The 137,704-nt window shown below is 43.5% G+C and overlaps 11 protein-coding genes and 5 pseudogenes across 13 annotated transcripts; 6 read left to right on the top strand and 10 right to left on the bottom strand.

Moving 5' to 3' along the window:
* Window positions 1-15,616: 15,616 nt before the first annotated feature.
* LOC133913615 (adenylate isopentenyltransferase 5, chloroplastic-like) lies at window positions 15,617-18,185 on the bottom strand. Its single transcript, XM_062356810.1, has one exon. The coding sequence runs from the start codon at window positions 17,174-17,176 to the stop codon at window positions 16,160-16,162; it is 1,017 nt and encodes a 338-aa protein (XP_062212794.1). The 5' UTR covers window positions 17,177-18,185; the 3' UTR covers window positions 15,617-16,159.
* A 6,687-nt stretch (window positions 18,186-24,872) lies between these two features.
* Window positions 24,873-25,367, bottom strand: LOC133910817 ((-)-isopiperitenone reductase-like; annotated as a pseudogene).
* Window positions 25,368-31,728: 6,361 nt separating this feature from the next.
* On the bottom strand, window positions 31,729-36,673 carry LOC133913614 (RNA-binding protein Y14B-like). The gene is made up of 4 exons (XM_062356808.1): window positions 36,362-36,673; window positions 34,297-34,433; window positions 32,390-32,532; window positions 31,729-32,067 (listed from the first exon to the last, which is right to left on the bottom strand). Exons 1-4 carry the CDS (start codon window positions 36,630-36,632, stop codon window positions 32,007-32,009), a joined length of 612 nt encoding a protein of 203 aa, XP_062212792.1. The 5' UTR covers window positions 36,633-36,673; the 3' UTR covers window positions 31,729-32,006.
* Window positions 36,674-37,733: 1,060 nt separating this feature from the next.
* LOC133911284 (uncharacterized) lies at window positions 37,734-40,252 on the top strand (annotated as a pseudogene).
* Window positions 40,253-46,123: 5,871 nt separating this feature from the next.
* On the top strand, window positions 46,124-47,472 carry LOC133910816 (uncharacterized; annotated as a pseudogene).
* Window positions 47,473-54,076: 6,604 nt separating this feature from the next.
* LOC133913613 (thioredoxin H-type-like) lies at window positions 54,077-55,282 on the top strand. The gene is made up of 4 exons (XM_062356807.1): window positions 54,077-54,238; window positions 54,388-54,461; window positions 54,663-54,785; window positions 54,867-55,282. The coding sequence occupies exons 1-4, from the start codon at window positions 54,235-54,237 to the stop codon at window positions 54,996-54,998; spliced, it is 333 nt and encodes a 110-aa protein (XP_062212791.1). The 5' UTR covers window positions 54,077-54,234; the 3' UTR covers window positions 54,999-55,282.
* A 5,402-nt stretch (window positions 55,283-60,684) lies between these two features.
* Window positions 60,685-61,233, bottom strand: LOC133910815 (dirigent protein 15-like; annotated as a pseudogene).
* Window positions 61,234-62,493: 1,260 nt separating this feature from the next.
* Window positions 62,494-66,699, bottom strand: LOC133910814 (uncharacterized; annotated as a pseudogene).
* LOC133913611 (DNA-binding protein EMBP-1-like) lies at window positions 66,628-69,490 on the top strand. 3 transcript variants are annotated; one of them, XM_062356804.1, is made up of 9 exons: window positions 66,628-66,865; window positions 66,955-67,044; window positions 67,193-67,290; window positions 67,393-67,450; window positions 67,589-67,637; window positions 67,727-67,983; window positions 68,081-68,161; window positions 68,874-68,999; window positions 69,116-69,490. In XM_062356804.1, the coding sequence occupies exons 1-9, from the start codon at window positions 66,698-66,700 to the stop codon at window positions 69,242-69,244; spliced, it is 1,056 nt and encodes a 351-aa protein (XP_062212788.1). In that variant the 5' UTR covers window positions 66,628-66,697; the 3' UTR covers window positions 69,245-69,490. The 3 variants fall into 3 exon arrangements, with proteins under 3 accessions (XP_062212788.1, XP_062212789.1, XP_062212787.1); XM_062356805.1 differs by having other exon boundaries at window positions 66,952-67,044; window positions 67,396-67,450; XM_062356803.1 differs by having other exon boundaries at window positions 66,952-67,044.
* Window positions 69,491-70,566: 1,076 nt separating this feature from the next.
* On the bottom strand, window positions 70,567-79,439 carry LOC133913612 (probable protein phosphatase 2C 55). The gene is made up of 5 exons (XM_062356806.1): window positions 79,237-79,439; window positions 78,345-79,040; window positions 77,209-77,533; window positions 71,399-71,548; window positions 70,567-71,205 (listed from the first exon to the last, which is right to left on the bottom strand). Exons 2-5 carry the CDS (start codon window positions 78,992-78,994, stop codon window positions 70,909-70,911), a joined length of 1,422 nt encoding a protein of 473 aa, XP_062212790.1. The 5' UTR covers window positions 78,995-79,040; window positions 79,237-79,439; the 3' UTR covers window positions 70,567-70,908.
* Window positions 79,440-84,289: 4,850 nt separating this feature from the next.
* On the bottom strand, window positions 84,290-88,993 carry LOC133913610 (uncharacterized). The gene is made up of 12 exons (XM_062356802.1): window positions 88,116-88,993; window positions 87,964-88,018; window positions 87,784-87,886; window positions 87,598-87,715; window positions 87,453-87,524; window positions 87,321-87,377; window positions 86,836-86,960; window positions 85,845-86,451; window positions 85,473-85,590; window positions 85,333-85,382; window positions 84,853-84,993; window positions 84,290-84,730 (listed from the first exon to the last, which is right to left on the bottom strand). Exons 1-12 carry the CDS (start codon window positions 88,764-88,766, stop codon window positions 84,464-84,466), a joined length of 2,364 nt encoding a protein of 787 aa, XP_062212786.1. The 5' UTR covers window positions 88,767-88,993; the 3' UTR covers window positions 84,290-84,463.
* Window positions 88,994-93,550: 4,557 nt separating this feature from the next.
* LOC133913609 (uncharacterized) lies at window positions 93,551-95,263 on the top strand. The gene is made up of 2 exons (XM_062356800.1): window positions 93,551-94,527; window positions 94,844-95,263. The coding sequence occupies exon 1, from the start codon at window positions 93,551-93,553 to the stop codon at window positions 94,130-94,132; it is 582 nt and encodes a 193-aa protein (XP_062212784.1). The 3' UTR covers window positions 94,133-94,527; window positions 94,844-95,263.
* Window positions 95,264-96,266: 1,003 nt separating this feature from the next.
* LOC133913608 (probable galactinol--sucrose galactosyltransferase 2) lies at window positions 96,267-100,621 on the bottom strand. The gene is made up of 10 exons (XM_062356799.1): window positions 100,302-100,621; window positions 99,917-100,164; window positions 99,709-99,799; window positions 99,182-99,230; window positions 98,916-99,007; window positions 98,727-98,837; window positions 97,906-98,617; window positions 97,747-97,814; window positions 97,157-97,291; window positions 96,267-97,074 (listed from the first exon to the last, which is right to left on the bottom strand). The coding sequence occupies exons 1-10, from the start codon at window positions 100,490-100,492 to the stop codon at window positions 96,468-96,470; spliced, it is 2,304 nt and encodes a 767-aa protein (XP_062212783.1). The 5' UTR covers window positions 100,493-100,621; the 3' UTR covers window positions 96,267-96,467.
* A 9,537-nt stretch (window positions 100,622-110,158) lies between these two features.
* Window positions 110,159-115,585, bottom strand: LOC133913607 (eukaryotic translation initiation factor 3 subunit E-like). Its single transcript, XM_062356798.1, has 7 exons — window positions 115,137-115,585; window positions 112,868-113,095; window positions 112,654-112,775; window positions 111,994-112,213; window positions 111,259-111,401; window positions 110,661-110,798; window positions 110,159-110,515 (listed from the first exon to the last, which is right to left on the bottom strand). The coding sequence occupies exons 1-7, from the start codon at window positions 115,497-115,499 to the stop codon at window positions 110,410-110,412; spliced, it is 1,320 nt and encodes a 439-aa protein (XP_062212782.1). The 5' UTR covers window positions 115,500-115,585; the 3' UTR covers window positions 110,159-110,409.
* A 1,448-nt stretch (window positions 115,586-117,033) lies between these two features.
* On the bottom strand, window positions 117,034-121,403 carry LOC133913606 (calcium-dependent protein kinase 8-like). The gene is made up of 8 exons (XM_062356797.1): window positions 120,503-121,403; window positions 119,741-119,864; window positions 119,395-119,538; window positions 119,156-119,308; window positions 118,652-118,767; window positions 118,315-118,482; window positions 118,001-118,231; window positions 117,034-117,526 (listed from the first exon to the last, which is right to left on the bottom strand). Exons 1-8 carry the CDS (start codon window positions 121,013-121,015, stop codon window positions 117,377-117,379), a joined length of 1,599 nt encoding a protein of 532 aa, XP_062212781.1. The 5' UTR covers window positions 121,016-121,403; the 3' UTR covers window positions 117,034-117,376.
* Window positions 121,404-127,431: 6,028 nt separating this feature from the next.
* LOC133911283 (uncharacterized) lies at window positions 127,432-128,933 on the top strand. The gene is made up of 3 exons (XM_062353482.1): window positions 127,432-127,930; window positions 128,021-128,507; window positions 128,603-128,933. The coding sequence occupies exons 1-3, from the start codon at window positions 127,686-127,688 to the stop codon at window positions 128,774-128,776; spliced, it is 906 nt and encodes a 301-aa protein (XP_062209466.1). The 5' UTR covers window positions 127,432-127,685; the 3' UTR covers window positions 128,777-128,933.
* Window positions 128,934-137,704: the final 8,771 nt, after the last annotated feature.

The raw sequence follows: 137,704 nt of genomic DNA, 5'->3' as shown, positions 1-137,704 counted from the left end.
GGGGTGAAAGAGGCTCCAACTCTCGACCTCAGGATTCACTCGCTTTCAGCTATGAGACCTACGCGCTAGCCAACTGCGCCACCACCCCGTTGTGATGTGTTCTACGAGCTTCCGATTCATCACAATATATCGGTTTACCTTTGGAGAACTTGTTATAATTTTGGCGCAGGAAAAATCTGAAGGTAAAACTAATATGCAAGAACAAGTGTGGAAAGGACTTCACCCAACTATGCAAGGCAACTGTGTGCTGAAACCATGTGCTCCGTATACCTCTGTTTGAATTATAAAACCATGCATTCTTTAACCCAAAAAGGTTATAAAGCATGTATGCTGCTTGCTGAAATAATGTGTGGTAGTGCTGATGCTACAGTTTTTTTTTGGCTCCTAGAATAATTTCATCTCTTTTTTTTTTTTACATTCAAAAGTTTAGTGTACGGTGTACTCATTATTTATGGCATGGTCCTTTTATATGCTTGAGGCCCTCTTTAACCCCTGTTTAGTTCACTACCATCGATTACCGTATTTTTGGCAAAATCGTGTCTTAGGTGTGGTGACTCGTCATACCTTAGGCAAAGTTTGACAAAAAATCTAGTCTATAACAGGTGGGGTCAAAGACTGAAAAACTATAACACACCAACACTGTGGCAACGAACAACAACTGTCAGAGAAAATCTGGCAAAGTCCGATAGCGAACCAAACATGCCCTTATTCTTGCATTCATGGCCTTAGATTCAGCCCATGATGGTGTTTCCCAGTGGCTTGCTCGTGATGATTAAGCCCTTAGGCACGTTAAGAAATCAAGTTAAATTGTGCCTTGATTTATATGTAATGAGTGATTGATAAATTTATAGTCTTGGTTTGATAAGTTTTGAGTTACTTGAGCATGTTAATATGTTGCAGTCAACATGTATAAGTTTAACATGATTTTCAGACAAGTCACATGAAGGTAAAAAATGTCATATGATTTTTCGATTCACATGACATATCATTTTTTATCACTCAAACAATACAAGATACGAAGATACAACCACATAAGACTTGAGGACTGAGCGGTAGTTCGATTGGTTCGCTCCCAATGGCAGGGACGACCGGTCGTGAGTTTGATCCCTAGGATCGACCCATGAGCCTCACTAGGGGTTTTCCCCCGTAGTTAGGGGTACGCACACACGTACGCGTTTAGCAAGAATATATTTGTAGCGTGAGCTTAGGACACGTACACGTGTGCGTAAGTATAGTGTGAGTAGGTTGTATGCGTCCTGTTTTGTACCCCTCTAAAAAAATCATATAGGCCATAACTCGATACTTGAGCAAACAATAAACATAACTGATAAGTCTCAAACAAAGATATAAGTGAACAATAGGGATGAAAAAGAACGGGAACGTCAGAAAACTCTCTAACTGTTTTCATCTTCACATTTTCTCAACCGCACGAAAATGAAAATGAAATAGATGGGAACAGAAAAAAATGAAAATGGACTGAAAAAACAGGATACAGCATCGAGACAGGACGAGATTTTCCTGTTCCATTTTCATCCCTACCCATGGTCCATGGGTTAGTCAAAGCCAGAATCAGATGCATATGAACCCCAAAGGAGAGAGACAAAGATTTTTAATAATACTGTTTTATTAGAAAATTGCAAAAATAACAGATAACTTCATAAAATTGTAAGAATAGGTACCTATCGGTATGCGGAGTGCCGACTAAGGGCCTGTCGACATGCCACGTGCTGAAATCCTACGTGACAGTGGGCTCGGGGACCTGTCGGTACACGGAGTACCAATAGGTCATGGGCCTGGCGAAACGTAGGTGACACAGAGGCTTTTGATGGAGTTAGGGGACCTGTCGGCACTCCGAGTGCCGACATATCCCACGTCATAACCTGTCGGCACTCCGCGTGCTGATAAATGTCAGCTCAGGCCTGTCGGCACTTCGTATGCCGACAAGCCTATAAGAACTATACATTCGTTGATCGATTCATCTTCTTCCCGAGCACTTGGTCGAATAGCAGCGGTGCGCGGAGGAGAGGGAGCGGAGCGGCGTGGAGAGATCGGAGGGAGGAACTGGTAGCACATACGGCTACATATGGTATTTTTTTTTCTTTCTTTTCTTTTTTATTTAGATTAGAGTAGGAATAATAGTAGTAGGTAGAATAGAAAAAATATAGGTAGATTAGAGACAAATTCGTGTAGAATAAAAATAGGATAGTGACATAGTTATGTAGAATAATAGATAGAAATTTTGGAGCATGATTTGCGTGGTATATTTAGAATATGATAATTAGAGTGTTTAGAAATTGTAATGTAGGATTTCCGCGGTACATTTAGAATAGGATATTTAGAGTGTTTGTAAATTTTAGATTAGGATTTTCGCAGTATAGGTTTCGTTAGTTTAGGAAATGTAGATAGAAAGTTTAGGATTAGAGAAATTTAGATGCAAACATAGGAATAGAGACATAAAGTTATAATAGAGGAAGAAATATAGAAAAATGAGGGATCTAGGAATTAGAGTATAAATGTAGAATGTATTATGTAATAGTGCTTTATTTTGAATTAGAGTAGAAATTTGGATTGTATATTTCAAATGTATTATGTAATAATACTTCATTTCGATTTAATAGAAATGTAGGGTTATAATATTTAGGGGAATTTAGAAAATTATTGGAGAATGATTGCAGTAGTTATTAGATGTTGATGAAAATTATAGGTATTCCTATATAGAGACTATATAGGAATCTATGGTATATTTAAAACTGGATTTGTCGGTTCGAATATCTAAGTAGGTGGACATGTGATTGTTTAGCATTTTATAGTGATATTAGTATAATTATTAAGGTAATTAAAGTAAATTTAGGTTACGAAATATTTGTACGTTGAATCAAGGATGTCGACTGTATTTGGGTTCATGGTTTTTTATGGCCCTGAATATGTCATGCATTGTGAGAGTGTGGTGGATTTGAGTAACTTCCAGTATGTGGACGCATAATTGAATAGTTCGGGAGAGATGCGGTGGGCTCAAGTGTAGGTTGATTGTATAATACATTGCAACTTAGTCCGGCACATCAGTGGCTGATGGTTAAGTTTTTTATTCCAAGATATCGCGAAACCAGGTGGCAGTGGGAGCTCTAGAAGCATACATATTCGAAGTAATGACAACAATTTGTATCACTGGGGTTGAGACGGGGGTTTTCCCACTGTATCCTTGTAGAAGGGAGCGATCTTGGTTCGACAGAAGCCGGCCCTAGCATCGTATAAGCTGTTGGTGAAAATGATGTCGATGAGGAGGTGCAGTAGAGTGTGGTTCCAGAGGTTTCCCTGTAGACCACTTCACCAGTTGAGGTACATACAGCAAGAGATGAATTCAACAAGAGGGAAGATAACCAGGCCATGATGCTTGATGATCAGGGGGGGGGGGGGGAGGGGAGGGGACGAGGCACTTGTGGACCAGATGAAGGCAGATGACGATGAGTTCCGCACATTTGTGGACTCAGGTGCAGGAATTCTGGAGGAATGGTCGAACTTTGCATTAGAGAAATTGACGATGAATGATGGATATGAGTTGTCATGGCAGTATGATTCTATCATGGTGATCAAATACCAGATGTTTCATGACAATGTCCATTTGCAACATGCAATGAAGAGATGGTGTTTCTCGGAGAAGAGAGAGTTCGAGGTGGTAATTTCCAATCCCCAAACATATGACATGAATGTTTAGCTGAATGTTGCATGTGGCGAGGCCATGGATTCTTGACGAGGTGTGACACTGTATGGGTAGCGTCCATTGTTGAGTTGCATACTTGCAACTTGAACCGACCTCTGCTCGCACATATGAACATGATCGCTGATTTTGTTGCAAAGGAGATGTACCTAGAGATTGGGAAGAAGACTAGTATGTCACTGTTTAGAATTATTCATGCTATTGACAATAGATTTGGTTTTGACATTTCATATGACATGGCATGGAGAGCGAAACAGAAGGTATTAGAGAAGAGGATTGACACATATAAGGACTCATACCACAACCTACCTTCATTGCTAGGGAGGAACCCGTGCACCTGTGTTGCTACTCATGATTTTATCAATCAGGATGGAAATCGAGTCCTTTAGTGGGTGTTTTGGTCATTCAATTGTGTGATTGAGGCATTCTGACATTGCCGGTTGGTGATGTGCATGGACGGGATATTCCTCATAGGCAAATACAGAGGACAAATATTCACAACTATCGGGATAGATGGTGAGAACTAGGTTGTGCCTTTGGCTGTTTTATCCATCAAACATGAGTCTACAGATAGTTGGTTGTGGTTCCTGCAGTGGGTTAAGAGAGGTGTTGTTGGTAATAGGCCGAGCGTGTGTGTGCCCCACGATTGCCATGCAGGCTTATTGAATGCTATCAACACATTGCAGAGTGATAGGGGCTGTGTATTGCCGTGGTTAGATTTTCATAGCCGTTGGTTCATGCGACATCTTGGAACAAACTTCTACAAACAATTTAGGAGCAAGATGTTGATGGATCTTAAGAAGCTGTGCAAACAGAACCAAATGAGAAAGTTTGATGTTGTGTGGGAAGAGCTTGATAGACTAAGTGGTAGGCACATGTGTGAAGTTTTGAAGAAGCCAGTTGCACCAAGGGAGGAGGAGTGTGACCAATAGGAGGAAGGGTGGAAGGAGGGTTAAGTGTTTCTCTGACTAGATCGGATATGAAACATTGGGGAAATGGACACTCATTGCGGACATTGATGGTTCACGTTATGGAATTATGACAACTAATCTCACCGAGGTTTACAATTGGGTAATGAAGAGGAATAGGTCACTTCCGTTATGGCAATTGTGGAGGGAGTCACTCGTGGAATACAACGGTATCTTCAAGAGCGTTACAGCAAGACCGCGCTATATATGGGCAACCCGCAAAGGGTGTGCACGGAGAAAATAACATCTTACATGGAAGAGAAGAGCGGGAAGGGCTAGTCCCACAGAGTTCATGTTGTTGGTAACCGTTAGCACATGTTCGAGGTGATGTTGCGTGATAAGGGCGGACTGGGTATCAGAAGGCATGAAATTACAATAGAATGTAGGTTGTGGCCAACGGACAATAAGTGCGAGTGCACATGGAACAAGTCATTACTGATGTATTTGCATTGCTCTCATGTGCTAGCTTGTTGCACGAAGGGCAACATAGAGTCAGAGTATTTCATGTCATTGTACTATCGCAAGGAAGCCGCAGAAAATACTTAGGCCGGCGAGTTGCTTGAGTGGAGGGCGGTAAAGGACTTCATGAAGTCGCCTGAAAATGGTCCGTCTTGGATTCCAGATCCAAATAGCAAGGTTGACACAAAGGGTCGACGCAAGACTCGACATATTAGGAACAATATGGACGATGCTGAGGGAGTACGAGTCCGCAAGGAGTGCCTGGTATGTGGAGGTTTGCATTCCAAGGGGCAGTGCAATCAATATCCGGTGGACACTCTAGCATCAGGCGAGTAGGTTAGACATGTCCTGATTCACAAGCCAAAGAAGAAGAAAAACCCTTCAAACGAGACTCGTATTTAAAGCACGAAGTGACTGTTGGATGGTGCTCTAAGTTTGTAATATTCATCAGACTATGTGTTCAACTCTTGTAATATTGGCACATTGTTGTATTATGTAATATTCAGATAACATGAGTATGTGTTGCAATATTTGGACCATGTTGTGTTATGTATTATTTGGAGTATCAGATGACCTGAGTATGTGATGTAATATCTAGACCATGTTGTATTTGGACCATATTGTATTACGTATTATTCGGACTACCGGACAACCTGAGTATATGGTGTAATATTTGGACTATGGTGTAATATTTGGACCATTTGTGTTATAATATTTGGACTATCTGACTGTTTGTTTTAATATTACAAACTGTTGTAATTATTTATAATTTGTTGTTATATATGATTTTTCGAACAAGCTGCTACATTTCTTGTAATGTGTTTCATTTATGCATTATTCATTAAGTTATATTTCATTCGAGTTCAATTTTTATTTTGCATATTCTGTGTTGCATTACTATGTGCTTGTCATATTCATTATGTTATGTAGTACATCTTTTTTTGCTTCTAGGTATGGAGCTCATCGACTCGGTGATCGATGTGACGCATAGAACACACTTGGAGGGCACCTAGCTGTACCTCACTTGCATTTACGTACTCCAGACCACTTCTGGAGGCTTGACTAGCGTTGGATCATGAGGAAATAAGTTCATTCATTGTATGGCCATTGTTGTAAATCATCTGATATTGTACTCTCATTCTTAATTTTTCGTAGGCTGAGGACATCGGGTCTCCTTCCGATGGCGCATCTCCTCGATCCGACTAGGGACAGGGCCTCCCGGATTCCCCTTGACTGTGCACTGTTGACTGCACTTGTCGACCGCTGGAGGTCGAAGATGAACACTATTTACCTGGCTGTAGGTGAGATAACTGTTACGCTGTAGGACATCTCCATGCTACCGGGTTTGCCCTTAGCGGGGACTGCAGTGTTCGGGCTGGACATGCACATTGGGTGGAGGGATGAGCTCCTTGCTAGGTTCAACGGAGTCATCCCTGAGGGTTAGCAGCCTGAGTAGGTAGGCTTCAACTCGAACCACGGTCCATCAAAGGCATAGGTCGAGCAGTTCCAAGCGGACCGCCTCACACCTAACTCAGAGGATTGGAGACTGCGACGGCACCTGGAGGTGTACCTATTGTGGCTGTTCGGGTGGGTCCTCTTCACCAGCACGCACACAGACACCGTCGACAAGCGGTTCATCTTCTCCGCGTATGTAGCGTACATATCCTTTTTAGGGCATGTATATGATTTTGGTGATTAATGACAACATAGTTAATGAGATTAACATGTTTGTCAAGTATGTGCCTTAATAGGTTTCATGGATGCAATACATAATGAAGCCACAGTAGCTGGAACAAAGGTTGATTGAATTGAAAAATCCTAGGAAAAATGTACACATCGGATGGTCTGGTGTAGAGGCAATTGTACATGTCGGAGTGTTTTCCCGAGTGTTTTGTACACGCTGGATAGTCCGATGATATGAAGTTGTACACGTCGGAGCATTCCAGAAGAATGAATTCAAGTATTTCACACGCCGGATGATCCGACGCACAAAGTTGTGCACATCAGAGGCTTCGGTGGAGCATTTTCCAAAAGGTTTTCCTTCGTCCCAGTAGAGATAGAATTACACACACCGGATAGTCCGGTGATGGCATCAGAGGAATCACCGGAGGATCAACAACTAGTTAACAGCTAGTGACAGCTGACTCGGCAGGCTGCGAGGGTGGACTACACACCAGATGGTCCAGTGTTCAGAAAAGGGTATCGCTGGAACATCCAACGTTAAGGAAAAATTTGACCATTGGGCAATGGCTAGTTTACACGTTTGAGTGAGCTGTGAACTAGCCATTGCCCAACGGTCATTTGAGTGAGCTGGAGTCCAGAGAAGCTCATGGAGACTTGAGAATACATCTAAGCCACCAAAGTGCTAAAAGTTATCATCCAAGGTAATTAAGCACAAAATTAGGGAGTGATTAGTGCTAATAGACCTAGAGATAGTTGTTGCTATGTGCTGTTGCCTAGAGAGAGGATCAAGAAGTGATCCTACATTATACCAAGTGGTACGTCGGCACCTTGGAGTCTTGATAACTAGCTGGCACTATGAGTTATGGTGGCTCATACTTGTTGACCTTTCGACTTGGTGTGGAGTGGAGGCAAGACTCTTGTACGGGGATACATGGACCTTTGTTTTGGTGGCTCAAGCTCCAAAGTGAATACGGTGACAAGTGATCGGAAGAGAGGCTTGTGGTGAAGCCTTTCTTTGGTGGCTTGATGGCTCAAACTACTTGAGGCATAGGTGGCTCAAGGGCCGTGACCAGGTGCTGTCTGGGAGCTATAGCCTAGGTGGTTTCTCCAATATGGACTATGGTGTTTATGTTATCGATACCACAAGATAAAAATCTCTTATGCCAAGTTTGCTCTCTCTACCATCTTTACGTTTCTGCATTTACATTCTTGCAATCTACCTTTGCATGTTTACCTTCCTAAGTAGTTTGCTAGGATTGACTATAGGTAGCAAACCTTTTAGAATAATAGAGTAGACATAGTAGATAAATCTAAAACACATTTATATATAAATTGATATAGGTTTATCTTGTGAAGTTTTTGAAGCCAATTAGTTTAGGTGTCCTAATTCCCTCCACTTAGGACGTCACTGATCACTATAGTGCAGAAGATTACAAACCCCCCGGGCCAGGCCCCTCAGTACAGTTGGCGCTCCACGGTCCTAGCGCAGATGTATCGGGCATTATGCGAGGTGTGCTGCAGGACCAGTGTCTCCACGTCGATCACAGGATGTCCGTTGCTTCTGAACCTGTGGTCGTATGACGCTTCGACATAGGCCACTCGCACCTGAGGTTGTACGACGATTACAACTATTCTTTCTACTTCTCCAACCAGTTTGGTCTGCATGACGCATTGGAAGAAACTGTGATGGGTTCTGTCGAGAGTTAATCCCTGACAATGATTTCGGGGTATATCGGTCGAGGGACGTGCGAACAACGTTTGTGGTGTATGTGTGTTTGCATGTGTGATGAACTCAAAAACACAGGAGTTATCCAAGTTCTAGCCTCCCGAAGGATAATAATCCTATGTATTGTGTATTTTGTTATTAGAGTTTGTGAACTGATTACATATGAGTTTTCACAATTCCTTGTTCTCGGCCCCCCTACAAACCATTGTTTCGTTGTGCCTATGGTTCGAACAATGCGAACCCTTTTATAGATGCACTACTGTAAATTAATTATGCTAACATTACCGTTAAGCCTTACACAAGATGCTAATCATATTGTTTTACCTGAATACAACAATTTAAGATATAGCCTTTAAAATGTAGGCTTTTCAGAACTTGATGCCTTTTCAGAAGTAGCCTTTTCTGACTCTGGTTTTCAAGTGAAATCTTCATGGACTCAATCCATGAACCAGTACTAATTTTATGTAAAAATAGCAGCCCACGAGGTAACTTCTCCTAACAAACCAAAGCCTTCTCCTCTTACCAAAATGGCCTCTAATCCTTGCCTGAAGAAGTCAATGCCGGATCTTCTGCATGCTGGGGTCGAAGTTCTGATGTGCTGGTGTGGAGACCTGTGTAGGTTTCAGAAGTCCAATGACTTCTCGGACACCTACGACTAGAAGTTCTTCATGTGCTCCAACTATAAGTATGACCCACCGGAGGGCAGCATTCTGGTGGCTACCGCAACCAAGTACTCACATATTGCAGAACTAAAACACAACTACCACTCATGAATTTTCCCTTATTTGCTAGTCTCCACCGCCACTATGCGATTTCATACAGTGGATCAATAATGAGTAGAGTGAAGCAGATGTGTTCCTCCTGCACACCGAACACCAGACGATATGGAGACAATTTCATGAAATTGAAGCCAACGAGAGAAGAGAGGCCACCCGCAAACGCCTACATAAGGAAGAGCAGAAAAGGAGAGAGGAGCGAAACTGCCTCAAAGTGGAGGCGCGTGAGGCAGATAGGGAGCGGAAGTACGAGAGGGCACATCGGGCTTGTGAAGCTGGACTTGAGATGACAAGGAAGGAAAAGTACCCATGCTGCACTCAGTAGACTATCAGTAGTAATCAGCTAGTTTCAATTCTCTAAGGCATGTTAGGTTACATGTCTAGATTACTTTCAGAATTGTACCGTACATATCAATGTTGTCGTTACTTTCTATATGTGCCTTATTTAAATTCCCTAAGACATGTTAGGTTTGTCATCAGTACATGCCTATCTCTGTTACAGTTGGTGCATGTCATGTGGTGCTTTACAAACTTTAACATTTCAATATTATAAGCGGTATTGTTTAGTGCTGATATATGCTAACCAGTCCATTTGGATGTACTTTTTCTCTTGATGTGCCTCACTTCCCAAATTAACAAATAATATTACTAAAAAATAAAAAATTACTGAATTGCAACCTGTCCGCACTTCGTATAATGACATGCATGTTGGTATTCGATACACCAACAACCATGTCGGTATATGAAGTACTAATAGTCCTGTTAGCATGCCACGTGCCGATAGGACTCCGAGCCTACTGCCACGTAGGCTCTCGGCATATGGACAAGTATCTATTTTTATAATTGTGCGAATTTAGTTATTATTTTTACAATTTTCTAATAAAATAATATTATTTGAGAGAGAGAGAGAGGTGGTTACACTTTCTTTTTCTGATTAAAAGCTCGCCACAATCGTCTAGTTCTGAAAGAGAACGCATGTGATAGAGATATATAATTATGGTGGTTTGTAACATAATACTATACTACAAGAAGTTGAAGTAATACTACAAGAAGTTGAAGTTTAAAATAGAAGCTCACGTACAATTGCACCTCAAGTGATGATGGCGTGGATGGACGAACATAAGTTTCAGGACCAGGGGCGAAGTTAGAACCTACGTGATGGTGATACATGCTGGTCTGGGCTGACAACTTTTTGATGCACATAGCTAAATTTGGATGGTGCACAAGAGATGAAAACAGGATCCTAATAACACAAATGGTTGAGACCCTAGTGCCGGTGCACTCGGGTGGGCTCACCTACCTTCGCCCCTGTCCAGGAATACATTAAGGTAGTCACATTTATCATTTCTAGACTAAAAAAACTTGAGTGCTGTTGCTTTTGCATTCAGTGGAAGAATCTGTTCCACTTCTGGTTGATTCCGCACGCAAGTGAACTGCATGCTCATGTGATTTTCCCTGCCGAAGCGACCATTATAGTTAGTTCTAGTATAATGCATCGACCAGTTCATCCAAATTCAAAATGGGACACTAGGTCGGCTGGAAGGACCGTTTGTTCCTAACACTAGGCTCCTTAAAAAATATTTCTAGAAGTTTTGCCGGTTAGGTTTCATTATCAAACTCAGAATAATTTCGGGTACTACATGGAATTGCATGGAAGAACTAATAGTCGATCCAATAGCGTAAGCTACTAGAAAAATTAAACAAAAATCTATTCAACTTTATTATGAAGTTATTGACTCGAAACAATGAGGTAACACTTCATGTCTTTTTGTTTTTATTATTTTGTTAATTATGCGAATGCACACCAACAAGTGGCAGTTTCATAGAATCCATGTCTTATGGTTAACAATCACGGATCGAGTCCCACTAACTACAAATGAGGTGGGTATACTCTTGATTTTCGGAACTTGACTCTTGAGGATATGATAACTAACTAACTAACCCCTTGAAAAGATAATTATACGACATGTATAATAGCATTGCGAGTGGTGTACAAAGGCTTATAGATTTGGTTCGTCCGACATTATAATTCTCCAATACAAGAATTCAGAATTGACTGCCTTCGTGCCGTTTCGTGGGATTGAATTTAAGTAGTTTCTGTAGAGCACGGATTAAGTAGGTTTAATTTAATCAGTTTTCTAAGCTCACTAGCAAGCTAAGCTAGGTCCTGATCACCTTCCAAAATCCTTAATCAAAGCCCTGATATGTTTTCACAGTATTCCTTATTCTTTTCTTATTTGCCTTACTGGCTCGCATGTGTGACAAACTGACAATCGCATCAATGCTAGCTTTTTATTCCTGAAAACGATAGTTAACTGCAAAATTCCCTTAAAAAACATTAACATATATGATAGTTTTGATGCTCCAGGCACAGTTATAAAAAAGGAGGGAATCATGCATACTTTATATCATCATTTACAGAGTAATTTTCAATTTCACCAGGGCATAGCATATCTCTAGACTCTAGAGCTACCAGTGGAAGAACCAGAAACTCACTTACCCAATGTAAGCGAAGCAGGCAATATGCTTTTACGCGCTACTTTCTTAGGAAGAGGAAAAATTGTTCCAAGTGGTGAATACTAAGAATCCATGAATTCAGTGTGGCCCAAAAGGGTATTCCTTGGTTGCCCTATGAGAGAGATGCAGGTCGCCCGATGGCAAATGGACTCGATCGGTGTGTGTACGAGAATATATATCATCATTTTTGGACGAAGGAAGCTCCAGCTGTAGAATCAAATGGTTTAGATCGTCCTCAAAGAACAAGCTTACACAAATTTTACGAGAAATTCAATGATAATTACTCTTGAAAGAGTAGGGCGTAGGAGACTCACAAATGGTTCAAATCAATAATCCACAAACAACATGCAGGTGCGTTTTTTGCCCTCCGTTGCTTTGTCGGCTAAGGCAACAGGCAAAGGAAATGATATAGCTGTAACCCGTTTGTTGCAAGTTCGCCGCCTGCTTTGGGATAGAATCAGAATTCAGAGAGTCTGGCAGTCACAATTGGATGGAACTAGCTAAGCTAGGCACAAAGATGCATGCGTGCTCACATTATTTTCAAGCAGATCAATTCGGATTTCTCTTAAGATAGATAATGCTAGTGACAAGAAAGGCTAATAATGTGAGTAGCTAGCATTAGTGGACTCTTAAGACTTGAGGATCAGCTCGAAGCGCTCCACTTTGCATCTTTTTAACTATTAACCTATTTGTCGTTACGCACGTAGGCATCTGACTATGGGTTCAATTGTCTAATAGGAAAAAGACAAAGCTTGCTTATATGCAAATTATGTCTTATGTTTTTTTAGAGAGTACATAGAGCCATAGAGGACGTACATCTCACTCATACCCTTGTGTGTTCTTCTTGTCAAGAAGTTGCATGGAAGTAGTCACTCGAATGCAAATGGTATTGATGGTATATCAAATGCGATGATTCAAGTGTAACATCGTTAATTCGGTTGCATTTGTACCTCCAAAAGTAGATATAAGTGGATGTCCATAGGTTCCAACCCAAAATTAAAAGAGAAAACTGTAAGTGGATGTCTGCGAAAATTTATTAATAAACATATATAACATCGCTCTTTTCTTTGTATATAGGAAGCTGGATAGATAAGAAATGTTTGACATTGTTTTTTCGCAAATGGATCTAAAGAAGTAGTTTTGGTGCATATAGGGACGACCAACTTTCCTGGTGGGCAGTCTTGAACAAGTACAAACACAATGATGCATCTCATGTTAAACAAGTTTCCAACTTGGAATTATATAATATTTTTGCAGGTGCATACTTGTACTAACTACCCTATTACTTGAAAGGGCTAGGGGTCCTTGAAGCTTTTGAACCCTCCTATCCTATGGATGCCAATATAAAAACACTCTCTAAATTAAATGATCATCATTGGCCTCACATAAGCTATTACATGTGCATAAACAAAGCCAAAAGGAAGAGACAAATGCTAGTGTCACCCTCAATAGAAAACAAAAAGGTTCAGTGTAGGCACAAGGGAATTCCTTTTGACCACTGCTTTAAGCCAAGATTAGGGGCCACAGGGCTCATCCTTAGAGGCTTGTAAGAAGCGGCAGGCATCCTAATTAACAATAGTTTGTAATGGCTTTGCATTTCATGCCCTTGGCTTATATAGATGAAAACTACTTTCAGTTCAACACTTTGGTAATATGTGGTTGTCAAGTTTGCAGAGTATATTGTCCACCTCAGCAATTCCTACATCTAGTGTAGTACTAGAATAAGTTCTTAAGCGTTTGGTACCAGTAGGTAACTCACTGAATGTTCTTCTTGGATTTCCACTAGGTGGTTCAGACTTTAGGAAGGGTTAAAGTTCATAAGAAGCATAGCAGCCATGATTAACATCACACAACTAAAAATAATTTTAGAGCACACAACAACTTACAACTACCATGTATAATTACCACAACAAAAGACAATATAGACATATGCAAGTTGTCTTATACTTTCTTAAAGTAGTTTATCGATTAATTAATAAAATTATCGTCCCTTCCAGCCTGTGGCTAGTAGTGGACTGGCCCAGAGTTGACGTCAGCTATTTTCTTGCATGCATACAAGATTTTTTTTACAGAAAACAAAGAGCAAAAAGTTTTTGGGCAACAACTCATACAAAAACTTATAATATGAATGGATAAGAAGTGGATCCACGTCCACTCATGATTGGCTCACTGTTGCATGAAAAGGAAATTGTATGCAATTCATGGAAGCCGTTTTTCAACCAGTCATTGACAAATATCATCGTCACTTTTGCAACGAAAAGCAAAGAAAAGAGAAGAAAGGACACCACCCAAGTGGTTGATATGTACAAAATATTCTAGCAAATGTCCTAAAAAATATATTCTAGCAAATGATAATACCATGGACTGGTTTGGGTTTCTAGGTTCTAATTACTTTGGGAAGTCTAATCTTATAATTATTTGCACAATCTAACTACTAATCCCATACATATATGCAGTGCAAATAAAGAACTTGGGCCCAATAGAAGTTCATTGGCTTATGTACCACAAATTCAGAATATTTTTGTGGCTCATCATAGTTCAGTGTTGCACTATAAACCATGCTCCAGAAGGAAGTTCTGTAAGCTCTTGCGTTGACTTCAATTAAAAATTTATATCAATACCATCCTCATTACTCAATATCCCTCTTGCTATTTGCATTTGGTGGTTCCTCCAGTCTTCCTCTCCTTTTCTTTACACGCACCGTATGAATATATAATTTGCCCATCTATTTCTGCAGAACCGTTTGACTTTCTTCCTCTCCTTTTCTTCGAGAGCCTGCGGGGGGGGGGGGGGGGGGGTTTAAAAGCAGAGCAGTTTGACTTTCTTCTTCAAAAAAAAATGTTTTTACTTTCTGAACAAAATGTTTATTATTGAAAAATCAGGAAACTCTAGAGCACATTATTGTCAAATGGAAGTAAAATTATCGATTGTTCTCATTTATCCGCGTGTCCAAGCAGTTGGTCATGGCTAGTGTTGACCAGAGAATCTATTAAATAAATTAAAACCAAAAGGTGCTTGATTGCAGGTGTATTCTCAGTGTCATATGGTTGTATCTTCTAACAAATTGTGGTTGATTGACCTTTAGAGCCAGAGGCACTAGCTACTGACGATCACTTGCTTAACGACCTCAAGTACGCAAACACTGGGGCATCATGCCTAGGCATCGCCTGATTGGCATAATATGGAGTTGACTTTGAGGAAGAAGACGAATATAGCAAGAACGGCAGGACCCTGCGCCCTGATGATCTAATGCCTTGACCTTGCATGCAAAGTCCACTCCTAACTAATCTCAATCATGCATGAGCATGTTTCCATGATCAAGTGCTAGAGTTGAAAAAAAGATAAAAAATAATACAGATGTCAACTTCGATCCACAGGCAAATACAAAGGACATGCTGAATGGTTAGTAAATACAGTGTAGTTCTACACAAACACCAAATATATGTGCTACACAAAGCACCACGGATGACCATAAAAAGAAAAATAAACACTACATATTCTACATAGTTATAATTTGATATCACCTAGCCCACTTATTGAAAGTATATACAATTTGGAGACACAGATTCGGGATATATCCATATATATTGTTGGGATATACACACTGAGGTCTCAGTTAAGAACAAAAGGGACAGGAGCATATAGATAGTCCTACACTATTGTAAGTGCGCAACAAATGAGATTCTTGATAACGCAACTCAATGGCGACCATAAAAAGTTCAGATTACGATAATGACTAGCAGATATTCACCTCTCATCTCATAAGAAATCATTTCTGCTCATGAAAATTTCACCAAGAACTCTCTCTATTTTACATCAAGAGCCTGTTACATCACGCCAAATCAACAGTGCCGCCGTCTATTACACATTTTTGGATAAGAGAAAAATACCCTCAAAATTCGCTCTCTCTCACGCACTTGATAGATCATCTCTTACAAAAGTACAGACAAAATGAGAAGGAAAATTGATTATTTAACTATTTGCCACTCTTATCATATGTCAATTCAATCTCTCACCGATATATGAGGCTACCTGAGTCACTGAATGTAGACATGATGGCAAATTTGTTACCACTCACCCGTAACAGTGGCAAAAAGTTAAATATCTGGAGAAAATAATTACTACCCCAAACAGAGTCAGCTATATGAACAGGCTTACTCTGCCCGGTCATCGAGAGCTTGAACGCAGCAGAGCATGCAGCCATTCCAGTGTTACTACCTTCAGAGCTGATAGGGGATCACAAATGGCGATCGGCGCGTGGCATCGGCATGGTCTTGCGTTCATGTAACTGTGTACGTGCTGAGGCACGTAGGTGTTAAACAACCGCGGCTGCTACAGCGGTGGCGGTGGAGGTGAAGATGGAGGCTTTAGCTGCGGTGACCATGCTGCTGTATTTTTGGTCTTCCAGAAGGAAGGACCGGACGGCGTCTATGCATGGCGCGGCGACGAGCCGCTGCCACGCCTCGTCGGCTTCGTGGCCGCGCTTGAGGAACACCTCTGTGGCATCGACGCGGCGGACGCGCCACATGTGCGCGAGCCGCTGGATCTTGCCGCGCTGGCGGCAGGCGAGGCGGGACGTGTTCGCCTTGATCTCGTTGACGGCCGCGTCGAGCATGCGTGCGCGCTCGTCTTCATCGACGTCGAGGCCGCGCGACCGGAGGTACGCGTCGAGCTCAGGCACGCCGATGGCGCGCCATATGCCCCTGGAGTACTCGGTGCGGCGGGGGTCGAAGGCGGCGGCCACCTCCTCGACGAGTCCGCGCCAGCACATCTCGTCGACGCGGCGGGCGACGAAGTCGTGCAGCACGGGGAGCTGCACGTCCACCCAGAGGAAGCAGCACTCGTACCGCTCCCGGAACGCGCGGCGGTCCCCCTCCACGAGCTCCTCGACGTACGAGTTGGACCCGCCCGCGATGATGGGGAGGCGGCCCCGCGCGGCTGTCGCGGCCGCGGTGCGCGCGGCCTCGCAGCGGAAGTCCGCGGCCGTGAACTCGGCGTCCGGGTGCGCCACGCCGAGCAGGTGGTGCGGCACCCCCGCGCACTCCTCGGGTGCCATTTTGTTGGTGGCCACATCCAGGCCGGCGTACACCTGCATCTTGTCGGAGTTGATCACCTCGCCGCCGAACCGCAGCGCGAGGTCGATCGCCAGGCGCGACTTGCCTGTCCCCGTCGCGCCCAGCACCACCACGGCCTTGTGCTTCGCCGCCACGCGCCTACCCACGACCGACAGCTGCGGCGGCACCGCGACCGCGGCGTCCGGGAGCGTGATCGCTGGCGGCAGCGGCATCGTCAGCCTCGGGAAGGCGGGAGCCGATGCCATGGACAGTGGCATAGCGGTGTATCGCAAGCACGAATCTCTCAGTTCTAGAGCTGGCGCTTGTGATCACTGGTCAGCCAGCTATCAAGCTCGTGCAGAGCTTGGTTGCTCGCGTTCTTGGTGGTCGCTTGCTGCTCTCGGCGTGCAGGACCCGAGGGTATTTATAGGGGTTAACCGGCTGGTCCAAGTGGTAGTAACTAATACTGGTCTGGATGCGGCGAATGGAGCCAACTCATCATTGCGCGCGCGGTTTTGCGCTCGTCTTAGGGATGATTGGATGAAGAACGAAACCCGCATGGTGTTGTAGTGGACTAGTGGCGGAGATGCCAGAAAATTTCTTGTTTTTTGGGGACTTGGGGTTGGTCTGTCCCGTTTCCATTCCCAAGCTACGCAGCCTTTGCCTGTCTGTGAAACCTCAGTGAAACTCAGGTGGCGTGCTTCAACCATGGAGGAAGGAAATGGTTTCTCAGATGCAACGTGACGTCGTCGTTGACGTGTGAGGCTCACTAAGAGTTGACTCACATATCACAGTGACGTTTCGTCGGAGGATCTCTTTCCATGTAGGAATCCTGCAGGTTGATCTTCTACGTACTGAACTGTACGTGCACGCGAGTTGCTTCTGAAAATTGGCCTTCTGTTCTCAGTGTTTCGTTCAGATTGTCAGATAAGCTCTCAATGCAGGGGGAAAGAAAAGGAAACAAGGTGTTCTGGATTTCTGATTATATAACCAACCGGCAACCTGATCGGCGAGACCAGCGGACGTCCACGCCTTCAACTTGGCATCTCAAGCTGGTTCAGAGCTCATGCTAGCCGAGCACGTCCTGTCTATTTCCCGGCGCTTTTCGGCGGATCAGGACACTTTATAATGACTGCAGTTGACTACGGATGGGCGATGGAGAGGACTTGCGTTTGCTCCTTCATAATTCGGTCTAGATAGGGTAGGAACGAGTGCAGTTCTTCGGCTGTCACAACAAGAGTTGATCTCGATCTCCCTGTGGAGAAAATCGCTGGTCTAGGTGTGTCTAGTCGCTTTCTTTTCTTCACGTAGACAGAGGATCATGATCCTTCAATATTTCTTTCTTTGAAATGGTTCAGATCATGCTATAGTCTCTGTCAGGCAGAACAGCACATGATGTGTTAATGATGCACCAACCGCAGCCGGTGGACTGGCTAGTCCAATGCTATAGCACCAATATCTTGTGGCTAGCAACTACATTCAACGGATGACTCTCGAGAATCATTTTTTTTAAGAAATACAGAAGGGTTTCTATAAAATTTGTGAGAACCGGCGTCGAGCAGTATCAAACGCAGAGGATGCGAGCGCAACAACGTGCACTGACCAACTAGGCGCTGCTTCTTCTCTCGAGAATCATTCACCAAAGGAAAATTATCAAAACGGTGCCCTTTAATTTTTCGTTTGTTTTGACGAAAGCAAAAAGAGATTTTTTTTGTTTTTTTTCATGCATACATACCACCTTGCAGCTCGTTAGACTTCTGTTGGCGCCAACAGATGGGGGAAACATATATTGTCACACTTGGAGATTTTCAATGGTGCAAAGCACTAGGCTAGAACCCGAAAGGCATACATCTTGTGTTTTTGCAAGTTGCAGGAGTACGGTTGTAGCCTACAACTTGACTTCTAGGGCAGTCCACTTTGCATTGCACCAAGTGCTGTTTTAGTTTGGCTCATCGTAAGGACAGGACAGTGCCGCGGGCCGCCCTTGGCAAGGCGCCAAGCCGCCAACCACACAAAAGAAAACGCATCGTGGACTCAAGTGGAAGACGATCGAAGCAGTGTGGGCCGCGCAGAGGAAGGATTCTTCGTAGCTGATTACAACAGCGACAAAGGCAACGCAAACAGCAACAAAACAAGCAACGGCAGCTACGAAAAAAGGTAAACAAGACCCTACACCACACATCGTGCATGCACATCCTCTGGATCGATGTGTGTGTACAGTGAAACTGGGCGCTAGCTCTGTGCGGACGTGCACAGGGGAGAACTGAAACAGATCAGATCAGGTGCCCCCCGAGTGGTACGTGTCAGCCAGGCCCCCGAAGTGGTAAAAGACTCGAACCGGTGGCTGATCGATCGCCTGCGGTGCGGTTGCTCCTCCGTGCGCTGCATCTGCTGATTCCTAGTGCGCCCGACGCCGGAGACCCGCCCGGATCACGTACGCAAAAGCGTCCACACGGCACGCCAGCCAGCCCGTGGGGCGCGGACAGCGCGGGGTTCGGTCATGCGGTTGGAGCGGCGGGCGCGTACGGCGGCGGCGGCGGCCGCATTGCTCGTGGAGTGGAGGTCGCGCGCGCGTGCCGAAACGACGTGACGGTTCTCGCTGGCTCGGTGGTGGGGTGACCGCCGAGCCGAGGGCAATCATTCGCCTACGGATACGAGAGGACATGGCGAACTGCGATAGAGCACAGAAGTGGAAGTGGAATCCGTTTGGTAGGGGAACACGCGACGCGACGCGTACGGGAGGATCGCGACGCGCGAGCGCGAGACGTGTGTTGTGGTGCGGTGCATGCGCGGCTTTTTGGGAGTTGCGGCTCGGTGCGCTTGGGCTTCCCGCCTTGGCGCGGGTGCGGTCTTGTGGACGGTCCAGGAACTCTGCTCAATAGTCCAACCCGTCCGGCCGCCGTGGTGGTGCCGGACGGCTTACCCCAATCAAGTTGGTACTCATCAGTCATCTCTCAACCTATCTACCATCTTACATCCATCAAAGCTTCAAAAAGCGTTCTTAAAATGGTAGATCGTATGCGAAGGCATTTCCTCGGCCGAGCCCATCTGAAGGGAAAATGTAAGGTTAACTGGAGTAGTAAGATATGTCGCTCGACTACCAAAGAAGATTTAGGAATCCTTAATCTCAAAAACCTCTCTCATGCCTTTGGCTTCGATGGCTATGGAACTAATGAAAGGCGTCTTATAAGATATGGGTGGGATCAGAGATCCCATATGATGAATCTGACATAATGTTATTTGTGATATCAACAAACATCATCATTGGTAGTGGTAATAAAATCTCCTTTTGGAACGCAGCATGGCACCGTGGACAGCGCCCTCGTGATTTTGCACCGATCTATTATGTGCCTCAAGTAAAAAAACATATCGCTGAAGAATGCTATTGCTGACTCTACTTGGGTTCGCAATGCTCCATAAGCCATGTGGGATGATTTTATAGAGTTTGTGAATCTTTAGACTGCGACCTAGCAGGTCCAATTACATGACAACTCCCATGATGACATCACCTGGAAGCTTTCTCCAAATGGGGAGTACTCAGCGAGCTCGACTTATAAGACACAATTCCTTACCTGACATACTACAATTTGCTCACTCTTCTGGAGGGTCTGGGCGTCACCTAAATGAAAATTCTTTGCCAGGCTAGCGAACCTAAATAGGTTGTGGACCTTAGATCAGTTGGACTGTATAGGTTGGCCTTGTAACCGTCATTGTGTGCTGTGTAGGCTTACCCCTAAGACTAGACATCACCTCTTCACAGAGTGCTGTTTCACGTGGCGCATTTGGGCCGAGCTAACACTTTGGATTGGCCACCTGATGGCCCATCCAAATTCATGGCAGACTTTCTCCTCCGTGCACCAACGGTGGATCACTATGGTGTATGGACCAAACATTTCGCCTAAGGGTTTTAAATCGTTTATCATACTTATCTACTGGGAAATTTGGAAAGAGTGGAATAACATAACCTTTGATTGCCTTGAGCACACCTCGAGAGGAATCACATAGAAGATCAAAGACAAGACATCTCTGTAGGCTTTTGCTGATGCACGATCTTTTGACTGCTTTATTAGAAGAGAATAGGCTTAAATTTGGCCTCTGCCACCCCCACCCCACACACTTTTGTCCTAGTTCTTTTCGAGATCTTTTATTCTTCTTTGGATCTGGCTAACGGCTGCACGTGCATCCAAATGGACTTATGCCCGCACACTCCTAATTGGGAAACTACTTGATTAGTTGGTTTCCTAATCAAGCCACCTATCCAGAGTAGGCATCCGCGCGCGGCAATGCCTGGGCTAAGCCCACTACTATTTGGTGATGAACGCAGCCACACCCTCGCTTCCTAGCACAAGACAAAGACAAAGCTGCTAGGGTTTTATCTTCTTTTTCTTCAAAAAGTAAAATGTTCACATATTGATATGATATGCATCTCATATGAACATGATATGGTCACATGTTGTGGAAAAGGTGAATTTTCATATCTAGTGCTATTCAGCATATATGATAATATGAACATGGTGATCAGTCTCCATATAACACACAACACACAAATTTCACTCAATTTCAAACAATTGCCTCAAAAAATTTCTGACTAGATAGGTGCACATATCATATACTTAACCTGTGGTGCATATAGCACTAGAGTTTAAACTTAAAAAACACATACATAAGCAGACAAGCTCACATATCACATAATAGAGTGTGAACTAGAAAATTCATATAAAAGGCTTGTCATGTATAAATGAATTGCTTCTGAAACTGCATAATTGATAAACAAGATACACTTATAAAATTCATATAAAAGGCTTGTCATGTATAAATAAATTGTTTCTGAAACTGCATAATTGATAAGCAAGATATGCTTATGAAATTCATATAAAAGGTTTGTCATGTATAAATAAATTACTTCTGAAACTGCATAATTGATAAGAAAGATATGCTTATGAAATTCATATAAAAGGCTTGTTATGTATAGATAAAATGCTTCTGAAACTGCATAATAGATAAGCAAGATATGCCTATGAAATTCATATAAAAGGCTTGTCATGTATAAATGAATTGCTTCTGAACAATCATACAATATGTTTATTAAACTTCTGGGTGTTGAGCTTATTCATTGTAGAAGATAACTCAGTCAATATGTGCTAAAGTTGCCTACACAATAGTGTATATGTGCCTACATGATATAATATGTTTGCATGTATACAACCATTAATTTGCTTACATAATATAATTAGATTTGTTTGCCGACACTAAAATGAAACAACAGGTCATCATTACGAGAAAAAAAGAAGCATGAAGTAGATCGCTCAAATTAAAAAGCGCATATGCTATGACAGTATGCCACACTAGAGCCTTCATTCAACCAATTATGTGAACAAACACAAAAAAAAGCAGATCATTTGAAGGGGACAAAATTCATATAAGTTCATTGCCATGCTTGTAAGACAAATTGCCCAAAAAATAATGATCCTCTGAAAGGAACAAATTCATATATGTTGTGCTGTGATTTGAGAGGTACATTAGAACCGAAATCAAACCTTTCCATTCCTAATCAAGGCATGCACTGAGAGAAAGAGGGAAACATGCAGGAAGCAAGGCACGTTCGTGTGGATGGGAATACCATATGTTCTTCCCCTATTCACCAAGAAAACATAAAAACAATTTTGTTGAAATGTGCATGCAATTAGACTAAATTCAGAAAGCAAAATAGAAATGATGAGAAGGCAAATTAGATAAATCTACTCCATGTTTTGAACAAAAACCAAAGAAATTTGTGTGGAATAGAATCTAGAAAATTATGAACCAATGAACAATCATCAGAGCTAAAAATCCAATGTAGTAAATTAGTATGCACTGTGTAATTCCTAAACACAAATAAATATTAGGACATAAGCATTTTTTTGGGTATAATCTTCAGAAAAATTGGTGCAATGAAAAGCAAATTGATTATGCAAATTTCAAAAGCAAATCCATGTTAATCTTAAGGCAATTTGATTGAAACATCTTCTAGGCTAATTGGCACATCAAAAAAGCACATGATGATGTGCGACACACCGACCTCCATCGTCGGCTTGCTGCACTGCCCCTCGCCTTGTACTGCCACCGACATGACGAATCCACAGTAGTTTCCCATTGGCTAGTTGGTGAAGTCACCGCTACCCATGGGGCTACATCCCGGCGTGCCTCCCCGGCTAAGGGGATGGGCTGTGGTGAGGTCGATGGCGAACTTGCCACACTTGGATGCGGGGATGGAGGACTCGGCCAGGGGGACGGCGTGGTCCACGCCGGGGATGAGGAGATCAAAGTTGTAGCCCAGATTGTCGGACGCGCCAGCGACGCTACGCTCGCACCATCACTCGAGGCGAGCCCATGGGCTCCCAAGCACCGTCGCCGACCGGGTGGAGGACGAGCCACACGCTAGGGTTGGAGTGGCGCATGCGGTCCGTCCCCGGCGAGGGCACGGATAGTGTGACCATGGACACCATCGCCATGGGGGAGCCCGACAGGTCGTGCATCATCATCGACCACCCCTTCCCCACCGCCTTGCGCTCCAACGGAGGTGGAGGGGCGCGCCATCCCGGAGCCCCTGTTAGCGGAGTTGGTAGTTCAACGCCACGCGAAAAATGCACAATCGGATCGATTTAGGGATGGAAACATAGGGGATAATGCAAATCGAATCGATTTTAGGATGGGAACAAAGGGAAAAAGGCAAATCAAAGGAACTCACCTTCTTGTGAGCCATTCCTCGCTTCAGATTCTCCAATCCACTGCATCAAAACCACATCGCATAAATCCACCTCCAAATCAAAAATCGAAATCGTATTAGGGATGAGAATAGAGGGGAATTGCGGCGGCCCCCCATATCTTCAATGAGCACGAAGTGCTCTAGCAGAAGAGCTTTCCGAGAGAGCAAGATGGAGCGAGAGGGAAGGGAAACGTATGAAGAGATAAGGTCAGCGTGGGACCCACCTTCTGGTGCCTTATCCAAGCGTTATTAGATGGATCAATCAGCTGAACAATCTAAACGGGTGTAGGAGTAGAGAACACAAGTGTTTGCCTTTTTCTCGTCCTTTAGACTTCCCTACTCAATATAACAGTTGCCTCTATTGCCGCTTGGTTAAAAAAAGGTACCACGGCCTAGCGCGTCACGGTCAGTCAAGTCAAGCAATAACAAGAGGATGTCAGTGATTACGGAAGAGACTCGTCCTGTCCGTGCCCATCATAACAAGAGTTCCCCCGTGTTAAAAATAAAATCATAACAGGAGCCGGTAGAGCAGAGCACCCGAAAAAAGGGAACAGCACGAGCAAGCCTGGCTACAGTACAGATTTCGCGTCACGGGACGTCGAGACGTCGCGGTTCATTTAGACAGCGACGGCCGGGCTGTGATGAAAAGGCGGATCGAGCCCGGAAAAGGGGAAGAAGAAGCAGAGCAAAACCGTAGAATCCCAGTATGCAGATTGCAGAGCTGAAGCGCCTGCATAGGCACATAATCTCATCTAGAGACAGAGACGGCACCCAGGTAGATCCGGACCGACTCCAGAGTCCAGACTTGCCTCCGGAAGGGCAGTCATACTACCAAGTGGTTGCGCCGCGCCACCAACTAATGGCTTGTCAATCGGTCCACATGTATGGAAGGAACGTGCGTGAACTGGACAACTGCGAGAGACATCAAATTTCTCCAGCGGCCGTCGCGCGCCAACGCTGGCATGGACGTACGGGCAAGACGCTCTGTTCTCAGCACGACTGCAACCTCAAAGTAGCAGGCCCATGTTGTTATAGACCAGAGGCTTAGCCCTGCGTTGAAGTTTTACTCAAAGCAAAACGAGACCAGAGTCTGCCGTGGGACGCCAGCTTACAGACGAGTTCAGCATCACACAGGCCAACACACTTCCTTGATTCCATCGACCAAACAACATTGGATGAAGATGATCAAACAAGGCCGGCCGAACGGCCTCGGTGACCAGTGGCAATGGTCAAGCGTCACGCGAAGTACAGACGGTCGGCCCGCCGTCCGGCAGCAGCGCCACCGCCGCCACCCTGCTGCCGCCTTCCTCGGGCGTGAGCAGCCCGGAATTTATGGTCATGTCGGTCCTGACGTAGCCGGGTGCATGCAGTTGACGCGCAGCGCGGGGTGCCTCCGCGCCAGGATCCTCGAGTACGCGTTTAGGGCCGGCTTGGACACCTTGTACGCCGAGAAAGCCACCGGCCACCCGCGCGCCTCCACCGCGCCGGGCCGCCGGCCTCCATGTCCTCAAGGAACGTTGCCAGCAACTCGTCCAGTCTCTCGACGTCGTCCAGCTCGTGCTTCAGCTCCTCGTTGCTGAAAAGCTGCACTGGTTGATCGGACACGAGGCGTGCACACAGGCATTGGATTGATTAATTGGAATGGTATATATGGTCACCAAAAGCAGGGAACTTGCTTACCCTGAGCTGCCCAAACTCTGAGGAGACATTAACGATTCTTCCATCGTCGGAAGCCGGCAGCGGAGGCAGCAGCGCCTCGATGACTTACTTTGTGCCGTAGTAGTTTGTCCCCAGGCCTTCCTTTCCAGCGTCGTAAGTCTCCCGGCAACTTTTCCACAACCATTCAAGCCTCTGACTCTGATCCATGCCACGCAACTGTCGCATGCGTAAACCAAAATAACATTATCTTGTTCAAACTGGCCAGCGAGCAAATTGAAGTTCGGAACACGCTAGCTAATTTCCTGCACTTAATGTCCGTTTGACGATTAACAGACCCCATATAATACCTCCGATTCGACGATGTTAGGAAATTAACCAGCGAAAGCATCATATTGATCTACCGAAACGATGCAAGCGAGATCATAAACGGCACCAGATGTACGATATTTGTTAACGAGATTCAGCTTAAGTCTACATTCCTAAGATATGACTATAGACGCTACTCCTCATGATTCCGATACTAGCCGCTCTGGGTCTCGATAGTACCATTGTCGTCTCCTGCGAACCTATCATTATGCCTTAATGGTTATAACAATGGTCCTCTTTTCATATTTATGAGGAGGTCAGATTATAAGAATCATATTCTAACTCCACTATATACCACTAATACAATTTTAAGTCTAATACATAATTAGCTCCATACAATTATTCGACACATATCTAACAAACTTTATCTTAACAAATAATCTGCCACCTTGAAGTCATCATGTGTAAACTTATGTACACCAAACTTGAATTGTCGCCTTTGCCGCTCAACGAGAGCTACCCAATAAATTTGACTTTACTCAGACCCACCGCCTTCCAAAGACACTACTATCCCTACAACTTCAGACTCTATGACTCCACCTGCAGCTGAGTAGCTTTCTCTTCTATTAGTACAATCTCTTTGCGAAATTAGATTCCTCTTCACCCTTGATACATGTCTGACTCACCAAATCTTGATTTTGATAGCACATACTATAATAACACGATAGCCTGTGTCATCATAAATAGATAAAATTAGAATCACCATACTTTATGCAGAAATCAGAATCACCAGACTTTACAAACAGAACTACTCCCTGTTGGACATCACATGATAAGAACCGATTGAATCCAACATTCATACTTTCAATTGATTGCATTCTTGATATTGAGAACTTCACTGTCGTTTTCTAAGTCACATTTAAATTGCCATATTAACATTGTTCTTCCACTTAGCTGTCAGGTTACAATTATCCGATATCTTACACCATAACTTCCTGTAGCCTCAAACTAACTGAATTACTCAAGTTGCAAGTAGAGAACTCCCTAGTCTCTACTCCCTTCCAATTCAGCCATTGATGCATCTCCATGCCCTTTCAATCCACACTTCAGAAAACCTGCATATGCAATTTGAATCGATCTATGCTCTTATCAATTTGAAAATGTGCAAGCTCTCTCCAATACAAACATGTACCCTAAGACTCGCATCCACGTGCTGTCACACCACAAAGAACAATCATCACCAGCCCTCATGCTCATATGTCATTTTTGCCGGTCTGTTCATCTCTGCTACCCACGGTATGACTGGCATGTCATCATCAACCTATCCGCTTTGCACCACGATATGTTCACCTCTAAATGAACTATTTGTCAATCTTCCCTGGACTGTTCTACATGTGCCTACAAACTATTCGGCCCCGATCTGTCTGCCTCAAACAGACCACCAGTGGACTACTCTGCTCCTCGACCACACTAACCTCCTGAGCACTCTATTGAAAACACCACCATCAAACTCTTATGAGTCACCATGACTACGGACGCTACTTCCTATTGTTCTGACATTGGCCGCTCCGAGGTCTTGGTAGTACCTTCGTCGCCCCTTGTGAACCTATCATTATATCGTTATGGTTACAACAGCGATCCTACTCTTATATTTACGAGGATGCTTGATTAACATAGTCTTATTCTAACACAAGCATCTATCGCTAATATAACTTTAAATTCAATATATAATCAGCTCCATACAACTATTCGACATATATCTAACGGATAAACTGCAAGATGTAAACCTCACCTTTTTCCTCGTTCGTTGAAGTAGCATCAACATGATCTTGGACGTACTCAAAGCCACCAATTACGGCATTATTCACCTACCAATAGAGATAAGCATTTGATCGATCAGTCACCGACTGTGCATATCAAACATTGAAAATTAAGTCCGAAAGAAAGCCAGTAATTTGTTACCAGGACGGCAGGACGTCTAGCTTCGCAAAACGGGTCTTCAAGAAATAGGCCAGTCGACCGATGCTCGGAGAATCGGAGACCTCCAGCTGATGGAGGATGACACCGGAGAGCCCCAGGTCTCCGAGCTTCTCGACGGCCGCCGCGCCACTCGTCTCGTCCATGGCTGTTAAGACGACGGTGACGCCGTTGCCAGCCAGCTGCCGGCACACCTCTAGCCCGATCCCTTTGTTCCCGCCGGTCACCACAGCGATCCTGCCCGGCAACGGCGCGCCCGCAACAAGTAGTAAGTAACTAAGTACTACAGGCAAGAGCAGTAGACCACAGCATGCATGGAGATATTTACATGGTGCGCACGTACCTTGTGCTCGGGAGACTGGAGATGGTGGCGCCCTCCATGAGCTTGCACCACGAGCTTGGGCAGCAGGATGGGAGAAGGGAGATTTCTCGCTCAGATAACTGGTCGGTAGCCCATGGGCCGTATACTCAAAGAGAAGAAAGAGACTCACAGCTATCGATCACTGGTGATTCGTTCTCCTAGCTTGGTAGTGGACTGGTGATCGCTCGATTGGTACAACGTTGTTTGATCAGTTATCTGAATTCGTGTGGTATTCGATCAGTTGTGTGGCCCGGCGACAGAGATTAAATAGATAACTGACCAATATCGGGCAGCATGGAGACAAGCCCCCTATTGTACTACTTTCAACACTGAATATGGGTGGTCTTTTTTTCACTTTTCATGCTTCATTTCCTTATTTTCCAAAGAAGAGTATTTGCGTGTAAAAGATTAAGCCAGAGTTATATTTGCAGGACGAAAGGAAAACAATGGCTTCAGAAAACAGTATTTTCTTGTACTCAGGTTGACACTTACGTACTACGGAACAAAAAGTTCAAGGGGTGCTGAAGCCATAATAATAATTTGGACATGTAGTAACCAAGTTGAATCTCTCGCCTCTGTATTTTTTGTGAAGCTGAATTAATTAAAACCTGGTACACCCCTGTTTGTCTATTTCGGGTTCATTGAGTGATATGAACTAACCTCAGAATATGTAGGACCAACAAGATGATTAGAGAGGAAAAATATATGCCTCATCAAATTCTTGGATGAGTTTTTTTTCTTTCTATTTTCTCACCCAACATATCTCAAAACAAAGAGCGAAAGCGAGAAAACTAGAGAAACAAGAGAAAATTACAATGATCATGAAAGACCATGACTCCACTGGATAGATTAGAACACTATATTCCATAGGAAAACAATTCAAATGTCATCGCTTATAAACTCTTGCACCTTGATTGAAAAACACTTAGATCTAAAGAAATGAAAATCGGATGAAGAAATTCTTCACGTTGATGAATCTAAGGGGTGTGGATGGTTCAAGACTAACTCATATATGATTCTTATCTCTCTATCAATAAGAAGAACAACTTCAATAAGATAGAAAATTTCAGCTTTCAAATAAAAAAGAATATTGCAAACGATAACCGAGGAACTTACAACCAAGCAAAGAAGGCAATAGAGAGAAACTAGAATGAGATAAACACAAGCATAGAAGGAAACATAACTTAATGAATCCTCAATGCTAGAGATCTTTACTTTACATATAATACGATCAAGAGCGTAGAGCAATTTGATCATCCTCTCATGATCAGAGTAAAGTAAAACTCCAGTGGATCTAAGATTGTTAATAATCCCATCAAATTAAGCAAACATGGCATACAAAGACTCTCTAAGACTTTATACGAACATCTAATATTCATTATTGTACGTGCTCTAGCGCCAAGTCTTGATCTGGTTGGATCAAATCTTTCTAGTAGTATGAATATGTTAAACTCTGTCAAACTCATTACAACTTAGACTAGTGAACAATATATTTCTAACTTTGTTGTTGGCTTCATATTATTCAATCTAGGCCTAAGAAGTGCAAGCGATTGAAATTTTATAGTTAAAGTCTATAATCTCCCATATAGCACTTCCTTAGCTTAAGAGATAAGACTTAATGCGCACATTCCAATATGAAAAATCATAACCATAAAAAAAAGAATCTTTCCATGTCTCTTAATTGTCGTCTATGGATTACAAAGATAATTAAGATCAACAAGTGCTCAAACTCAGCTCTGATACTAATTATAGAGCCGAGAACAGTTATTAGAGCGGGTGAATATACGCCTCACCAAATTCTTTGATGGTCTTCGAAAGCAAGAAACTTAGAAAAATAAAAGAAAATCACAATAATCATAAAAAGATCATGACTCCACTAGATGGATTTAAACACTAGGTTTCATAAGAAACCAATTCAAGTATCATCACTCATAAACTTTTGCAACTTGATTGAAAAACACTTAGATAAAAAAAAAGAAACAGATGAAGAAATTCTCAACGTTGATGAATCTAGAGGATGAGAATGGTTCAAGATCAACTTATATATGATTCTTATCCCTCTATCAATAAGAAAAACTTCAACGAGGTGAAATTTTTTAGCTTTCAAACAAAAATAAAAAATTGCAACAAAAACCAAGAAACTTACAACCAAGTAAAGGAGCCAATAAAAAAACTAGAAATAGATGAACACAAGCATATGAGAAAATATAAATTTCATTACTTCAAAAAAATAGCCTTGTTTTCGACAGATTACAAAGTATTTTGTATAAAAAAGTTCGTACCTAATACATAGGCTAAGCATTTCTCACCCTTCTAAAACCCTAACTTACAACTCTCAAATAGCTAGCTCAAAAGGCTCAACCAACCCTCTCCCTTTATTTATAGCATATGTTCTTTGACCCCTAAGTTTTCTAGATTATTTCTAAAATGCTCCTCTCTTCCAATACACTCATATCTACCACCGAGGATATTTATGTCTATCTTTTTTCTCATCCATCAAACGACCGTGGCACCCATGATTTAGCTTTGTCTCCATGCCAAGTGCATTCCTTTTTTTCGTGATTTTAAGGCCAAATCGCGAAACCGTCTTACACGCTTATTAAAATATGACTCATCACCACTTGCTTACACCTTAAACAAACCTCAAAATGTCGACATGTATATTCTGTCTTGCGATCTTGACCACCGGTAAATCTCTCCTGCTCCCGATCTCTCGAGCCGCCTTGTCACTTACACCAACATCTCTTTTGCTTGACTTTGTCAACACACCATATTCATCTGTCTTTCCATACTTTGCCTGCTATCTATGTGCACAGGTAGGATCACCTTTGACTCCATCCAGCTTACTTAATCGTCCAGCACCAAGCACACTGCTTAACCCCAATCATGATGTCGTTTACCGTCAGGTTGCATCCATCACCTGCACATTACAGGACAAGCAAAACATATATCTCTAATTCCATTATAGATTAGTCAAAATCAAAAACTTCAATCGAAATACTCACCTCAGAAATATTGTAAACACCAAATGTTACGATGTGAACAATCTCTAATCATCGGACCATCTGGTGTGTGCAATATTTCCTTCACTGAAAATCTCCTGAATAACTTTCCAGTGAAGCCTCTGATGTGTACAAAGCCAATCATCCGATCATCCGATAAGTACAACTGCACCATACACCCTATTTTACAACATCTTCCAAATAAATGGTCTGATAAAACATCTGATGTGGACATCTTCAAACACTAGACCATTCGGTGTACAATACAGCTCTAGACATTATTTCCTCCTAGAAAATAGTCTGTATGCATCTTGCTTGAACACCGAACCAACCGGTGAACACATCAATTTTTACCTCTGAATTGAAATGTGCCAACATAAACTTTTCTAAACAACGCATCATCCAATGTAATCAAATACGAATACATCGGACCATCAGATGAGTACATTTTTCCTAAACTTAGAGATAAAAACATATAAACAAGACGCATTCTCAATATTATCGATTACTCATCACGTATAAACCAAGCATATTCTAAAAAAACATAGTAACAGCATCGTCTACAAACGGCACATGAACCGTAAGCAAGTAGAAGAACCAGAGCTACCTCAACGCGCGAGTCGTACTTACTGGTCGTGCCGTGCCAAGAATTGATGACAGAACAAATGACTCGTCAGTTTGAAATGAACATGCGTGAACTGGATAGCTGCAACAGGTCTCAGATTTCCCTACGCAAGTTGTTTGATACGGCAGGTTATCAGGTCACCGCAGAACGGTAGATAATTACGCACCAAAACGCCTAATAAACTAGATTCCCACAGTGAATGTGATACAGATTGCACAGAGAGTGGAGTGGGCCACCTTTGGCATAGTACAATGAGTGGAGTGGGCCAGCCTCCCCAAGTTCGTAGTTAAGGCTGAATAAGCTTAGCGTAGATATAAGGCCGGCAGAATCGAAGTTCAGGTAAACGATACTTCAAACCTCCCACTGTTTAGCTGCTGCTTATCGCCCAAACACGATCAGTTAAGACTAACACAAAACCTAGCCTAGCCCCCCCTCAATATGTCGTGAAGGCAGCAAGCCTACGCGGTGGAGTCCTTGATCTTGGACGTGATGGCCTGTGAGAAACATAAGAAATTAATCAATAGGTTCAACCGCACAACCATTTTTTTCGCACTTTCAGTTAACTATATCACCATAATAAAAATTCCAGTACGCGTCAAAGGAATTTCAAAAATAGATACAGAAGAAACAAGTGTGTTCCAGAATTTGCATACGAGAATTTCAGGGCACGGCATTATTGGGATAAGTATTTTAGACATGATTACGTTATGGGATGCAGATACATGACCAAAGGAAAAACAGTACGTTATATGCCAAATAGCTTGTGGAGCAAATGAAAAACCATGTTGATCTTTTAACAACCAGTTGATACCATACCTTGTACTCATGAAATTCTGTGTAGGACCTCTGCTGAATGCCCAATCAACATAGACAGTCTTTGTCAACAGCTGAGTCCCATTCATTGCTCTGATCGCAGTCTGTGCTTCTTCAAAGCTTCCATATTCAATCAGCGCATATCCCTATCCAATAGAAGAAACCAGGTGAGGACAGCAATTAGAGAACTATGGGGCAAATAAAAGTGCATATGAGAAACTGAACTGGAAGTTACTGTTACCGAACAAATGAGGGACCAGTTCTTATGTCTACAGTTCTCTTTTTGACTTGAATGAGCATCATTGCAAAATTTAGCTGATAAACTCACTAAGGCTCCATTCAAAGAAAAAAGAATATAATAGAACGAGGTAGTTTTTGGCAGATCATCTAGAATCTGGTCGGAATTTTCAAACGTTAATGTTATCAATAATGTTGGCTGTGTGTGCCCCTCTGGTGAGTCATTTATCATAAAACCACAACTAAAGGCACATAGAACAAACTCTTATCTAGAAACAGTACTTCAACTAAACATGCAATTTGATTATCGGGCTTCCATCACAAGAAAACATGTGTAAAATAAATTCCCAAATCTGAACAACTATACAATGAGTAATTCAAAAGAATGTTTCCACATGGATGTAACAATTTCCTAGGAACAAACATGTACTAACTAATCCAGGAGTAAATTAGTCACTTGCTGTTCTGATATGTGGGGGTTCCTGTTTCAGCTAGAAGACTTTTGTGGGTGAATGGCAATTCCTTCTGATAAAGAGGTAAAGCAGCTGCAATCTTAGAGGGGTAGGCTAGCACTTGTGGTCTCATGCCTTAGCGATGTACCAATTTACTTGATCAGAAAGTGTAAGCTCCCCCAAACTGTGATTTATACGGTGGATGTCATAAGGGCCAGATTCTTATGGCAAGGTGGTCAGAAATAGTCAAATGGGCACAAGTGTGTCAATCAAAATCACATGGTGGGCTCGGCATTAAAAAAAATCCAAAATGAATAGAACTATATAAGTCTACTAAGCAAATGGACTATCAGAACAATGCAAGGTAAAAGTATTTGGAGGCAGATAGTGAAGCTAAATATCTCCAAGGCAACTCATGTTCTCAGATCAAAGGGAAACAAGAAAAATGCCAACCCTAACAAGTTAACCAAGCCTAAACTTACATGGCTGAAGGATGGCAACACAACTTATACTTAAAGAGCAATATATCATGTGAATGTCTCAAAAGTAAAACAAAGATACTGAAGGACCTAAACAGCATAACTTGGATTCCAAATATTCTGTGACTCTGTCAATGGTCCCTGTGAAAAAAATCTGCTAATAAAAAGGTTTGACAATGACGATCATAAGATAACACGTGAATATATACGAATAGCTAGATCACTCCGGTGCACAATGAACCATTAGCTTTTACACCTACGAAGCACCACAACATGTAATGATCAATGTAACAACCAACTTTTTTCAAACTCAATTTAACAACAATGTCAACACATATGTTAAACAGAACAGAACTTAAGTCAGAAACAATTGAGCTTGTAGGAAGCTCATGGAGTATATGTTCTGAAAGAAGAACTGCCAGCTTTCAGAAAGCTGAATCTGTATTCAAGAAACTGCACTTGATGTATGAACACTCCGTGCCCTTCTGATTATTAACTTCTGACTGTGCAGTTCAATGGGAAGTAATCAACTGCCGCACATTACATGATCGACAAGCTATCACTTACATTGATTTTAAACAGGACCACTTCAAGAAGAATATTAGTACCAGTAAACATACCATCATGTCTCACATTACTAGTACAGTGTCTTCTGTGTGTTAGCGGCTGGTATTGCATTTTAACAACAAATAGAAAGACTATCAGCTATTTTAGCCTCTTAGAGTAAAGCTATCAAAATTACCTTGCCATATCCAGTGCGGCGTTCTAGATTAAAATGCAAGTCCTTGACATGACCAAATTCACTGAAAACATTGTGCAGATCATCTTCTTCCGCATCTTCTTTAACTCCAGAGACAAGAATTGTCCATCCTTCGATAGCTACAAAAGTACGAATTAATAAAGTTCTCAATTACTACAAGAGTTAAACTGATCAATAAGCAATAGACGCATGAGAAATGTATCATTACTGTACCAACAAAGAACCAATGACCATAGGTATGAGACCAGAAACCAAATATAGCACAACCATGTAGATTGCATAAAAAGAGAACCAGACACCAGAGGACAAGTAAACCTGCAGTTATTTTGTTATCCATACCAGTTTGCCAAGTATCAACAACCTAACACAGTAACATGCATATTACCAGGGACTACCTAAAAGAGTTAGGGGAGCCCGCGAGTTCCTGGGTGCAGAAAAATGACAGGCTACATTTACATTATTTATCGGACCATCTACAAAGAAATCGAAGTACACAAGCAAGTAATTTTGCAATGGTTTTGCAAAACATAATCTTTACTATAAACGAAACAGCATAGCAAAGAGATTGCAGACAACCAGCATAGCGCAGGATAAAAACAACCATGACGCCATGCTATTCATTGCAGTAATACTACACTGCCTCATAAAATCTACTGATGAATACATCCCTGTTCTGTTCTACTTGTTACTTTTCGCAATGAGCTGTATTTCAGTAATCAAGTGCATACTTTTGTTTATTCCTGTAACACTAAAAGTCTGTAAGAAACCAACAATCACACCTTCAAGTTTCAAGTAGTATAAATGAGTAAAACCTGCCAAGAAAACCCAGTTCTTTCAAATAGAATAATGCCATGCTGCATTTAACCCACAACAAACAAACGGGGTGGAGGGCGACCAAAAGAAGAGATGCATCATTCAATACCTCATGCAATCAAACTAGACTACTCTCCCTCATAATTCACATTTCAAAGCGTAATTGTTTACCAAATTGTTCTATTTTAACCCAGTGGCCTTGTATTGGCCAGCTAAAAACATTTTCCTATACCTGATAAACCGCACATGTAAAAGGGACTATCATGTTTTCTCCTAGAGACTGCAGGACTAGTGCTTCATGTAAAATATGTAGTTTAGTTAAGAACCACCATATCCATTTATGTGATCCCTCAGCATCATAGCTTAATTGCAGCATTTTAGTGATATTGCCTCAAAAATCTGAACCCTTTTAGTACATTTGGCGTTCCCTGAGAAACATTAATTACTAATACAACCAATCATCAAGTTACTCTTGCTGCAAGCTAACTGTCATTGAACATGAATTCCACCAAAGTACCAAACTGAATGAATTCATTCCGAATTTGCGGAACTTGCATCATTCATCACAAGGATACCATGCATCATCCCAATATTCCCCTCACACTGACTAACAATACACGCTGCTGCTTAAACTAATTTACATAGTAGTATTTTCACTGTTCTCATATATTTAATCCAAAGTCTTCCAATTTAACTGTTTATTCGTTACTAAACAATGAGAGAACATTTAGGAAGAAAACACGTCCTCTACACCCCAGTCCCACACCTACCAAACCTACAGAAGGATGTTCCAGTCGCCCCATACCACTCATATATATTTGAAAGAAATGCTTGCACGCCCAAAACGTCCATAAAAAGATCCACCAAAAGGCGCACCATGTGCTAGGATCGTTAGTCCGAACCATCAAAGGACCATCCTAATTCCTGGAGCGATTTCGAAATCCTACAACCACAGAAAGGAATACGAACGAGATCGAGCTGTATCACCTCCTGATCAAGCAAATCCGAGCCGAAAACCCTAAACCCCGACGAAACATCGCTAACCACGAACCCTAGCGAAACATCTCTAACCTCGCTCGCAAATTTCCACGAAAACAACTCCAAAGTAATATGCAAATTTCTGCAAACGACGGAAGCAAAAACCCAACCAAATTTTTGCAAACGATGGAAGCAGAAACCCAACCAAAAGTCATTAGAGATCACGCCACAGAATGGTCGTTCAACGAGTTCTCACAGCGCTGCGGGCCGTGTCCGTGGCCGCCGGCTTCGGAAAGAGAGTTTAAGCGGTCGCGGCTGGAGGCGAGGACGGAGGGGCTGCGACCGGCGAAGCGTCCGCGGGTGCGCACCACGGCGGGGGAGACGATGTGGGGCACGGGGAGAGCGCGGGCGGCACGGCCGTCCTCGTCCATGGCGTCCTCGTCGTCCTGGTCGTAGTCCAAGAACTCCACGTCCTCCACCGCCGCAGCCGCCCGCCCCATCGCCGCTGCCCTCTCCGCCGCCACCATGTGTTAGGAGAGAGCGAGAGAGTGGGAGGCTAGCGTGGTGGTGGGTTGGCAACTGGCAACGTGATGTGAGGGTCTTATAAGGGCGGTAACTACGAACTAAACGCGATTAGGACAGAGAGATTTGCATACAAATCCCTTAAAATTCCATTAATTAAAAGGCAAACATCAGATGAGGTAAGGGTTTCAATTTTATTTTACAATTTTTTTATTCATAGTCAAAAGATTGAAATTCACGAAATTGTTTACCAAAATTTTAACGAGTTGAACTGGAACGAGTCCGTCGCCTCAAGCTTGAGTTTGATGTTTCACAATGTTTGTTTACGCTACCCCTAATCAATGTAAGAATAAGAATAAGTAACTCATCAGTGTTGGAGTAAATATATGCATACACTCAAATATATAGTAAAAAAATAGACCATAAAGTATCATTGTTACCGCAATAGACAAATAATTTGAGACAGATACTCCCGAGATCATGAATAAACATTGCGAAATGAAGGGAGTAGAAACTCGAGCCGAGATCTATTCGAGCCAAAGATCTAACAAGCTTACAATCAGACTTGAGTTTGGTTTATTAGGGTCTTAAGCGAGTTCGAATCGAGCTTAGAGCCAATCGAGTTTAAGTAGCTCACGAGTCTCAAGTTTTTTTACTCTATCTGTAAACCACATATGTATATAATCATTCGGCTTTAAGATTAGACGATTAAACTTTAGGTTGGATGATAAAATTAAAAAATGAATTTGGCTAAGGTTAATAGACATCTTTTTCATTGATGAAAAACAGTTGTAGTTAGCTAAGTTTTTAATAAGCTATTCGAGTTTAAGATGCATAGGCTCGCAAGCTTGTGACTAGATTTAAACTTGGCTGATTAGAGTTTTAATCAAGCTCAAATCGAACTTATAACGAGAAGTTCGAATAACTTGTGAGTCTCTAGAATTTTTATAATCCAGTAATTTAAAAAAAATTAGATATTTCGTTACCATCTAAAATTTCAGCAAAATTTTAATCACAGTCCACGGAGTCCGTCGAATCGGAAACGGGTGGCTCGGATGATATTTGAGAACCAACCTGGGCCTTCCCCTGTACAAAGAACATCGGAACCGTCTCGAGTCCTGACTCCTCCGGTAGCGGCGGCGGAGGCGGTGGCTACGGCGAGCGATGCTTCTTGTGCTTGCCCCATCTTCCTCGAAGCTTTCAATGACGAGGCCTACCTCGACACCTGCTTCCGTCAGTCCTCTTCTCCTCCCCACCCCCCCCCCCCCCCCCCCCAAAAAAAATCTCTCGAATAGTTCCTTAATCTCGGTTGCTAAGCTCGTTTCCGTTTGATAGACGCTTTCCTAGCTGAGCATGAACTCTAGGATTAATTTTGGGGTGTAATTTTATCACGACTCTTGTTCTGTAGCTCAAAGTGAAGCGTAGAAGCTGTAAATTTTCTATTGTTCAGATTCAGATCAATAGTTTTGCGATTACTTTGTCTAAGATCCTTTATGAAATTTATAGCTGCTTCTGCAGATTCTTTTTGTTACAAGTGCATATGTCAGTGGGTAAAGATAGTAGCGAGCAAGCATGTGGAACTTCTGTCATCAGTTAGATGTCCCCTTTGCAAGGTGAGCCCAATTCTGCTGTTTAATGGCACAATCTACGGTGAAAATACATTTTCTCAACTAACTTTATTGTCATTTTGAAGTGCATGCTTAGCTATACAGTGTGGTCCTAGTGATGTTCTATCGTAGACAGCAAAAAAGTAGTGTTAGTTCAAAATTTTCATGTGCTGTTAGAAGGCACAATTGGTCGAAGTTCGTTGTGGATACATTGGATTGAAGAAACTTCACTGTTGAACAATGAACATTAGGAATTGTGAACCATATCTACGAATTTGGGATTGTTAACTTCACCTTTGCTTTTTGTTGTTGTAAGTCTCAGTACCCTTAATTCTTGATTGGTAGTTAGCCGAGTGAACCATATGTACAATTTGACCATCTGTATTCTATTTTTTGCCTGAGACTTAGCCCTGAAGTCCTGATCACTTATAATCTTGTGACATTTTGCAGACTGAAAATCTATCTGTTATACATGCTTTTGATGGTGAATCATTTGAGCGGTGGTACATAAATCAGGAACCTAGGAAGAGGTATCCCTCCTATCTCTCCTTTTCTCCCTCTTGTTTTGCACAGCTGCACTCTGCCCAGATTCACAATCAGGCATTTACTTAGTTGTTGCAATGGAAATTGTCTACATGTCATTCATCTGATTGTAAACTAAAACTTGTTCTTGCATATATGAACAAGTGTGTACTAACCCCCCTTACTTATGGTACAGGCGTCTTTCAGATGCACACAAGTTGTTATAACATTTTTATAGCATGGAAGGTATTATGTAAATCTGCGTTCACTTTTCTCTTCGCATTTGGTATTCTATATCGGAAATTGGTTTACCTCACTTGTTATGCAAGACTGAAGTTTGCTAAATTGAGCAGAGATTGCAAGCGATATCTCCAGCGTGCAGCAATACTGGAAGCAACACAAATATCTCCAAAAGAAAATTTGGTTTGAAACCTGGCTGAGATGGGAAATTCAGGCCCTTAGTCAGGTATGATGCTGACCCCTACATATTAGCAATACAGTTATTCCATAGCTTACAAGAATCCTGTGCACCTTTAACTACTTGGGGTAGGCCACCTAGCTTTGTTTGAAAGGAGATATAATTTGAGCATCCAATAGCTTACAAAAATCCTGTGCACCTAGCTTGTTAGGCCACTTAGTGTTAGGATGTTTGGATTTTCCTTGTCTGTACTCTTGATCCATGTATTTACAAGGTTGCGAAGTGGTGTCAGATTGACTGTTGGATACTAGTTTGGACTCCTAAGAAATGTCATGTACTTGGGGCTTTTATCTGCATTGGTTCTCAATTATGTTACCCATTACTCATGGATCATGGTCAAAGGTGAGGCTCTGGTGTCTTTAGCAGTACTATTTTTGTTGCCAAAAATTGGTTGTTTTGCACATTCAAGAAGCAGTAGAAGCATGTTGTCTGTTTCAGTAATTATATTATGTCGATATTGTTCTCTAGTGTTATAGAATAGTGTCATTTTCTTTGAAAGGAAAAGAGTCACAACAGTTGCTTGCTCGCAATGCATATTGAATTTCTATCATGTTGCTTGCCAGTGATGTATAGTAATATTGAGTTTTGCAGGATGAGAATGTTGATGCCATCGTGTACCACATTCAAGGTGTGATCTTCATGAAAAGGCATGAAAAAGAAAACACTTCGAGGAAGATTTTGCCGGAGGAGAGGAGGGAAGAGTTCAAGAGTTTGCTCTCTGATGCTGCTAGGCCATTCCTCCTTGGCTGAACGGAGCGATTTGTCACCGAGGTAGAACTCTTCCTGGTTTCAAACTTGAACATGGAAGCATACAACAAATTGCGTGTTCAGAAATTTAGAGAGTCCACCTCCCATCTAACTAGGGAGCAAGATCTACTGCCTCATGATTGATCTCTTGAGGACCACTACTTGTACTTTATTAGTGATGACACAGGTTGTACTGGTGAGATATAGTGATCTGCAATTTTATCACAAGCATCACTGTTCTGTAGATCCCCTCAGTGCTGCCATTTTGTCGGTAGTCGTGATTGATACAAGTTCATGCTGATGAAAGAAACAGAACGGAAATAAGCTGGACATAAGGACGTGATATTAGGAACTTGCTTCTGAGTTAGATGAAAACAGGAAAAGGGCAACTTCCAGACTGAACATTACAATCACTCTTCGCCTCTTCTCTTTATACTAGTAAACAGTCTTCTTGTACCCTTTCTTTTTTTTTTTTTGGAGACAGGAGTGGAACCCCCCCTACCCTGCTACTATGCTAAAACTGGTTGAACGGATTAGTTCAGAACAGTAACAGAAAAGGAAACAGAAACATCTTGTACCCTTTTTTATTCATCAAAACAGAAACATACTGTCATGTTCGCTATACTAGGTGGTGGTACAGTCTTCTCTAGTGTTTGTGTTAATAAAACTTTGTTTATTGTTGTTCATAAGTTAAGTTTTATTTTACACTTTAGTTCAATAATTGTATTTTATTTCGTAAATATGACAAGTTAGCCTTTCTAAGATGAGCCTTGCATTGCATATAAATAAAAGTGCATTGGCCATCATTCATTGAGTACAATTTGTGTCCACCCTTCCTATAGTCTTTGTTACTTGATAAAAGAGGAGAACAACATCGATGAGGAGGAGGTAGCGGCAGAGGAGGCTGGGAATATATCACTGAAAATACAAACAAGTTTTGTTTTAGAGATGTTCAAAACAAGTATTTGTGATGGGGAGTATTTGTTTTTCCAAAGGATGGTAATCTACCATTTTTTTTCTTCGAACGCGCAAAAGAACTGTGTGCCATTTCATTAAGAAGAGGAAAAGAAAAAATAACTCATTTACAACACACACCTGAACTCGCACGCACCCAAACTCACACTCACCCAAGATAGATCTAGGACATGAGCGCCACAGTGAAACGATCCGAATTCCTCAGGAACAAGAGTATCTCTCCCTACACAACCAGTAGGACCTGAAGGTCCTTGGCACTAGCAGCACACCAAAATAAAAGTCCTTGGCACTAGCAGCACACCAAAATACGCATTCTTCATAAACTAATCTCGGCACCTTGTCCATAGCCGACACCCTGTTAAATACATAATCATTGTCGTGCTTTCAAATCTCCCAAGGGACCAAAATAATAAGGGAGTTGAGACCCTTCTTATACTGTTTATCAATAGTCTTTATGGCTTTGCACCACCAACTAGAGAAAGATCTTGAACTTGGCTGAGGAGCAACAGATCGTAACCCAACCTGCTGAAGGATAAGAAACCAAACGTGTCTTGCAAACACACAAGATACTAGCAGGTGCTAAATTGATTCATCATCTTGATCACATAGAGGACATGCCGATGGGTGCACGAGACCTCGTTTTGCCAATTTGTCTGATGTCCAACAACGGTTAAGTAAGGCAAGCCAAATGAAGAATTTGCACCGCAGCGGTGCCCAAGATTTCCACACCCTTTTCCAAGGTGTGAATCTGATCGACCCAATTTGTATGCCGACTTGCTGGAATATACTCCTGAATTAGAAAGCTTCCAAACATGTCGGTCTTCCACACCTTCCTGAAGTTCTGTTCCTTCTACTATATCCCACAACTATAGATATTCCATAATAGCACTTACAAATAAGGCGCCCTTGATGTTGGCTACCTAGCTGCGATCTCAAAAAGCCTCTTGCACCGTGCGCTGGTTGATTGCCTTTGTTGGAACCAAGGTTAGTAAATGAGGAGCAAATTCAACAATGGATTGGCCATGAAGCCAACGATCTGATCAAGACTTTGTATGGCAATCTACCATTTGCGCCCCCACAAGGGTGCCTTCTAGGATTTTTCAGTTTGCCCATCTTAGGATGAAAATATGATCTTTTGACCCCTTTTGTATGTGGACCGTGCTAATTCACTTGTGCGTGCGAACCTGTGCCCCCTTCCTGATAGCTCTCCCCTTTCTTTTTTTTTAAAACTTTTCTCCCTCCGCATCTTTCTATTTTTGGAAAGTTTTTTCTAAAAAACTCTTTTATCAAAACTTTTAAGAAAAAGTTTAGCTCGAACTTTTGAGAACAGTTTAGCTCAAACTTTTGAGAACTTTTTTTAGAAAAAGTTTAACTCAAAACTTTTTAGAAAAAGTTATGTGCGACTTGGGCTGGGACTTGTGCTGTCGTGGGCCACACATCGTGCGTGAGTTGGCCACGAGCGCTCATGTGCGGAATAGTAATTTTGTTTGTATGTACATTTGGTATTTTCCTTTTTAAAAAATAAAGTCATTTTTGTTAAATAAACAAAATTCCCTCTTATTCTTCCAGACACAGAATAGGAGCGGCCGAGCAGGCAACAATTCTTTTGTTAAATTGCCTCAGTCAGGATTCTAATTCGAAACATGTGGCTCAGATAACATATTAAGTAACTTGCACCAACCAATTAAACCCAAATGCCTAGGCTAATGAGTAAAAGTGAACACTTAGTTCAACAAAGACGTCCGGTAAGAAGGGACAAATGGTTGATGTCTCGAGCAGCCTTCTTTCTGTCTCCCTTGTCGTCTCTCTCACGAGGACAAGGGGTCGATTTTCTGTTCTGTTGGGATCAAATGGTGCACCTCAATATAGTTATCGGCACAAAAGGGGGCCGCAAAAATGCAAAGTTTGGACATGAATAATTGAAGGTTTATCTAGTTTTTAAGTGTGGTTTTGTTAATTAATGATAATATTTATGGATTAATAATTTGTTAAAAATTGTTAGTATATTGTTCTATAGGTGATGCATGGAGTATTGAGTATGGAATTATTGAGAAGTGCTATGTGATCAAAAGAAATACATCGATGATATTGAGCTCTAGATGATGCTCATAAGATGAAAGAAAAGCTCAAAGAGATTGACAATAAGTATGAATGATGGGTCACTATAGAGATTAAGTGATTAAATGTATGAGATTATCACTTGAGTTTTATAGAGTAATTCATGTAATTTGTGTTTGAGGGTGAGTTAGGGTTAATTGAATTGAGATATTCAATGTGCCAAGTTGTGAGAGCAAGATCAAGATAAGTTTAGTAGACAACTTATATGTTTGATGCTTGTGGTTCATGTCTTGGTGGCGAACCAAATAAAAATGACACAAAAAGTGAAGACTTCTGTGCTTAGTGCATAGAAAGCTATCAAGTGTTATTCATCTAGCTTCTGGAGATCGAGTGAAGATCAAGATGAAAATAAGGATGATCATCGTCGTCAAGAGAAGAGGAGTTGATGATGAGCCTTGAAGAGCTATAAGAAACGTCGTGGCTTGGATGATGTGTTTGTCAAGTTCGATAGGATTGTTCAAGACAAAAGTATAACTAGAAAATATTTTCTAAAATGTTTTTTAGATTTAACCCTTTATTGTTATTGGTCTTAGTGGTGAAAAGTATTTGTGACCAAGCCTTAGTGGTGTTTGACATGTTCCATATGGTACATAGTTTAATCTTGAGGATTAAGCTTTATACAATATGTGGAAGTGTATGAATCGACTTTCGGATTGTTCCTAGTTTTGATCCAATATGGTTGAGATTATGAATTCAGTAGAGATGTGTAGCCCTCTGAATAAGATTTCTATAGAGTTCGAAATCACTGAAATTGGACATCGGGATCAAAAGTTATCGTTATTTTTCATAGTATCAGTTGTGCTTCTGATGTAAATCAGAAGTTCTGATGTATCGAAAGTTCTGATACTAGTTCTGATGGGTATGTCAGAAGTTTCGATGTGTCGGAACCTCTATTTTCAGAAACTTGGGGTTCTCGGGTTCTTGATTTTGATTTAACTGAAAGTTCCAATGTGTGGTTTCAGCAGATCTGGGAGTGAGTTTTGCCTAGATTCGACTGTTGGATTTGAAGGAAATGATGTTCTGATTAGTGCAGAATCTTTCCAACAGCTAATTTTTCAGAGTGGGGTATAAATATCTTTTGTCCTCCTAGCGTATTGGGGGTTTTGTGGTTGGCTTTATGGTGCTTGTGAGAGGTGTTAGAATTTTTGTTCCACCTTTGAGTGCTCCCCTCCCGTCCCTATCAATATTTTTGTGAGAATCAAATATTTGTGGCTTAGTGAGGATAGAGTGGGATGTGTGGAGTTTGGGTTGCTCGCACATATCGTGTTAGTTGTGTGTGTTTGAGCACTCGGCATTGATCGTATGCGAATTCGAGAGTTCGTTACTCTTGGGGACCACCAACTTCTAAACGGCTCAGTGGTAGATTATCAGCGATCTACATAAGTGAAGATTGTAAGGAGGTCAGAGAGTAGTAACGGAACTCACCATTTCCGAAGTGGAGAAAAAATTGACCATAGTGGAGACTAAGAGTACATGTGTATAATCTCATGAGAAAAAGGGTTGAAAGAGAACTGGCTCAAATGTGACTAATCTTACTCAACGGAGACATAAGATATCAATAGATATCCAAACTTTGGTAATAAATTATTTGTCTCCATATTTCCTTACTCTTGTGCATTACTTTGATATTCATATTTGTATGCTTATATGTATGTGTATTGAGTTAATTTTGTGATATTCAAATATGTTATTTTAAACTGATCGGATATTTCGATAAACAATATCGAAATAGCTGATGAACAGTAAATTGGAGCTTCCAATTAAAATTTCTTGCATATCTTACTAGATTTGAATAATCTTTATCATCATAGGATTGTAAACTTCACATTTATTTATAGTGTTTGTGCACTTGTTGAGTCTAACATACTTAGATTTTTTACTTATAAAAAATTTATTAGTTTATTTTCACTATAAATTTAGATCAAATATCAAAAGAAAACCAAGTTTTACAAAAATAACTATTCACCTCTCTAAACATTTAGATCAAATATCAAAAGAAAACTAAGTTTTACAAAAACAACTATTCACCTCTTTAAACATTTAGATCAAATATCAAAAAAAAACTAAGTTTTATAAAAACAATTATTCACCTCTCTAAACGACATCTTTATCCTTTATGTAATCCCGTCAGAAAATCAAAAGCACTGAGCAGAGTCATCATGGCTACTTACGTGATGACTTAGAATATTATCATGAGTACTTCGAATAATATCATGGGCACGCAAAGGGCGCACTGGGATTCTGGGACAGTAATAATAATGTTGTAGCGCGTACATATATAGCATGCAGATTTTACCTTTTCTTGTTCTTCTTCTTCTTTTTTCCCTTCTTTTTTGGCTCTGATAACGTGACGCTAATCGGAATGGCAACATTCTTGAAATTGAAGGTTCGCTCGACTGCAGTATAAAAGTCACATCATGCAGTCGATAGAGGGGAAACTTTAGGGTGTGTTTGGTTGCCCGAACGTCCTCAGTCTGGCTCGTATGGCTCATGCAGGCTTAGTTGAGACAGGCTGAGGAGATGCAGTAGGGTCTGTTTGGTTGGCTGTATGTGTTCAGTCTGGCTGAGAAGAGATTGTGTTTGGTTGCCCGCACGAGTATACGTTACATTAGATTGAAATAAAAAACAAGTATTAATATGATATTTATTTAACATAAATACATTCTATAATAATTAATTTATCATATTAAACTTTAATCTAATTTAAAAAATATTAATATAAGCTAATATTCACTAATTATTCGTCATTAGTGCTAATCTGCTGCATCCCGCCGGCCAGGCCCAGGAGAAACGGCCGAATCCGGCGTTTCCCGCCGGCCTGGCTGGGCGGATGCATTTGCACCAGCGGGTGCAGCTTTTTCCACCGGTGCAGCCATCCAAACGTCAGTCTCTCTCCGTCTGGCTGCACGCGCGCATCCTGCATGAGTGGAGCAGCTAAACCAAACACGCCCTAAACTTCATGCTAAACTTGTGCTCCTGCTTGCTAGAGCTCCACCAGCTTTATAGTTAATACTACCTTTGAGTGTTTGTGATGCACAAAGAGAGAGAGATGTTTGATGTGTGGAGTGCTGTGCAATGGTGGGACGAGTGGCAGCTGCGCATCCTCGTCATGGGCAGCCTCTTCGTTCAGTGGTTCCTCATGTTGGCCGCCCCCATGTGCAAGTACACCATCCCACACTACTGGTTCAGAACAATCATCTGGCTGGCATACGTCAGCAGCGATGCTTTGGCCATCTACGCGCTGGCCATCCTCTTCAATCGCCACGCCAAGGTGACCACTGGCGTCAGCTGTGGTGGCTCTGCGAGCAAGGCGAGCATCCTGGAGGTCCTATGGGCTCCTGTCCTCCTCATCCACCTCGGCGGGCAGGAGGAGCTGACCGCCTACAACATCAAGGACAACGAGCTGTGGACTCGGCACACTAGCTGTGACCCTTGTGTCCCAGGTCACGGTAGCCAGCCCTGTACGCTTTCTACTAGTCGTGGCCCAGCTCCACCGACTGGAGGCTCCTGGCGTCGGCGATATTGCTCTTCATCATTGGGGTCCTCAGCTTCAGCGAGAAGCCATGGGCTCTCAAGAAAGCTAGCATCAACAGACTGGCGGCTGTGTCGGCCAAGTCAGGTGGGGAGAAGAAGGAGAAGAGCTAATGTGGTCTTCACCCCTGCATACTTGGCGTACCATCTGCTGCTGGTCCCGGCCCTGCACATCGCCGCCCTCACGCTCTTCGCGACGAGCGACGAGCATCGGTACAACTACACCGATGTCAAGACGACGTACGTCCTCCTGAGCTTCACCGCCGCGCTGGATGTCCTCGCGGTGTTCATCCGCCAGCTGTTGTACCTGGTGATGTCCATGGCGGATGCCCCGGCGCTGTGCGAGACGGTGCCCGGGTACAACCTCATCGACGCGGTTCTCCGGAGAAGGCAGAAGGACATCGGGTGGCTGGTTGAAAAATGTTGACAACAGCAGCGAGCGACTGCGTAAGCCCAGCCCAGATGACCTGAAGACGATGATCAATATGGTAGAGGCATCTCGTTTTCAGATCCCCGACTCCCCGAGGCATGCAGGCTCGCAGCCGAGCTGTTGGTTCTGACGGAGGAGACGCGCTGAGCGGTGATGTACCACGTGTGGGTGGGCTGCTCTGCTACTCCGCCAGCATGTGCAGGGGCTACCTGAACGCCAAGAGCCTGGGCGAAGGCGGTGAGTTCCTCTCCTTCGTTTCGCTCGTCCTCTCGCTCAAGGGGCCCAAGACCTTGGCCGACAAGCTGCAGATGGAGGAGGCGGAGCCTGACCCGAAAGAAACATCTACGACAGCCGCCGCCGCCGCTAGTTCATCGGACTCCAAGTTCAACTTCAAACAACAACAGCTCGGCCAGCATAAACGACGCCGTAGCCACTGATTGTTTTATAAATTAGTAGTACCTGTTTGCTACTCTTAGATGTTTGCTTGTTTGTTTGTTGCCTTGCCGCTGCATGCATGCAGATGCAGCTGTGTGTGAGTTGCTTTCTTGACCGCCGGCCGGTTGGTTTCTTTGTTGTCGTCTGCTGCGCTCGAGCGTGAATTCGCGCGCGGCTTAATAAGCTGAGCCCCAGCTCGCTCATACTGAGTGTGTCTGTTGCTCCTTACTTTCGGTTATAAATACGTAACCTTTTAAATAAGGTTAGATCAAACTTTGATTATCAATAATTTTTAAAATATTTAAATTTATAATACAAACTGTGCGATGTTCAAAACCTATGATGTTGAAAATAATAGTTACACAAATTTATTGAATTTATAAATATATTCTAATTCAAAATAATAGTTAAAATCATACATGCTGGCCTGTGGCCTCCCATGCTGTCATGCGTCAAGCTGGCCTGGACTATATCATTTATAGTTGTCTATATGTTTGTGCCTCGAGTCCTCGACAAATGCATGCTATGTTCATGGATCAGTTGGTGTCCTTGCGTACATACATACTGCTCTTACTTAGTGATGAATTCAGAACAAAAATAATTAAGTGTTTTACTTATTAGTCTAAAGGTTCAGATGTCCTCTTTTTAAGCTAGATACAATGTATTATTGAAAAACAAAAAATCATCCAAGATCCTGTGCACCCCAAGCCTCAACATCGGTCCGCCGCTGGCTCTTACCTTTTTTCAATAAGTCTCTACAATGATGCACGTACGTGCTCCAAATCATTACTATACATACATACATAGTAAGAGCAGTATGTGCATCATTATATATATATATATATATATATATATATATATATATATATATATATATCATGTGGCTAGATGTAACTCTAATTATTGTTGTATTACTCTGGTTACAATTAAAAAATACTCCCTCCGATTGTAAATGCAGGTCGTTTTAGATTTGTGCACATAGATTAAGAAAGTAGATCAAATAAACTTATTGCCTTTTATTTATTCTGCATTGGAAAAGAGAACTCATTCATTTGTGAGAGTGGTAGTGTTTATTAAACAAGGTAGCAAAGAAATAAAAGAGAAAAAAGTGCATAGAAGTTTAAGAATGACTTATATTTAGAGAATAGTTGATAGGGCTAAAACGACCTACATTTGTAATCAGAGGGAATATTAGAGTTATAATCCGCAAGGCAGTAAGTTATAACCAGACGTTAATAAAAAAAATTAAGTTGTAATTATATTATGGATAAACGTAACTCCTAACGAAATAATTGGCTAATGATGTATAATCTAAGAAATACAATTTTAATCATAGCACAATCTAAAACGTAACTTGTTAATTTCTCGTGTTGCAATTATGTACTTCTGGATGCGCGGTTATAACTGGTCTACCTAGCGGATTATAATTGATAGTTGTTTGAGTTATAACTGAAGGGTGACGCAACAATAAATTATAGTACAGCTAACTATAGAATAGACTCATTGTGTGTATATATAGCGAGTCTATTCTGCGCCTATGCTCAACTCTAGTTATTGTTGTGTCACCTCCGATTACAACTTAAAAAACTGTCAGTTACAACCGCTAAATAGATCCATTACAACCGTACGTCCAAAAGTACATAATTACAACACGTGAAGTTAGTGATTTACAATCAGATACTATATATATATACACGCTTTAGATTATATTACGATTACAATCAAATTCTTTAGTTTGTATATCATTAGGCAATAAGTTCGTTAGAAGTTATATTTATCTATAACATAATTGTAACTTAATTTTTTTTATTTACATCTGTTTGTAACTTGCTGCCTCGAGGATTGTAACTCTATTATTATTTTTAATTATAACTAAAAATGGTGCAACAGTAACTAGAGTTGAGACTAGACACATAATATATATACAATATACTTATATTAAGTGTTATTTTACACCTATATTATAGAGTAACTATTCTATACCCACCCTCCGTACTCACCGTGTGTCTCACAGGCCCCGCCCTGTGCACTTACGCCACATGCGCCTTGCTCCCCGCGCCTACCCCGCGTGGACCCGCTCGCTCGCCATGCGTGCCGCGTATATATGCATGGGGCCGCATATATATACATGTGCACGTAGGTGGGAGCAGAGAAGGCAAGTTAGCCAAATATTTCAAACTCTATTCTTTCTCTTCTCTTTTATAAATTTAAAAAGTAATTTTATAAGCTATCATGTTAAATTTTGTACTAATAGAATAAATAACAGAGAACTCATTTTAACTAGTCCAATTAAGAACCTCTTACAAATTTTAAATGAAAATTCTCCACATTTAACTATGTTAGTACTTTCTTGAATTTTTAGGGCATAAATTTAATTCCTAAAAATCAGAAAAAAAAATCATGAATATTCATCTAACCTAATATACTAATTTATAGCTGTTTAAAAAAAACTAACTATTACGAATAAAGTTTTAGTAATTTTAGGTTGGTCAATAATCCTCGGTAGTTCTAGATTAGTCAGTAGTTCTTATGTATCCAGTAGTTTTAGTAGTTCTAGGTTGGTCAGTAATCCTCGGTAGTTCTAGGTTAGTAAGTAGTACTGAGGTATGCAGTAGTTCTAGGTTAGTCAGTATTCCTCATTTATTCAGTAGTTTTAATAGTCCTAAGGTAGTCAGTAGTTAGGTATTCAGTAGTTCTAAGTTTGTCAGTAGTCAACAATTTGATGTTAAGTTAATTCTGCTACTAAGAGCTATGGAAGAACTAATGTACTAATTCATAGACGTTTGAAAAAACTAACCATTACGAACGAAATATAGGTAAATGAGATATGAAGAGTGAGATTTGGCTAGTCTGTTGGAGTGTTTCAATAGGTTGAGATTAGTCAGTAGTCAGGTATACAGTAATTTAAATAGTTCTAACTTAGTCAGTAGTCCTCAAGTATCTAGTAGTTTCAGTAGTTCTAGGTTAGTCGGTAATCCTCAGTAGTTCTCATGTATTCAGTAGTTTTAATAGTTTTAGGTTTGTTGGTAATCAGATATTCAGTAGTCAACAATTTGATGTTGAACTAATTCTATTACTAAGAGTATTAAACTACTAAGAACTAGTGAACTTCTATTAACTATAGAATTAATATAACCTCAAAACTATTGAATGTCTATTAAGTTGTAAATCAAATAGTTCAGTTGTATTAGTATTCAGTAGTCGTTAGTAATTTTTGTTTTTTTTGTTTTTTTGCGTTCTGAGCTCCTTCTTTGATTGCTATACTGAGATAACATCTTGTCTCATGAATACATACATGCATATGGTTCTGCACTCACATACTTGTTTTATGCCTAAAAATTCAAGTAAAGTACAAAAATAATCAAATTTGAGAAATTTTCATTTAAAATTTGTGAGAGATTTTAATTGAAACTAGTTAAAATGGATTCTCTGTTATTTATTCTATTAGTAAAAAATTAGCATGATTTTAGGAGTTTTATAAAATCACCTTTTGAATTTATGAAAGATGAGAGAATGAATGAAGTTTTGGAACATTTAGGCTAACTTGTTGTCTTTCTCCCCCCTCACACCGATGTGCACATGTGCATGGGAGCACACCCAGAGGCGCGAGCGGGTGGGTTCGCATAGGGCAGGCACAAGGCGGGGCCCTGAGGGATGAGCCCACGAGGCAAGGGCCTACGAGGCACATGGTGGATATGGAGAGGTGAAATAGGAGCGAGTGTATTACAGTTATTCTACGTCCTATATATAGAATAACACTATTTTATATATGCACGTCGCATCTCTGTCTTTTTTACTACTTGTGGTGCGGCAGCTTCAGAAACTTCTTTTTTTAAGAGGAAAATTACATAGGCATCCCTGAATAAAATATAAAATTACTATGCAGCCCCTGACAGATCCTGTTCTTCCGAAGAAACTACTTGTCTTGGCATGAAAACCATATCCTTCCTTCAAGGGTTGTGTTTAGCCCATATATAGCTAACGCTGACCATCATAAGACAGGCCGGTTCGATTCAGGTCTAGAGGGCCGGACTCGATATCATAAGTTCATAACGTGTTTGAGAAATAGGCCTCCGGACCGACACGTACTAATTATGGGGAACTTCCAAAGATCTATCAAAAACTTTAGAAACCAAAATCAGGTTCGTTCCAGGATCCGATAATTTGAGTTCAGGTTCATTTCAAACAGAATTAATATGGAATATAATGTTCGTTGCACTACCCCCGTCGAAGCAGATACGTTCACTTCGTTACAGTGCACCATGCATCCTTCTCCTAGACTTGGCCGGTTGGCCTCGCCTGATAGATGGAGGTACGTAGATCTCAAGCAGTACACAAGAAAACCAGCGGGGATCGACGGCGCCGGTGCTGTCTCGGCCTGGTAGCCTGGGAGGTGGGCAGGTGGCCACGATGGAGTGGACGAGCAGCCCAACTGGCGAAGGAGAGGGCTGCAAGAGAAAAGAAACGAAAGGTAAGGGAGATCGCGCGTAGCAAGGTCGCGACCGAGCCCGCTTGCATTCGAGCTTAGCTCGACGCTGGTGCACTGTGCACACCTACCATCTTGTTCTTAGGTGTTTTCATCTAACGGCTTATATTCTAAACATGTTATAAATATACACATGTATATTTTTAGTTATATTATATATTTTTTACACACCGAGAGTCTAAAGTCCTTCAATCTACTCTACTTTATGTAAAGGACGCACAATCGTTTGTTTATGTGTGTTGTAAGTGAGGTGTGTATCTGTTATATGCGTTTTGCATATACATTTAAAAAATAAAGATAAGGGCCAAGATGAGTGGTTGCGGACTTGGTAGATTTTAGGATTTTGGAGGTAGTTAAGAAGGGGTTTGAATTAGTTGGAATTGTAGGGAATTTCAACCAAAGGTATACTAAACATGGTCAAATAAGAATGACTTGCCTCCTTGCTCAATGTCTTTAATTGATTTTATGCTTTCCTCTGTCACTTGCGTGGTTGATCCCACCGATCGAATTCTCACTTCTCCAGGTCATATTCTATCACAAAGAAGAAGAAAAACCCGAATAAATCCAAATAACTCTGAATAATTCCTTGCCCAAAGAAATGTGAGCTGAGAACAAAATTAAAAAAATGCTGAAATTCGTACAAGGGTTGACAAGGAATATTTTTCTTCACAGCAAAACTGTATATTGAGTTTGACAAAAGGTAGTTTAAGTGGAGTTGGAATCTTTTTTTTTTCTTCTTTAAGGAGTGGAATTGGAATCCTTTTTTTTAAGGTGCGAAGTCGGAATCTATAAAGATGGCGTCCCCCTGCTCGTAAGCTTCCTCCCTTTCGGTCTCTTTGCACGATTCCCACAGCCTAATATTCCCTGGTCCTTCGATATAGCCAAGTTCGAATTTGCACTTTATGTATCATCGAATGGAACCATAACATCTTGCTTAAACCTTTAGCACACCACAAATAGGCGTGTTGCTGATGAGCATAGATTAGGTTTGAGTAGTTTAGGTGGTGCACCAGTATCTAAGATGAAGATTTTTTTTATTATAAATCTATTCATATCAACTGTATAAATTTGTGTATATTATCAGACATAGAGGGAAGTGACGCAAGGACCACTTCGGCTCAAGCCTCTCCTCTGGTTTGATTGGATTCAAACGTTTTGTCGAGGAATGGAAACGTGCCCTTCTTTTGCAACTTTTGAGGATAAACCCCCAGGATAGACGAAGCGTTCGTGATAATTAATTAATGTATGTTAACTAAAATGAAACACCAGCTTGCTCAGTTGTTAGAAATAAATAATAGCATACGAATAACTTTAGATCGTAGAAAGCAATAAGAAAAGACTGAAAGATGCTCCCTGAATATTGAAACAAGCAATAATAAAAGGCTGGAAGATGTCCCGTGACCGTGAAATGTTAGGAAAAATTCTCAATTATATCATTGAATCGATTAGCCTTAAGATATGAACACCTAGATTTACACTTAAAAATCACATACCCTGTTGTAGAATGCCTCCGAGGCCGCGAAGACCCCTGCCTACGTGATGCAGGCATGCTGTTGATATCAATGTAGATGTAGTTGTTGTTGAACGTCAGCAGTGGCTGGCGGCAGCATTGGTCTTCAAGCCGCCGTCGAGCTTCTCTTGATCGGTAGAACCTTTAGGAGTGTTAATTGGACGCTATTAGTCATTAGGTTTTCATCTAGATATTGTGGCCCCTCCTTTTTATAAGCTCGGGCGGCCTAGGATCAAGCCATGCGTCGGTTAGTTCTGGCCTCCGATCAAGGCACGCACATGATGGTGGGTCAACGCCCCCTTTTATCTCGATCAAAGTTAATTAGCTTAGGTGGTTAGCCGAGATCACCCAACCAACATGAAAATGTCTATGTACACAGCTTGGCGGAGATATCCAACCCAAAACGGCCATCAACCAAGAAATTACAAAACGAAAAAAGAAACGTCCATTCACATTATTTGCACCCCGGGCCAGCCTGAAAAACGCACACCGGACGAAATTACGCTCCAAAAAGCTTGAAACCTCTCGGAGGGAACTTGCGCGCAAAAACTGTCGAGCATCTATTCTTTCCATCGTTCAGACCGTCACCTAAACTAGAGGTAGGCACGACTCGGCACTCCATTCACCCTACCTGCAGGCCTCGATCAGCTCCGCGACTATATAATGCCGTCACCTTGCACTGCGCAGCTCCCCCTCAAGAGCTAGCTGATCGATCATCACACGCCGCGTAGGCCAGCTGCGGGTAGTGAAGCAAGGCAAATCAACAAGATGGGTAACGACGACACGACTTCTTCTCCCTGCTGGCGTTTAATCCTTCCCTGCTGGCGTTTGATGCCTCGATTTATTTTGGCTTTCTGTAATTCGTACTGCGTGTCGACTTCCTTAATTTTGTTAATGGAAAACATGTAATTGTATGTATAGGAGACGGCGCCGTGACCGCCATCCAAACGTGGAGTGATTTGATCGAGCGTTTGGGGAAAGCTGGAAAAAAGCTGGTACCTAGCTTTAATTTTCTCTCAAGTTGTTTTTTTGTTTGGAAGACTCTCTCTCTCTCTCTCTCTCTAAGTTGTAACGGCAAAGAAAATACTGATGAAGCTCTCTCTCTCTCTCTCTCTCTCTCTCTCTCTCTCTCTCTCTCTCTCTGTGTGTGTGTGTGTGTGTGTGTGTGTGTGTGTGTATACTTTGATTGTTGCAAGGTGGTGCTGGAGTTCTGGGCGACGTGGTCCGAACCAAGTAAGTACATGAAGCAGGCGTACAAGGATCTCGCCAATGACTTCAAAGAAGTCGAGTTCTACACGCTCGACGTCGACAAGTTCAAGGTATGGACGTTGATGAGTCCACTGGTTAATTCGATGGATCATTTCGGCGGGCCTGATGATGGTGTGCATGCATTCGTGCAGGATTTGGCGGAGAACGCCGGAGTGGAGGCGCTGCCGACGTTCATGCTGATCAAGGAATACGACGTGGAGGACACGGTCGTTGGCGTCAAGAAGGAACAGCTCAGGAAGAGCATCACCGCCAAACTGAAATAAATATGTACATTAGATGAAATAAATAAACACTCCTATTCCAGAATACATATAGACGCGCACCCACACGGGCATGACCGCTGTCCACCAGCTGCTGCCTCACTCGTAGGTATGGTTCATGATCTGTGTGCATCGATTATATCGATATATCGATCGTCCCGTGTATGATTTGCCTGAACTTCTGGGCAGCTAAGTCCATCTTAATATATTGAGGCGACGAAGAACTGTATACTGGTTTGATGTATTTGGAATAAATTTCTGGAGCTACTGCCAGAACTTGGTTGTTCCCTGTATGATTCCCTTAACTACTTGGGCAACTGCACTACGGGAAAAAAAAAATTAATAACAGGTGATAACTGAAATTAGTGATGGTCATATACTCGTCATTTTTATTGTCTCACTGATGATAGATTATTATTAACAGTTTATGATATATTATTGATATTCAGTTATTAGTGACGGATCGTAACAGTGATCCGTCACTATTGACTGAATATTAGTGATGGGTCATATTTTTTTCACCTGAGTAATCTCAATGCATATCCATCGCATATGCCTCATAATTTATGCCTCACAATTTATACTATTTTACATACTGTTTTCAAGTTTGTATTTCATGGGAATCTAACCCGCAACCTTTCCCTCGCGTGCATATCCAACTTACCATCTCTGCTATAACATAGTTATGATAGAAACTAGATATTTTATTTTTTAAAATTTTTGCTGAAAGACATTAATGACGTATCATAACCGTGATCTGTCACTCATGACTGATTTTACCAAGGGTTATTACATATAAATTTTTTCTTCATCCAAAATTGTATTAATATATGTGATGAATTTATGAATATCTCATGCAAATGATAGCAAATTGATATATGACACAGAGTGCCTTCGGTAAAATAGGCATAACTTTTACATATGAACTCTGATTTCAATATTTTTTTTGACTCTGCAAACATCTAAAAAAAGTTACATCTATTTTTTTCCAACAAAGTTGGGTTCGACGAATTATTCTAGGCTAAATTCGGTCTAGAAGATTGAGTTATCGCTCTCTAAAGTTTCTGCACCATTTTCGAAACGCATGTTTATGTCCATAGCTATCACCCCTTACATCAAATTTGAGCAGAAATATATAATGGTTCCTATTCTAATGTTGCTGAGGTGAGAAAAAAAAAGAGAAAAATAAAAAATATTTGTGATAACTCAAAATCAAATTTGCATTGCCGAGCATTTAAATGGAGAGCAAATAACATATTTTATTTCAGGAGGGAACACTTATTGAGTAGATGAAGATTAGCATGTTATAAAGTAGTCTTATGATTCCATTTCCATATTTTTTTCGATGGCAAATACCACAAGTAGAGTACTTACCAAAATTCTGCACTCATGAATACTATCATTAGTGATGGATCACGACTTGACCCGTTATTAATAATTAACCTAGGATAATCCGTAATTAATAAGTGTCATTAGTGACATATCACAATTTGACCCATCAATAATGACTGACTTAGGATGACCCATCACTGATGAGTTGATCATTAGTAATAAGTCATAACTTGACTTATCACTAATAACTGATCTAGAACAACTCGTCACTGATGACTAACTTATAGTAACGAGTCATAATTTGATTTATCATTATTATTATCAGTAACAGATTATATTATGATCTGTTACTAATAGTCACTTATTAGCGACAGATCTATATCTGATCTTATCAGAATGCACATTAGTAACATATCTTTATTAGACCTATTATTAATAGAATATTAATAATATACGCTAAACAGTCATCACTAATATAATGTCTTATTTGATGTTTTCTCACGTAGTGTTGGATCCCATCGTTATCAAGACCCTGAAGAAATGTACTAGAATAATATACATGGAGCTTGCCCGCCGGTTTGTAGTTGGGGTGGAGAGACTGAGGGATTGGTTCCGTGAGGTGAGGGAAAACTTGCTCCGAGGATGCCATGGCGATGAGATGGCCAGTTACAGCGTTTGTTAGTTTCACGTTGCCATGGGAAGGAGATCGAGGACGTCTGGATCTCTGGATATATCAGGAGACGGAGGCGGCAGAGTCCTACATGCATGCACGGATGCGCGCGTGGCAAATGGAGAGGAGCTCGGGGACCGAGTGGCAGCCACATCGCAGTGCATGTAGCTATGCTGACTGATGCATTTGGCCATTGTCGTGTTGGATGCATGCAGTTCTGCCTAGTTCTGCATGACACGTGTGCCCCAAGTCCGTGGCTGGAGAGCATTTTGTTCAGAAAGGCGTTGTTACGGGTTCCCCTATCCGTTTTACCTCCTCCCAACGAGTTAAAACTAATCGGTACTTCTAAATATATACTTTTACTTTGATATATCATATAAATAAATTAGATATAATCTTTTATCATTATGAGTATATTTATATACTCATTCTAAGACTCCAATGTAATTATATGAAAAAATTGAAAAGAAGTATATCAATTTTAATAGATTTTAATAATACCTTCATATTTGTATATAAAATGTAATATACTCAAAAAATATATGTATAAACCAGCTAAAAAATATACATACCACTTGAATGATCTTATATACTTACATACTCTCCCTATGTTATGAGATACGTATGTGAGAGTACATACTTTCGAGAGTAACAAATATGCTTCCTACCATACATACATATATATATATATATATATATATATATATGATCTTCTTGATCGTATAGTTACAGATCTACATGATCCAAAAACCAGGGCCAAATTTCAAGGGTGCGGCTCTCCCTGAACCAAAACCTCATGCCGATTCTTCGGACATATTTCATGAATGTAGTAGCAAAAAGCAATTTTGCAAACAAATCCGCCAGATTGTCATATGACATTGCTTGTAGGATATTTACCTCACCTTGCTTCTGGAGTTCATGAGGGTAATAGAACTTGGGAGTTATGCTTAGTTAAGTTGTTCTTTATATAGCCCGTTTGCATTTGTGCAATACACGCTGCCTTATCCTCATTGATAATTGTGGGGGTATGGGTGGTATCTAAATCACGTGACTTATGGATATAGGTAACCATTCGTCATAGCCAAACACATTCACGTGCAGCTTCATATGATGCTATAATCGCTGAGTGGTTTGTAGACATCGCTACCAAAGTCTGCTTACAGGACTGCCATGAAATGGTTGTACCACCATAGATAAACACAAAATCAGTTCGAGACCTTGCATTATGTGGATCTGACGTATATCTAGCATCTGCATAACCCACTAAAGTCAAGTCTTGTTTCTTTAGGAAAAACAGATCAAGGTCAATAGTGCCTTTGAGGTATTTGAGAACCGTTTTAACGCTGACCCAATGCCTTCTGGTTAGGGCTACACTGTATCTAGCTAGCAAGTTTACTGCAAATATAATATTAGGTTGGTGCAATTCACGAGATAGATCAGTGCTCCAATGGCGATTAAGTATGAGATTTCATGTCTCAATATTTCCTCATCATCGCACTTTGGTTTAAATGGGTCTATATTTTCTCATCAGTTGACATGTAAAATCTCTTGAGGACCTTTTTAGTGTAGGTCGGCTGGTGTACTAAGAATCCCTTAAGGGAGATGCTCAATTTGAAGGCCTAAGCAAAACTTGATCTTACCTAAGTTTTTCATCTTAAACTCCATCTTAAGATAGGTGCTCGCCTGCACATCTTATAATAGTTAAGTCATAAACATAGACTAAGATGATACAAAATCCATTCTAGGACTTTGTAATAAATACGTACGGATAGTCCTCATTATAGATATATCCTTTCTTCAGGAGAAACTCACTTAGCCGGTTGTACCACATCTGGCTTAACTGTTTAAGCCCATACAACGATCTCTACAATTTAACATTGTACATGTTGCGATTGGATTTAGGGTCCGAGATTTTTAGTTCGTCTCAAACAAGTATGCGGTCACAATATCCATTAACGACATTTTAAGATTTAATCCCGCTATCATTGACATTAGATATCATAACGTTATTGATCGAATGACCCAAGAAGAAGGGTGAATTGGGCTCTAATTAAAACCACTTCTACTGAGTACTAGAACAAGTAACAACCTTATCCTAGATGAAATATAATGTAACTACGTGAACAAGCTAGAGCAAAATAACAAAATAAACAAGCAACGACATTAAACAAATTACAAAATTAAAAGCTTACAAGAAGGTAAATGCTCAAAGTAAATGCGAAAAAATAGATAGATGGACAAGAGGATATCGATTTTTTTTCTCGAAATATCGAGGAGTTGACACTCTCCCTAGTCCTCGTTAGAGCATCCACAACGATATTGCTCCCCTTAAGTCACTAAGACTCAAGTGCTCTCTTATGATTGTCACTTGTCCATCTCTGGATTGACAGGTATCAAACTAATTACATTGCACTTCTCGGGGCTGCCACAAGAATTCCAAGAGCTTACCGTGCTAACCACCGAGAGTAACAAACCAATAACTTCACTTGACCAAGATCAAGCCTAAACTACAGCTAGATGCACACTTACTACTCTCTAAGCACTAATATGTCCTTAATCTTCTAATTAGAGACTTTACAAATCACTCAAGTACTCTCTCTTACTTCTAGATAATACATTCAGTGTATAAGCTTCTTTGGGTTGCAAGAGCTTGAAGTGAGACCGAGTGAGGAGGTATTTATAGGCCAGAGTTTCAAATCTAGCCTTTGTTCAACCACCCACTTTTTCTGTGAACGCCGGAAGGTCTGGTGTGCACCGGTTCACACACGCCGGACCATCCGACGTGTACCTTTTTCAAACATTGTCAGTACCAGATGTACTAGCTATTACTGCTCTAAAATGCTCCAACGAAGCCTCTGATTCATACGTCGGACCATCCAACACATATAATAATGAAAAACTATCTGAGAAACCTTCTCTGCAAGAAATACTTCGATGAAGCCTTTAAAAGTACACCGGACCATCCAACACGTTGTACTTCATCTTCTTTAGAAAATTCACATCTTCTGAAAACACTCTGACGTATTTATCCTTAACGTCGGGGCATCTGGCGTGTTGACTTGAAATTTCCCTTCTGAGTCAAAACACTCCGACGAGTTTAAACTACTGGGCGACTGATCATCTGGCGTATGCAAAAAAAATTAAACTCATCCAATTCAATCATTCTTGAGTTCTAACTTCTCGACAACTCATATGTGAGCTTTACTGAGCTACCTAGTGCTAGAATTTTACAAGTTTACATTCAACCAAGTCTAGACTAACCTAGATCAAGCTACTACTCTTAACCCCTCTTTATAATACGATTAAAAAATACTAAGAAAATAGAACATATACTACTCTAAGTGTTCTTTATCTCCTTGTAACACTTAGAACTAGAAGATATTTAATTTTGATGTACATATCCTTTGATCGTCCGTATAATCATCTTAGGAATCAAGAATACCTAAGTATTATTATAAACTAAATTTTTTTACCCTTCAAAACACATTTGTTAGTTACAATAATACGATTATTATTAATCATCGAAATATTTACAACTTACCGAGAGGCTAGATGCTAAGTTATGACACTCATAACAAGAGAGTATCCATATTAAGAGCAAACTGGAAACAAAACCAACATAATACAAAGGTAACCAACATTATTGTGCTAGAAACACCAATGCCCGCACAAGCACACATAAGCAACTCAGTGGTGCAAAAGGTTCACGTTATACTCTACGATTGCATCACCATTGCTGGTGTCCAAGTAATGCGTCCGGAGCAAGGCGAAACCCGAGCCATCCGAAACGCGCCTCGGCCACCAACAATGGCGAGTTCCCTACCAACAGGGTGCGTGATGGGATTCCGTGAGAAGACAACGAATGCACTGCCATTGAAAGGACCATCCGTGAGCTCGAAATCCATGCCGAGAACAAGCGAAAATTCACGTTTCCCAGATGGAAGGTATAAACCTTGCGCGTTCCCCAGCACCTTGGAATGTCTTTCAGGGCCCTCAGTGAGCACAGCATCGGGTGCATAGACAGAACTGAAGGGTACTGGATCATCACGTTTCGCCTTATGATTAGCACCACGAGCAACAAGGACCGCGGTTGGGTCGTCCTTTCCGCTTAGGGTGCCATGGAGGTAGAAGCGCAGGTGGGTGATCTTCTCTCGACCAAGCAGTTCAGTGGTAGCATTGCTGGAGGGAGATGATGACAAGCAGGATGGCAAGGAGGAGCAGGGATGGAGTCCTCATGGTGTTCTCTTTTTTTGGCTCTGGGATGTGGAATTTCCAACTGAATTTGGTACAATAAAAGGAGCGCTTTGCATTTTTATACCCCAATATTTGCATAACTTCATGTATTTATGGAAATAAATATGGGCATATTTACACTCGATGTGTATGGAAAGTCTATTATGATCCAGCAACAAAATACTGGGACCATTTTGTAAGTATTGGGTGTAGGTTAGCTGTACATGAATGAATACATTAGCTGTAGATGAACGAACAAATTAGCTGTAGGTGAATGAATAAATTTAATTGTTTTGTATGTAAATAGATAGAAAAAAGATAGCCATATCGTACCTTAAATATTCATGGACGTATGTCTGGAAACCGGAAAAGCAATTATTGGTAAGCGAATTCGCTGATCATAATTAGCTTCAATCGGGAGGCATAAATGGTGCTAGAGTAACTGGTTGACATCTATATATGGGCCACAATTATGGAAATCAATTTCTTCTCTTTGCGGCATAAAAGTGCTCCCAGTAGACCCACGGGTCAGCAACACAATGTACAGATGAAATTTTAAGTGGTTTTGTGGACGGAGAGGATTTTAGGTGAGGCTTTCGCACAAGCAAAGACAAATCTAACTTGTAATTCGTAGAGCAATTCGATCTAGGAACGGCACCACTATGGTAAAGACTACAGCGCAAAAGGAGCCATTGCTGCATTAGCATAGATGAGGTGATCATATGTGGGTATCCTTATGGTATATAAAATCAACATTTGATGGAAATGAGCATATTTCCCTTCTACAGTACAGAGGTGGTGCGAATATCTTATAACTTGGAATTTTGTAAGGGTACAGATAATGGTTCATACCCTTTTGTCATTTGAATAATCCTTGGTTCAGACCATTCCTAGACTTCAACAGAATAATCCTTCAGACAAACATGTGTGTTACGGCAAATGACCTTACTATGCCCCATAAGTATCAGGGATGAAATATTACCAGGTATCAGTGAAGACAGGTTCTTGCTTATTCAGGAGAAATTCAAGCAAAATATTTCAGTGTTTTCAATGATTTGATATGCTAAATATACAATGGGAATAAATGTCTATCTGCGTATACTGTTTATCTGAGTCTACTACATGAATTCTGCTAACAATATCAGCATTAGCCTTGCGTAATGCCTCCTTGTGTTCTATTCAAGTTTATGGGCAATAGATGGTAAGAAAATGAGAATGAAAATGGCAGGTGCCTTCTATTTATTTAAATGTACTATCCATCAGGCAAATTGAGAATGATGAGCTCATCCAATCAATCACTTGTACACAAAATCTGCCCTTGTTTGCCGTGGAAACCAGCACCCAAAAAAAAAAAAAAACAGAACCACTCAGTAATTTCGATCTGGTTAGAATGATTCAGTTGATCAATGCCCCTGGTCAGAGAGCTTTCGTATAAGCTCTTGTTCCTTAATGCTGGCCAATCTAGCATTTTCTCGGTCACACTTGAACACGGAGTACAATGGGCTATAAAAAATGAGACAAAGAGCAAAAGGGACAATCATCATAGTCAATAGACCTCTTGAGAGTGCATAAGCTCCATCCACCGAACCATGTGCTAGATCAACGGTCTTTGCGTTGTAGCCATAGAACTTTTTGGTCACCATGCCAACAGCAGGAGCAGCCAGTGAGCCAAATGAGCCCTCGAATGCACGATCAAAGGTGTAGATCATTGTGCGGTGCTTGGGAGGGACTACCTCTGTGACCATGGGGTTGTTCGCACAAGTAGCACACCAGCTTATGGTAATTCCCATTAAGAAGAGTGTGACAGCATAGGCAGACCAGTAATCAACAGACTGGGGAATGGCTGTAAAGAGGATCCATGAGAAAGGAATACCCATGAAGGCGCTAAACTGAGCACACATGATGCAAGCAGAATCTGGATAGTATCTTGATACGCGATCTGCTATCATGCCACCTAGAAATGATCCACTGGCGCACCCAATAGCAAAAAAGCTGTTTAGTGCTGCTGAGCTGTTGTTGTCGAAACCTATGAGGGTCGAAGAGCGTAAATGTTAAACTTCAGAAAGGGGTGCTAATCAGTTCAAGTATTGAAAAATCTCCATTGCTTTCGTACCAATGAGTTCGAACCACATGGTGAAGAAAACCACAGCAGCCCATGGCAAAGAGCCAACAATGCCTTGCAATACAATGATTTGAAATGTCCGCACTTTCATTACTGATCTCGCCACTATCCATGAATCCTTCCAGATGGATTATGGAGGAAGGGCACCACCATTTCTGACCAAATGTTACCTGCCATTTGCATAAGATCACATTGTTACCCTGATATGCAAGTACACAATAGCAGTGGCATACAGGATTTTGGTCGACAAAGAAAAGTGGTCTAGGGGCAATAGTAAGCTGATATATATAGCCATCCAAGACATCAGCTACAAAGAAAAAAAATCGCACTTTCACATATCTTTCACTAAGATAGAAATTTTCCGGCTGATAACCAGCAATACAGGAATGCTACTTATGCCTTCATGATACAATTATTGTTTTATTTTATTTCGAAATTTTAACAGACAAGTAAAGAGTTTTTCTAAAATCAGAAGAAAACCGCACCTCTCATGATCCTCATCACCCCCAAAATGGCTTGGAGACATTTTTCAGGGATCAACAGCATAAAAGTATACAAGAAGACCAATTAACAAGCTCACAAATGCAACCGCAATAAATGCAAGCCGCCATCCTGGCAAACCATAGTAATCTCCTCCAGCCACGATTGTTGCTAAAACACTACCTCCTATGCCACCTACTGAACCAATAAGGGCTAGTAAACCAAATCCTGCTCTGCGTGTGCCATCTTTGTAACTATAAGCAATGAAGGATTGCAGTGCTGGTATAACAATGGCAAGCCCAAAACCATTTACAGCTCTCCAGAATGCAACCTGCCCAAAATACTGGCTGACACCAACAGTCCCTGTTGATACAGCCCAGAAGACTGTCCCTATAGCAAGAACTGCAGGGCGGTCATAGTGAAGAGCAAGGACACCTGCCAAGGGAGATGCTATGGACTTCAGAAAGTTCATCAGAAATGTAAGGTATCGCAGATCAGTAGGACTAGCATCGAAGGTAGCACTGACTTCCTTGTAAACAGCTGGGAGGAGATTCTCATCAGCCCGTTCCGATATGGACACTAGGTTGATGAGGATAAGGGAAATGGAGAAACCAAATATCTCCTTCGACCTGAAACAAGGAGAAGTTATTAGAGCATGATTACGCAAACCAAAAAAAAAAAAGGTAAGTGCCCTTCTAGATGTCAGAGTGACTTTCTTTTTCTTCTTAACGAAAGGCAGTGCTCCTGCAGAGTTTGCTCAAAAGAAGATTTCAGAATGCTACATGACACTCCTATAGTCCGGGGGATATTTTTGTGACACAAAAGATATTTCAATCTATACAGCTAATCCAATTTAACTTAGTTTCATCCACTTCCATGGATCCATATTGATCTAGGAAGTTTTACATGCACACAGTATGATTTTAGGGGTGGGAGCCACCAAAAGGCTGCATCGGTAACGAAATTATGTTCCAAAAGAATTCAATCGCACTCAGACTACATATGGATGGTGGGCACATGAACCAGCGGCATTCTTTTTTTCCCCCTGTTTTGAACCTAATTTATGCACTGAAAGACATGACCATAGGAAATGACACGAAAAAAAGTGAATTGGCAGAGAATGGCAACAGTGTGGTGCAAAGCTTTCCAATTGAAGCTGCAAAAATGATATTAGTTAGCTTCTAATTGAGTAGCAGCCATGAAACTGAAACTTAGGAACTACTCACTCCAGGCGATGTTTTGGGCAGTAAACCCTTTTTAAGTTTTATGATAATTTATGACATAGTATAAGACTAGATACCATAGGATCTTTTCCGTTAGTGGCAGGGGTGAAAATTGCTATGCTCTTATCCAAATATCTGATGTGATCTGACATGTATGGTTGAAGACATCCACTTTCATTCTTGACATATCTAGAAAACAAAGAAAATCATAGATGTAGTGAACATCATCAAATATATATTTAAATAAAAAAGTACAAAGCCCTCGTAACTGCATCTAAAATTCTAAATAGACAATACTTCGACGGCAAGGATGCATATGATGCAGCTAATCCTCAGCTGCTCCAGTGTATCCTCCTCAGAGCACTAAAAAATGGTCACGAGAAATTTTGAGAAAACAAGTAGTGACCGAGCATGCACAAGATGGCTGCCCCCCGATTCTAGGGAGATCAGGAGGTTGAAAACACAGAAATTTAACCAAAATTCTAGAGAACTTTCATAAGGCAGTCCAATTCGCATCGAAATCGGAGGCAAAAAAATGATTCACGCATGGATGCAAGCAGTGACAATTGCAGATTCTGATGGATTTGGCCCAAGAGAGTCACTAGTACCGATCGATCCGTACGACTGGGAACGGAACACCTGCAATTCGGACTACAAAATGCACTGCACATCCTGCAAGAGAGTTTTATTTTTATATTTCGTAATTCAAAAATTTAAAAATGCATGTCCGTTTTGTTGGAAGGGGTGACCACTGACCAGGAATGACATTAGGTTTAAAAAAATTGCATTATATTGCTCTTAAAATTTAGAACACTATTGAATAATCATGAAGATTTTTAAAAAAAATTAGTGGTGTAAAGGATGCTATGATCTAGCTTTAGACAAAAATATAATATGTACAATAGAAAAAAAAAAGATAAATTTTATTATACAGAGTTTTACAATGAAATTGTTTAAATTGAAATTTGTCTTTTTTTATCATTGTACATGTAATTGTTTGATTCGAAAAAATTTAAAAAGCTAGATTATAGCATCATCTATATCATATTTTTTTCATATTTTTTTATGACTATTTTAATAAATTTTTGAATTTTGAAGCATTAGAATAATGTATTTTTTATTATTTTAACATGTCACTCGTTGGAAGCAAAGACGAGTAGGCAACTGTGATCTAGATCTATGATTTTTCAAAAAGCACCTAATTTTTCAATTTTTTGATTTAAAAAATATAAAAATAAAAAATTCTCCTGCATGATACCACGAGCCCACGGCCCATGTCAGATGTCACCCCACGCACGCGCCCGCCAGAGTCCTTGCGGCGTCCGACTCATCAGCACCGCCTACCCAACCCCATCCTCCACTGACGCCGGGGCCCCGCGGCCCGACGAAACCCACGCGCGCACCTGTGTTCTACTCTTACGCCGAGCGCGCCACCTTCACGGACACGTGGACACCTCTCCGCGCGCCGATCCACGTGTCGTCCCTCCGGCTTGCCCCGGACAGACCTCCGACCCGCCGCCCTGCCTGCGTCCTGCTCCTGCCTCTGCGTGTCCTCGTCGCGTCGCTTCCCTCACCACCCCGGCCGCGTCACAGCTACAGCGGCAGATCGGTCTCTCGGTGGCAGCTCACAACACGCGCGGCCATGGCGTCATCCACCTCCGCGTCGGGCGACGAGCGCCCCGGCGGTAGCGCGCCCCGCGACCCGTCCGCAGGGGCGGGGGCGCCGCCGCAGGCGCACGCGGAGTGGGCCGCCTCGCTGCAGGCCTACTACGGCGCCGGCGGGCACCCCTACGCCTGGCCCGCCGCGCAGGTACGAGCGACGCTCTTTATTTCTCCGAAGCGTGTGTCGAGTTGGGTTTGGACTCTGACTAGGATTTCGTCCATGGTGGGGTGCAGCAGCACATGATGGCGGCGGGGGCACCGTACGGTGCGGCGGTGCCGTTCCCCGTGTACCACCCCGCGTTCTACGCGCACGCGTCCATGGCCGCAGTGAATGCCGAGCCCTTCTCCTCTCTCGTTTAATTCTCGGTGCAATTATCTAGTTCGGTGCAGGCTTCAGTGGTGGAATTAACTAGATCATCGGTTCGAGTGCTGCAGCTGATGCGTGAAATTGCTTGCTGGGCCTGGTTCTGTGCAGGGTGTGCCTTACCCGGCCGGTGAGGCCGCGCCGGTGGCGGAAGGGAATAGCAAGATGAAGAATTCCGGTGCCCCCTCTGGCGATGGTTATTCCGGGAGGTACTGGTTTTTTTTTTTTTTTTTTTGGCTTCCATTTAGGTGCTGGTTGCTGCTCTGTTTGTTTCGTTTGATTGAGCTGACTGAAACTATTGTGGTGTGCAGCAGTGATGGCGGGAGCGAGGAGTCATCAGATAAGAGAGATGCCAGTGCCGACCAGAAGGTACCTTGTTGGTCGTTACCTAAATGCTGCTAATTTTAGCGGTATTCGGACAGTCTTTCTTTTCTAGAACCTGCAGGAGATCGGCGCGTAATATATTCAGACAGTCTTGGTTGATTGTGATTTACTAATTTTGTCTAGGTATTACCGTCTGCAAAGAGGAGAAAGTCCGGCAATGCTGATGTAAAAGGTTGGCTCTCGTAAAGCATAATTCTTACAAGATACTATGCAGTAGCTTTCCTGTTTTGGCGGGTACGCCTGACGGTTGGCACATTTCAGGTGAACCGTCTCAGGCTGCCACAACACAGGTTGCTGCAACACAGGATGCTGCAGCTGAGTTGCCATTGGCAACCAGGAGGTCTGCATCAAAGCTCTCAGTTTCGACATCTGAGAGGGCAGCACTTTCCAATGCCACACCAAACTTGAACATTGGGATGGATATTTGGAGCAATTCTCCTGCTAAAGCAGAGACCTCAGGACAGAGAGAGGTGAATGCTGGGGCACCTTCTCAACATGCTGGCGCTTTGTCTCAGATGGTATAGTCATGAATAACCAGTATTCTTCATCTGTATTAAGTATATAGCATATCCGCTTACGATATTCCTCATATTCTTTGTAATTTCCTTCTTTTAGAAGGACGAACGAGAATTGAAGAGGGAGAGAAGAAAACAATCTAACAGAGAGTCTGCAAGGAGATCAAGACTACGCAAGCAGGTACTGTCATGATAAATATGTCAATTGCGCACTGAATGTGAGGGGAGATGATTTTATGCCTATGGTATCTTACCCCTTGTTTTCCTGGTGATTCTTTGATCGTAAGTGGTAGAATAAGTAACACTTGTAAAATACTAGTAATTCTCTATTTATTTATGCTGTACAAAGATGAAAGATCCATTGATCCACATGAAAAAAAAAAAATGCTCCAGTTACGACTTACTGATATACAGTTAAAAATGTCTTAAACTGAAAATGGTACAGCTGGCCTGACCATCTGGGAAGGACCTAAATTGATGTCTTACCCACCATGTTAACCTAAAGTTGTATGATTGTAAGAAAATGTTTCAAAAGTTTCGAGCGGCTGAGATTGACTAGGTAATTATTTTTTTACTAGATTTGAGAGATTGAATATGCCTATGACCTGACCTGCCCTTCCACATTTATTTTTTGAGCACCAAGCAAATCTGAATTGAGCTAAACACACAATCCAATTTGGCATATACCTCGTCATGCAAATGCAATTTTGTAGGCAAACAAAAAGGGAAAAAAAAGGTTGTGGTTAGTTAGTGATGTAAGATATGTGGATTACTTGCAGACACTTTTCTAGTTGGGTCAGTCAAATAAATTTTCATAGATTTAGTTTCCTCTGCCTTTTTTTTCTTGGGAAAATGTGTACTTATTGATTACATGTTCTTGTTATACTATCCAGCAAGAATGTGAAGAACTGATCCAGAAGGTAACCGACCTGACCGCCATTAATGGTGCACTCGGATCAGAACTTGACCAGCTTAAGAAGGCCTGTGAAGACATGGAAGCAGAGAATTCACAACTAATGGTGAACAGCTAGCTGTGCTCCTATTTCGCCATGAGCACAGAATTGAACATTTATCTATAGGTAGGTTGTCATTGTAGTACTTCAAAGTTTCTCATGGTAGCTAAATATTTGTGCAGGGTGAAATGGAACAGTCCGAGGCACCTAGTGTTTTAACTACTTTGAGCATCCAGATTGAAACGTCGAAGGCCCATCATGGAAACAATGGCAATCTCCATAAGAAAAATATTAATGATAGCAAGGGGTAGTTCGAGTAGCAACCACAAACAAGAGGTTAGCTTTAGGCTACAGATGAGATGGGGTGTTTAATACTCATCAGTGTTTTGATACCGACATAGTTCATGGCCTGTGTATAGTCGCCATGTATAAGTTATGGCTGCTGCCGATAAATATGTGTAAACTGATGTGTCATATTATCAGTTATTATGGCTGCCCGCAGAAAAAATATTGTAAAATGATTTGTCGTTACAGTGATGTACTGATGTGATACCACAGAGCCAAGGATGTCATATTTCTAACTTCTGATGAGAATGAATTAACTGGTGCATTTGGTTACCTCACCGGATCAATTAATGTTAACTGTAGAGGTTCTGTTACATTTTGGGGCCGACTCACTCGTGGTGCTGACAACTCCATGTGCTTCCGTATGAAGAGACAAAATGTTCGCGTCTAAAAAGAAATGTTCGATCATGTTGTTACCTCTAATGCGCAAGTTGAATTGAAAATTACCTGTCTGAGCCAGTGCCTGAGCATAAGAAGTTCATAGGGTATTGTTCGTTCCCAGCCGGCCAACAGAAGGAACTGCAAGTCTGCAAAGGATATTTAGAGAAGAGAATGGACCACACTTCGCCACATATTTTTGAGATGTTTGGATGGATGGGACTACCTGACTTTTAGAAATATTTTTCAAATATGCTAGATAAAGTGATCCATTTATTTTGACTAGTTAAAATCATCCAACCTGGTTAATTATGATCATTAATAAACTAATTAGTGACAATTAGCATGTTATATTGCTAATTAGTATTTACTACTATAAGATTTGGTCATTAAGTGTTAACATGTTTATTAGTATATTATTGGTGTGTCAATTATAGTACGATTAGTGATAATTAATATATTTTTAATATTAATTAGTAAATATTATGATAACATTAGCATTAATAAATGTTAATACATGTTGATTAGTGTATAGTTAATTATTATTTTTTCAAATTAAAGAATATAATTTAATTAATGATTCTCATCCTATCCACTATCATTTCTCCAACCAAACATAAAACTATCATATAACAAAAATAAAAACAGCCATATCCCATCCATCCCCCCAACCAAACACACCATTATTTTCTCGCTGACTTTTCTCTTCTAGATTATTTAACCTTTTATCACTCTTATCGTGTGACAATTCGATCTCTCGCTAACATATGAGATCATCTAAGTCACTGACAATAGACTATGATAACAAATCTATTATAACTCATCTAATAAAAGTAAGTGACGAATAGTTAAATACTCCTTCTCTGTTAGGCAATTGAGAACCAAGAGAAGCATCTCAAACAGCAGCGCAAACAATTAAATGCGTCTATAGCTATCATTCGACACTGTTTACAACAAAATTTGTTTCCAGCGGGTTGTTATCCTCCTTCCAAGAGGAAACGAAACCCACCCTAGTTTCAGAGGATTATCTTTTTTCTCGCCGCGGTAATTGAGTAAAATGGTAATGGTTTGTTACCATCTTTCTGAGCTAAAGTGGAACCTTGAGAAATCCAGCACAAGTGCTTCTAGAATCTGGGGATTTCACACTCTGAATAAGCTACCTCAGTCACTCCAGATAGCTACGCCCCGGTGCATACACGCGCCATAAGTCTGGGACAAGGTTATGTACATTCATCGAAAGGAAAGGCTTGCATCATGCGGCTGAGGCACTCTTCACATATGACACCACGACCGTGATATCATCAAGCTTCCCACCGTAGTACCGGTACCCAGCTTCTTGAGCAGCTGCGGCAAATGGTGATTGCCTGTTCTTATCCATTGCTCTTTGCCGAGCAAGGGCAGCAATTTTCTGTGCTGCCGCTTGAGGGCTAAGTCCAACCCTGAGAGCCTCAACAACAACGCCACTAATCTCATTGTTGTACAAATTGTCAAAAAGTCCATCCGTGCCAGCAACAATAACATCACCAGGAGCAACCGCAAAATGAAATACCTACAAAAATGAATATGGGTCATAATTATATCCAAAATATTTTGAATATATAGAGCTGGTACTAGCAATTCGACGGAGATAGAAGTACTAGCTTTAAAACGCATCTGTGTTATCAGAGTTATCTACACAATGCTCAAATTTTCTGGTCCAAATCACACAGCTAACTTTTCAAAAAGGGTAGTGATTAACTCACCTGAGCGGAACTAGGAAGATCACTGCCACCTCCACTCTCAAGCTGATAAGTAAAATTGAAATCATGCTGCTGTGTAGGTGATCTGAGAACAGTGCGGCCATCTCTGACTACTACGAAGCCACTATCTCCAAGATTTACAGCATGGATACCCTGCAGGTTTAAATGTTATGATGTTAGTACAACTCATCAATGAACTAGCACGTTACTTCTCAGAACAAAAGGGACCAAATACAGTAACTTCTTTTCAGAAGTGGGAATTTGGAACTGACATCACACAAAAAGATGGATATTTTTAAGTATCGTCGGTGACTCAGGTTGCTATTCGTGGTTTCGTACACTTGATAATGATGGCAAAACTCTCACGAACACCCTACTGCACAAGCAAGCACAGGAGCACTCTCCTCACTGCTCTTGCTGGAACACAGGAGCACAAAGTGATATTTGGTGCTGCAACTCTGATCAGTGCACACACAGTGAGAAAGAAGTCACAGACAAGGTGGTTTTGGTGCTGCAGAACTAGGCAGCTTTTCTGTTATGTATAAGAGCTAGTGTCCTATTGGATTTTTCCTCAGTGTTACCTAGATACAGACACGGGTGTCAGAATCCGACTCAGACGGGTGTCCGATTCGCAAAGAAAATTTAAACACGCGAAATACAACTCAGAATCCGACACGGATTCGGGGTGTCCGATTTGGCAAATAAATTTGGACACGGGTGTCCTGGTAACACTGTTTTGCTACTGAACCAAGACAGGTTCAGCACCTTCTTATCTGCTCATTAAGTGAGCAACAAGAATATCCATTCTAGCCTACAATTCCTCAAGTGTGTTCATACACACACCTTGCATACAAAACTGGATTTGGCTTTGACTGCTAAACCTAGACAGATCAGGTTGCTTCTATGCTAAGCTAGCTCTGGTTTCTAGAACAGCAAAGGTTAATATCTAAGTTGTCAAGACTTATCTATAAATCACCCCCAAGTCTTGACACCGATTTGGACCATGCCAATCCTTTGCACAGCTCTTGAAATCTGACTCGCCCTAAAGCCTTTCTCAAGATGTCCGCGAGCTGGTCTTTTGTGCTGACAAAATCAGCACAGATGCTCCCGTTCTCGAGTTTGAATATGCTTGCTTCTTTCATGGAAAACGGGGTTCTTGCTCAGCGCCAATGCGGATTTGCTGTCCATCCTCAGCTCCGTAGCGTCAGCATGCCTTCCTTTGACCTCGTCGAGCAATCAGGCCCGCTTGCTGCCGTCATGGCAACAACGTACTCTGCTTTGCAAGAGCTCAATGCCACAATGCGCTCCTTGAGGGACTGCCAACTGACCAGGCTCTCATCGAGGAAGAAGAGGATGCCAGAAGTACTATTGCGCGTGTCGACGTCGCCGGCGTGATCGCTATCGTTGTAGCCGATCAACCGAGCTTCCTCTTCCCCTGTTTTCCGCTTGTAGTGGTAGCCAAAACAAATTGTCCCCACAATATAATGGAGGATGCGCTTCGCGGCCGTCATATGCTCGAAGGTAGGCCGTTCCATGAAGCAGCTTACAAACCCGACTGCAAAAGCCAGGTCTAGCTATGTGTTGACTAGGTAGCGGAGGCTACCGAGAGTCTCTGGTACTCAGTCACGTTGATGGGAGGCGTTGTGCTGTCGCGGCTCAACTTGAGCCTTTCTTCCATCGGAGTGGCGCATGGATTGCAGTCCATCATCCCAGCCGAATCCAAGATCCGCCAAGCGTAATGCGACTGGTTGAGAGAGATGTTGCCGCCGTTGCGTTGTTGGATCTCGATTCCAAGGTAGGAGTGCCGACCAAGGTCGCTCATCTCGAATTGAGCTTGCATTGCGCCTTTGAACTGCTCGATCTTTTGAGTCTCCTCCTGCGATGATAAGGTCATCGACATAGACGTCAACGAGCAGTCACACGTCCCGTGAGCCTCGACCGTAGATGGCGTGCTCGTTAGCGCTTTGCTCGAAGCCGAGGGAGTCTAGCGTGCTATGCAACTTCTCGTTCCATGCGCGCGGTGCTTGACGCAGTCCATAGAGGGCCTTGTGCAACCGCATCACCTTCCTCTCCTCGCGTAAGTCACCGTTGAGGAAGGCGGACTTGACATCCATGTGGTGGACATACCACCCTTCATCAGCTACAAGTGCTAGGAGAAGGCGGATTGATTCAATTCGAGTGATAGGCGCGAAGACCTCGTCGAAATCCACCCCTTGCCGCTGCACATAGCCTCTGACAACTAGCTGGGCTTTATGTTTGATGACCTCATCGAGCTCGTTCTTCTTTAGCTTGTAGACCCACTTGAGTACGATGGGCCGGCATCCTGGCAACAGGTCCGCTAGCTTCCAGGTGCCATTGTCCTCGACGCGCTCATCTCTTTCCGCATCGCTGCTTGCCATGCTTCGTCTTGCTCTGTTTCGGTGTAGCAGCATGGCTCCTCACCGCTCACCAAATTGAGGTCGTCATCGAGCACCCATGGTGCGTATCCAGTCGACACATCATCGTTGCCGAAGAAGTTGTCCACCGTCCGAAAGCGAACGAGACTATCACCGTGGCTTGCGTCGAAGGCAGCTGAGTCGTGAGTCGGTGGACAAACAAACTCTGGAGCGGAGTCAGAGGTCCGTGCGGCTGGACTGGCGTGGGGCACGATGGATGTCAACGGGCTTGGTGGCGAATGCAACTCCAGTGCACTCCCTGCGCCAGCCAACGATGTTTGCAAGGGCTCCTGCATGAGTACTCGACTGTGAAGTCGATCGACGGTACGGGGTTTCCGCCAGCCTCTGCTTCCCAGCTCCAACGTGTGTCCTCGTCGAACACCGCATCACGCGTCACTTGGACACTTGTCGTTCGCGGGTCATAGACGCGGATATGCTTTGGTGCCGTCTGCATAGCCAATGAAGACCATAGCGGCGCTCTGGTCGTCCAATTTCTTAAAGTGAGGGCACACATCCTACACGATGCATCCAAAAGTGCGCAAGAAGCTAACATCCGGCTTACGGCCATGCCACGCTTTGTACGAGGTAATGCCATCGAAGCTCTTGGTAGGGGCGCGGTTGAGGAAGACCGCAATTGTAACGGCCTTGCCCAAAAATTCCGCCGACACCTTCCTCTGTTTTAGCAAGCTGCAGGCCGTGGCGAGGATTTTCTGGTTTTGCTGCTCAACAACACCGTTCTGCTGGGGCGAATAGGGTGAGGAGAAGTGGCGTTGCACTCCCTGATCCGCGTAGTACTCGGCGAACTCCACGCTCGTGAATTCGCCGTCGTGATCAATGCGTAGGACTCAGAACAACCATCCACTCTCCAGCTTGACCGCCGCCTGAAATCTCTTGATTGCCATCGACGCGTCAGCCTTCGATCCCAACAGTACAAGCCACATGTATCGGTTGTAGTCGTCGACCAGCAGTAGGAAATAGCGTCGACCTCCCGAAGTCGCTGGCGAAATGGGTCCGCACAGGTCGCCGTGAACCAAGTCAAGGAGGTTGTCTGCTTGATACTTGGCTTGTGCAGGGAATGGAGTGTGGCGCTGCTTCGTAGTGATGCAGGTGTTGCAGAGTTGCTCAACATGGTCCAGATGCGACAGCCCTTTCACCATTCTATGGCGCACCAGCTGGAAGAGCGCGTCGAAGCTTATGTGCCCTCATACCTAGCATGCCACCTTCAGGCGTTGTTATCATGTCGTGCGGCGAGGCACACTGGGCGTGCCAAGTTCAGATGCAGAACGTAGAGGCGGTTGCACCCGCGCGTGATTTGGGCGAGCAGGCGACGCTACCGGTCACAAATTCTCAACACCCCATCCTCAATGGGCACCTTGAAGTCGTGCTCGTCGAGTTGGCCCACGCTGACGATGTTAGTCTTCAGGCACGGGATGAAGTACACGTCGTTCAGCCCCTTGTGCTCGCCATTCCGGCCAGCGAAGAGCACGGTGCCGCAACCTCGGATGTCGACAATGGAGTCATCTCCGAACTGGACAATGCCGACGACGCCCTTGTCCAGCTCCGAGAAGACATCACTGCTCCCCGTCATGTGATTGGTGGCACCTGTGTCCAGGTATCACCCCTCCTGATGTTCCTCGTCGTAATCCTCGGTGCTGCGGTGCACTTGGGCACGCGGCTCATCGAGGCAAACAAGGCTTGGCACCGACGTCTCCTCCTCCTTGAGTGCGCAAGCCTGTGCCATAAGCAGCACAAGCTCATCGTCTTTGTCGCCTTGTCCTCGTGCAAGGTTAACGCTCCCGCTTGGGCTGGCGACAGTCCCTTGCCCAATGTCCGGCCTTGCCGTAGTTGCAGCACTTGTCGCGGGTGGCGTAGCGTGGGGCGTCACGCATAGCATCCCTGTCGTAGCCGTTGCCATCGCCATACCTCCTTCGAGTTCCGCGTGTGTGACGGCGTCCCCTGCTGCCGCCTTTGCCAACCATCGACGAAGACTCACCAGCCTTCTGCTCCTACACCTACACGCATGCTTGCCATTGCTCCTTAGTGAGAAGCAATTGGCCACTAGCGCCTTATGTAGTGGTGGGCTCGAGTTTGTCTATCGCTGCCTTGAGCCGTCCGGTGAGCTCTTCGATCGACAAGGTCGAGATGTCAAGGAGTGTCTTCATTGACAACGCAATCTGCGTAAACCGAGGCGGGACAACACGGAGGAACTCCTCCACAACCTTCTGCTCGTCGATGGTCTCGCCGAGCGTACTGAGGGAGCCGACAATGCTGGTTAGCCGCAACATGAAGTTGTCGATAGCCTCGCCGTCACGGTACATGATCAACTCAAAATCCTTTCGCAGTTGTTGCGCCTTCACCTTCCTCACGCGGTCCACGCCGACGCGCATCATCTTGATGGCATCCCAGGCGTCCTTCGTGGTGTTCTTGGTGGTGAGGGTTGGAATCATCTCAGTGGGAACTATGCGCAAGATGGCTTCCATAGCGATCTTGTCCTCCTAGACATCTACGTCGCCAAGCTCTACCGCATCCCAGAGGTTGCGGGCTTGCAGCATCACTTTCAACATCAGTGACCACTCTGTGTAATTGGTGCACGTGAGAGTGGGAAAGGTTGCCGAGCCACCGAGCTCCCTGACAGTCCACTGCACGAATAACCTCACGCACATCGTCGTCACAATGTCGTGGTCTGCGCGGAACTGGTGAAGGTGAGCCTCGCCGCGTGGTGCAGACCTTGACGCCATGGCTCAAGATCTTCTCTGACCTTGCTCTGAATACCAAATGATGGCAAAACTCTCACGAACACCCTACTGCACAAGCAAGCACAGGAGCACTCTCCTCACTGCTCTTGCTGGAACATAGGAGCACAAAGTGATATTTGGCGCTGCAACTCTGATCAGCACACACACACACAGAGAAAGAAGTCACAGACAAGGTTGTTTTGGTGCTACAGAATTGGGCAGCTTTTCTATTATGTATACTCTCATATTTATAAAGTACAAGAGCTAGTGTCCTATTGGACTTTTGCTACTGAACCAATACAGGTTTAGCACCTTCTTATCTGCTCATTAAGTGAGCAACAAGAATATCCATTCCAGCCTACAATTCCTAAGGTGTGTTCACCTTGCACACAAAACTGGATTTGGTTTTGACTGCTCAACCTGGACAGATCAGGTTGCTTCTATGCTATGCTAGCTCTGGCTTCTATTAACAGCCAAGGTTAATATCTAAGTTGTCAAGACTTATATGTCAGATAAGTGATTCGATGAATCATTTCCAGATACTCTAGTGAACATTTTTGTGTGTTCACTGTTCAGCAGGATACATCAAAATGGTAATGTTAGGGGACGACACAAAACATCAAAAAAGGGAGAGCTGCTTAACCTGCTCTTTAAGAGTGATGATACATGCCGTTGATGATCCCCTTGCTTTGGTGCTCATATAAGCCTTCTCCAAAACTCTAGATGGATCAATAGCCCCTACTGATTCATCCTTAATAACACTCATTGAATTACTCATGAGCTCCTTGGCATATAATCCAGCATCAACACCAAGATCTGCCCAACCGCCAACACCATCTGCTACACCAATCACATGCTCATCAACACAAATAAAATGAGCATCTTCACCACCAGTTGCCTCCTTAGCAGGGTGAGGCAGGTAACAAGAACCTGAGAGTAACTTCAGTGTTTCAGAAGTAGGGGACTTTCTGCAGAGGAAATAACACGATCAACAGCCAGCAGATGCAAGCAAATATCAGTGAATGATACTAGACATAAAGAACAAATATTACTGACACAATTAATCCTAAATCCTACATGGATACGCCAAAGAAAACAGTAAGGACCCATATTTCCATTTCAAACATATAAACTTACTTGCAAGAAATTAAAGCAGAACCAACGTGATTCATGTCCTGTTTCTTTCTTGTAATTTTTGCGAAATTTTGCTGTGATGTATCCAGTGCCCCCCCTAGGCACTAGGCACTAGTCGGGCAGCAAACCAGCACCTAGCACCTAATCGGCGATTCGACGGGTCTAGGTAGGCTAGGAGGCTAAGCGGGATGGTGTCGCCTAGTGCCTAGGTGGGCTAGGTGCCTAACTGGGATGGTGTCACCTAGCGCCTAGGCGTACTAGAAACCCGCCTTGGGCAACACTGATGTACCATAGTCCAATTCACAGCATCTGAATTCCACTTCCTCTTGACTTTTATTCAGATACACAGATGAAAGTGAAGACATAGTTGACATCACTTGCAGAGTTGAACAGGACCAGATGAAAGCTCAAGGAAATCCTATATATCCCTTATCACTAATGGACCTCAATTAGTTATATTTCCACAGCTTTCTTGCTTGGGCATATTTATGTGCATGCATCTGTTTGGACGTAGACAATTGTAACTATGCAGCAGCGTAACATAAGCAAATTATGGTGGTATTCATGTACAATGTGGACCCATTCTAGTGTAAATTAGCGTTCAATATAACCAGCATTTGGAGGCAATAGTAATTTGATACATACCCATCAGATGCGGTGGAGTTATCCATCTTCTCATCAAGTGACAATTGATGCTCTGTTGCTCCAGCAGAATATGGTGCCACACATGACGTGCTGAAGTACTGAGTCCACGGCTCAACTGCGGAGCTCAACTTCCAACCTGGCCCAACCCCATTGGTCCAGAATGCCCTGTCCCCCCACGGCTCACGGCACTTCAAGCTTGCACCAACCTTCTTACAACACTCCACCCCTCTATATCTAAAAGAGACATCTGGCCGCGCTGCACTCCCAACTGATCCCATGGTCGCGATTCGCGAAGTGCGTGTCCCTAGTGATGGATCCTTATCTGGTTGGCGCTTGGTAGCACCCAGCTCAGCACGCCAAAAAGCATAGCCACAGGCAGCCATGACAATGCCGCCCCTCTGCAGCAGGCCCTGCCCCGCGCAGTGCGAGCGCACGCAGGGGGCCCGGTGGATCGCAGCGAAGAAGGTGGCAGGCGCACCGCGGTCTGCGGTGTGCAGGAGGCGCGCCGGGTAGCTGGAGAGGAGGAACCAGGTGTTGCCGAAGAGGAAGCTCCGGCCGCCACGGTCGAGCAGGAGGTCCTTGTGGGAGGAGAGATGGACGCCAACGCCAACGCCAACGCCAACGCCACCGCCACCGTAGCCGGCCAGCATCTTAGGACCGAGCGGGGCGCACCACCCAAGATCTCATAACCTCCTCCTGCAGCCACCGAGAAAACCATGGGGGGGAATCCGTGAGACGAATTTCAACTCACGCCATATCAGAATCAAATCAAGAACTCCACGAGAGAAAGAAAGCGGCGCGAAATTTCAAGAACGCAAGGTCGGAGCCTGCGCCATCGATTCGGCTACAAATTGAGATGGATTCTTGCAAGGGCAGCGCGCAATCTTCTTACCGCGATGGCAACAGAAAGATTTCTTCGAGAGCGGAGGCTGAGATCTCGAGCACGCCCAGCCCAATTCCCGCGCAGCCTCGCTCGTGCCCCCAATCTATCCGCGGCAAGGAGCTTGCGACGGGTCCGTGGCCACGGATTAGGGTTGCCTGTTGGGGAGCGAAGAAGGGGAGAGGAGAGGATAGGACGATGACGAGGACAAAGTGGATTGATTTCGAGCCCAAGAAAGTAGAAATCCTGGAGTTTTTTATTTTTATATTTTTTTTATTAAAAATTTAAATAAATAGATTCCCTGCAAAAGAATTTGCAAAACTAGGGGGCTGCAAACCTCTGAGACCTAACCGCCCTCGGTTAGGGGTATTTTTTCCTCTAAAAATATATTTTTTCCATTTTTTCTCTAAAAATATAATTTTTGTGTAATTAAAGAAATAAAAAGGAAGGGGTGTAAGGAAATTAAGAATTTAAATTTGGAGTAGGTTATGTAATAGTCGGAGAATAAAAAATCAGTAATTAATAGTCGCAGCATTTTACGTGGGTATGGGGTGCGAACGAGGACAAACATAGGGTGAAAACATTACAATACACTATAACCGCGACGATACGATAAGGAAACAAAGGTGGCATGTACGGTTCACACTAAGACCTACTTATTAGTACGTCGATCCTAATCATAACATGCCTTATGGAGTAAAAGTATGTCGGGTTACATTAGGTAGTCTCTACTGCGTGCATCGAGGATACTTTCCCTTTCGGAGGGCATCGGGACATGCCGCCTTAGCACGGTGGGCTCTCTCCCGCTTCCTTTCCTTCTCAGCCTTCCGAGCCTGAGCCACGGTACGGTCGTGCGCCGCCTTCCTCATGCGCTATTCTTCCTCCAGCTTGAGGCGAAATTCCACTTGCTGTTGCTCGTACTCCCGACGTGCGTACACTTCCCTTCTCCACCTCATGTTCATGTCGACCCACTGCTTCTGTGAGTCATTTTGCTCATTGTCGAGCCACTGAATAAAATCACAGAGCGGTGGAGGGGACTGAACAAATGGAACAAGATGAGCGGTTAGTAAAAGAGGGTGCGAAATCGGAAGAGATGAGGCGGATATCTGTTACCATACCGGTCGATAACCAGTTGTTGCATGGCGAGGCTTATCATACTCGTAGTTGGCACACATGAAAAAGCGCAGCCCATTGGTGTATGAGATGTCCTGCGACTCGCGGAGCTTACAAAGGTCACCACAGAAGCACATTGGTGGTTCGAGACCTTCAGGTATGGTAGTCCCCCAATGTTTCTTTGGTGGGCTTGATGGAGCTGAGGAAGACATTGCACTTGAGAGATATGAGAAATGAGCGATGCTTCAAAGTAAGGAGGTTCGGCTATCTATAGTTGAGGGAGGTAGGAGCATTGGAATCGCTCGTGAAGAAAGGAGTGAGGGCAGGGCCGTAGCTGGTGGCAGGAGCATCGGATTCCATCTTTAAGAATGGGAAAGTTGTGTCATTGCTCATGGTCAGAGATTCTACATTTATTGTTACCCGTGTTGTCATTTATTGATTGGAAAAAGCTGGGTAGTGTTGTCATATCTTGTTTAAAGCCTGCGGCAGGAGGCATGTGTTGTCTTCATGGTTAAAGTTTAGTGGTGTGGTCACTTCTTCATTGAACGTGTCTGAATATGAAATGTATTTACGAAATACTATGTCGACCATACAAAGTAAACGTGTCTTAATACATAGGAGTACATCACGAAGTGAATATGCATATGTTAGTTACATAAAATGTAAAATGCTACTCATGCCTCCCTCGTTGTCGTCGCCCGTGCGCCCTATTGTGGTCCCGATGCCACTGGTTAACCCTCACGTGACCCCTGGAGTAGGTGAGGGGGTCGGGTGGACCGACATGTTTGGTAGGGCTAGTAGGGACCACCGATGTCGAGGGCTCGTCCTGCGTGGGCTGTGTCCGAAGGGGAGCACTGGAAACCTGGGACCGCTGGAGGACGTCGTAGTCAGGTGTGCCCCCGAAGAAGTCACGGACGATGTCGTATGCAGCGTCGGGGCCAGCCTCATCCTGCTGACTAGGGTAGGAGGACTGTGAAGGCTCCGCAGGCGTCCATGTGTACTGGTTGGAGGGGCCAACGAACAAATAATCACGTTAGATATGAACAATATGGTATTGAAAGTAGTAGTAAAAAATGTATAATTGTACCTGCGTGGTACGACGGTGCAGCAGAAGAAGGCCACACTGACGTGCCGTAGTATGGCTCGTACGTTACGGGAGGGATCGGGCGTGGGGCCGCCGAAGACAGACCGGCCTCGTCACCGAAGTAACCTGAGCACAATATTAACTTATTTTGCTGAAAGTATTAGAAACTAGGATGAAGGGTGCCCGAAGTACTTAAGGGTGGACGCACAGGGCTTGATCTACGAGGCTGCGTCGAGACTTGTGCAGGCGGACCTAATGAATGTTTAATAATAATAAGTAAAGAATATTGTTCAATATTATTCAAAAGTATAATTCGTACCATGTTGCTCCGAGCCTCCATGACGTGGTAGAAGGGGTCGTGTGGGTGCCGACACGAAAGAACGTCGGTGCACGTCTGACGGCCGAGGCGACTCGGCGTGTAGACCACTCGACCTGGGAGGCGGCCCTGTTACATCTGTGGTAGATCGGCAGGAGGTGAGCTTTAAGGCGCGCGTCGTCTTGTCAAAAACCCGTTTAATGAAGCTCGCAACATCCGATGCACTTAGGTGGTGCCCTTGCCGGATGCGGTCCATGGCAATAGCTGCATCCCTATTTACATCACAAAGGATATCTGTCTGCGGATACGAACAGAAGTGAACAATTATAGTATACGATTATATTCGTTCAATATGGACTACGGACTTCAAAAAGTTACTTACTGCTAATGCGGCGTCCTCATCCCAATGCACCGGGTATGCCTCCGTTGTCGACGCGATGTGGGGCCTGGATTTCTTGCACAAATTATGGCTAATTGACGAGGTAGATTGTGATATGAATCTTCATATGTACCGAACCTCATCTCAATAACCTTTTGTTTTGCCCTCAATGCCTTCGCATAGTTTATTGTGTACTGGAATCTTTGCTCAATAGCACGGATTATTGATCGTGGCTCATACCTTAGGTTGTCTACAATCTCTCCGTACATAACATTTGTAATGAAAGCAGAAGACAGGTTTCAGTGGGCGAACTCTATTTCCTTAATGTGACAATTATGTTCCTTAACTATTGAGCATTGCCAGTAGTCTACCCATTTCCCTCTAAATACGTGCACCCGTCAAGGGCACTGAGGTACCAAGCACTTCACATCATACTCTCTTTTACTTGATTTAACAAACTTGAATTACCTACGAAAAGACAACGACCAGAATTTCACTGCATCAATAACTGTCTCTTTTGTAGGGTACATAGCACCTTGTGACACCTCATTCTCATGGTACTACCACGTTGTCCAGTCAACCTCGCTAACCACCAACTTCGAAAATTCATAATCCCGCCACTCTGCAGGAACTAGAGCATTACCCTCCTCATCAGACGAATCCCCATGGGCAAGGCTTTCCTCCAACTCTTCATCCTCCAAATCCATATCCTCAATGATGCTAGGGATGTGCTCCCCTTCATCAGCTACACCCATCGGTTGCAGCTCTGGAACATTACCAACTTCCTCCCTGGACCCTACATTAGCCGCCTCTGACTCATCTTCCACTACCTCACTTGGTCCTACTACTGCTTCTACAGAGTTCACCTCATTTTGATCTTTCAGGTACGCCTCAGCTAACAAAACAAGCGGCAGGCCACGTTCACAGCATATATCTACATACTGCCTCCAAGTTGATGTGGCTTCGATGGGAACAAGCTCACCAAAGTATCCATGACTAGCACGGCTCAGGACAGCTTTCAACTTCAGCTCATATTATTGTGGATCCAGTTGAAAAAACCGCATGAGCTATTTGCACACACCCACAATAGTCCTCTCATTAGCTTTACTAAGCCCCTTCATGACATGACAAAATCCAGACAGATCTACACCGTTATGACCGTACCTAATTTCACCATCACCATAATATATCTGAAAAATTAATTTATCTGTCATCCCTGGAAACACCCACAAACATAACCCATGTTAAGACAACAAACTATATTTCTGATTATCGGATAAAATAATTTCTAAATGCTACTCTAGGTTCGCAAATCATCATCTATTGTTGCCTCCTACGTCCAAAGGTACAAATAATATACTAAAAATAATATACTACAAATAATATACTAAAAATAATATATGAAAAATAATATTCTATATCGAACTGCTATCGTACCATTTTCTAAATAAATTTAACAATTTTCTAAACCCTAGATCATAAATATCTAAAATCTATGTCATATATTACTACTGCACTAATTAACAACAATAAAAAGGAAAAAAAAAAAAGAGACTTACCCGAAATTTTCCTTCAAATCCGCGGCCCAAATGCAGCAGGGCTTCGCCGACCTCTCTTCCTCTACTCTCTTCTCCTCTCTTCTCAACTTTTCCTTTTTTTTCCAAATTTTTATGAATTTTTGGCCATTTTTCGGCCTTTTTATAACAGAGGCGGCCAGACGGGCAATGCGACGCGACGGGTGGGGAGGACCCCTTACCGCCCCCTGGCGTCGGGCTGAGCGGGCAGGCCGTACCCGCCCTCTCAGGAGACGGTTAGAACCCCTAACCGGCCTCTCAGAGGGCTGCAGACGCCTAATTTTGCAAATACATCTACCAGGAATCTATTTATTTAAATTTTTACTAAAATATATATATAAAAAAAAACTCGAAATCCTGAGCGTGCGTTATGGGCCCTAAAGTCGGCCCAAGTGATTGACCTTACCGTTTTCAGGCCCACCAATCGCATTGCCGTGACAGAATACAGGCAGCAATACGATGTAGAGAAATGCTGATGCTAGATATATACTCCATGCTCTGAAAACTTCACACTCCAGTACAAAACGTTTGCTTCAAATATCACGATGCTGCAGCTATTGTTAGGATCCAACCATACATTTGGTATGACTGCATTGCCATTGAGAACATGAAAGAGAACATTATATTCGGCTCAAGGCCTTACAGAAAATCCAATATACATTCTCCAAAGCATATGGATAAAACATAACATTAAGAGTTAAAACCCCACAAGAAGAAACATACTATGACGAGACACGAGAATGGTAGCAAGGATTAGCTGGGGAAGGAGACCGTCAATTTCTTGCTCCCACCCTGGAAAACCTCCTTGGTAATTTGAATGCTGAGAACTGATGCACAGCTTGACTTTCCGTGATCGTAGCACAGCTCTCCTGACGGCTGTTACCTTGTTTATCAGAAGTAACTGAAGAAGACCTACGCAGGATCTCAAATAGGGAAACACCCGAACTCGTATCACTCTCTGAATTTGTCCTTGACCCCATTGGTTTTGGCTGTGAACTACTGAACTTGGCTTTCTTGGGTTGGCTGGAATTGGTCTGATCCTGTAGGATTAAAAGCAGAAGCACATGAGAGCGTTCCCGAAAATAAGAAACAGAAGCCATGCTTCGGAGCAGGTTCAAATTCATGAACAGAACAGGGTCATCAAGTTTCTCAAGAAACTAACCATTTCTGAATTACTCTCCAAAGTAGACATGCAGCTCCTACTGCTGCTATTGCTGTCATCACGACCAAATACATAGGTTCTATAAATTGATCTGTGAGAAGATGTCGATGAACCACTGGCTGTTCGGCCAATAAAAGATGACTGCAAGGAATATATAGTAATGTCATTTGATGATCAAACAAGCGTAAACAAACTAACTATCCAAAATCTCATATAATAGTTGCAAAGAAAGAGGACCATGAAATGATTGAAATAGCAGTACAATCGTGTGCGGGCATACAATGATTAATAGAGAGCCTAAAGTTACTGTCAGAAAGAAATCAATATTAAGTCCAAATTGTCCTTATAGTGCTTAACAGTTACAGAAGTTCAAGCCGAGTAATTTGCCACATGAAGGAGCATGGCACATTACAAACTTTCAGCTAGTAAACATTCATCCGTAAGTAGTATAACAACCGACAGGTATTGATAGTCACTTACCTTTGAAGAAGTGTTGTTGTTCCTTCCAGCCATAGGCATTTCATGATTTGCTGGAGAAATGAAGGAACAACCGTTAGCAATTCAACAAGTCTTCAATCAATTAGGAGGTAAAGATGAATTTGGAACGAGGGGATCCTTACATGTCGATTGCTTGCTTCTCCTTTTGGGCTGAGGAGCGATATTGAGCTTCTTTATTAGACTAAATACTTCCCTTGAGCTGTCATCTTCCAACGGAGAGATGAATGAATTATTATGAACCTATGCATGAAAAAGTTGTGTCATTCTCAGATTAGTTGACTGAAGCACAAAATGAATAAGTAGTTCAGTACTAGTAGCATGGCAAGGAAGGATCAAAGAACTAGCAATAATGGCTAAATTATTAAATTCTAATACCACATCAAGCATCTATCAGACATTGAGCAGAAGTACACCCATACCTACAAAACCATGAATAGTGGTACAATGATGTGTACTCTGATGAATTATTCAATATATCAATGCTTAGTACTTACTTCTCGCTTTGAAATACGTTGACGAGCTAAATGCTCCTCTATTTCCTCATCATCAGAGTGCTCATAAGTATCATTATCGTCTGTGAACATCTTTGCAATCATTTGTTTTGCCTTTTCAGAATTCTGTCGCACAACATTTGTTGGAGTTAAATCATATGGCATTTCATTTTCTGATTCATCCTCACCGTCTTCTATATCTTCATCTTCATCTATTAATTTTTTCTGCTCCTGATGACCAAACTTCAACCTTTGCAAGACATTATTTGTTTCATCAGCATCTTGTTGATGAAGCCACTTCTGGTGGAGTTCATTACGCTTCTCGTGATCTGCATCTTTTTCTTCGTAACCAGCAGCTATCAGATCATTAAACACCTCATTTTCATCGCTTCCATCATCTTCTTCATTATCTTTAAACCTCATCATGTCATTGTCACTATCATCCTCCTCCTCCGCTTCATCATCTAGAAAATCCTTCAGAATTACATCATCTGGACACAAACCTCCTCCAATAGCTCTTTGGAGGTGTTCATGAATATTCACATCATTTTTCTGAGTGCTTGGACCAGTGTTCTCTTTATCATTATCTTCTTCTTCATCTTCTGATGAACTGAGACATAAAATGCAAGACAATATTTTATATTATATCACATGACCATACATGAAAATTTGGAGCTAACAAATATTCATAACGATAAATGGTCTGTACCTATCCTCAATTATTAGTCAAATTACAATACACAGTAAGAAGTTACTGCACGTTTATGGTGGAGCTGACAGGGCCTCAAAAACTGGTTTGCATTGCTAAAATCTAGTTGGTACAGTTCACATAATGCTTCAATTTAATCTTTCAAATGCCATGCAAGGCTAGGGAGAAAACTAATAGGCTCTGGTGCTGCAGCTAAAACATATACAATAATTACATGCTTGTCGTGAACAACTGAGAGTGAATGGTAGAAGGAAAAAAAATATACGGGAGAAGTGTTGCACTTACGTGTCATCTGTACTCTTGGTAGGGCTTGAAGAGGGGGGCAGTTGAGTTTGATCTACTGAGTTGTTATGGTTGTCACTTGACTGGGCATTCTCCTCATGATTCTCTTGCGATCTATCAGAAATTTCCTGGTGGAATCAAGCAATTGATAGTTAAACAAGCAATTTACTACAGACAAAGTATGAGGAGCTTGATATATTTATAATTGCAAATGTATTGTCTGTTTAGAAATCGTTATTCTTTTTTTATAAGATTTGCCAACCATGGAATTCATAACATCTCATGTCCTTACTTCACAATGGACAGCGACGAAACTTTACTGGGTAGCTTGTTTGCTGTTTTGACTGCGTGTGTGATAATAATTGCTTGAAGTAGTAACAAAATAAAATGGGAGACTGTTGCATATAGCTAAAACATCTTCCTATTATGATCTGTGACCAAATAGTTGCTGCAAATTGTAACAGAATTGAAGAAGGGGACAATCCTACCTCATCTGAAGCTTCTGTACCACAATTATGGAGATCCTTCTTGCAATCCAAAGCATCCTGCAAGAAAAGCAACCGTATCAGACACGTATGAGCACCAAACAGCAAATAAAACAAAGTGAAAGCAATGCTCACCTCATCCTCTGGAACACTGTTAGAACAATCCAGGCCATGGCCATTTGCTCCAAACTCCTTGTCAGCGTCATCCTGCAATAACAGCACAGCTTTTAGTTTTATGGAGACTACCACAATCAATCTAGCCACGCCAATGAAGACTTACAATTCTCAAATCCTTGTTATCTGTGGACACTTCCTTAACCTGAGGCACATCCAAATGCTCAGCAGAATCACTCACAGGCTCCGACGAGGCATCATTATCTTCAATAGGAGTATTTGGCCTGAAACCGTAGTAAAGAAAGTTGCAGTATTCTCCAGGAAACTTCACAAAAACAACCAAACAACTTACTTCTTTAGAATCTCCAGCTTACGAAGGCGGATCTTCTCCAGGACAGATGAGATGGGCTTGTAAACTGGCTGCATGATCGGCTTAAACGATGCGCTCCTTGTTTCTACAACGAACAGACATAAGAATAAAGACCAATCTCAACATTTAAATTCTAAACACACGTGCAGTTGACATGTATACCTCGCAGCAACCTCTGCGACTCGGCGTGGATCGAATCAAGCTGCACCCTTCTCTCCTGCGCGCATCAACCCACACCGTCCATCAACAAAACCTCCCAGCAATTCAAATGAACACTAGAACGAGCCAGAATACTGGAGAGAATGGCCAATTACCTTCCCAGACAGTTTTTCCCCTCGGGCTGACTCATTGGGCGCATCCTTCTTCCTCTTCCTCCTCTTTCCCTTCGCCTCCATCCCTGCGGCCATTTCCCCATCGCCTCCGTCCATGTCGAGCCGCTTCTTCGCCGACGTCTCCCTCCGCAACTCCTCGATGAGCCCACCCCCAAGCATCTCCTCCTCGTCCCCACCATCCCCTTCCACCGGCGCGCCCAGCGGATCCCACCCCGTGGGGGCGCCGGTTTCGGAGAACAGCGGGTCGAGCCAGTCATCCTCCTCCTCATCCGGCGTGTCCGTCTGCGGCAGCGGCGAGGAATCGGGGTTGGGAGAGGAATGGGGTAGCGGGGATAGAGCACCCGCATCTGACGCCGCAGCCGCCGCCGCCGCCGGCGGGTAGGGGTTGGTGGGAGGTGACGGGCGCGGAGCTAGGGTTTTCTCGCCCGGTGATGCCGCCGGCGGCGGCGGCGATGGAGGTGTAGGTGGGGAGCCGGCGGGAGGGGTTGCGGTGGTGGTGACAGCGGTTGTGGTTGTGGTGGTGGTGGTTTGGGAGGAGAATTTCTTGAGGCGCTTGAAGCGGCGAGGAGGGGAGGCGGCGGAGGACGCGGGGAGGACGAGGAGCTCGGCCTCGTCGAAGGGCTCCGTGTCCATGGCGCCGCCTCGGTTAGGGCTCGGCTTCGCGGGATCGGCGAGGAGGAGGGAGGTTGGGGTGGAAGAGACCAGTGGTTTTCAGATGGGGAGGGAGTATAGAGACGGCGCGCGGGAGAAGGTTCGAGTTTTGCCCGGTTTCGCGCGAGATTTTTCGGTCATATTAAAATTATAGAGTCTTATCATTACAGCTAAGGATAATTTCTACAGATTTCAAATCTCTGTCATTGCCGCCTTTCCTTTTTCACCCCAACCTCCCTCTTCCTCATTATAATCTACTAAAAGATAGTCAAATCAGGATGTGGCACCTCATTATAATCTACCAAAAGTAGGCATTGGATTTCAGGTAGCTGTTCCTGGAAAAATATATTCCTCTAGAAGGCTCAACACCCTCGTCACTCCCTTCTCCGCCTCGTCTCCCTTGCTCGAGTGGTGCTCTACCCTCCCATCCTCCTCACGTAATCTTTGTCGCCTCTCCTCCTATGGTAGCCCCGTCCGGCTGCCTCCCTCCCTAGTGGCCTTTTCCTCCGCCACAGATCCGTCACGGGCCCCCTCGCACCGATGTGTGCGCCGTGGTCGATCAACTTGAGGACATGCGATGTCTCATGGCGAAGTTCGACCTATGGTCCCGCTGGCCTCTACAGTGACACCAATAGCAACAGAAGCAGACGTCCGGCTCCGACCACTGCACCATCGCCTTTATCCTCGGCATCGCCTCCCCTATCATTGACCATTTCTACTGCCCCCACCCCGACACCACGTCCTCAAAAAGCAGTTATAACACCTACCAACAACCTCGTCGTCGCCTCCCCTCCCCGTCAACATCTTCATCCCCTCATGCCTTCTCCTCCCCACCAAAACAAGAGGAATCCTGACAGTGGGCGGTAAAGAAAGCGAAGTCGGGCGTCACTGGAGCACCCCACCAAGGAACGGTCATAGATCCGACAGACAAAAATGGTGGTTCATCACTAGCGGTGACATCTCTCTATTTTTTCGATTTGCTTTTTGCATATTGTATCGATTTTCTTATATATTGCTTCAATTTTACCAAAAAAAATAAATCAAATTACTTTTTAGGTTTGTTTATAGTTCTACCAAACTGTCCATGCACTGCTATAAATTTGCCATACAAAATACATCAAATTGCGTTGCCATTTTGTTTGCAGCCATCCTAATTGTGCTTCTCATAATCAACTATCTAGGTGCAAATCTTACGTTGATTTTGGCTCTTTTCAATCTTAAACATAAGTTCTATTGTCTTAACCAGAACAATTGTTTTTTTTATTTGCTTTTTATGATCTCTAAGTTCATGCCAATTTGCTTGCACATTTATTCCAACTTGCTTCGGAGTCCATTCTGATTTGCTTACAACTTTTAACAAAAATACTTTATTTGGCTAGGTGAATAGAGAAATAACATATTGATCATTCTTATGTTTTGTTTGCACACTCCGCGTGTACTCAACAGGTAAGTTGGTTAGAAATAGTGGCCTCTTAATTAGGGATGCTTTTCTAATGGGGGTGTGCATGCTAAACTATTATAGCATGCACGGTCATGCATTAGTTGAGTCCTTAAGTTAATGAATTCCATGTTTATTGTCTGAAAATTAGAAGATGAAATAAGGTGTCTTATTTGCGTCAACAAAAACGGAACACTATCATTACATTACTCTAATACTTTTATAGTTATATTTATCTAGACCTATCTCATGATCTGAAATATCATATGCCCATCTTTATAACTATTGCATAAAGTCCAATTTACCTTACACATTTACTTTATTGCATTTATTATTCCAATCAATTAAACACTATATTTTTCCTCGTACCATCTTTCTACCTTCACAACATTTAGTTAGCTCATGGCTTGATTGGTGACAGTAATATGATGCTTTATTAGGCAATCAGCTATCATTTGGCTCCTTTGAACAATAACCTCAATATTCCTTTGGGGAAACTGGCTGCATAAGATCATGTGCGATAGCAAATATCACCCATCGGCTCAGAGGAGGAACACAACAGCGGCTGCCCTATCACACGCCTTCTAGATAACCCGCCAAGGGCGCGGTTCAACATGCGACTCAGTGGTTGACACGTGTGCGCATTGGCCGGCCAAAGGGCATGTCAATGGTGACGGTGCAATGCGCACCGACGCACTCGTTGTTCTCCCTGAGGGCGTGGTGCAACAGTGGTGTGCTAGTGCGCATGCACACCCGCTTCTCTGGAGGTTGATGGGGCAGTGGCGCTCCGCTCACCAGCTGGTCGGCCCGCCAAGGCGGTGAATGACACGACAACAGTGTGGTGGCTTGGTGGCCACTGTGATCCATTATAACGGATTTGTGGCGACTCCTGACCGTTGGCGATGCAATGTTGCTGGAGTTGGCGCTGGCCCTCCATGCCACCAAGGTGGTCCATGGCGGTTTTGGCTTGCCCCTGGCATTGTTAGCTGGCTTCCTCGACAAGGAGAGGGCAGCGATGTTGCTTGTCTCACCAAGGTGGGACATGCGACTGCTTTCTTGCGGTTTGTGGTGACTCACCTAGGAGTGAGGTGGCAGTGGAAGCACGTCGACGAGCTCGCTAAGGCTAGGCTTGACATTCGGATGAAAGAATTATGGCTTTTGAAAAGTTATGTTTTCAGGTTGTCTCCAAGGTAAATTTTGGGCTTGCATGGGCTTGTACTCCAAGCTTAGTGTTGATACTAGCGCATCTAGGTCCAATATACTGTAGATGATGATGTAGGGGTTGTAAAAAGTGTTATTTCGGAGTGTGCATCGTCCTCACCATTTCCCTAACTACAAGTAAATTGTCGTCATTAGCCAACAACCGATTATCCATAAATTCATTATAGAACCTAGGAACGAGCTCACCTTGTGTTCAACTTGAGTTGTTGTATCCAAAGGTGGCATGGTCACATCAAGTGTGATACTGTTTAGACATCGGAAACAAACTTTGAGCATTTTAAATTGTTCAGGGCATATAAAAGATCAATCGTTGAGTAATTAGTAGCACAAGCATTAGAAGAAAATCGGGAAGGAAAATAACAGAAAATAAAGAGGAAAAATAAAATAAACAAACAAAAAAACCTGCAAGTGGGGCAGCGTATCCTGCATGCTTGTCGTCCAATAAGGGTTGTAGCTGGGCTGAACGAGCCTTTTAGAGTCGAGTAACTTTATGAAAATCTTATACGTAGTGCACCAAAAAGAGCTTTGGGTTAGTGTGCTTTGAGATTCGTGCACATAAGACCTTGAACAGATGCAATTGCTTGGTGTGCAGAGAGCACGTGGGTCGGAGCTGCAAGACACGTGTCGCCATCTGATTGGGTGAGGTGGGTGGGAATATAGTTTGAGTCTTAAACTTTGAATGATTTTTTTTCTCTTGATCTGTAAGTCTATTTTTGAATCTGTTTGAATCACGCTGTTGTTTAGAAATAATACAACAAATGAGATCCAATATGAATATATTTTCATTTTTTCTAAAAAAACAACATTTTGAATATGCCTCTTCAACATTTTCACGCAACATTGTTGAACTAGTGCTTCAAAATTGCTGAACTAGGTTTTGACAAATGTTGAATCAAGTCATCCAAACTGTGGAACTAGTTTTTGCAAAATGTTGAATCTAGTTTTTAAAAATATTGAAGTAGTGCATTCAAAATTTTGAGCAAGGGGAATGCATATAAGAAGTACAAATCTTAAATCAATAAAAATATTACATAGTAATAAATATTAAAAAGAAAAAATACCTTTGTTGGTGGGCCTCAGTGAAGAGCCGTTAATGGGCTACATGGGCTGTCCTAAAGGAAGCCAACTGTAGGGCGGGCCGCATATAGGGAGTCCCTAATTTTCGTGCGAAATAGAGTCGGTCAAACCAAAAATAGAGTCGCGAACGTGCCTTCAGCACGATGGTAAGGCGCCGGCGTTGTGCCGAACCCAGCCGGCCTTTAAGTCCAGCTGTCGCACGGGAGTTCCGATTTATTTTGGATTTCTCCAGCTTCTCCGGCGTGGTGCTACAGAAAGGATTACGACGTGCTCGTCGTCTACGGGATTCTTGATAGGTCCTGGTGATTTTTGGATGGACGCTTTCTTCAAGCTGTGTGTAGTTGTAGGGCTAGCATGTGCGTGCGTTAGGTGTGCGTGGAGTGGGTGCGTGTGTGAGGGGTGAGTGCGCGCGCGTTCATGTTCAGATACTACAGCTGTATTCAGTGATGAAGAGTAAAAAAAAAAAGACAAAAAATAGAGTCGGTTCAGCGTGCACCGGATCCACGCGTTGCTGTCACGGTGTGTTTCTTGAGGAAGTACATCTACCGTCCACCAGTCCCACGATCCGCGTGAAGCCGCATCCGACGGATCTCCGTTTGAAACTGAAATCGATCCGTGCCGTGCCGCGCCCGTCTCCTTTCCGGGCGCGTCTTGCACAACTTTGTTCTCCCTCACCAGCACCGAGCCGATCGATTCGAGCCCCTCCTCCACACCAGCACCGGGCCTCAGCCATGGATGCGGCTTGGCCTTCGTCTGCCTTCATGGTGCTGGAAAACCGTCTGGTTCTTCACGAACTCACCGGCACGCCGGGGAAAGAGTGGGCAAGCGTCAAGTGCGCTAGCAAGATGGCCTACGGATGCGGGAAGCACGGCCAGAAGTTGGTGGAAGGCCTCACGCTCTACGTGCGCCGCCTCGACTACCCGGATCTCACCTCTTCCCTGTCCATCCGCCTGAGCGACGAGGCGCTTCGAAGCGGAGCTCGGCGTCTCCATAAAAGATCGCGAACCAGCAACTCCTCGTCCTCGTCGTGATGTTCCGCCCACGGCGCCATAGCCAGCGCTTCTACTACCTCGTCTACGACTCCACCGACGCGTCGCTCTACATGATCTCGACCATACCGGATCATCTCGTGGCCTGTTACACGGTGACGCCCCTACCCGGGCGCACCGCCGAGGGCCGGGATCCCGAGCTGGTCCTCATTGCGCGTAAGTTCTGCCCCCAACTCGACGGCGAGCGGGGTCTTCTCTGCGTGTGCTCTCCGGCGACAAACCCAGCGTCTGACAGCACCGGGCCGTGGCAGATGAAGGTGCAGCGCTTCCCTGAGCTTTCTGGGCCCTTCTCGGCGGACGTGATGTTCTCGTTCGAAGGCAAGGTCTTCTGGGCCGATCTCTCGCAAGGCCTAGCTTACTGCGACCTGCGCACCAGGGACTCCGTCGTGGAGTTCGACTTCATCAAGTCGCCCTATGGGTACGAGATCCCCTACGAGGATGAGCTGACGGAGCCGGTGAAGATGAGCCGGACCATGGGCTGCGTTGGGGGCTCTATCAAGTTCATCTGCATCGACCGCCCCCGGTGCCATCGTGGCAATGAGATGGTAAGGTGTGGACTCTAGGCCTGTGTCGCCGGGAGTGGAAGGAGGAGAAGGGTATACTTTGGAAAGAGCTCGGGAAGCAAGTCGACTTCGTGGATGCAGAGTTGAGGGACGTGGAGCCCCAGTACCCTATCCTGATGCTGGACGGTGCCCTCAGCCTCCTCCTGCCGAAAATGCGCCAGAGAATGAGGGGTCTCGTGGAGGCAGATTGCATCTGCAGCTTTGACATGCGGAGCAAGAACCTCCTGTGGTCCGGACGTGTTCGCCACTACCATACCATTGGGCATGTTGTCTCGCCTTGCAATTTCTTCACGAAGTGCCATCCTCCTCCAGGCCAGAGTAAGCTACCAAGACACAGGAGGAAGCTGCCAAGCATCTTGGGGCAGATGCCCAAGAGCAATCGTGCGGTTGCTCAGGTTGTTCCACTACTACACCGCCTCGTATGAACTGTGCGATTCATACTGACTGAATTTATGGACTTATTTGTTACGTACATCTCTATTAATAAAAAAATACGTAGTGGGTCGATTTAAGATAGGCACGACTCCTGTCTTCTCGCCTGTATCCCGCATAGGCTAGGCATCCCCACATCGCCCCACGCCCCCACCCGGGCTGCCCCAACATGGGCATGGTGTTATCATGTGTTATCATGTGTAAATTTTTGGTGTTCTAGCTAACATGGTGTTGCGAGCACTATCACCGGTCTAATATATGGATTGTTTTGTTTGGCAGTAAGGAATTAAAGTCAGGGCTGAAAGGCATCAAGACAACAGTTAGTGCGAGGAGCTAAACAGGGATGTGACATCCCAAAACTCTTATCTGATTGAAGGGCAGAGCTCCTGCCAGCTTCCTTTCAAAAAAAAAAAAAAAAAAAAGACAACAGTTGTGCATCTTCTACTGGATCTAGACTTCTTTTTGCGAGGTTGCTTACTTGTTGGGATCATGTTTCAAGTGCCAAGCTTGCTTGGGGGCTTTGTTTTTCGCTGTTGCCATCGATGTTTATTATTCCGTTCCTTTAATTTATCGTAGCCTATTTGTGCTTGTCCCTGGTGCACTTGTGAAACATGGATTTACCTGATTGCTTATCAATTCCTGGTCTATGTGTCGTGCCCTACGTAGTTCTGTTATTAAAAACCATATATTTTGGGGAGATGTCTTGCGATTAATCTATTGTATGTGCATTGCCTGATATGCTAATTCTTTCTTTCCTATATATTTGTGTTTTTGTTTAGGATGGGTGAAGCTTGATCATTGTCTTTTACTGGGTTGAAAGCTCGATGCGTATGGCTATCAGTCGGTAGTTAAAATGTTTGGACTTGTTGGTGCTTATAAAGAGAAAAAGGACTAGACGACTAGTTTTTAAAAGTGGCGCGAATTCATTGGAAACCATATATAGAAGATCTAAAAGAATTCTCAAATAATTTGTAGCTGTAGGTATGAGCAGTTTTGATAACAAATTCTATCCCACTGGCGAGAAAAAGAAAGTGACACTAGCAATTTGTCTTTCTTTGTTTCTCAAATAGGATTGAATTTGTTCTTGAATTTTTTTAATGATACGAACCTACAGCTATAAATTTATTTGAGAATTCTTTAAGAGCTTACTATGTTTCCTCAAAGAATTTGCACCATTTACGTAAAAGGGGTCCATTTTCAGGTGATTCTCTTACTATGGAGCAAATATGGATGGTTTGCGATCCTCGTAGCACATTGTTATCGACTTCTGGTGGTTGTTTCTATGCTATCTATTCGGTATGTTTGAAATCTTTAGGATTTATTAATTCATTCAGAAGCAAGTAACAGAGATGCGGTGAAAAGACGTTTCATTGTATGGAAGCAAACTTTATAAAATCAGTCTCACGTGTAGACCCCATGAGGCATTTATCCACAGTCTAACGGTCTACGTGTGTATGTGTGGTGGGAGACACATGTCGAGGCCTTGTGGGATAGACGGACCTTATAATTTTTTTCCCTCACTGTACATGTTGGAACGCCTGTTGCACTGGGGAACAATGGAAGGTGGGAGAAAATGTTTCAGTCATGCCCTCAACATGCTGCTCTGTCGATCTAATCACACCCATTGCATTGACATCGCAAAGACATTGTTCGAACACAGCAGAGTACTGCAGCAGCACAAATACAAGATCTGTAGCACGCATACATAGAGTCGTCGTTTATTGCAAATGCAGCAATGCAGTACAGAGGGCTAGCTTATTCTTCTAGGGAGAGGGCACATGAATGGTTGATGCCTCCATTTCATGCACGCGCCTCTCCATGTCACACGCACACACGTAGTGGTTAATCCACCGAAGAATACCCACAGGCAAGCACAATCACAGCAGCTCGAAAGGGAAGCCTCCTAGACCAGGATCTCGAGAGTCCATCTGTAAAGCTCCTGCTCCGGCACGGGGATGTAGAGCGCGACGAGCCCCGTGTCCGCGTCGTAGCTGAACTCCACCTCCGCCGCGTCCAGCGTGCACCGCGCCGGCCTCTGTGAGCAGTAGGCGCCGAATCGGCCGCAGCCGTGGACCCGGAGCACCACAGCCGCCGTGCCGTCGGTGCCTTCGGGAGCGCGGATTTCGCATTGCTCCACCGCTCCACCGGAGTTGAACATGTTGAGCAGCCCTATGGGCGCGAACGAGACGCCCGGAGCGACGACCTTGACGGGGGAGACGTGGAACAGCTCGAACTCCAGGACCTTGAGCGTTACCGGCAGCGTCGCTCCCTTGGGCAGCATGATCAGCTCCCCTGACCGGTGGGTGTACACGACGGCCCCGCCGTTCCAGTCCGGTCCGGCGAGGTGGGCGATCGCGTCGACGTCCTCGGCGCGGACAGACCCGGTGAGCGTCCCCGGCGCCGCGTCGTGGACGCGGGTCTTCTTGGTAACGCGGCACCAGCCCGCGCCCTGGCAGTTGAACACGCCCACAACGCCGGTGCACTTGTTCACGTTCCATATCTTGAGCAGGCTGCGCGGGTAGTCACATTACAGCCGGAAACGATGGATCACGTCAGGTGCTCTGCCGATAGATATGGTGTTGGTCTGCTTACCTGGTGCCGTCGCGTGCCGGGTCGGCGAACAGGCAGTCGCGGGTGGGGCGGCCTGGGAGCTGCGCGCGGAGCACGGAGCCGTCGGGGAGGACGAGCTTCTTGAGCAGATCGAAGTTGTGGTTGCCTGGCTTGTCACTGAAAGAGACACGAGAAAACAGTGTCAGAAATCACAAGTCAGTTCACAAAGACAACTCGAACGCCGTTCCTCGGAAGGCGCGCAGGACGTGACAACAAAAATTCGTAGCCGTCCTGTTGCTCTCGATAGGCACGGCGCACTGGCGGCTGGTGCAGTGCGAGTCGTATTGAGGCTGCTGATTGCTTCTGTGTAAGGCAAGGCCGCGTATGATGTGCTTGATGCCAGATGGCGATGGCCAATCATGTCCTGAACGGATCAGCCCGACAAAAAGCCCCGCTGGCGCCGGCGAGACGCGCACTGGCTGACATGCCAAGGGCAATCCAATCATTCAGTTTCCCCTCTCTGGAGGGATCACCTTGCCGGCTGGCTGCGATCGACGCCGCGAAAACGACCGAAGATTCAATGCTTTCCACGATGTTTTTAGTTGTTTTTGTTTCAGAGCTGTGTGGCTCACCTGACGTAGATCGGACAGCCGCCGATCGCCCGCGCCGCGCCGTGGTACTCCGCCGCCGGGTGCAGACTCTGCGTTAACACAAACCAGCCAGGATCAGCCACACCTTCATTAGAGCAAGATCACTGTAGTGCAGGCAAGAAGAAGGTGAATGGCACGTACATGGAACATGTCCCAGTCGGGCTGCATGAACTCTCCGAGGAAGAGGGTGTTGTAGGCGACGGAGGAGATGTGGATGGTGTGGGACGCCGGGTCGCGCGGGTAGAAGTCGTCGGAGGCGCGCACGACGGCGGTCTGCCTGGCGCTGTAGAACATGTCGGTGTTGTGGCACATGCACGAGATGCAGCCGTTGTCGGGGAAGTTGCGCGCCACGGAGGCCTCGAGCGCGTGGTGGTAGGCGCGCGTGAGCGAGACCCGGCCGCCGTGCCCCGCCCCCAGGGTCTCGATGATGTTCTGCACGTCCACCTTGACGCCGTCGACGCCGCAGGAGGCCAGGTACGAGTGCAGCTCGTTGTAGAAGCTGTACACCTTGCGCGGGTGCACCAGCCCGAGCCCCAGCACGGAGAGCGAGTCCATGACGATGTCCGGCTGGTTGCCCATCACCCCCGGCGACTGCACCGGGTACGCCAGCGCGCTCTCGTAGTGCTCCATCCCCGCCGCCGCCGGCTTCACGCCGCCCCAGTACCCCGCCATCGCGTGCCACACGTACACGTACTTCACCTTGTGCTCGCGCTTCACCTCCTCCACCAGCATCTTCAGCCCCGGGGCCTGGTCCTGGTTCTGGTTCTGCTCCCCGTTGTTGTTGTTGTCGTCCTTCTGATTCTTCTTCTGGAACTTGGCGTTCTCCTTGATCCCCGTCAGCCTACTAGCGAACCTGCACGATTGTCATCGATTTCACCCACGCGCTCGGCTTAAATTTGTTGATCGGAGTTGATTAGAGTGATGAATCAATTCAATTGTTTGGCAATGTTGATGCTACGTACTGCGCGCCTTCCTGGACGACGGCATTGGACTCCTCCTTGTTCTCGCTGCCGATCTGCTGCCATCCGTCGTCGACGATCAGAAACCGCGGCGGCGTGCCGCCTTCCGCCAAGCTGCAGCCATGGCGAAATTTCAGAATGTGAAACTGTTGAAGTAAAATCAAAACCTGAGAAACACAAATTCACTTTTACCTCTGGAGGCCTTGCTTGACGCCATCGGCGGTGACGTCTGTGTAGAAGGCGTCCCATGTGCACCACCCGAACCAGTCCACGAACGACGGCAGCTGCACCGCCACCAGAAAACCGGCCGCACACATCAGTCAGTTTCCCGCAAAGCGACACCGCCCGGCTCGCCACGCAGCGCAGCGCAGCGTAGCCAAACGGAAAAGGCCAAGGGCCAGAGCTACTGGTCACATGAGTGACCCGAGCTACAAAGCTAAGACGGAACGGGCCCCTACCTTTTTCTTCTCCCTGTGGTGGAACGTCTGCATGTGCCTCTCCACCACCCTGTTCATATTTTTACACAAATATGGTCACGGATTTACTATATTTCAATCAACTTTTATTTCACTCTACGTGTTGTCCATCCACACCATCCGATCGTCCATCTATCTTTTAATCTATAAAGATTTTTTCTGACATGAAACAAAAAGCTATATATTTCTATTATAAAAAAATATTATTCATTTATGAATCAGTTTTTTATTAGTTATTAAATCTTCACCGTTATTAAAACTTAGCAACTCCCATATGGTTAATTACCCGTCTTTAAGAAGCTGCGCGTAGCACTCGTTATTGCGTCCACGCTACTTGCGTTCGAGTCTGCTCAACGCCCGTTCTTACCAATTTCATAGAAGGGAAATCTTCTATATTTCCCTTAAAAATTACCCCGGCTTTCACGACATCAAAATATTCTTACAAACTTTTACTGCTGTTATTCAGTCGGCATGGGAGTGAGAAAGAGACGGAGAAAAGAATAACGCACTTGACAGCCTGAGTGATGGTGTCGAAGGGGTTGGTCCCGGCGTGCACGTACACCATGTACGTCCCCTGCGCCGTCTGCACCGCCTTGTCCCCTGCAGCTCACGCACACCCAAAAAATATATCGCCGGCGTGGGCGCGCGGCCACCGCGCATCAGTCGTCAGTCTCAGAGCGAGGTTTTCCGAGCTGTGCTCACGTGAAACATGCTTACCGCTCTCGAGGGTGATCTCCAGCTCGTCGCGGCCGTTGCCCTGCAGCGCGGCGCGGAACTGGCCCTCCAGCAGCGGGAGCATAACCAGGTACACCGGCTCGCCGCTGTCATCGTCGGCGTCGTTGTTGCCCGGGCGGCTCTCGAGGAGCATGAACTGCGTCTCCAGCGGGACTTCGCGGCCGGAGGTGCCCATGCGCTGCGTCATCCACCACAGCTTGAACCGGAAGCAGCACATGAACCGCAGGTCTCTGCCACAAATGCACGCGATGCACATGAACCGGAAGCTGCCATATATTCTTCTCGACTAAACGCCACCCTTTCCAAATCCCAACCAACTAGTCAAGCTGAATAAGAACATACACAAGGAGCTGGTGGTGGTGCTCACCGGAGGGTGCCGAAGGTGAAGACGTGCAGGCTCTTGGCCTCGTCGGCCGTGGCGCCGACGAACGCGCCGTCGACGAGCCCCGCGCCGGAGGCGTGCGTGAGCACGATGCTGTCCGGCACGCCGGTGAGGATAGTCCGCCCGTGCGCCACCAGCCGCCCCTCCCCCACCGTGACCTTCGGCGTCACCGTCATCTCGATCGAGCGATTACGGAAATGTTTCCTCCTTAATCGCGCGCTTAATTAGCAATTAGCGTGGTGATACAAAGCTATAGTAGCACCACTACTACCGGTTAATCACGTTGATTAGCGGCCCTCGCAGTCGAGATTGGAGGGAGGAGGGCGGGTGCCCGGAGGGGGCTTATATAGCTGGGCCGGGGGTGTGAGGCGCCGTGCTGGGCGGACACGTGGCGTGCCGGAAATGGTAAAAAGTGAGACGCTTCTACTCCTGGTCTGGGTCGTTCACTTCACCCGTTCACCCCTTGCTTCTGGAGGGAAGGGAAAATATCTTCTCCTCTCTCGTTTCCTCCGGACGAGGGTTTCGAGTTTTTTAAAAGTAATATTAATTTGATAGAAAATTATAAAATAATATATATTTTTCGAAAATTACAAAATCGACAAGCTATCTATCGGCAATTGGCCTTCCGATATATGGTGAGACACAGGGGAGCTAGTCGGAAATAAAGCACTTGTTGGTATCTATTGCTAATTGATTTATCGATAAGGTATTGTTTTTGCAATTCTGAAAATACATATTATTTTTATAATTTTCTATTAAATTAATATTATTAAAACCTTCTGAGGATTTCCGGAGATGGTTGGAGAATATACCGGCTCTCCAGTATTTTATCGGGGGCAGGTGTGGCTGATCTGTGGGCCCTGACGAAGAATTTCGTCGGCTACTTTGATGGTATCTCTCGTGAAGGATCCAGAGGACAGAGCTGAATGTTCCAGCCTTCCGTTCAGGCGATGATCTGTTCCAGATTTTGGAGTATTTTAGTGTCCTGTCAACTCGCTGTGACTGTGAGTGATTTTGGGAGTCGTTCTGTCGAAGATTAATTTGGAGTGTGCTTTATTGTATTTTCAGGCAATATTTGCTCTTTTTTGCAGATTCTCTGGAGAAACCAGAATGGTTTTCTGAACAAATTTAGTACAACAAAGAGAAGTTGAAGTCACCGATGTACTGAAAACTTGGTACTACAGTACTACATTGCGCCGTTTACACTGTCGACCACAAAGGCCAAACCACTGCATCTGACTATCATCTAAATACAAAACCTTTTGAATATTCATCAGCTAGCGATTTCTTTTCATGGTTTGCGAGTCCAGAGAGCGATTTGAATCATGCATCTTTCACTCATCGAGGAACGTCTCTCTAGTTCCGTTTCAGCCTGTATCTTTCCATGCAATCAACCTCGATCATCTTTCACTCTGACAAGCAACACTCGTCTGCCCCCATCTTCTTGGCAGTTGGTACACGAGTACACGCCAACTGTCAGCGCCTAACACTCGTCCCGGTCATGATTCAAATCTATTGTTACATCATCTCCAACTATATTCACTTCATTTCGTTCGCTTCCCGATTATTTTTTCCATTCCCAATCCCTTTATTTCCTCTCATCTCCAACAGCTTCACTTCGAGAGGAATCGCGAAGTGAAAGTATAAAGAATCTCGTCCTGGAGGGAATGATACTGAGAATCCTTTCATGACAGGAACCGTGAAGAGAAACCGTTGGAGCGTTGAAAGGAATAAAAATACCGTCGTGAAGAGATTCTGATCTTTGAAGAGAAACCGTTGGAGATGGTCTTATGGAATTTGAACACTGGGAGGTACGGATTTACGTGAAAAAGCTTTTCAATACGGAGATAAAAAATCACAATAGATAAATCCTTATTATTATAACTCAATATTGAACAATCTATATTTATACGTGCCTTTTGGGGTCGTATTCGACTAAGATACTATATCTATATCAATCTCCATTAGGAGTGTCTGTCTGTTGACCCTGTTCCTCTGATCAAGCATCGTGTCTGACATGATAAGGTTTCATCCGTACTACTCGTTAATTTCAGTTTCAACTAGCTTTAGTTCTAAACCAATCCTTTAATTTGAGTGTCTCCTGCTGGGAATCATATTCCATTCATGCATTACAACTTGGCCACAATATTGTTGTCGAGAAAAGGAGGATATTGTGCGGTGTATGTTGAATTCGGTCCCACGAAGGATTGATTGTACAATTCTGCGATCGAATTTGTTCTTATTATCCTGTTATAATAAAATAGATTCGATCAGTGCTAGGTAATATCATGTACTTTTATGAAAAAAAGATGGACAAATACGCAGTTTCTAAACACCTACTGCTAACGTAAGACACTGGTTTGGAAATTGGGATGCTGGACCTTTGTAGGATTTCGCATAAACTATGAACTTTTTTCTAAAGTTCTGTCAAGTGCATGAATTTCAAATAGGGCCTAGCCTCTGATGGCTAGATATAGGCCTAGTTCTTATCCATTATTTTTTTTCAAGAAACTTTAGAAACACCAATATAATTGGTAGGTGTATGTATACATTCACACGTATTTATATAGCGTTTACTAAAAATTAAAGATATAGAGCTAAAAAATTGACGAAGTTAACTATCAACAGATACGTCATATATCACTAAAAGAAAATTTAATCTTAATAAAATACACACGGTGCAAAACTAATATTTGATACCATATGGACAAGCGTACAACTACCCCTACCAACCATCCAATTTTGATATCGACATTTGATGGTGCCATGATATATTTATTTATTTTTCCGGAAGGGATTGAATTGGGTTAAACCATCAAATTATATCCACTTTCGCGAAGAGATCTCTGAGAAAAAAGAAAGATACAAATAACACATACAAAAGATTCCATCTCATCTCCTTTGATTGCGGCGACCTCTGCTCCTCCCCACGCCGACGGCCAAGAAGAAGCAAACAGAGCCATGATATTCTACTCATACAAACAACACGGGCGCAGACACGTCACCGGCACGACGTACGTACTTGTGTTACTTGTGTATGATTCGATTGGGCCAGACGTTTTCAGCCGGGGAAGTTGATCATTGCCGACCTCTATCAGTTCACTTCATCATTGGGGCGCATGTCACAGGGATTGAACGTTTCGGTACGGTGCAACTCAAAATGGTCCAACTACGAAATCGAGCAGGTGTGAAGTTGAGAATATTTTTTCAGCATTACCGAGCATTTTTTTTTATCAAATAATCAGCATTTTGTTTGGACAACTTCAAATAATCAGCATTACAGAATTGTAAACTATTTTCTGAAATTTGATACTGCTGTAAATAACATGACTCGCCCATAGCACTGTGCTTCTGTCTCAGGGGTGAAGCTACGGTCGCCCATCCAAGTGCACTGGTACGAGAAAAAATAAAATTTTAGTTAATTAACTATTAAATTTTACATCTTCTGTATCACCTGATTCTAAACATATGTATCATTTATGTCTAGATATATTGGAGTGTATACTCAAGTCTCTAGAGCTCTGGCTTCGTCCCGGTCTGTCTCATTATGTAGGTGATTACACGGAGTATAATAGTAGGAGTACAATACGTATTAGAATATATGGGTTTGGTCTATTATATTTGTGTAATTCTAAATAAATTTTAAAAATCCAGCCATATAGAGGTGAGAGTGTACTTTTTAGTCTATATTGTGAGTGAAGGTGGATGGAGACTAACTTAAAAGAGATTTTCTTACTCCCCTACTTAGCATGTGTGGATGAGAGTACTAGGAGAACACACGTGTACCTCGCCTCGCTTCGCCAGAGGGCGCGGGCGCGTGGCACCTGCATAAATGGTCTGTCAAAATCTAGTTGCTTACGCATGTGTGACTTCCTTTTGTAGTTTTACTCTTTTTGCTGCGTGGGTAAACAGGTAAATATATGGAAATCGTGTTGGCTAAAAGTCCGATCGTGACGGGTAACAGAGTCCGATCGTGGCGCATCTCAACCGCACGATTATCACTCTCTCTATATTTGTCAGCTACCACTACAAAATATATACACAGTTAGGGTTTTAACATTTTCTCTCTGTTGTCCGTTGCATATAATCTACTCTATCCTTTTATACTGCATGCACCGATGAACGGGAGAGCAAGTCTTCGAAACTCGTCGCTCTTTAGATCCTGCACCGAGAGAGCACAAATAAGGTTTTTAAAAAGCGCTCGTCACGACTGCTCACGATATGCTCCCTTTACATCATCGTGATTTTGCTTTGACTGCTTCATCATCTTTTTCATTGTTTATTGCTTCGGTATTGTCGAGGGGTAATCCTTGACATTGAATCCTGGTTATACCGGACGATGAGCATGTTGATCTACGTTTTCTGTAGGTGTATATTAAACTAAACTCAAGAACACCAGGATTTATCTAAATTCAGACATCCTATAGGATAATAGCCATGCATCATGTGTATTGTCATATGAACTGAGTGAACTTGTTACAGAATGTCCTTTCCTCCCCTCCAAGCCATGTCTTCATCCCTTTATATACTAGAGAAAAAGACACTCATACAAACGGACCATGCCAAAACAAGTGACAGACCTACGTTTGACGAAGCCTATCTATTGTGAAGATTTGTGACGTCCTAAGTGAGGGGTGAATTTGGACACTTAGAAAACTAACTGGCTCCAAAAACTTTACAATATAAATCTATTTCAATTTCTATCTAAATGTGATCTAGATTTATCTGGTGTTTCTACTCTACCGCTCAAAATAGCTCTGCAACCTATAGCCAATCCTAATAAACTACTCTGAGAAGACAAATACATAAAATTAGATTGTAAGTATGTAAATGTGGAAACGTAAATAAGGTAGAGAGAGCAAACTCGGTATAAGAAATTTTTATCCTATGGTATCGATGGCATGAATGTCACTCTTAGTCTATGTTAGAGGTCCACAAATGATATGCTCCCGATCGGTACCCGGTCACGGTTCTTGAGCCACCAAGCCAACAAGGTAAGGCCTCAAGCTGGAAGAACCTCCAAGTTACAAAGGCAAGGCCTGACCACTAGCATCTCTTTCGGTTGCTTGCCACTGTGGTCACTTCAGAGCTTGAGCTACCAAGGCAAGAGTCTCCGTATCCCCGTACACGTGTCTTGCCACCGCTCCATACCAAGTCGGAGGGTCAACAAGGTTGCCGGTGAGTCACCAAGAATCTTAGGTATCAGCGTACCTCTTGGTACAAGTCAGGATTACTCATTGATCCACTCTCTAGGTTACAGCACCTAGCAACAATTTCTCTCTAGGCCTATAAATATTAATCACTCTCTAATCTCATGCTTAATTATCTTAGATAATCACTTTAAGAATTTTGGTGGCTTGGATGTCTTCTCAAGTGTGTATGAGCTTTCTCTGAACTTTAGTAGCATGCCATATATTCAAATGATTCAGTGGAGGGGTATTTACAGCCTTAAACTCACGCACTAGCCGTTAACCCAAAGGCTCAGAAAAACTGTTAACACTGAATGATCTGGTAAAAATAGTAGTACTAACACCGAATCATTCAGTGAATACATGTTCAGAAACTAGCCATTGTAACTCACTCAAAATCATCCCGAACACTAGACAATCCGGTGTATATATTATCTCTATCACATGGTTAAATGCATCAATATTTAAGGATAATAAAAGGACACCCTTTGCCAATACATCTAATTGCTTCTCCCTTGTTGGTGATGTGTTGCCTTATTTTTTTCTCGGTAGGTCTCCAAACATCTAGACCCTTGGCTTGCAAATAATAAGACATAAGAATTTTCCAACGAGGAAAATTTGTGCCCTAAAAAAGTGGAGCACTATGGGTCTCCATCCTAATACTGGATGTCACAACTCTCTACGCGGTGAAGCGTAAACCGATCACAACAATACTAAGGCTCAAATACCACTTGAATTGGCTAACCCTTGTCAAATGTGTGAGGCTCCAAAACTAATTTTAGAGCCGGTGAGAGCGCTAGCTTTGATATCAATTGTTATGATCGGTGACGTCCTAAGAGGGAGGTGAACATGACACTTAGAAAACTAATCAGCTCCAAACTTCACAAGACAAATCTATCTCAATTTCTATCTAAATGTTCTCTAGATTTATATAGTGCGTCTTCTCTACCGCTCAAACGAGTTTTACAACCTATAGCCAATCATATCAAATTACTCTACGAAGGCAAAGGCGTAAAGGTAGATTGCAAGTATGTAAATACGGAAACATAAATAAGTTAGAGATAACAAACTCGACATAAGAGATTTTTATCATGTGATATCGATGCCATGAATGTCACTCACAGTCCATATTGGAGCTCCAAAAAGAATATACTCCCGATCGGCACCCCATCACGATTGAGCCACCAAGCCATCAAGGCAAGGCATCAAACCGGATGAGCCGCTAAACCACCAAGGCAAAGCCTCACCACTAGCCTCTCTTCCGATCGCTTGCCACCATGATTATTTTGGAGCTTGGGCCACCAAGGCAAGGGTTTCCATGTCCCTGTACATGTGTCTTGCCGTCGCTCCGCACCAAGTCAAAGGGTTAACAAGCTTACCGGTGAGTTGCCAAGACTCTAAGATGCCATCGTACCTCTTGGCACCTAGCAACACTTTCTCTCTAGACCTATAAGCATTAATTATTCTCTAATCTTATGTTTAATTATCTTGGATGATCACTTTAAGCACTTTGGTGGTTTAGATATCTTCTCAAGTGTGTATGAGTTTTCTCTGGACTCCAACAACATGTCACATATTCAAATAACTGAGTGGAGGGGTATTTATAGCCTCAAATTTGCGCACTAGACGTTAACCCAACGGTTCAAAAAAGTTGTTAACACTGGGTGATTCGGTGAGGACAATATTACGAACACCGGATTATCCGGTGAGTACATATTCAAAAACTAGCCGTTGGAACCAATGTAAAGTCACTATGAACACTGGACACACTGGTATCGAGGTATTCTTCAATCTTCAACTTTGGAAACGCTTCTGTAAGAAATACTCAGGTGTGAAACATCCGATGTGTCAATATAGACACCAGACCTTCCGGTAAGTTGATCTTCGTTCTTCTGTGTTTAGATTCTTCTCTATAAGAATTAGTCCGACGTGATCCTCCGGTGATCATCGGACCATCCGGTGAAGCCATTTGTATTCTCTCCTTCGTCAACAATGCTCTGCAGCTTCTGCCCATTTGACACCAGATCATCCTATGAAGTGAAGTTACCTCTGGATACAAAGCTCCGGTGCATACAATTTTTCCAGCATCAGACCATCCAGTGAGTATATTTTTTCTAAGACTTATCCAATTCAACTAAATTTTATCCCGACTACGATTGCTTCTTGATATATTGTATCCATGAGGCATACTATTATATATTTTTGACAAATATATTAGTCATATTGACTATGTTGTTATTAATCACCAAAATCACAAATATAGTCTAATATGACTATTTTTGCTACAATCTATTGATAGCTCATCATGACGGTGGGTAGGCACACCAATCCTGTTTTGGTCGTCCTGCATCTCATGTACCATCACCGAATGTTATCACGCTCACTCGTCAAACCATCTTGCAGTATTAAATGCTACGAGATGGGTCACTGCAACACCACATCTGCCCATGATCTTGCTCGTCGAAAGGGAGTGTCTAGGAAAGAAAAACACCAAATGGAAAGCACTAAATAAGACTTGACTGGTTATGTGTGTACTTACTCTATACCACAACCAATCCTTGCTGGTCGTAGGATTTTGCTTTGCGATCAGAGGTTGGTCGCGCAATAAGGTCGTGGTCTTGTCAATATCTATTGTCGGTTGACACCTGGCGGCACGAGACTCACTTCATAGGGCACACCCTCACCCATTACACTGATAGACATCACGAGAACTTCTGTATCTCACGTCACCATCAGATATGTACATTAAAATCTGTATTATATGCCTAGCCGAAATCCTGCTCGATCTAAGTTGAGGCTCTTTGGAGCTAGTTGAAATTCTGTTCGAGTATCTAGTCGAAGCTCGTTGGAGCTAGTCGAGCTGTAGTCGAGTGATAGCTAAATCTAGTTGAGGCTTATCGGAGCTAGTTGAAACCTAATTGATATTAATTATCTAAATTTATTTTTATTTATATTATATTAAAAATTGTACATGCAGCCGTACAATTGGGCCTGTCACGTTAGGTACCTTTGGGGCAACGAGCCGGGTTCTTGTGCGAGGCTCCAAGTGTGATTCAGAGCCACGCCAGAGACGGCGAAGACAGGCCCGGATTGGTTCCGTCCCAGTCTTGGGTCCGTGGAAATTTGTGCCGAAGCCGAAGCGTCTAGATCCGGGCCACGTGCATCTGATGGTTTCCATCACTACCCATCACTAAAGCCATATCCAACTGTTTTCCTTCGAGAACGAAAGTCTTATCATAAAGAGATTTTTATTTTTTTAGCGTTTTTATAAAAAAAATTTCACGGTTTTCTTATTTGGATTTTTAAAGTTATTTTTTTTATGACGGGATTTTCTCTCCTTTTTCTGCACGATTTCCTTCGTACAAAAGCTGTTAGAGATGAAAGAAAATAAAAGGAATATGAACAGAGAAAAGAATCAGAAAAGGAACAAAATAAAGAAAATATGTTTAGAGATGGTCTAACAAGCTAAGATCCCTTTTGCAATGGAGGATTACCAAATAATTTTTTAGGATTCTAGTTTATAAGAAATTTTTTCTATAAGACCATTTGGATCACATGAAAGAAAGGAAAAAATTCTATGGATTGCTTTCCTATAGCCTAATTCTTAAGGATTATAAGCAAGAGCTTCCTTTGCCTCTACTCCTTCCTCCAAATTCCTGTGTTGCATCTAAAGACTTCATTGGAAACTTTCCTATATTATAAATTTATGTAGGATTGCAGGAACTTAGACAATTCGAATCCTGTATTTTTTTTATTCTTATATTTTTTTTATAATCTTGCATTTCGAAGAGAGGCTAAAGGATGCATGAGTAGTACTCCATTCTGGATTCTCGATGCTACAGTAAATTAAAGTTCGCATTTCTCAATACAATACTGCTACAGTAATAAACTGCATTTTATTGTTTATACACTCACGATCTACTGTAGTATCTCTCGGAAAAGAAGTCAGAGGATACGAATCCCTCCACTCTTGAGGCCTAATTATCTGGAGCCTGCTTTGCTTATATCCAACTCTGGCACCACGTTAGACGATCGGCGGAAGGCTGGAGCAGCTGCAGGTGGAGCAGAATTTAAGGCACGGTAACTACTAATGGAGTTTAGTAGTAGTAGTAATTGACCACTGTCAATCACCAATAGATTGTGGACTTGTAAAAAGCAACAGGCTTAGCTAGTACTAGTAGTAGTAATAAAGTTTGAGCAGCATCTAGTAGTTTCCCAGCCCACGAGAGCACTCGTGTGTTCTGGTCATTTGGAGGCCCTCCAACCAACGTGCCGGTTTGTGTTTAATGTTTAGCAAAGGTTCAAAAGCAAGCCACCCTGCGTTAAACTCGAGCGATGTTACACGATTGACCTGCTGGCCTTGCCGAAGGTGCTGGGCGCCACGGCACGGTCCGGCAGGGACGCGCTCCGGTGCGGGAGCGCGAAGGTCCTCGGCCGCCGGCGGTGCCACTGGAGGAAGGCCGCCGCTTGCCGGACGCCCCCGGGCTGCTCTTACTAAACACCGCGAGGCCCGCACAGGAGTACGCGTAATCAGATAACTTCGCAAAGGATCCGGAGCCGCATCGGCACGCAGATATCGAGGCATGCTCTTACCAATGCTACTACCGGCAGTTCCGAACAGATAATACAGTCGCAATTTAGACGCAACGGAAGTAAATAAAAATCAGGCTGCATGATTACATTACATTACTGAGTAGAGGAGGATTTACTCCAGTAATAAAATTCCGAGTACAAAATATTAAAAATGTCAGCATAGGCTGTAGCAAACTGCAAACCACCTCCTGGGTAGTTCAAGTACTGACAAACAAGTCATTGCCAAACAATGGAGCTCCAAAAGCTTACAACTCTGTCTCTGCTGTATGTAATTCTTGGCGCCTCAAAACTGTCGACACTGTTTATCTCACTCACCGGGCTGCCTGTTGTGCTGCTTGAGCTGGCTCCACGATGTTCTTTCCTAGCATGTAAGTCCGCGCATTAAGGTTCTTCAGGCTTTCGATAATCTGCTCATGGCTGCAAAAGATCGTTTCCCCCATAAATGGTGACATAGAGAAATCAGGTTATTATTCTAGCTGATTATTGGAACATTGTTGTAGTTACATGTGAAGGAAAACAAGAGTGAACCGTTTGTACAGCGAGGATGGCTGGAGCAACTTACACATTAACATGATTTGTGGTCATGATAAGAGTTCCTGACACTGAATCAATCCTGGCATCCAGTTTTGAACTCTTGACCAAGTTCATTATCCACAATTCCGCCTCATCATAGCTCATGTTCAACTTCTCTGAAAGCATGCTGTTCATTGAAAATACAGAAGAACATCTCAGATTTGTTAAGAATCAAGTTCCTATGCGGTCCATAAAAAATGATTTGCAAAACTACAAAAAATACGCTCTCAAACTGAAAGGTTATAACTGGTTTTGAACCTGAGAATACTGTGCTTAAATAATTATTTCTAACAGGTTTGGTCAATAAGCCTATTAGTGGTTTCAATTTTCAAAATTGAATGACATTCAAAAGGATGCAATGTTAATTAGTATCCATTAGGACATTACAATTGCAGTTTTGCTGACGTTAAACGAGTCTGAAATCATCTAGCCATATACCAAAGAATAATCCAATTAAATAGTAGGCGCAGCAGGCAGAGTGACAAATAATTCATATTTAATAAGTGCACTACAATTCATCCAATTAAACATTGTAACAGAAATTTCTTCAGTCATTAAAAAGAGAGCAGAAGACCAGAACCACCCACCCAATATCAATGCACCGATGTATACGGCAGTAAGTCTCGAAGATAAGCAGACGAGCATTTTCAAGGAACTCATCTCTCAGAGGAACAGTGATGAAATTTCCTTCTTGAATGCGCTTTCCCAGAAAAGGATCATTCAATATAACCTAGAAACACAACCATTAGAGCACAAGAAAGGTAAGACATCAGGTTGTATAACCTAGAAACACAACCATTAGAGCACAAGAAAGGTAAGACATCAGGTTGTATAACATGTGGGAATAAGGTTATCTTTTATAGAGGCAACATGTCATATTGTCCACAATTTAGCAAACCAAGATGCAGATAACTACAGACAAGAGCTTCTCCACAATTTAGCAAAGCAAGATGCGGATAAGTACAGACCAGCACTTTATTATCTGAAGAGGAAAAAAGAAAACACAGTGACAATCCAACCGTGGGCAAAATTCAACCAAGAAGTGTACACAGGCTGGACATACAGACCTTAGTGCTACATACAATACATCTAAAAGTCACAAATAAACTTTGGCATGTTGAAGAAAAAAATAGTTTAGCTGGCCATCATATAAAGCATTAACGGGTGAGGACTCATATTGCAAGAGGATGTTTAGCCAACAAAAGAATAGGTAATACATTGTCATTCAGACCTTTCAACATTCCAACAAGCACATACGCATGAAGTTCAATGCAACAAAAAGAATGGCCATGAAGATTGATAAAAAATAGCCTCAAGCTTACCTGCTCACACTCCATGAGTTTCTTTTGTGCACCATCAAAATCGTAGTTCACATACAAGCATTCCAAGAATTCAGTTATGGGATCCTTGTAGCAATGCTGCTCCTGCTGAATGACTTTAATCAACTCTCTAAGCATATTCCTTCTCCTTTTGTTCACAACAACTGCAGTAGCTAGGTATCTCAGAAGATGGTGTGCATTTGTCTGAATAGCATTCAAATACCTGGAAAAAAATGAATTGAAAAATTGGCTGACATAACCTTGACATCAAAGAAAGATTAGTTTCATTTTTTAACTAGATAACACGGTAGGAAGGAATGAACTGTGAAAGCAAAATAAATTTCCGAAAACAATTTGTTCAAAATATATTTTTGAACAACAATGTATTTCTAGCCCTCCATGTACCACCTGATACATTTGAGAGTGACAACTCTCTCATAAGAAAAATAAACAAAAACTGATTTTAAAAAAAAATTCAGAAGATTTGTCAACTTCTACCCTGAAATTTAGAAATGTGGAAGACTTTACCTATATCTTGCTCACTACTAAAATCACTTTACAGTGATATTTCTAATCATGTTCCAGAACTACTACGCCAGAATGCTATTACTCGTAACAACAAGACAACAGAACAAAGTCGTTTTGAGCTTTTAATAGACAAACCTGTCCTGGAAGAACAGATCAATTATCCCATTTCTACCATTTTCATGGTTGAAGAAGATAAAGAGACTCCAATGCATCAGCCATATCCTATTCTGAAGCTGATTTAGAGGTGATGAGAAATTCTGCCAAAAAATCAGAGAATAAACAAAGATAGTTATATAATGTAAATTAAACTAACAACAAAGAACACAATATTAAATATTGAGAGGAAAACCTTTGAATCAATGATTTCCTTCAAGCGGTTTAGCTCTTCCAATGCAACGTCCCAGTTCTGCATTAGAATCTCTGCCGCCAACTTTCCCCACAGGGCACTCACGCTCCTGTCACTGTTTGTGCACAAAGCACGATATTGGTAAAGGTAGTCAGCAGCCCCAGAGTAGTTCCCGCACTCAAATTGAAATTTGGCAAAATGGTAGAGAGCGTCGATCTGATCAGGACCAATCTGCATTATTAACAAGAATTCAATTAGTTGATTAGCACATAACATGACAAACAATTGAATGTGCACACCTTACAACGTTTCTTTTGAGTTCTGGTTTTAGTTATTATGCACCGAGCTTCATGAATAAGGGTGGCAGTGGGTCAGGTCCCCGTGGGTTTCAAACCTGGTGGGGGTGGGTTCAGGTGGAGAAATGGCCTCGCAGGTTTAGTTATTATGCACCAAGCTTCATGAATAAGGGTGGCAGTGGGTTAGGTCCCCGTGGGTTTCAGACCAGGTGGGGGTGGGTTCAGGTGGAGAAATGGCCTCGCGGGCCATCGGTTTGGGGGCCCGACACGAGATTGGTTCGGGTTCTAGTTTGCACCCACAGGTGCCCCACATATCCCAAAATCTGAGGCCCAATTACCCCGATGGCTCATTACCACACAGGCTTATCCGTTCACCCTTTAGTCCGCGTCACCGCATGCCGTCTCTGCTCACAAACCCAGTCAATTATATGACGCCATGACTCACGAACCCTAGGCGGTGGCTCTCGTGTAGCATGGCCGCATTGCGGCGCATCGCCCTCCCGACCTCCCCTGCTTGGAGTCCGCCCCTACATCTTCATTCTCGTCGTCGGTCTCTGCGGCTTCCTCTTCATTCTTGCTGTCGGTCTCGGAGCCAGTCTCCTCGGCATCAGCTTCAGCCTCGGCCTTGGCGGCTCCCGCCTCAGCCTCGGCCTTGGTCTCGTTGGCTTCTGGTTCAGGTTCCGCATCAGCTCGATCTGGCGGAGAAGCGACTCGATTTGGGGACTTGCCTTGTGCGCAGGGGGCGTGATGCTGCACTGCGTGGTGGATGCGATTCTCGCGCTCTCAGCACACTAGGTTTGCCGGACATCAGGCAGCTCTTCCCGGTCTCCGACCCCAGGTGGAAGGGTGTGGATTCTTCGGTGTTCATGAGGGAAGCTGGCAGGACACAGGGGGGGGGGGGTAGAGTGGGTTCGTGGCGCGATGGAGATGGGGGAGGAGGCCAGGACGAGGGAGGAAGGGGGGTGCAGTGGCCATGGTGATGCTAGTGGTGGTGGGCGTTAGCAAGATAGCGTAGTGGCCGAGTTTTTTTAGGGCCGAGAGGGGAGGAGTGCAAGGAGAGTGGCTTTACGTTTTTCATGTGTCAGAATTATTTGCGCGAAGGCGAGATGAGCATCTGGAGCTGGAGATGCGATGGCCGCCGCGGCGCCACCACCGTTCTCGATTCTGCCGCAGATTGCCGCAAGGTGGAGCTGCGAGCTCGAGTTCTTAGAATCTCGGCGAGGAGGCGGCGAGCTCGGGTTTCGGGTCCCCGCCAAGGCTAGGGGTGGGGGTGGATTTGCACCCAGTTGGATTTTCGGGGCCAGGTCGGGTTTCGTGTTTCGGATCGGGTGCGTTCTTGATCCACCCGGCCCCGACCCGACCCATTGCCACCCCTGTTCATGAATTGTTAATACATGCACAATACTCCCAAACAAATAAAGTGAACAAGGGAGAAGTTCTGACTTGTTGCTCACTACAGAGCTGCGAGGTGAAACGTACATCATCAAACACAAACTCAGTTGGCAATCACTCTAACCAGAAGATCCACAAAAAGATTGATTCCTGCGATCTCTAAACAAAGTAAATAAAAAATAAGGAAACTCCTATGAGACTAGTAAGCATTACACATGTCCACATTTAGGGCGCCTACGTGGTGATACCTCACATTTTGAATTATGCATGCTACCAAATTAAATAAATCTCACTATCCAGGTGCTGCAACACGCAAACTGAAAACACCAGCCCACACCCAACTAAAACAAGGCAGCATAGCAAAGGAACGAGCGTACACTCATAACTAAAACCAAAATCCATAGTATATGCATCTACAGCTAAGATCACATGGTCCCGAAGATCTTTACTGTCAAACAATTTCATAATCTTGCTAATGGCGAACAGACTCACAACCACATCTTGGGACACCAAGAACATTGAATTGTACCACCAATCCCACAAATCGCATAGCTCCAATAGGTTGGGCAGAAGAAGATTCGGACCTGGAAGCGCTCCTGGAGCATGTGGATGTTGTACTGCTTGTCGGGCCTGAGCTCCTGCACGAGCTGCGGGTTCTGGAGGAAGGAGACGAGCGGGGCGGCGGCCTCCTCGAGCGACCTGAGCCTGGCGACGACCTCGGCGCGGCGCGAGACCATGTCGGCGGGGACGTCCTCGGTACCGTGGAGCGACTTGTGGATGTCCATGGCATAGTCGACCATGTTGGTGCCGTTGAGGAGGCGTATCTTGGCCTCCAGGATCTCCTCGTCCTTGTAGAGCTGTCGCTCCTGCAGGAACTCCAGCAGCGGGAACACCAGGTGGCGGTCCAGCTGCGCCGCCATGAGCGCCGTCAAGTCGTGCTCCCCCATGTCCGCTCTCCCCGTGTGGCTGCCTAGGGTTAGGGTTTCTGAGGGTTCGAGGGTGGCGGCGCGGGGAGGGAGAAGAGGACTGGAGCAAAGGGAGTTTTAAGATTCGTGCTCCCGGCGGTGTCTGCCCCTGGTATCCGAGCCGTCCTCCATACTTTAAGATTCGTGCGTCATCATACTGTCTTTTGTACCTCCGTTGTATTTGTAGTTGTTTTCTTTTGGTTTCGTACAGCTTCTTGCTGCTACAAGATTTTTTTTTTCTGCAGCTCAAGCCCATCATTTTCTTTACATCCCAGAAATTGAATAAACAAGATGTGCACTCATCAACTTTAATGCAAATTTGAACACAAGTACACAAGATTTCTTTTTGCTTAACACATATTTGAAAACACATGTTCATGTAAGATTTAAAAACCACCAAAACATATTTTGGCTGCTCTTACTGCCACAGTGCTCGGCTGCCGCAAATAGGAAACCGGGGCGAGCAGGGGTGTGGAAGTATTGGCCATTCTAGGCCTGCCTTCCCCTTAAGAAAAAAGAGAGTGCATTCTTAGGTAACTGGTAAGGAAGATAAAAAAGTTCAGTACTTTCATCACCTCAACTAGGATCTTCAGGGTGCTTTTGATAGGAATTCAGATTCTTTTATAAATGTTTTGATTTCAAATTCTCTCTGAAAATATTTCTCTGGTGAATCAGAGTCACCTTTGAAAATCGTTTTGCTAGCTTTCTGGATTTAGTTTCTTGAAAGAGAAGATGGTAATTAACTATTTTGCCAATTGTTGATATGCTGTTTTTTTTTTTTGCAATAACAACAATAGACATACATAGAAAGCCTGAGCATCACCTCTGATCATTTTTTAGCAATTGACACATGCATTTGAATTTTATTGGAATTGATCAAATTCATGAAAAAGTGAGGCCATGTGAAGAAGCTTGAAATTTTACTATATAGCTTAGAGATGGAGATAATTTTAGAAATTAATCCATTAATTAAGATGAATATTGATGATTTTTCCTAATTTTGGAAATCCTTTTAAAGCTCTAAAAATTCATGGAAGGTGCAAAAACAGTCAGTTTTAATTAATTTTAATTTGAATTTTGTTCAGGATTTTTAAGTGCAACTAGTTAAAATAGGTTGGCTATGGATTATGGAACTTACATAAAAATTGGTAGATTTTTTGAAGCCTTTTAGAAGGTCTAAATCTACAGGGAAAGAGATTGAAAATATGGATTTTTGAGGCATATTGTAACAGCTAGGAAACGTTTTGTGGTCTCAGGCCACAATCGAAGAAAGGTTTCGACCATTTCATGCAGAATCGCCCTGCTCGTTTTGCCGTTTGGTATGGATTCTTGAGAATCGGCGGAGAAACGTTTCAGATTCACGTTGCCAAACGGGTCCTCAATGTAAGAGGTAGATACTCATGTACATGCTCGCATTATTTTCATTATTATTAATATAAATCAGAGGGCCGTTCTAAAAAAAAGTTGGTTATCCCACAAGCAGCGGCAGCATTAGCATGCCCCATGAGTAGCACAGTAGCAAGGTACAGGAGTTTTCATAAGCATCGCTCGCAGGCAACTGACTGTTGTATTACATGACACAAAGTCACAAACAAATTTACTTACAGTAGTCCTCGCCCGCCCTCTTGTGGGATCATGCTGCTGAAACGCTAATACGTGGTACAAACACAAAAACTATCTTTACAAACCCAAGAAATTACTTACTGAATGGTGGCTAAACATTTTGAGAGAAAAAACAGAGGATTGAAGAATCTGATTGGTGATCGAACCCAGCACAGCAAAACAAAAGAGAACAACACTCAACACCCATACTCAACTCAAGATGCCAACATTATCTTTTCACTTCTCTGTTTACTGATCTACCGTGTATCGTCACCGATGGACTCGTCCTTCTGAAGCTTCAGGCTCAGGTTACTGAACCTTTGCCTCGAGTACTGCCTAGACGCCTTCCTCCAGTCAGTGCCGGCCTTCATCATGGCTGCGAATTCATCATAGCTTATTTTCCCATCCTGAAAAAAACATAGATTACACCTTGCTGTTAGGATGACCCTATAGATTAATCTTGTACTTTTTTGTGGGGTGGGAAAGGGGGGATTGAACAGGTCAAACTAGTTACATTAAATTAATTTAAACTACTGATTGTGTTATGCGTCATGCCCCTTATCCTATCTTTCTTAGTCCCAAATGCCATTTTTTCTATAACAATACAGGTTGATAACAGTCAACAATCCTTCACGTTAAATAAAACCATGCCTTGCAAGTTGTGGCATCTGAACATTGACTGCCACATGGACATGGTCATACAAAAGGCACTATTCTTATATTCTGGAAACTATAATATTCACAGCAGTTTTACACTTTACTCCAGTACTTTCATCTCAATTCCCATTTATGATGGTAGTTCATTAATTGGAGTAGCAACTTACCAACAAATATGCTCTACAAATTAGTTCTGTGGTCTGGGGAAGGTAGATTTTGCTTACCTTATCTGTGTCCACATCACGGATGATGCCACTGATAATGTCTTCATCATTTGCTTCCAGTTCATCAGACAAAGCCTCCCTAAGCTCCTCAATTTCTATGTACCCACTCTTATTTTGGTCGAAGTATGAGAAGGCCTTTTGGATGTGTTCATCATTGCCTATTTTTCTCACATGGATAGACACAGTAACAAATTCTCCATAGTCTAGGGTCCCATTTTTATCAACATCAGCCTGCAAAGCATTGAAAGTAACGTTAACAGGTTTGTCCAAGATACTTTTGCTCTAGGGTAGATCATTTTTGGTAAGTTACTCACAGCATCCATCAATATCTGAATATCTGAATCAGGCATTTGGTTTCCAAGTTTACGGAGGCCAGCTTTGAATTCCTCGAATGTTAGTTTGCCATTGTTGTTCACATCCATTTTATCAAACATTTGCTTTATATCAGCTACTTCCTCTACGGACAGATGCTCAGCAATCACCTGCAGATGTTTAAGCATAAAATAAGTTAGTTTCCATGCAAAAAGAAAGTTAGTTTAACTAGACTAATTCATCCATTCATCTCGCATCACCTTGTATGCAAAATTCTAAAGAAGTTTCCTGTTCAACAAGGAAACTGTTGAATTTGGTGCCACGTGCAGTAAGTCTTACCCTTAGGGCTTTCTTCTTTAACTTGTTCATCGCAGCAAATTGCTGCAGTCTCACTCGGACAGTATCACCAAGAGGAATGTCCGGCATCTTTTTGGAGTCATGTAACCATGGATGTTCTGCCCATTCAATTGACATTGTCAGAAGCAATGACAAAATAATTTGAGACGTGCAGTTAGTAAACTCAAAACTAACTTTGAGTATCATTTTTTGATACAATTCACATAGTGATGATAGGAATACCCTACATCCGCTCTGTTGCATAGACAACCAAACTCCAATAGTCATCTAGAGATTCTGTGTAACTCCCAGAATGAGAATTAGTCCTTCGATAATTTTAAGATAAATCTGCTGATGATCATGCCAGTTCATAATTTCTAAATTGAATGACAGCCAATACATAATAGAAGCGCATTCCCAATTAAGATTCAATTTGCCATAGCAATCAGAGTAAGATAGCATTCTGTAGCCTGTTGAGATGTGGGAACAGGTGACGGTGATGCTTACCAAGAACTTGTGCTGCAGTAAACCGTGTGTTTGGATTTGGGTCCAGCATCCGCTTGACAAGATCTTTAGCAGGCTCAGATACTCTGGGCCATGGATCTCTTTTGAAATCTACAACAGAGCGTATAATTGCCAGTGCTACTCCCTGTTCAGTTTCTGCACAGCATCACAGGTATGGGATCATGATGTTGTTCTAACTTTCTATAAACATGCATGCATTCTAGCCAAGAGAGAGAAAATACCTGCCCAAAATGGTGGTGCACCACAAAGAAGTATGTAAAGTATCACTCCTGCACTCCAGACATCAATTTCAGGGCCATAGTTTCTCTTTAAAACCTCTGGAGCCATGTAGTATGGACTGCCTACAATTTCAGTAAACCGCTCACCTGCATACGGAAGCCAATGGAAGTAATGAATAAGTATCCAGCTTTTCTGTAAAGAGTGTATTCATATTTCCAACAAACTGTGTCAATGAAGGTAGCTCCATTTTGCTGGGAAATGAAGCTTAGCATCGAGACATTTCACTTTCTTATTTTCTGTGGGAACAACAAATTCCATTTGTTCAAATCCATTTTTAGCAAAACATACCAGGCCTGAAGAACACGGACAGCCCAAAATCAATTGCCTTCAGAGGGGAACTGTCCTTGTTGTTTGCATATAAGAAGTTCTCTGGTTTAAGGTCCCGGTGCATGACGCCATGCATGTGGCACATCTTCACAGTAAAAAGAACAACGATTAATGTCATGAGATAATGGAATGATGCAAGAAATAACAATGGAATAAATGATGCAACATTGACAATGAAATCCTAGATCCCGCATGAGTATACGCTTAGGAATTGGGATACTGATTTGCAGTAAACATTGCACTTGATTTATATAGCTCCTTAAAAGCCAATTCATTACCAATATGGTTAAACATTTAATACCGACAAGGATGAACAGGCCCCAAGGTTTAACAGATTGCCGAACACTAAAAATACTTATTCCACCACCGCATTTCATTCGGAAGCTTATCCATCTATCCATCCTAAGCTCAGCTGAAGGCTAGCATGCTTCCTATTCGTCACTAATCATGATGAGCAGCTAATAATGACCAATTCATGAACATAGCAGCCAATGCAAACAAGTAAAACATCTTGAGTCAGAACTAAAGAGTCTTCTCACATAAACAAATTCATGAGTATAAGAAAAACAAATTCATGAGTCCAATAAAAACCAAATTCACGAGTCTAATAAAAAACAAATTCATGAGTTTAACAGCCACTGCTAGTAATCATACTACTGCTGCAATAGTAAGCAATAAGCTAAGAGCCTAAGAGCCAAGGGAAGAGTTTTTCTCGTCTCTCACCTGGACCACCTCCACGATGGTGCGCGTGACGGCGGCCGCTGCGCGCTCGGTGTAGTGGCCCCGCGCGACGATCCTGTCGAAGAGCTCCCCTCCCTCGCAGAGCTCCATGACGATGTGCACGGCGTCCTCGTCCTCGTACGCGGCGCGGAGGCTGACGATGTTGGGGTGCGGCGGCATGTGGCGCATGATGTCCACCTCCCGCCGCACGTCCTCCACGTCCACGGGCGTCCGCAGCTTCCGCTTGGATATCGACTTGCAAGCGTACCGCGCCCCCGTGGCCGCCTCCGTGCACAGGTACGTGATGCCGAACTCGCCGCGCCCCAGCTCGCCGCCGAGCTCGTACCGCTCGCCCAGGTCCCGCCCCGTCGGGTCCCGCAGCACCACCAGCCCCGGCCGCGCCGGCGGCGGCGGCGCCCCGCGGTTGTACGTGACGTTGTACGGGTTCGCCTTGTGCTGCTTCCGCCGGTTCTTGCCGCCGCCCTGCGTCGCCGGCGCGCCGCAGCAGTTGCCCATGGTCGTCGCGGCCTACTAGCAGACAAATTGGGGAACTGCAATCCGGCGAGCTGGATTCAGTTCAACAACGGAGGCGACTGACAGCAGAGAAATTTACATGGAATTGGGGAAAACTCCGTGCGGGCTTTGAACTGGGACTTAGCGTGTGAGCTGGGTCGGGGAGGAGTCCATGAATTCTGGACGCGTTCTAGAAGCGGGCAATAAAAGCCAGCGCAAACTAGCAGAAAGATGCAATCTTTCCCGGGTTTTTTGTGGAGAAGACTCCTATTTAAGCCCAAAGATCCTATCTTTTTCGGAGATTTCATGGAGACAGTAGAGATTTTAGCGGAATTAGTATAGCTAGTCAGGATAGTCCCGTGAGGAATGGAGCGGTTGGTGTGTGTTTCTGGAAATGCGCGAGTCAGCAAGGGAATAGGACTGGTTAGCTACTGTATATGTATTATTTGCTTAGATGTAACTAGTTTATTTTTTTAGTACACCTCTAATTACGAAAAAAAAATAGTATAAATATATTACATTAGATATATTAGTAACTACAAATATATATGATATTAATTTAGATATATTCTCTAGTTGTAATTATGTATATTTTTATAGAATCGTAATTTATTCACCTCTACACATACCTCCAGTTAAACAGTATAGTTGTGATCATAAGATAGATCAGTTAATATATATATATATATATATATATATATATTAGAACCAAGAACGTATATTTCTTGGCCAAAGAGTTGTCGGTTTATATTGGGACCAGCAGCAGGAGGAGATTAATTTTTGCATATTTGCAAAATCCAATTATACTGCTACCAAAGTTCTTTAGAGAAACAAATTTACTTGTATAATTTATATATGCTCAACCTAAATATGTTGGATCTATTTGGAACATAGGATTCTAACATGTAGAAACAGGAAAAACACAAAATTGAAGTCGTCTGACACTTACGATCTTACCTGAATCTAGAATGGAAGAAAACTTGTAAACCGTTTGGATACAACAAAGGAAAAACACTGGAATGAGAAATAGAATCAAAGATTTTTTACATGAGGTTGCTAGAAATTCTCCAAAATTCCTATAGAACAAGGCATTCCATATGAATTTCATAGGAATTCTAGAGGTCCAATCCTTTGTTCTAAAGGGCTCTATTGGAATTTTTCCTATAGGATTCAAATCCTTTAAAATTCCTTTATTTTTCCTTTGTTACAAATGATGCCTTAATAAGTTTTGTGAGCCGAAAATCCTGACTTGAGTGCAACAGAATGGAACGATTCTAAAATAGGATTAACGAAAGTTTTTTTGTTTGTTTGATGCGCGGATTAGCAGGAGATCTTTTGAAATACAATTATACAAAAGACTGGAGGTGGTGCGAAGAAGACTCTGAAGTTTGAAAACTCAGCAGGGAGACTTTGGGAAGTGGGGCTGGACGTCGACAAGAGGCTTGGAAGGAGGGTTTGGTAAGCAAGAAGGCAACGTAGCTTAAGCCCCAATTCATGACACCGAGAAAAAAAAAGGCGGATAACCCCTAGCCTCCGTCCTCCCGCGTTGGGTAGCCATGGACATGGAGTCGTCGATTGTTCTAATCTCCAGTCGTTCATTGACCTGCATCGTTGCTTGACAAGAAGATCAACGTTCAACAACTAGGGGAAACAGAAGCTTCAGTTCAGACTCCAACGCCCAAAGGGAAGCAGATCAAGTTCAGGCTTCAGACCTCACTTGCTCATCAAAGTTCAAAGAAAGGACTCTTCTGTTTTCAGATTCTGCGTCCGTCTCTACTAGTATGAAAAGTGCTGCTGTTCCTACTAGTCACGTTTTTGTTTCAGAAGATGCATGGTTGCACTTTTTTTTTTGGTTGCGATTTCTAGTTTCTCCCTGCGTGCTAGCTGCTGCAGGTTTCGTTCCCTTTTCTGACGGCAAATTGGTCTTTTTATCCCGATTTATTCCTCTTCTAGAGGACGCACAGTAGCATATTGGGTTGTGTCCACATATGCTGCCTCACTGGTTTCTAGATGCGGAGAACAAGATATCGACGAGGAGAGAAGACTCTTTCTTCATAAGCTGATGATTTATGGCAAACGGCACGAGCGAACCTGCCATTTGTTCCAGAAGAGCCTCTGCAGACAGCAGAAACTGCAGAAACAGCCATTGGACAGTTGATTTGTCATGTAAAGCTGAAGAATCGCTCGACATCACTTGATGCAGATTCCTCTAGAAAAGGCGATTCTTTGGATCAACTTGTCCCGGATTTATTACCAAACGGGAAAGTCCAGCCGGACGAAGAAGGAAGAACTGATAAGATCATATCTTACGATATCTCGTACCATATCAGAATGCTCCGTCCCTATCACATTTCTTTTGCCTTCATGCCTTGTGCCTTTGGTGGAGCAGTTCAGTGGCATGCATGTGAAGATACAAAAGCTTCAGTTCATGCTTCACTAGAAAAAAAAATCATCAGCTAGCGGGAAACAGAAGCTCCTCTCGGGACTTTCAGAGTCTACACGTCTAGAAAATATTTCAGAATCTAGAGCTTCGCTTTCCGGATTCTGCGTATTGACAATGAGCTGTCTTCTGGTACAACTGCTTTTCCTTTTCAGATGCTGCCTTTCTAGCATTTTATAAGATGATGCTGTATTTCTGATGGCCAAATGGGTCCTCAGCACACTGTTAGCGTATCTCTAGGACTTGGAATTCGGGAAGGTAGCAAGAAGGGAATAGGATTGGACGAACTCCAGGGACGCAGAGATAGGAGTATAGAGTTGTTAAATTTCAAAATGGACTTATATATTTGCAATTTTCGGATTTAAAAAATAAAAAGGTCAAATAGCCACCACTCCTCAATGGGCCAAGCCCACACCACGCTCACTACTCACGGGCCGATCCCACACAAACATTACAAGCCATTCGGTCCATTGGTCTTCATATTCACCTTCTTGGGTCTCGTAGTTCTTCGCTTGGTCGCGGTTCCTTCTTCTGCTGTTGTCGTATGGGGAAGGGGAACTCTGCACAGGGTGTGGATATATGGCATCTCACGTGTAGCGGCAGCCAGTAGGAACGAAGCTAGCAAGCTAATTAGTATTTATGTGTTTATATTTTTATTTAATTCTTGATTTATTTGGGAGTACAAAATCAATTAAAAATTCTAAACGTTTTTTGAGTAAACTAGAGTTTACTAGCACCCGTTTTAATTGATTTGAACAAACAGATAACAAGTATGTAGATGTGGATGTTATCTTTCAAAGCACGAAGGAGAACAAAAAAGAAATGAAGCACAGAGAATAGTAAAAAGAGGATTAATATTAATCTGTGAGGTTCAAGAGCTATGTTATTATCAGCAGACAATGACAAAGAAATACAATCAATTAATTAAACAAAACAATAGCTAAGCTTCTTGCTATGCATCTATTAAACCTCCCATTATATATTATACATTTGTTTTGTGTATGTAATGACAATGTTGAGTTAGTTATGATGATTTTTTGGTGAACTTATCTCTTGATGGTAGGTTTTGTGCATGTTTGAGTTTCTTTTTATTTAAATTGAATTAAAAAAAGAATATCACATGAAATGGTAAAAATATATATACATAGAGCATTACAAAGGAACTTACTTTTTTACCAAATAACCTAGGATTGAAAACATTTTTATAAATTACTACATCACATGAGAAGAATATTAATGATTTTTTCTAGATTTTTTGGAATTTATTTGAGGCATTAAAATTGCTAGAACTGATAAAAGTATGCTTATTTAGAGAATTTTAATTAAATATTAGCTCAGGTTTTTTAATCAAACAAATTAAAATGAGTTGCTAGTGAACTCTAGTTTGCTTATAAAAATATTTAAAATTATTTTGACTACTTTTATACTAAAAAAATTGAGAATTAAATAAAACATAAACACATACCTACTAACTGACTTGCTAGCTTTCTTCCGACTGTCTGCCCCGCCGTACATGCATATTCTATATATGAGGTGTCGAATACTGCCCTATGCACATATTCAGCGCTCCAGCCCGTTTTGTACACCGTATTTAGTATCTCAGATGTCAAAAACGGTTAGGTCCGTCCTTTTCGGTAAACGAGATGTCGAAATTGGGTTTTCGGTAAACGAGATATCGAATACACATGCTAAATTTGCGAATACGTTAATATATTATCTATTTTAGCAAATAGAGTACGGTATATTATCTATTTTTAGATTTTTGACAAAGAACTACTCCGGAAACTCTTCCTGTTGCAGATTTATTTGGACGATCCCTCTGATCACAGGATTTTTCCTCTGATGAAAGTAAACTCTACCTGATTGAAGCCTTTTTTCCCCTCTGATGAAAGTAAACTTGTCTGAAACTCTTATCTTGTCCGTTAGGTACTTACGGGTCCTCAGCAAATAGGAGATATTCAGGGCCATATTTCAAGGACATTAACACAAATTTTTTTTGGCGAAAAGGACGTTAATACATTACTGTATTATTTTTGGACCTACATTAGCTAGTATCATTCGAGCACCGCATGAATGGATCAAACACGGATTCCAGATCGCGCTTCCGTCACGTCATGCCCGTTTGATCGCCGCCTACGGTACCCTGCGATGAAGCAAACACGCACACATGCACGCGCCGTGGCAGAGACAAGCATGTCGGTCGAAGCGAGCCATCGGGGCGTCACGACGTGCTCGTCGCACGTAGCTAGTGCAACGTGTCTCGCTGATTCGCGCGCTTACTTGTCTCAGTCAGCGTGGGTGTCGATGGGGACGCCGAACGACGGGACGGACTGCTCCAGGCACCTGCAGAGCGCCCGCCGCGCGTCCGCCATCCGGCGCAGCTCTCGCTCGGCACCGCACGGGATGAGCGCGCTCACCGCGTCCCCGAACGACACCGCCTCCGCGCCGGGCAGGTTCGGCACCGCGGCCGAGAGGACCATCACCAAGGCGATCACGTTCGCGCTGCCCCTGCGTGTGCCCATTGAGATGGGGCTGAGTGATGCGCGTGCGTTCGTCCTCTCGCCCGCTCGATCTGCAGGTGTTTATCGGCGGAGGAGGTCAAGGAGGTTGGTGATGCACCTCAACGCGGCCTGCGACTGCGACGTGCTCATTGCCATTTTGGGCACACTCCTATCCAAACCACTCTGTCTGCAGGCGCGCATTGTCAGACCCGAGCATGACGCGTACTCGTTCTTCTTGAATGCACCGTGACACTACTTCGTAGCAGTGGCGAACGCAGCGTGAAGAAGTAGGGGGCTGACCTCCTTCCTCCTCTACCACCACCTCCTATCCGTTTTCTTCTTCTTCTCCACACTCTCAGGCCGGCTCGGTATCTGTATGTAGCCCATGGGCTTTCACGGCCCTGTTTACTTCGGGGACGGTCAGTCAGTTAATCAACGGCCAAGATCTCCCAGCGCCATGCTGGAACCATCCAACGACTGTCCTGCCCCGGTCCTAGCGCTGGATTATTAAACCGAGGCCGTTTGGAATAGTTTTTTCTGAAAAAAAACCAAAAGCTATTAGGGGCTGGGTTTTTTTCTCGGTTTTTAATGGTTTTTAACTGGCTGAGGAAGAGCGTATGGCTAAAATAAACTAGAAGCCGATAAACAGATTGAGATGGGGCTGACTGCTGAGTGATGCGCGTGCGTTCGTTCTCTCGCTCGCTCGATCTGCAGGTGTTTATCGGCGGAGGAGGTCAAGGAGGTTGGTGATGCACCTCAACGCGGCCTGCGACTGCGACGTGCTCGTTGCCATTTTGGGCACACTCCTATCCAAACCACTCTGTCTGCAGGCGCGCATTGTCAGACCCGAGCATGACGCGTACTCGTTCTTCTTGAATGCACCGTGACACTACTTCGTAGCAGTGGCGAACGCAGCGTGAAGAAGTAGGGGGCTGACCTCCTTCCTCCTCTACCACCACCTCCTCTCCCTTTTCTTCTTCTCCACACTCTCAGGCCGGCTCGGTATCTGTATGTAGCCCATGGACTTTCACGGCCCTGTTTACTTCGGGGACGGTCAGTCAGTTAATCAACGGCCAAGATCTCCCAACGCCATGCTGGAACCATCCAACGACCGTCCTGCCCCGGTCCTAGCGCTGGATTATTAAACCGAGGCCGTTTGGAATAGTTTTTTCTGAAAAAAACCAAAAGCTATTAGGGGCTGGGTTTTTTTCTCGGTTTTTAATGGTTTTTAACTGGCTGAGGAAGAGCGTATGGCTAAAATAAACTAGAAGCCGATAAACAAATTGAGAGAATCTTTTCTAACTTTTAATATATAAAAAACTAAAAATTTCTTCTAAAATCTAACAAACAAAATTCAACAACTACGGTCACTTTCTCGACAAAACAGAAAATCAAAAACCACCTTGTATCCAAACGGGCCCGAGTCGGCGTTGCAGCGGACGTCCGGAGAAAAATACTTTCCTTCACGTTGGCGCCTGGAGGCATCATCGCCAACAGCTTTATTCCCGCGCAACCATCACCACCAATCAACCTGCATGCCAGCCAAATCCTTCGTGCGCGTCCCATCTGTGATCTGTGAAGTGCCCCCAATATTTTGCTCGTAACCTCTTGTTCCACTTAATCTCTCCGATCGGTTCTTGCATTGCGCGTTCGCTTTGCCAGTTTGCCGCATGCACGAACTCGTCGCGTTGTTCGCCTAGCTAGCTGTCGCGAGTTGAGCCAGCCAGCTGCGATGAGGGTCATGGTGCGGACGCTGCGGGGGGAGCGCGTGGCGCTGGACGTCGACGGCACCACGACGGTGGCGCAGGTCAAGAGCATGGTCATGGCCCGGGAGCGTGTCCCGGTGGACATGCAGCGGCTCTTCTTCGCCGGCCGGCACCTCGACGACGACGGCCTGCCGATCGCGCACTACGGCGTGCAGCACGACTCCGTCGTCTTCCTCAGCCTCCGCCTCCGCGCCGATGACACTGACTCGCAGTACGTACGCGTTGTTGCTCTGTCGAAATAATTTCTTGAGACATCTATTGCATGACCATTTGACTGTTCGATCGATCGATCGACATGGAGGCAGGAGATGCGTAACGTGCAGATGCAGCCAGAACCGGTGACCGTGAAGCAAGAGTTGCATCAACAGCAGCAGCTGATGCTTCTCGATGACCATGACCACGAGGCAGCCGCGGCGAACGACGGCGAGGAGATCATCAAGAGGAAGCCTGTGTCGCGGCGCTCGCTCCGCAAGATCCTCTCCCGGCTGCACGTGGACGTGTGGACGAGCCAGCACGACGCCAAGTTCCTCGATCTGCTGCTGCGGCACACGCGCAACGGCGAGCGCAACGTGGGCGACCTGACAGTCCAGGACTGGTCGGACATCCGCGCCGAGCTGAACGCGGCCACGAGGTCCGCGTTCCCCGTCCAGGAGCTGCAGCGGCGGCTGGACGAGTTCCGGCGCGAGTTCGAGGCCGTGAGCCGGATCAAGAACCACCACCAGTTCAGCTACGACGCGCGCCGTCGGGTCGTAGTTGCCAACGAGGACGACTGGAAGCGCTACATACTGGTGCTCAGCTGATCTTTCTTATCCTTTTCACGGCGATCTGATCGGAGTGATCTGCTCTTCTTACGACCTTATCTCCATTGTTTCGGGGGTTTCAGGAAAATCCGGAGGCGGTGGCGTACGAGGGGAAAAGCCCGCACTTCGGTCGCCTCCAGACGATTTTCTCCGGCGCCGAGACGCGCGGGCGCGGCGGCGCCAAGTGCCGCGAGTCACGGGCGAAGAGATACCTGAACAAATTGCTGCGCAACTTTGGGCTGCGATGTCAGTTCTGATTTCTAAATCATGACACCTTGTATTATATCCAGAGGATAGATATGCCAAGAGCAGTGAGATACCTGAACAAAGCTTCCCGTTTCTCTTCTCTCCTTGTATACTGTTTCAATGATCTTCTCTCTTCGTTCATCGGATGTTCACTTTTATTTTTTCGAGAAAAAAACAGAGGTCAACCACGCGGTAAGACCGCATAGAACTACAACTCCAATTGATCCATTGAAGATTTTTCACATCTGTTCGACAAATTCATACCTCTATATCTATCTCTGAAGTGTTTGGGTTTTGCAAAACTTCATAGACATATAGAAGAGAAATGCTATACCCACTCCGATCAAGACAGGACTTACAACTTGGAACGCATGCACGTATAAACGGTATCGGATCTAGGCGGTTATTATCCATTCCAAGTAGGCAACTACGAATCCGCAGAGAACAAAATACACGACCTCGACGCCGATCGAAGCGACGGGTACAGCCGCAGTGAACGAGGGCTGGAACCTCCCTCGTGGAGATCCTGCTACGCCTCCCGCCAAGAGCGCGGCGGCGGTTCCGCCTCGTCAGCCAGCTTTGGCGCGACGTCACCGGCGAGCGAACGCCCGAGAAGCAGAGCCGCCGCATGGTGCTCGCGTTCGCCGTGACTGCTATAGATTCGGCGCTTGGCGGCATACGTCATCGACGGCCTACCAGATGGCCGATACCCTACTTGAGCACGATGATGGTCGGCACGTGCAACGGCCAGATATGCCTGTGCGACAACACCAGGCCCGACGGGGCCATCACTTTGGCCAACCCGGTCACCGGCGAGACGCTGGCCGTCCCGCCGTTGCCGTGCTCGGGCCAGCGGGCGTCGTACTTGACGGGAGCGAGCTGGCAAGTCACGTACAGCTTTGCGTACCACACGACGACGGGGCAGTACAAGATCGTGCACGTACGTACGTCCCGACCTACTACGACCAGACCGGAGAGTTCGACGCGGTGCAGCCGTGCAGGTGATCACGCTGGGGCGGCGTCGCGACATGACGTGCCGTCCCCCGGCGCGAGCTGCTGCCTGTACAGCGACCTCGTTAGCGCCGACGGAGGGACGTACTGGGTAACACCGAGAGGACGAGCGCGTCACATCGACCAAGAGGTTGCCAGTGCCGGCCGAGCCGCACTACTGGTGTCACCTAACGGAGGTGCACGGGAGGCTGGGCGTTCTCATCAGCGCCGACGAGCCGACGCCGGAGCATATCGAGGTATGTGTTTTACGAAGTGCATTGCTAAATATACCTGAGCGTTCTACAGGGCTATGCTTTAGATGTGTGCCATGCACGATTTGTTCTTTAGGGACGGTGGGTATATAAGGTAAGAAAAATTCAAGTGTTTCAAGACTTTCTAGCACGTAAATTTTTGTTTATACATCAATTACAATTAGTTTATGCCTGAATTGCAACTATTTTACACAGGAGTTACAAACATTTTTTTGTGTGTAATTTTCAAATAATGTTGGTCCCAAATGGAAAATGTGAATTAAAAAGGTGGTCTGTGATGGCACCTTAAGTGTAAAACTAAATAATAACATGGGCTCTTATTTTGTAAGCCATAAAGGGGTATTACAAGGTGATTATTTGTCTTGTTTTCTTTTTAACCCGATTGTCGACTCTTTGGCTAAAATGATCACAACTGGCTAGAAAAATGGACAAGTGACTGGTATGGTCCCCCATTTGTTTGAAGGTGGTATTGTTATACTGTAATATGCTGATGATACTATCTACTCTGTCTTCAACATGATTTTGTAAAAGCTAATAACCTCAAGTTGCTTCTATATATGTATGAATTAATGTTTAGTCTCGATATAAATTTTCAAAAGAGTGAGGTGATCATGTTATGGGGTGATCATGATCTAGCTGAAAGATATATTGATATTTTTCATTGCCAAATAGGGTCTTTCCCTATTAAATAATTGAGAGTCTCAATGAGTCCTAGTAGACTTCATCTTATAGATTGGATAAAAATAGAGGAAAAAATGCTCAAAAAACTTGATATATAACAAGGTGGCTTAATGTATATGGGACGAAGACTCATTCTTATTAATGGCAGTCTTTCTAGTGTCCATATTTACCAGATGTCAATGTATCAAATGCAAAAAAAATGTTATTAAAAGTATTGATGTAGCTGGAAAGAATTTTTTTTTTTTTGCAAGATGGTGGAACTAAAAAGAGGTATCATTTAATTTAGTGGGCCAAAATATGTCTGCCCAAGAAAAAAGGAGGGCTTGGTATAAAAATTCTGTCCAAACTAAATACCGCCCTTCTTTGTAAATGGTGGTGGAGAATTGAAAAGGTGATGTCATGTTGCAGTAATAGTTAGGAAGATATACTTACATAACACTTATGTTCCTGAAGTTAAGCATAAGTACAGTAACTCTCCTTGGTGGACTGATCTGATTAAAATTAAACATGTTTATCTTCAAAGGAGAAATGTTTTGGTTGGTAATGGTTTGAACACAAGGTTTTGGGAGTATGTATGGCTAACCTCCAGTCCCCTTGCTAAGTTGCTTCCTACCCTTATTCTATATGTAACCAAAAAGATATATCTATACATGAGTGCCATAGTTGGAGGGCTGCCGAACCAACTGTTTCCTAGAGACAGCTCTCGGGGAGCGATCCGGGTTTGAGCCCCGGCGCTCCCCCCCCCCATCCCGGAGGCACTTGTGTAGCTCCTGTGCAGCTGTGTGAGTGTGAGCCTCCTCTTTGAAAAAATGAGTGCCTTAGTTTACATTGGAATCTTAATTTTAGAAGGTGGTTGACTCAGGATCTTCAATCACAATGGGATTTAGTTCTTAGTTGGTTGGTAAGTGTCCTGGGAAACTCTGATGATGTTTTCTGTTGGTCTTCGGACAAGAGAGACGTCTTTAGTTTCAAAGGCATCTTTAGTTTCAAATCCACTTATTAGTGGCTGGTTAGAGATGACCCTTACCAACCATACAATCATATATGGAAAACCAAAATCCATTGAAAATTAAGTTATTTCTATGGCGTATGGAGAAAGATATTTTACTGACTAAATATAATCCCCTTAAAAGAAATTGGAGTGAAGATCACTCCTGCTACTTTTATACTTAACAGGAAACTGTTAAACCTTTGTTCTTCTTATGTCCTATTGCCAAAGTGGCCTGGGGAATTATTGGTACTTTTTATTGGTGCTCAGACTATCCCAAATTCATTATCTCAATATTACAAGTCAATTTCTGATAATTTTTCAATGGAAAGTTTTTTTGCTACAATTGGTACAACAGAAAATGTATCTCTCTGATGGAAACAACTATAGCCATTACCTTGGTGACTTTTAGGTTCTGGACTTCCAGAGTTTGCTGTGGTCCCAGCTGGAAGCTAAATCGCAATTGGGACTTTCAATGTCAGCTGAGACATTGCTGGGCACACATTGAATTCAGGGGGAAACAAGATCATGTCTCTTGCATTTGCTCAGTTGCTTCAACTACTTGTCGGATTGCAGCAGAAGCTTGCTGGGGAGACTATCACCAGTGAAAATCATGCTAGCGAGACCGCTACTGATGGTGGAGGACTAGGGACTTGGCTGTCCTGCAACCTGAGCTTGGTGAACAAGTTGGTCGAGCAGTTGGTGGCCACACATTTACGCAAGATGGAGGTATGCCTATCAATGGAGATCATTATGGTTAGTCGGTTGGGTTGGGAACTCTTTCCTGCTGGATCAAGTCGGTTGATGTGGTCAACTATCACGAAGTGTCAAGTGTGGGACCTCGGAGGTAAGATGCTTCGCAAGACTCTGCTCCATCGGTTTGAGGGCAAGCCGAGTCTGGGGGGGGATGTCATGGAATGGGCTGATGGGCCAGATAGTGAGCGGGATAGTAATGGGCTGGGTGGCCCACTCGAACTGAAGACAGTATATGTGATACTCGAGGTTCGTAACATCTTGGGGCTGTGAGGTGGGATTGAGCGGCGACGGAAGAGTCTGCGGGGAATGGGCCGGTGGGCTACCAAGCGAAAGTGGCGAGTTGGCTCTTGTGGACGGCGGAGAAGTCTTGGGTGGTTCGGTGGTGATGGTTTTGGAGACGGTGACGGTGACGGTGGAAGAACGGAGGCGTGGTTGTGAAAGGACGGTGGCAGCAGCCGCGACGAGTCACCAGAGCGACGACGCGGAGCCATTTCCCCGTGCGTAATTTTCTGAGTTTCTTGCTTTTGTTTTGCTGGCCTTTCTCAGTTTCACGGCCCCGGTTTCTAAAGGCTCGTGAAAGAAGAACCACACTTGTACGCACAAATCAGCACTGCTCGCGGGACACGAATCTGGGAGAGATGTAAATCCATGGCCGGCCCAACCGACAGCCGACGGTGGTAATCAAGCACCACGTACCCACTAAGCACAACCGTGATCGTTGACGGAACGCTTTCACCATCCGCAGGGTGACTGCCCGGCCGGCGGGGGCAGCGATCCGTCGTCGTGAGCACTGTTCCAATGGGTTCAACAGAAAGAGAACCGGGGCTTGCTAGGATTCTGCAGGTCATTTTCAGTGATTGTGCAATGCTTAACGGACCATTGCTTTTGCTAGGTAAAGGCCTAATTATTCTGCTGAAATCCCCAAAAAGCGAACAGATGGGAGAGTGCAGGCAGCCTAGCAGGCTAGCACTAACGGGGAGCATGATTTGCCATTTGAGCACTTGCATGACCACGCCTTCGCCATCTCCTTTCTTTCTTTCATTTATTCAATTTCGTCTCAGCGGCGTTCCGTAATCCACCGGCCACTGTCATGAGTTATACAAATATATAAGTCAATCTATAATTCATCAACATGTGTTCCAGCTTCTAGAATAATATAAACTACCTTCTTTTTAAATACTTGGCACGATTAACTTTACTGTTTAAACTTTAACTGATAATAAATTTTAATATACTTTGTTAAGTAGAATGAAAACGATATTATTAGATTCACCATAAATAAACTTTATAAATATTATGTGCTTAGAGCTATTTGTATACATATTTAATTTAAATTTATGATCAAAATTTGAATAGTAAAATCAATAGTGCTAATTAACGGAGGGAATACTATTTTTTCAAATACAAGTCGGACAATGATTGGTTGGTACTAAAGGTAGCTAGCTAGCTCCGAAACATAATTAAAGTGAGGAGGTATATATCACTTCGCACTAATTTGGTGCTACACATCATGGACCTGAATATTTGATTGATTGGTGTAACACGAGCTTAATTTGACTGTGTGAAATCCAGATAACTCACCTACCAGGAAGCAAAGCCCTCGTCAGAAAAAAAAGTACATAACGATTAGCCATGTTTCCATCGCTAGCTGTTAACAGCTAAACTGATTGCATGGCACCGCCTGATCGATCGAGGTCGCTTTCCGTGAATGCAACATCTGTCTGCATATCCATTTCTTTACCGAATTTTCCAATCTCCTCGCGCTCGCGCACAATATTTTTTTACCTCTGACCAACGTAAAACTGGTCCGTCCCAGGCTAAAATTCAAGATTAGATAATATACGTGATTCTATTTATCAAAATAGATAATATATCATTGTATCTATAATTTTTAGTATCCGTATTTAGCATCTTATTTACCGAAAATTGACTTTCGATATACCGTACGTCAAAAAAAAACATGAATCTAGCCAACGTAAAACTGGTCTGTTCGGGCTCAAATCCAAAATTAGACAACATATACAATTATATTTATTGAAATATATAATATATCGTTGTATTTATAATTTTAACATCCATATTCGGCGCCTTATTTACCAAAAATTGACTTTTGGTACACCGTACGTCGAAAAAAGACGGACCTAGCCATATTCGGTACATAAGGTGCATAATATGGCATTGTAGCCCATATTCAACACATCATATATCGAAAATCAGATGTATTCATCATACGAGATGCTGAATATGGTACTGTAACTCATATTTGGCACTTCATATACCGAAATTAGGGTGTATTCGATATATAAGGTGCCGAATATGGCATGTGTCGGCATAAAATAACAATATCAAACTGTCCACAACCGGCACATACTATATTCGACACACGATATGCCGAATACGGTACCGTAGTCCATATTATACCGAATACATCTGATTTTTGACATATGAGGTGTCGAATATACCATATTCACAACTCGTGTGTCGAATATGCCCGGATTCGTGTTTTTTAAGAATACGGTATACCGAAAATCAATGTTTGATAAATAAAGTACCGAATACAGATATGTAAATACAACGATATATTATCTATTCTGATAAATTCAATTACTTATTATGTAAATTTGAATTTTGCTCTCCACCCCGTCACCACCGCATCTGCATAAATTTTAATATACTTTGTTAAATAGAATAAAAAATTACATTGTCAGATTCACCATCAAATAAACTTTATAAATATTATGAGCTTAGGGATATTTGTACACATATTTAATTAAAATTTATGATAAAAATTTGAATAGTAAAATCAATAGTGCTAATTAACGGAGGGAGTACTATTTTTTCAAATACAAGTCGGACAATGATTGGTTGGGTACTAAAGCTAGCTAGCTAGCTCCAAAACATAATTAAAGTGAGGAGGTATAAATCACTTTGCACTAATTCGGTGCTACACGTCATGGACCTGAATATTTGATCGATTGGTGTAACACGAGCTTAATTTGACTGTGTGAAATCCAGATAACTCACCTACCAGGAAGGCGGAAGCAAAGCCCTCGTCAGAAAAAAAAAGTACGTAAGGATTAGCCCATGTTTCCATCGCTAGCTGTTAACAGCTAAACTGATTGCATGGCACCGCCTGATCGATCGAGGTCGCTTTCCGTGAATGCAACATCTCTACATATCCATTTCTTTACCGCATTTTCCAATTTCCTCGCGCTCGCGCACAGTATTTTTTAGCTCTGACCAACATAAAACTGGTCCGTCTCAGACTAAAATCTAAAATTAGATAATATACGTGATTTTATTTATCAAAATAGATAATATATCGTTATATTTATAATTTTAGTATCCGTATTCAGTATCTTATTAAAAAAATTGATTTTCGATTTTCGATACATCGTACGTCGAAAAAACACGGTCTCAACCATATTCAGCACATGAGGTGCAGAATATAGTACTGTAGTATATATTTGGCACATTATATGACAAAATTTAGGTGTATGATGTGCCGAATATGGTACTGTGGCTCATATTCGGCACCTCATATGCTAAAAATCAGATGTATTCGTTACATGAGTTACCGAATATACCGAATATGGCATGTGCGGGCATAAAATGACAGTATCAAAGTGTCCATAGCCGGCGCAGATCATATTTGACACACGAGATGCCGGATACGGTACTGTAATTCATATTCAGCACATCTTATGACGAATATGGTTAGACTCGTATTTTTTTGATGTATGATATACCAAAAATTAATTTTTAGTAAATAAAATATCAAATACAGATATTAAAATTATAAATACGATGATATATTATCTATTTCAACAAATAATATTATTTAATTTTGAATTTTGCTCTCCACAGCCACCCATCTGCATCAGCATCCCTGCGCGAGCCGCGACGACTAGGCGCGCGCGGAGAGAGAGACGCGAGCGCGACGGGGGGCAGGGTGCTGGCCCACGCCGCTTTGTCCCCATGCGTGGCGGTGCGCCCGTGCGTCAGCCGCCGCGGACACGTCCCACGGCCGTAACGCACAAGCAACCCCCTGCCCCACTCGCACACGCGCCCGCCGACGGACGGAGGAGCGCCCCCCCCCCCCCTCCCCTCCCGCGCGGGCCGGCGCACGGAACAAACAACGCGAGGGAGGGAGACGACGGGCCCCGCGCGAAAGCGGCCGCCGAGTGACGCGCCGGCCAGGTGCGCGGCGCTCGTTGGCTGCCCGCACGTAAAAAATTTTAGGCAAAGCGATAGCAGCGGAGGCGTTCGTGGAAAAGAGCGAAAGCGACGCCACCGCGCCTGCCGGGCTCTACTCTATCCCAATTCTCCGCCTCCACATGCGGGTCAGGAGCATACTTGCTCGCGAATTAAACTAGGTGCCGCGATGACGATTTCAGGAGAAGTTTAAGTAACCAATCCCGTCGACTTTTTGGTAATTGTCCTGTTGCCCATTCGTTCGAGAAACATTGATGGAGGAATTTAAAAGACGTGAGAAGATTGGCCCTTTTGATCCTTTTTCCTCTAGTGCTTGGTCTATTGTGATAATGCAAATAAAGCAACGCTACGAACGAATCGACACACCAAAACCTGGTTTTTTTTTTTTGCTAGGAAATTAGTGCAATCCACAAGGCTCCGTGCACGCTGGGTTTTAAGGTTATGCATCGATGCTCCGTGCACGCGTGGTATGATAATAGAATGCCCTACTGTATTTTCAACCCTAGCTAGACGACAACAGTCTAAGAAGGAGCAGAGAAGTTTGTCGATTGGTTCTCCCCTGTTTCTTGTCAGAAAAGCTGTTATTCGACTAAAAGAAGTCGATCAGCTGTGGCCCAACAGTACCAAGAGTGTGTAATTTACAGCATGATTATGAATAGTTATTTTTTTTTCGAAATATAGCAGTATTAGGATTTGAAAAAATCTTTAAAAATATATTTTGATTATTAGCTTGTTTTATAATATATTATTAATTGCTACAAAATTATATTAAAATATCTACAAAATACAGATAAGTTGATTTAACTTTTATATATTAAAACATATGTATAATTTAACTAATTGTTATTTAAAATTTATAAAGTTTGATATTTTAGAATTTAATATATCATATATTTTAGGACCGAGAGAGTACTGGCTAGCTAAGAGCTACGAAGTAAACCGATATAGTCGGATTATTTAACTATTTATCATTCTTATCGTATGACAATTCAATCTTTCATTATCATGTGAGATCACTGAGTCACTAAAACTAAATT

The sequence above is a fragment of the Phragmites australis genome, chromosome 3, assembly GCF_958298935.1.
Source record: "Phragmites australis chromosome 3, lpPhrAust1.1, whole genome shotgun sequence".
In the NCBI taxonomy this organism is placed as follows: domain Eukaryota; kingdom Viridiplantae; phylum Streptophyta; class Magnoliopsida; order Poales; family Poaceae; genus Phragmites; species Phragmites australis.
The sequence above is the reverse complement of the archived record's forward strand: the minus strand, read 5'-3'. Positions and strand labels throughout refer to the sequence as shown.

Bases quoted from the DNA above. Each gene is read 5' to 3' on its own strand.
- LOC133913615 (XM_062356810.1), bottom strand. From the start codon at position 17,176: ATGCCACTGTCCATGGCATCGGCTCCCGCCTTCCCGAGGCTGACGATG.
- LOC133913614 (XM_062356808.1), bottom strand. From the start codon at position 36,632: ATGGTGGCGGCGGAGAGGGCAGCGGCGATGGGGCGGGCGGCTGCGGCG. The intron at 34,434-36,361 runs GTGAGAACTCGT...GTACTTTTGTAG, and splicing joins CGGACACGGCCCGCAGCGCT to CTATCGAAGGATGGACAATT. The intron at 32,068-32,389 runs GTATGGTATCAA...TGTTTCTCACAG, and splicing joins CAGAATTTCATGAGTACAAG to GCCATCACGTCCAAGATCAA.
- LOC133913613 (XM_062356807.1), top strand. The intron at 54,462-54,662 runs GTACCTAGCTTT...GATTGTTGCAAG, and splicing joins GGAAAGCTGGAAAAAAGCTG to GTGGTGCTGGAGTTCTGGGC. The intron at 54,786-54,866 runs GTATGGACGTTG...GCATTCGTGCAG, and splicing joins TCGACGTCGACAAGTTCAAG to GATTTGGCGGAGAACGCCGG.
- LOC133913611 (XM_062356803.1), top strand. From the start codon at position 66,698: ATGGCGTCATCCACCTCCGCGTCGGGCGACGAGCGCCCCGGCGGTAGC. The intron at 67,291-67,392 runs GTACTGGTTTTT...TGTGGTGTGCAG, and splicing joins GGCGATGGTTATTCCGGGAG to CAGTGATGGCGGGAGCGAGG. The intron at 69,000-69,115 runs GTGAACAGCTAG...ATATTTGTGCAG, and splicing joins CAGAGAATTCACAACTAATG to GGTGAAATGGAACAGTCCGA.
- LOC133913612 (XM_062356806.1), bottom strand. From the start codon at position 78,994: ATGCTGGCCGGCTACGGTGGCGGTGGCGTTGGCGTTGGCGTTGGCGTT. The intron at 71,549-77,208 runs GTTAAGCAGCTC...TTAAACCTGCAG, and splicing joins TCATCACTCTTAAAGAGCAG to GGTATCCATGCTGTAAATCT. The intron at 71,206-71,398 runs GTGAGTTAATCA...TCATTTTTGTAG, and splicing joins ATCTTCCTAGTTCCGCTCAG to GTATTTCATTTTGCGGTTGC.
- LOC133913610 (XM_062356802.1), bottom strand. From the start codon at position 88,766: ATGGACACGGAGCCCTTCGACGAGGCCGAGCTCCTCGTCCTCCCCGCG. The intron at 87,378-87,452 runs GTGAGCATTGCT...CTTTTCTTGCAG, and splicing joins ACAGTGTTCCAGAGGATGAG to GATGCTTTGGATTGCAAGAA. The intron at 86,452-86,835 runs GTAAGTGCAACA...TTTATGTCTCAG, and splicing joins ACCAAGAGTACAGATGACAC to TTCATCAGAAGATGAAGAAG.
- LOC133913609 (XM_062356800.1), top strand. From the start codon at position 93,551: ATGTTCCGCCCACGGCGCCATAGCCAGCGCTTCTACTACCTCGTCTAC.
- LOC133913608 (XM_062356799.1), bottom strand. From the start codon at position 100,492: ATGACGGTGACGCCGAAGGTCACGGTGGGGGAGGGGCGGCTGGTGGCG. The intron at 99,008-99,181 runs GTAGGGGCCCGT...GTGGCGGTGCAG, and splicing joins ACCACAGGGAGAAGAAAAAG to CTGCCGTCGTTCGTGGACTG. The intron at 98,618-98,726 runs GTACGTAGCATC...ACAATCGTGCAG, and splicing joins GTCGTCCAGGAAGGCGCGCA to GTTCGCTAGTAGGCTGACGG.
- LOC133913607 (XM_062356798.1), bottom strand. From the start codon at position 115,499: ATGGGGGAGCACGACTTGACGGCGCTCATGGCGGCGCAGCTGGACCGC. The intron at 113,096-115,136 runs GTCCGAATCTTC...TTAATAATGCAG, and splicing joins TGCTCCAGGAGCGCTTCCAG to ATTGGTCCTGATCAGATCGA. The intron at 112,214-112,653 runs GTTTGTCTATTA...ATTTTTTTCCAG, and splicing joins GATCTGTTCTTCCAGGACAG to GTATTTGAATGCTATTCAGA.
- LOC133913606 (XM_062356797.1), bottom strand. From the start codon at position 121,015: ATGGGCAACTGCTGCGGCGCGCCGGCGACGCAGGGCGGCGGCAAGAAC. The intron at 118,483-118,651 runs GTAAGACTTACT...AAACATCTGCAG, and splicing joins TAAAGAAGAAAGCCCTAAGG to GTGATTGCTGAGCATCTGTC. The intron at 117,527-118,000 runs GTAAGCAAAATC...TGTTTTTTTCAG, and splicing joins GTGATGTGGACACAGATAAG to GATGGGAAAATAAGCTATGA.
- LOC133911283 (XM_062353482.1), top strand. From the start codon at position 127,686: ATGAGGGTCATGGTGCGGACGCTGCGGGGGGAGCGCGTGGCGCTGGAC. The intron at 127,931-128,020 runs GTACGTACGCGT...ATCGACATGGAG, and splicing joins GCCGATGACACTGACTCGCA to GCAGGAGATGCGTAACGTGC. The intron at 128,508-128,602 runs GTGCTCAGCTGA...CGGGGGTTTCAG, and splicing joins ACTGGAAGCGCTACATACTG to GAAAATCCGGAGGCGGTGGC.